Below are 107,740 nucleotides of genomic sequence, written 5' to 3'. Positions count from 1 at the left end.
AGTGCATTCTCATCACTCCCAAGCAGGCAAAATGAGGTACCACGATTATAAATATTTTCTAATTGTACAGCATCGATACTGTAAGAAATTCATGGAAAAAAGATGGTAGGGCTGATGCAATGGTAACTGAAAAGAAGAGGATGGTATATCATATCTAAAATACTTTATTTCAACTTAAGAATGAATCTTTTCCCTCCCCTATGAATGGCTTATACAAGTGACCTATGACAGTGGAAATCAATGGGCTTTAGAGTTAGGGTTCAAGTCTCAACTCCATAAACTATCTTCACTCCTCAGTAACGAGCAGATTAAGGAGCCCCAAGTATGATACACACCATGCAGGACATGATGCCTGTGGAAGTGAGAGCTTAAAAAGCTTCTAGCTTTTGCCACAAAGTGGTTAGCTTCTCTGGGTCTCTTTCCTTGCCCAGGGGAGAAGAGGGCGAGCAGATGACTTCTGAGGTCTCCTTCAATTCCAACATCCTGTGGCTCTGCTCACCTGCAAGAGTAAGTCCAGGCACAGACTTTACTGGGAAACCCTGTAGGTCTAAATCCACCCTCTGAAGAGGAGGTAGGGAGTAATTCTAGCCTGGTAACATTTTTAATCAGTATTTGTCACCATTCAAAGCCTAGGTGGGCCACGATGTTTACAGGAGTTTTTCCTCCAAGGTTCCAGCTTTCATTTTGCTTTGAAATATTATTCTGACTACTTTTATCATCCCTAGCTATTGCATGGAATATGATTGCCATGACCATTTACTAGAAGGTTGTTTTCTATCATTTTCCCCCAGCGCCATCCAGCTCACTACACCTGGCTATTTGTAACTTGATACATCATTGCCAAGAAGCCCTGGTGGCCTGGTGGTTAAGTGCTACGCTGCTAACCAAGAGATCGGCATTTTGAATCCCCCAGATGCTCCTTGGAAACTCTATTGGGCAGTTCTACTCTGTCCTATAGGGTCACTATGAGTCAGAATCCACTCGACGGCAGTGTTTTTTGGGGGGGAGGGGTATATCATTGCCAATACTTTTACATTTTATTATTGTTTTTTTATGTTTGGAGTCAATGTATGGAAACAACCGTCCAGCACTGATGCTGAAGGAAACTATTTTCTTTGCACCCATTGTTTACTCTGTGGATGGTAGGATAATTTACAAATTCCTTTTTTCTGGAATTAAACCTAACTTTACTCTCCTAATTACCTCCATCTCCGAGAGCTGGCCTAATATTTGTTCAATTGTTTTACAGACACTCCCTTTTGCCCTTCAACTTCATTTGATATACGCTGTGCCCAGGTAGTAGCGGAGACTTCTAGCCAAGAGAGGCTGGAAAACCTAACTCCGAATTTCCTACAATCTCAGCTTCACTTTCTCCCTTCCTCCCGGCTCGGGGCTGGAGCCTTGTTATTGTCACGTGGGCGCGCTCCCCGCCCAGCCTCGTGACTCCGCCACTCAGGGACTTTGCGCACCGCGGCGGGGAGGAGGCGAAAAAGTTTCTCTTGCGTGCCAGGCCAGAAGGGGCTTCGGAGCGGCTACGCTTCTCAGGTTGCAGCTGTGCCTCAGTTGGCTGTTCTTTTTAGTTTCCTTCGCTCTGCTCCGAGGCATGAAAGGGCTTCGCTGCTGCGACTAAAAGAAAGGCGTTTACACGGAGTGAGAGGGAGGACCGCGTGCGCGCCCGGGCGGGAGGGAGGGCGCCCACTCCCCGGCTGAAAGTTTGTGCCCGGACCCCAGTGCGCACCCGGCTGCGGAGCGCCGGGCCGAGCGGGAGGCCGCAGGACCAAGATGGGTGCGCCGAGGCTTCGCGCGCCTGCGGTGGCGCTGGGGCTGCTGCTGTGCGCGGTGCTGGGGTGCGCGGGCCTGGCCGGCGGCAGCCGCCGCGGCGGCTTGGGGACACTTGGCTATCCCTCCGGGGTCGCCGCAGAGCGCCACTGCCCCACTCCCTGCCGCTGCCTCGGAGACCTGCTGGACTGCAGTCGCCAGCGCCTGGCGCGCCTTCCCGAGCCGCTCCCGTCTTGGGTCGCTCGTCTGTAAGTATTGTTCCTGTGGACACGGGGTCCCGGGCCGCTCTTTCTGGAAAACCGGAGCAGACGAGAGACTTGGGCGCTTGGGGCTCCTGTGCAGTGCCTTCTTCCAGGGCAGTTTCTCCTGGCCCAGGGCGTTAGCAGTTCTCCGGTGGGGGTGGAAAAAGCGCCGTCGGGGCCTCAATCATCCGTGCCTTGGGGCGCGCAGGTGGATGCTTAGAGCGCCCCGCCGGGCTGCAGATGGGCGAGGGGAGGGGGCCATTGACAACTCCAAGGGGGCAAGGTCGCGGTCCTGCGTCTTGAGCTCGCCATGGGGGTTCAGATCCGCCCCCTGCTAGGTCAAGAGAGGAGAGGCGGCCACCTGCGGACGGCCGGAGTTTGCAGTTGGCCCTGTGGCTCAACTTTAGCATCTGATTCAAGCCTCTTCTCCTCCTCCCAGCAGTAACTGAATGCGCCCTGTAATTTGGGTATCTCCCTCAGCAGAGTTCGGTCACCGTCCAACCATACTTCCTTTTGTTGTTGTTCCCCCTTGTGCTTAATTTCGCATTAGGAGACCTTACATTTTTCTCTCCCCGCGCCCCTCGACCAACGTGTAACTCACATCCACATCCTCGTTCCTGTAAGAAGTGGATCAGACTGTTTGATCAGAGCTATGGAAGGGAAGGAAGTAGTTTTTCAGAACCACCGGAGTGATTTCTGTAGCTCCTTACCTTGACTAGGCAGTTTCGGGTAGAGCGCTGAGTGCTGTTACGTTATGCACGTTTTTGGATTCTAGCTGTGAAGTCTAAACGCCTGAAATCATTGCCAACTGCATGGAAGATCAGGGAAGAAAATGTAGTTTAGTTGGAAAGATGATCGTTTCCAAATTGCCCCTCTCTCCTTTTTTCTCTAGCAGCCCCTGAACTCTCTGTAAAATACAATCAAAACTTGTGTTTAAAAAAAACTTTTCCGGTTTCAAAGAAATTGCATTAGATTTGGGCCTAACAATTGCAATGGTGATTCTAGTTCTTAAACTGTCCCGATAGTAGTAGAAGGTTTGGTCAGGTAGTTTAGGAAACTTTTTAACATCTTTGTACTAATCTAAATTCCTTTATTTGTGAAGGCTGGTTTAGTTTTCAAAAATATAAAATTACAAAGTATGGGATTGGTATTTAATCTCTTGTCAGGGGCTTGTCTTATTTAGTCGTTTTTATTACAACTGAAGAAACAGATAAGGGCTTCAACCTAAAGCAGGAAGACGTTCAATTAGTTGTGGCTAATTCTGTTGAATTGCCTCTTGTGGAGGTCATGCTGCCTTGTTCATAGAACATGAATGGCTCTATTGACAACATATGGAACTGAACGTTTGAATGACTGGAGGTGAACACCTTTGAATAATACAGGGATGAGAAAAAATGAGTATCATGCTTCCTGGGGTGCGTTTAGATAGGCTTGGATCTTTCGCCAAATCTAACTTTTACGTTCAGTAGTTTCTCAGTGTCAAGTGGCCTAGTGGATCCTTCTAGCCTGCAGTATATTTTTTTGTGAATTTAGATGTCTATAAGTAATAACTGCATTGCTCTTGATTAGAAGCTGGGTTAAACCAAAAAGGCTTCAATCCGTATTTAAACATTGTCTTAAAAGTAGCTGACTTAATTAGGATTTTGTTTTGCAGATAATTTGGTGGCATACTAAAAACAAATTACAGTTGATTTGTTTAGCACAGCCTTTAATTACATTTCCGCCAGCAGTAAATTGTCTCATTGCAAGTCCACATTCCTTAAATGTATGTGAAAATAAGTTCCACTTGTATAAATAAGCATAGGGTCTGTTGTCAGAAGCCCTGCTGTGATGACTCATTGGACAGCTCTGTCATTCTTGTACTTCTGTGACTTTGAGCCATCTTTGTGTCACCAGACCATGTGGACTAAATTCTTTATTGTAAATGTTTCTTTTGTGTGTGTCTAAAGTTTTAAAAGTCTCCTCTCCTCACCTTTTAAAAGAGCGGAAAGACATATGAATTGAGTTTTACCTTCCCTGTCACTTGGTATTTGGAACAGCAGGCTTAAGATAGCTGCTACTTAACGTTTTACATAATTAGACCAGCTTTTAAGTAGACTCTTTGTTTCAGAGTTCAAACATAAGAGAAATGTGTATTATTCTTCCCCATAGCCTAATCTCCCTTTCCCTGGATAAAGAAAATAGTAAAATTTTGTCTTTGGAGTAGTTTCAGAAAAACATTCATGCCTATCTTTTGTTTTATTAGTTTTACCACTTGTTGAATTTGCAAGTAAAAAAAAAGTTTCTGATAACGTCTGTGCATGTGTTTTTTCATTTTAGTCAGCTTTTTTTTTTTTATAATTATTGCCACAGGAACCCACTTGGGAAAAGTTGAATAGTTTGAGCTGTAAAATAATAATACCGTATTTGGTGTGCCTTTCATGAAGTAGCCTCTAATACTTTAATGAAAGTGGCTTTTGAAACAGCAGTTGTTTGAAGAACCATTGCTTGTAACTGTCTTTAGAGGTAGACTTGAGTTTACATCTAGCGTTTGTGCTTCCAAAAAGTTTTGAACCTCAGGAAGAGCGCTTGTTAGAATTTATGTTTCTTAGCCAAAAGAGGGAAAAGTTGCTCAATTGCCAGCCAGAGCTTCGAGTATTATTAAATTCTCACTGGAATTTCAGAATTCTTTACCTTATCACCTTGAAATGTTTGATTTCTCAACAGGGCTTAGGCGAAAGTCCGAAAGGTGATTTCAGCTGGCCGGTGTGACTTCTTTAGTGTTGGCTTGTTATAAATCCTCTGGTCTGTACCAGCATTGGGGGTGGGGTGGGGGTAATCGTCCTTATGGTTTTCACAGCTGCTTTTCTGTATTTTCCAGACTAAAACTTGAACATAGCCGGCTGATTTATGAGTCACTTTGGATCAGTGTCTTAAAACAGCTACAGCCTGGCTTTTTGTTTTTCAGCCTTCCAGATTCCTGCTGAATTAGCAGCTCTGCGGGCCCCAGTGGGATCCATTAAGAAGCTGTGCTGGATTTGTATTCTAAAATTTGACTTGGAAGTCAGATTTCCAAATGCTAAGAGGAAGAAAATGATAGCAGGAACCAAATGCTGTAAAATTAATTATTTTCGTATATATTTATTCCCCTGCTAATATGTAGGAAGAGAGACTTCTCTTTGTAGAGAGAGAGTTTGATTTTCAGGTATTTGGTCAGCTGAGTTCTGGATAAGTAGTTAACACCTTTTACCTCACCACCCTTCCCATTTATTAATCTTCCTAAAAAAAAAAATAAGTTTCTTGGGGAAGGTGTTCATTAGAGGAAATCTCAAAATGAAGAATCTGCCTTCCTTACTGAATGCTTTATGTTCTTAAGGGTTTAAGAAAACATTGACATTGTACAACTTGAATCTGTTCTTAATGGTGTAGACAAAAAAACAATATAGGAAGATTTAGGATAACGTGACATCCTTTAACAGGGAAGTAATCATTTCTGAAATGTCAACTGTATTAAATCTAAACTTAGGTACATTAAAAATTTCACGACTTTAAAGTATTTAGCAGTAAAAGTAACTTATGGGCTGATTTTTTTTTTGTTCTCTCCCACATATAATGTACTTTTAATAGTATACAAAAGTCAGGAATGGAAATATGTTGCAATAACTGAAATATTTAAGGTTGCCAGCTCCTGCTTCTGGGTCAGAGATGACTGGTCCCCAGCCTGTGCACTGTTCTCAGAAGGCAGTTTCTCATTTTTAAGGTCTGTTGTTGGGGATCTCATCCAATTACTGGTTGAGTAAAAAAAAAAAAAAAAAGTTCAGCACTCATGTATTTCTCACAAGATTGCCTTATGAAACAACTCTTAAAATGAAGAGCCTGGTTTTTTCTTTTTTTTTAGTTAAAAGACAATCACCTGTATGAAATGCAAATGGCAGATAGGTTCCCACTTTGCTTTTAAAACTTGAAACAATACAGGGGACACAGTTTTATGTTGGTTAAATGCCCTTTAGTCAAGTTGGCCCAAAGAAGACTTTCTGTTGACCCAGGCTTACCTCCCAGGTGAAGGACTCTCTTCCTTGGTTGTTTTTTAAACATGTGGGAAATCTGTGACAGTCTGTGGTGCTAAAAGCACACAGGTTTTGTTTGAAACCTAACGTGAGTTGTTGGGCTCATGGTTTCCTTGATGAACTCCAGATGGACGTGAGCTGGGCTGTGAGGGAAAGTGTCTGGCTCCAGCGTGGTGAGCATGCACAGCCGTGGTTGTAATTGCAGGATTTTTATAGTTTCAAGACTCTGCCAGCTTTTTTTTTTTTCATGTTATAACTCTACCAGAACGAATCAACTCATGGCTGTTACTGTCTGGTGGGTCTTTAGGCAAACATGTTTCAAATAAAACCTTTTGCAGATTTTTTTGTTTTTTAGATGAAATAGAGAAATCCAGGTTTGTTCTCAAAATACTAATTTGAAGACTAAAAGCGTCTCTGATTTCTAATTGCTTACTAATGGACTTGCCTTCAGAACAGTGTGCTTCTCTGGATTTGATTTCACTGCCCCCCCTCCCCCTTTTTGCATCTATAACAAATGATTTCATGCTTTTCTCCAATCAACTTTGGTTATCTGGATAGTTAATCTTCATTTTTAAACACTGAATGAATTAATTTAGTAAGGGCTGGTTAACCTCGTCTGGTGGGGAGCTTTGCGCCATACTGTTTGTTAGCCTAGCTTTCAGTAGCTGTTCAGCCATTTCATTTTCATTACACCATTTTGAATGCACACGTTCAATGTACTGACACATATAGGGAATATAACCAAGCATATTTGCTGTGTTTTGTTTTATGTTTTGAATCTTAAATGCTGAGATATCTTTCTAGCCTAGAGTATTATGTAGGATATGTATTTTATTTTAATAACAACGTCCTGTAGAAATTGTTACTGAGGCAGAGTGAGCATGACAGATTTATTTTAATGATTGGGGGAAAAAAAAAAAACGAAAAATCTGTTCACAGGTTTCTTTCCAGTCTGTTTAGTGTTGTTAGATGGTTGATGTGGTTTAAATTATACAGTATATTACCTGATATTGAGATTTGGGGAATTCAGGAAAGCAGAGGGTTAAAGTTGTATTCTACACAACACACACACACACACAGAGTAAATATTTGATGCCTTAACCCAGAGAAACAAACATGTGAAAAGCAATTTCTGTTTCCTTTGACTGTAATAAGGATATTGACACTTAATTTTATGATAATAAAAAGATTTCTTTGGAAACTTCTGTTTCAGCAAACTTACCTAATTAGCTACTTTGCATAAGCCATGACTTCATCATATCAACTTTGGGAGTGGAGAAATGGAAAGGGGGTGGGGAAGGGGAAGCAAAACAACCAGTTCACAAAAGATCTGTTCACCATTTGCCAAACATCTCTTAGAACGTTCGTGGGCTTAGAGCATTTGAATCTGCCAGCCACCTAAACTAATTTTGTGCCCAGAGTTTGTATTTTTGAGTTTGGTATTTTTGTTGCTGTTTGGTTTATGGACAGGGTGGACTAATTTCTTGTGTTAATCACTAGTGTTGATAGAAACATTTTCTAAGCCAGCTCTGCTGTGCACGTGTTTAAGTACTATTAGTGATTTTTAGAAACTACTTATCATTTTATTTTTGTTTTCTCTTAGGGACTTAAGCCACAACAGATTGTCTTTTATCAAAGCAGGTTCCATGAGCCACCTTCAGAACCTTCGAGAAATGTGAGTCTTAAACTTACTTTCTACTTGAGGTTTGAATAAAATATATTACCTGTCACACTATTTAACTGTAAAGGACATTTGGATTATAAATAATTTATTTAAAGTCTTGACTCAGGAAGCATTTTTGAATAAATTTGTAAAGTTTTCACCTCTATGAATTACAGATTACCTAATCTGCTTTTTTTTTTTCTCCTCCTTTTTTGGCATTTATAGAAAACTGAACAACAATGAATTGGAGACCATTCCAAATCTAGGACCTGTCTCAACAAACATTACACTTCTCTCCTTGTAAGTGAATATTAGCCAGATTTCACATATATGTTTGTTCCAGTGCTGTATGGGCTAAAGTTCTCATAAGTAAAATATGTGGCCCTTTTGATATTACCTTTAGGGTACAGTACAGAAGGGTTCTTTAAATTGGTTGACTTGGTTTTCCAGCCAAAGTATAATTACTGAGATTCAAGTACTGTTGTAACAATATACTTTATACTTTGCTGTCATTGCTGAACTGGTCCCCAAGACTCAGAGAAGGCACCTTTACTTTGTAGAGACGTGTATTTGATTATATTCCGTAGGCTAGGACTTTAATCTTAGTATTACTCAATTATTGGCATGATATCTATAAATTAGGTATTACATAGTTCTTAGCAGAGAATTATCAGAGTTATTTTGTAAGGGGAAATGAGAGTTGGTAATAAGCCACTGGAGGGTCCTCTAAAATGTGGAGTCTGCAGTGAAAATCAGGGGTCTGAAACATCAGGACAGAGTGTCAGCTTTTATGGTTAAATATGCAACTGAATTCAGAAATATCGTATGTCATGTTGCAAATGTGAGTTGTCAGATAAAATTAAAATTATGTTAGATAGGCTGTATTTTTAGGGCAGATAACATGTTTATATTCATGCATTTAGAGATAGGTTTTGGAATAACTTTGACTTTTTGGCATTTAAAGGTAGCATGAAAGGCACATGATTTAATTTCAGAAATTCAGTAGCTTACTACCCTAATCTTGAAGAATTAAAAAATACATCTAATCCCCTGAAGTTAAAAATGTTTTCTTCCTTTAAACAATTCTGAAAAAAAGAAAATCACTGTTAGTTGCTTCTGGCAAAGGTGTTGGGAGGGTTGAAATTATATAGTAAATTTCAGGAAAGCTGTTCAATTAATTAAAATGATCACTACCCAATTGCTTGCATCTGGTGATTTATAGAGGTTTGTTTTTACTGAGGGCCTAGGTCAGCTAAGTCACTGGTGCAGCCGCTGTGTCTGCTTTCCTCTGTTTGAGTAAGAACTAGGTGACATTTGATACAGATGTGGATTTTCCAAAGATCAGAAACAGAAAGGAATGAAAGAAAAGGCAGTTGGTATGTGACAAATAAACACTGAGTTTAAAAATTATTTTTATGTTAGCATTAATACCCTTTTCTTTGTCTTTCACAATCCCTTACAATTTTGGAGTCTAAATGAAACAGTGGTTTTGGTTTCTAAAATAAACATCCCTAACTATTCTGTGACCAATGAGCCTTATTTGAGTCCCAGGGAATACCACTCAGCTCCTCTCTCCTTGCCCTGTGAATTGGCAGATTGTGTCAGCACGTTCAAGAGACTTAAGGACCATGGCAGGCAGCATGGCTGAGTGGGTCTGTAGCTGAGTTTCATAATCTGGGTGGGGTGGTGAAAACAGTCTTCTCTTTGGCATGGTATAGAGTTGAAAGCAGTAAGAACTTGTAAGGAAATTAAAAATTCCTATCGGAAATAAATAACCTAGTGCTTTTACACTTTAAAAGCTGTAAGCTGTAATGAGAAAAGTGGAGTGAAACCTGGAAAGTTAAAAACCTTGGAAATTTGAACTCTTCCCCATATTGTTTTTGTTTGCACTTTACTTTAGTGAGTGCTGTGTGTAAAACAAGCTTGCATAACCTCACTTTCTTTCCCCTCTTTGTTGCAGTACATCTGACCAGTGATCACTTTGTTCATCTTATGTAGTGGTAGATCTGATTTATTATCTAGATTACATAAAATTTGCAGAGAGTAATTTCTGCAGCGGGGCTGCTAGTTCAATATAGATACTGAGAAATTGTTTTCATATCTGTGAAATAATTTGCAAGATTGACTTCTCTGCTTGTTTTCCTCTACACAAGTTTTTTTTCCCCTGTAGTCTTCCTTGGCTATTGTAATACACAATCACTTGTTTCAAAAGCACTTTTAATTTCTGTACTATATTGTGTAAGGTGGAAGCACTTAGAAACAATCAAAACTAAAAATCAGTACTTACATACATTTCTGGAACCAAGAGAAAAAATGTTAAACCACCTAACAGGACTCAGATTGAAAGCTTGCTGTGGGACCACAGCTAAATCCTTTATCTTACAAAGTAGTTCTCAGGACTATTTGGCTTATATGTTTCCTAGATATCTTTTTTTTTTTTTAACTTTCTGTAGGAGAAAAGTTTTCATTGGGTAATTTTCACAAGTTAAATAATTTGAAAACTTAAAGAAAAGAAAAATCAGAATCTTGAGCAGAAGATTTAAAGTTTGTGTTTCTACCTGGGCTCCACCTCGTGGCTGCTCTGTGCAGTGAGGACTCCTCCCAGCTGGAGGGGCTGTGATGCAGAGAAGACTGTACCTGTAACACTGTCCTTTTTCTCCACTGTGTGAGCCATGTGCTAACAGTGGGTCAAATGATGGCCCATGTCCAGATCAAATTCATTTTGGGACCAATTTTGATAATGTCAGGGAAGTATGCTAAAAAGTCAGGGTCTTGGGATGATGATTGGATGAGTATTGAACCCCCCCATTAACAAGACTCATTGCTAACCTTTCTAGGGACCTTTTAGAATGTAAAGACCTGAATCTACCAGCTCTCCTTTGAATCACACGCAGAACTTAACATGCAACTTAGAAGTCAACAAGCATGCTAGGTATAAGGCATGGATTGTGTTTTTAATTTATTTCTCTCACAATTTCCTAGCCATTGCAGAATGGTATACTTTGGAAGAAGAAATGAAATAATCTTTGGAGTATACAAATCTTATAGTAAAACTCTGTGGCTCAGGCATCCTAAGTGCACTGAGTTTGCTGGATGTGATAGTTACAGAGGAGTCCCTGGGTGGCACAAACAGTTACCAAGTTCAGCTTCTAACTAAAAGGCTCCTCAGAAGGAAGGCCTCGTGATCTACTTCTGAAAAATCGGCCATTGAAAACCTGTGGAGCCCAGGTCCACTCTGATGCACGTGGGGTTGCCATGAATCAGAATCAGAGGTGACTGACATAAACTTTTGGATTGCATAGTTACAGCTTTCAGTGGTGTAGCATGAGCTGCTCTAGCATGGGATATTTTTTAAACCTCTGACCTGAGTTAGGGCAGTGTGATGGTTAAGGTTCTGTATCATTTGGCTGGGCCACGATTCTCAATGTTTAGTAGTTACGTAATGATGTAATGTGGCAATTATGTAATTATCCTCCGTTTTGTGATATAATGTACTCATCTCCATGATGTGATCAGCCAATCAGTTGTAAAAGGGAGTTTTCTTGTGTGTGGTTTGCATCCAATATATATGGATGTTGCGGCCAAGCTTGCACTGGATCCTGCATCTGGCTCGGCCTCATCTGACTTCTGGTTCTTGCATCTTGGGCCAGCAGCCTGCCATATTGCCTGCCAATTTTGGGTTCATCACCCTCTGCAGCCTATGAACCTGCAGCCTGCTGTCTGACCTGCCAGTCTTGGGTCTTTCAGCCTCTATAGCTGAAGGAGAAGCCTCCGGCCTGACGCCTGACTCACAGACTTGGGACTTGCCAGCCTTTACAACTGCATGAGCCGTTTCCTTGAGATAAATCTCTCCCTCCGTCCTTCTCTGTTTCTCTTTCTATATATACATACATATATGTGTGTATATATCTGTATACATACACACACTTTGCTGGTTTTTCCTCTCTGGTGTATACTGCCATCTGGTGTATACTGAGTGTTCAATGGATGTGAGCTGTGGTGGTATGATCATTCATTCGTTTGTTCATTCATTTACTCAGCTAAAATGTATTCAGGGCCTACTGTGTGCTAGGATCTGTTTTAAGTGCTGGGGACACAGCAGCAAACAAAACAGACAAACTCCCTCTTATCAAGTTTCCATTCTAGTGAGGGGAGAGAAAAAACAAGTAAACAAACTTTGAAAGAAAAGAAAACTTCAGTACGTGATATGTGCTGTGAAGAAAAAGAGAAGGATAAAAGAGAGCACTGAGCAGTTGCCCTTTATAGACCGTGGGTAGGGAAGGCCTTTTTGTGAATGCTTACCAGGTCCTACTATGTGCCAGATACAGTTCTAGGCTCCGGGGATTCAGCAGTGAACACAACAGACAAAAACCCCTGTCCTCGTAGAGCTGACCTCATGGAAGGAGAAAGACAAATAAGAAATATAGTCAGAAGGTGATAAGTTCTGGAAGGAGAATAGAACAGGGATGACGGATAACGGATGTGTGTGGGAAGAGAGGGTTTACAGTTTTAAATGGGGGAGGTAAGGAAGGCTTCCCTGGGAAGCTGCCATTTGAATCAGGGCCTGAATGGGATATGGGAGGGAGCCACGTGGTCGTCTGGGGTGTGGGGTCGTCACAGAACCTCCCTGCTCTCTCCAGGCCCATCTTGCCTTGTACATCTAAGCGCTACATGATAATAAAGGAGTTTGTTTGTATTTTTCTCCTTTCCTATATTTGATGCCTCTCAGGCTTACTCTTGTTTTCCTTAGCCATCAGCACCTCATGCAGAACCTGGTATACAGTTGGTGCTTACTTAATGTATAAATTAAGGAGTATTTATCAAACAGCCAGGTGCACTTAGCAGAATTCAGACAAATCTTGTATAAATTTTGTCAGAAATAGGGGCTAAAGATTTATAGTGAAAACACAGCATACCTATGTTGTAGTTAACTTGTTTTCAGTTACTCATGCTTGATTAAAAAAATTATAACTGAAACAGCGATGATAATACTTAAAAAGAAAAAAAAAAAAAAAGCACGAGATGTAATCTAAGTATCACAAGGATTCAGCTCTCCATTCCGGCTGGTGAGCACATACTCCGGAGTGCATGTGAGGTGGTAATAAAAGCCCCCTTTCTCATTGCCTTCCAAGATTGGAAGAGACTTTGGTGTTCAGAGAGACAGACTTTTCATACTGCCTATATCCTACATACATATGAGTTACTTTGTTAGCTCCTGAGCTTAAAAGTCATAATATAAAACAAAATGTACAAAATTGACTTGTTTCAACCCTGACAGAAAAACCAGCTGTTACGGATTGAATTCTGTCCCCCAAAAGGTATGTTGAAGCCCAAACTCCTAGTATCTGTGAACATGACCCTGATTGGAAATAGGATCCTCGAAGATGTTTTTAGTAATGTTAACATAAGGTCATACTGGAGTAGAGTGGGTCCTAACACTATACGACTAGTGTTCTTAGGAAAGAGAAGAAAAGACACAGAGGTTGGGAGACAGGAACGATGACCATGTGACCATGGAGGTCGTTGCCTCTGGAAGCCAAGGAATTCCAAGGATTTCTGGGAGTCACCAGAATCTAGGAGAGAGGCATGGAACGGTTTCTCTCTCAGAGTTCTCAGAAGGAATCAAGAGGGTCGATACCTTGACTGGGACTTCTGGCTCCAGAATCATGAGACAATAAATTTCTGTTCTTATAAGCCACCCAAGTTGTTGTATTTTGTCACAGCGGCCTAGGAAATGATAATACTCCTGCTGTGTTGGACTCATTGATGGGGAAGAGAGACAGAATGTATAAAATATTTTGCTGGTGTTTTAAGGGATATTCAGGGTTTTTTTTTATTATGGATATAGGTGGTTGTCTCCCCTCCACTGGCCATGTGAGATGCGGTTTCCTCACATCATGTGTCCACTGGTATTGGAGATGCTTTGTGGGGGTGAGGGGGGATGCAGTAGAAGCCTGAAACTCAGGCCCTTCCTTCAGTGGTCTGGTGTGATTCGTCTGCTATGGAGAACAATACTGGATGATGGAGAGAGTATTGGCCCTTTCAGCGGTATGAGCAGTAGTCATTGTAGCATTCTGAGAAGGCAGTGAGTTTTCTTTTTTTTTTTTCAGTGTTGAAACTCTCACGAGAGCAACGCGTATAGTTCTCTCATGACATTGGCACATGTCTCATCTGAGGGCAGAACCCATAGATTACTGAGCTTTCAATCCCCACAGCACCCCAGTACCATGTCTGGCACATAGGAGATGCTCATTAAACATCTGGGCGGATGAGAGAGACCGTGAGCCTTTGTGTGGTAGTGGAGAGACCTGAACTGGGACTCAGCCACACAGGGTTTTGTCTTGCCTCACAATAATGGCCTGTCTGACCTTGGGCAGTGTTAATGAACTCTTCTTTATCTGTAAAAACCATAAAAAATGTCTTCCCATCTATCTCATGTCATTCGGGTAAAGCATCAAATGGCATAACATACAGGAAAGGGCTTAGAAAAGTGTGAGCAGCAGCAGCTGCTGCTGTTTCAGTTGTGGCTGGCCTGGCAGAGAAGCAGAGACTTGAGGCAGTGAGCCAAGGCGAGGGGCCTTTGTGGATTTTTGAACAGGGGGGTCACAGGAGGAAGGGGTGATTTAGAAACGTTATTCTGGCAACGATATGTAGTATAGACGAGGGAGGGGAGAAAGAACTTTGCATTTGGGGTAAATTATTAGGAACTTCTTTTCAAATGGTTAAAAGTAAACAGCGGAGCACTCAGGTATAATTAATAACTCAACATTTCTAGCCTGAGGGGTTGTGTATAAACCCAAACCCACTGCCGTTGAGTTGATTCTGACTCATAGCGACCCTATAGGACAGAATAGGACTGCACCATGGAGTTTCCAGGGAGCGCCTGGTGGGTTCAAACTGCCGATTTCTTAGTTAGCAGCCATAGCACTTAACCACTATGCCACCAGGGTTTAAGGGGTTGTGTATATGCAAGGTGAATTTTGAGCAATACCTACTAAGCACTAAGTGCTAGGGAACAAAGAACAATAGAATTTGGTCTCTGCTCTGAATAACGGGAATATAGTCAGTAAGTCACGTGCAGGTAGGGTAAGGCTCAGGCTCATGGAGGCATACCTGGGGCTGTCCCAGTGCACAGTGGGGCTTTAGGTTTTGGTATGTGTAGAGTGTGAGGGTGAATGGGGTGTAGCGAGGGAAGGAGGCTTGGTAGCCGGTAGAGATCAGCTCATAAAGTTTATTCCATGCGTAGGTGTTTGGACCTTTAACGTGTTGGGAGAGTCACTGAAGACTTTTTTTTTTTTAAGCAGGGAAATGAAATGACTATATTTTCATTAAGCACAGAATCTACTTCTCTCCTCTTTTCAAATAGTCAGTAAATAATGCTCGTTTTCAAAATCAAGTGCCTTAAAGACAAATAAATAATGTGGCTTTGATAATGAACAGTTATGATTTGTCAAGCACCTGTTTGCATAGACCCCTGGAGCTATTCTGTGCTCTGAGCCCTTTGTATGTTGGGGCTACGTCTCTTTTCCCGCAGAAGGAAATTGGCCACGGGTGGGAGTCCCATGAGCGTTGACTTCTGTGTGCTGGATAGAGTAGGATTGAACTAGTGATCAGAAATTGGGTCTGCAGCTTTCTGTTAATATGAATCAGAAACCCTGGTGACACAGTGGTTAAGAGCTGTGGCTGTTAACCAAAAGATTGGCAGTTCGAATCTACCAGGCACTCCTCGGAAATCCTGTGGGGCAGTTCTACCCTGTCCTGTAGGGTTCCTATGAGTCGGAATCGACTTGACGGCAATGGGTATGTGTGAATCCAGTAGCATATTAAGTGGGAATTTCATTCATAAGCATGCATGTCTCATTACATTCCAAAAATCAAGCTGTTAAAAAATCAGTTTAGGAGACAGTGATTCAAGAGACTGTTGCTTAGTTGTGTGCCACAGAGTTTATTTAAATAATTCAACAAATTCAGTTTATAACTTTAAAAATGATATTGCTATTTTAATAACTTCATAGCTCAGAGGTAAAGCTGGTTATAGGGAAGACAGGTATCATATATTTTCAAGTAATAAAATATCTGATGTATGTTAATCAGATATATCTGATTATAATTCTGTGGTAAAGCTCAAATAGTTGCTAGTTTTTTTTTTAACTAAAGCCTTTATAAACCATTAGTTGCAGAGAGGTCACCAGTGTGTCATATTAATTGAGGAAGTTGGGCGGCAGCCTTAGTCACCATTAGAACTTAAGTTACTGGGGGGGTTGGGAGCTTTGTTTGGATTAAGTGAACACAAACTATATCCCATCCTTAATCACATCTGGGTGTAGATGAACCCATGAAATTAGACTGTGTTCGACTTCAGAACTCATCCCCAACATATGCTCTGCTGATACAGATAAATGAACTAATTCTCTTTCATATGTAAAGGCCATTATGTTAGAGAGTTATACCGGAGAAACATGCCAGACGTTGTTGGATTGAACGGAAATAAGCTTATTGAACTTAAGTCTTACAAAATAAACACACAGACATCTTTATGCAATAAGTTATAGTATTTTCTTAGAGTTTAAAATGTTTATATGTGATTTGTGTGCAAAAAAGTTTACAGTAGCTCTATTTAAGACACTCGATTAGTTTGAAAAAAAAATTGATGTCGAGTTGATTGTGACTCATTGGGTCCCTATAGGACAGAATAGAACTGCCCCATAGGGTCTCCAAAGATGTAAATCTTTATGGAAGCAGACTCCCACTACTTTTACTTCCATATTTAATCATAAACTGGTCCCCAGAATGAAAGCTTTCTAGATTTTTGAATTCTAAAATTAGAATGATGGTACTTGAAATTTGTGACATGGCTCTTTCGGTGACTTCCTGTTGCTGTAAAATCCGTCTCAAGACATAAGACATACGAAGCTCTGCATGACCAGCCTCTTCTTTTCCCATGGAGCCTTCTCTGGAATTGTTATTCCCGTTACTCCTGGCTTTCCTGTTCTCAGGATGTGCCAGTCTGTTCTTGCTTCAGGCCCTTTGCATATGTTTTTCTTTCTGCCTAGAAAAATACCCTCCCCCATCTTTTGCCCAGTCAGACTTAGGTTCCTCCTTATATGTTTTCATGTTTCCTTATTATAATATCTACTTCATTATCATAGATATAATGGTATGTTTTCAGTTGCATATTTGTGATTCTTTTATTAATGCCCATGTCCTTTATTAGAATGGGACTTCACAAAAGCTGAGATCTTGCCTGTTTTCATCGTCATTGTAACGCCAGTATCAGCGCAGTTCCCGGCATGTGGTAGATACTTGGTACATTTTTGTTGGATTGGGTGAATGAATGAATGGCCTAGTCCAAATTGTTACGTAGTTACTTGGAAGAAATTATTCATTTATCTTTCTGTTCCTGCCTTTCCATATACACATAAAATTGTTTCCATTAATGAAACTTGTTATTTCCAAGGTAATGGCATTCTTAGATTTGGCTTAGTGACCCACTGGGCAGCTTTCTTCAGTGGTGCCTTTTGGAGCCTGTAAAACTGCCCCCAGCCTGTTGACCTTCACTTTCCAGTATAGTTGGCCTTAAAAAATTTCTGTATTACCAGTGTTTCTCTTGAACCTACACCATTTTTCCATCCCCTTCCCCAACCTCACACAAGCTGTTTTCATTGCTGCTTTGAAGTATCAAGTGCAACTTCTTCCAGAGATTGCACTAAGCTGAATGAGCTTATTCTGCCAAGGCAGACAGAATAATAAAGTTACAGCCAGTTGCTTTTCATAATTGGCATGGCAAGATTCAACATGTATCTCTATCCTGGCCTGATTACTTTCTCTTCTTCTCTTCCTTTAGTTTCTCTGCTGTCCTCCTTACAACAGAAGTTCAGGCTCTAGTCGGGTGGTGGTGGTGCTGGGCGCTGTCGAGTCAGTTTTTGACTCACAGCTACCCACTGTGACAGAGTAGAACTGTCCCATAGGGTTTTCTAGGCTGTAATCTTTATGGGAACAGATTGCCAGGTCTTTTCTTCCATGGAGTGGCTAGATGGGTTCAAACTGACAACTGTCTGGTTAGCAGCCGAGTGCTTAACCATTGGGTCCCCAGAACTCCTTTCTAGCTGAGTAGAGAGACTGAAACAATGAAACAGGGCTCTAATGATACTACCCGTTCATTCTTTGGCTGAAAGTTGTTAAGTATTAAATTTAAAACATGAAAGGATTTTCTAGCATTTGTAATCACCTACCTGGCTGTCTTCCTATCTCCATATAGCTTTGGCCATGAGGTACAATAGCTTCCAAAGTGAGGGTGAAGGAAAAATTAAATATTAAGGTAATGTTCATGTTGTTTGAAGGTACCAGGTACCATAGAGCATAGGATAAACATAATATATACTCTTGGACTTTCAGTTATACTATGCAAGAGAAATTTCAAACTTATTTATAACAAAAAAAGTATAGTGTAGAATCTAAGTGAACTTTTTTTTTTTTTAAAGATAAAATGCTTTTGAATTTAGTCACAGATTATGTGATAATTCTGACAAGATATTGGCCTAAGAATAGGGGATAATACTCTTCAAAGATGAGTGGGTATTTACAGAAGCAGTTGGTGTTGTTAGGTGCCATCCAGTCAGTTCTGACTCATAGCAACCTTGCATACAGCACAATGAAACACTGCCTGGTCCTGCACCTTCCTCACAATCGTTGTTATGCTTGAGCCCATTGTTGCAGCCACTGTGTCAATCCATCTGGTGTTACACAGCAGGGAAAGAGTTAATTAGTTGTAGAACTCCTGTTTTATCTTACTCTTCTCTTCCATTCTCTCCTTGCTTTCCCTTACTTGCCATCATCCCCCATGTAAGTATCAAATTAAAAAAAGGGAATTGGAAATACATATTTTGCTGTATTATAGAACTAATTGTAACCAGTTTGGAGCATCTGCCTGCAATCCTAGTGACATGGAATTGGAAGAGACAGTTCTCTTTATAGAGAAATATCTTTAAGAGAAGTTGTCTAACTTCCCCTTGAGCACTTCCAGGGACAGGGTGCTCACTTTGTGATGAGAAGCCGTTCTGTTATTGGAAAGTTCTAATTGCCTTTTTTTCTTATTTTTTTTTTAACCAGTTACCATCAAGTCTATTCTGACTCGTGGTGACCCCACGTATGTCAGAGCAGAACTGTGTTCGATAGGACTTTCAATTGCTGAATTTTTTTGGAACTAGATCACCAGGCCTTTCTTCTGAGGTGCCTCTGGGTGGACTCCAGCCTGCAGCCTTTCAATTAGCAGCCAAGCAGGTTAACTGTTTGCACCAGCAGGGACTCTAATTGTTAGTCTTTTTAATATGTTAAGCTGACCTCTATTCCTCTGCAGTTTCCACCGATTGCCCTAGATCTCTGTACTGGATAAAACAATTTTGTTCTATTTTCTGCATAAGGATACTTACAAGTCTTAAAATAAAAGGTCATCTTAAAACCTTCACTGCTCCTGGCTCAAATTCTAATTCCCATTTCTTATGTGACTTGGAATCTAGACCAGTGCTGTCTAGTAGCACTTTCTGCAATGATGGAAATGTTCTATGTGCAGTCCACTGTGGTATCGACTAGACACATTGATACTGAACACTTGAAGTGTGGCTGGTATGGCTGAGGAATTAAAATTTTAATTTTATTTGATTTAAATTTAAATGGGCATACATGGCTAATGGTGGTTGTACTGGACAGTGCAATTCTAGACCCTTTCAAAGGCCTTCCCCTCACATGCCTCTCTAGCAGGACAATGTAATATATGGTACCCAGAACTAGATATTTGAAATGTAGTCTGGTTAATGCAAAATATGGTGAGACTATTATCTCTTTTGATAAAACTGGACATGAATGAAGTTTAAGATTATATTACCATTTTAAGCAGCCTTGTATTTTTGGGTCATATGGAATTTGTGGTCAGCTGAAATCCCAATCTGTTGCCATTTTCATAAGAATTGCTTTCAGTTAGGCCTTATACAAATAATTAAGTAAGAATTCAAAAACACTGGCCTTATCCCAGCTTAATTTCTCTGGTTGCCTCTAGAGAGGTTTTGGATCATGATTCATGTAATAGATGTGAGCTATACTTTTAATTTTGTGACATTTGTACTTGATAATTCATATCTGCATCTGTGTTGATAAGAATATCGACAGCATAGGACCATGGGGAGGTAGAAGCAACTGGCAGCTTCCATAAAGGTAGATACCAGTCTGTGAATAAAGACAAGAATGGGGACTCACCTGGCTCTATGACCATCATGGCCATGTTTCCTACATCTCATTCACAAGGACAGGTTAAATATTTGGTGAAATGAGGATATTCTGTGTTTATGATGTTCCTAGCCATTGATCTATGAGTCATATCACAAAATAAATTACCCCAATTTAGCCTGAATTGTTCATACAGAATTAATCCTCTGTATGATATCTGGTGGCATAGTGGTTAAAAGCTACGACTGCTAACCAAAAGGCCCACAGTTTGAATCCTTGGAAACCCTATGGGGCAGTTCTTCTCGGTCCTGTAGGGTTGCTATGAGTCAGAATCAACTCAATGGCAATGGGTTCGGTTTGGTTTTGATGATAACTCTCTATTTCTTTGGGGTTCAGAATCATAATGGCATGTTTTCTGGTTTATACTATCATCTTAAGTAAAAATTCTTTACATAAGGTAGTTTTTTTTAAAATTATCTTACAAAAATATAAGTTGACCAATTTTTAAGTAAAAAAAAAAAAGTACAGTAACTTTTGAAGAAGGGTTTTGTAGTTTATTTTGGATTTTAGAGAAAAACTGGTTTTATTCATTGATTAACTTTCTGTTGAGGATTTCCTGTTAAACATGGTGGACGGATGCATTTATTTCACTCTATTCCTTCCTAAAACCCCCCTAAAAATGAGAGTAAAGGCATAAAAAAAAGTATGCACCCATAGGAACAGAGAGACCATAGGAGAGGAAGCCAAAACCAAACCTGTTGCTGTTGAGTCGATTCCGACACTTAATGACACTTTATGATAGAATAAAACTGCCCCATGGGGTTTCCCAGGCTGCACATGTTTACTGGAAACCCCGGTGGTATAATGGCTAAGTGCTATGGCTGCTAACCAAAAGGTCGGCAGTTCAAATCCACCAGGTGCTCCTTAGAAACTCTATGGGGCAGTTCTACTCTGTCCAGTAGGGTCGCGATGGCAGTGGTTTTTTTCTTAAATGTTTACTGTTGCAGACTGCCACATCTTTCTCCCACAGAGTGGCTGGTGGGTTTGAACTGCTTACCTTTAGGTTAGCCGCTGAGCGCTTAACCACTGTGACACCAGGGCTCCTGTAGGAGAGGAAGCAGCCCAAATAAAAGAAATCATAAAACTTTTGGAAGCAAATGGACAAATTGTAACTGACTTAAAAGGAAATGAAGTCGATCCCAAAAGTAACGCATTTTTTGTGCTGCAGACCCCCAGAATGGTTCAGGAATTCAAAGCCTGTAAGGGTGGGGGTGCAAAGCAGGACTGAAATGGGGGTGGGGGGAAGGGATTGGTTAAATCTCTTAAATACGAGGAATTCAGACCTCCAGGTTCCTCTTCCAAATCTCAAAGCCCAGTGACTGACTCTCCCTCTGACGTAGGCAGAAAAGTAGAAGTTTGCTTTCTGGAGAGTTTAAAACAAAGTCTCTGGAATTTGTGGTACAGACCCAGCTGGCGCAGGAGTTGGGAAGTGTGCGCAGTATTGTCTGAAAACAGAGAAATTGAGTCAAATCTGAATACCAAAGATGACAGTGGATTTCCCCTGCCAGCCTTTCCAAGCACTGGCAGCCATGCTTATATCTACCAGACTGGAGATAGGAAGATTCTAGAGAAAAGATCCTTAGAAACTAACATGGAGATCCCATTACGAATTGAGCCCCTTCCAGTCACCCTCACCAGTCAACAAGCCTATACCACACGCAGCCCTCAGCTGCCTTATTAAATCTGAATGAATAGCCAGTGATCACCAGACTTTTGTGAAAGTTTCGGACAATAAAGTCAGAGCCTAAAACAGATGAGAAAAGGAAAACAGAGGCAATGGAAAGAGAAGGGAGCTTCAAAACAATCTTTGGTGAGGAAAGAGAAGATGTCATATCTATATAGCACAGGAAAAGAATGGTGAAATATTAAAAACATTCAGAAAATAAGAAGAGGCTTACCTTAGTTATATAGTGCTGCTGTAACAGAAATAACCATAACTGGATGGCTTTAACAAACAGAAATCTATTTTTCACAGTTTAGGAGACTAGAAGCCCAAACTCAGGGCACCGGCTCTAGGGAAAGCCTTTCTCTCTCTGTCGGCTGTGGGGGAAGGTCCTTGTCTCTTCAGCCTTCATTTCCTGGTTCTTTGGAGATCTCCATATGGTTTGGCATCTGTCTTTATCTCTGCTTCCTTAATCTGCTCCTTTTATATTTTGTAAGAGATTGACTCAGAACACATTCTATGCTAATCCTACCTTTAACGTAACAAAGACAACCCATTCCCAAATGAGATTATAACCACAGGTATAGAGGTTAGGAGTTACAACACATTTTGGGGAGACACAATTCAATCTATAACATTCCACCCTTTGGCCCTCAAAAAATTCATGTCCTTGCCACATGCAAAACACATTCACCCAATCACATCATCCCAAAAGTCTGAAATCAACTCCAAGTCCAAAATCTCATGTTCTGATCCATCTAAATCAATTATGAATAAAACTTCAGGTGTATTCCATCCTGGGGCAAAATTCTTCTTTATCTGTGAACTTGTGAAATCTAGACTAGAAGTTTCCTATTTCCGAAGTATAATGGTGGAACAGGCACAAGATAGACATTTCATTAGCAGTGGAAGAAATTGGAGGGAAAGAAGGGGTAATGGGCACCAAGCAAGTCCAAAACCCACAAAACAATTTACGTTAGCTCTCAAGGCTTGAAAATAATCCTCTGTTCTTTGGGACCATCTGGGACAGGGCCTTTCCCTCCAGACTCTGGGTATTGGCCTTGCTGTCTGGATTCTGGGTGGAGGCCCCTTAGCCCTGGGCTTCAGCACCTCCTTCCAGGCCCACTGGGATGGCAGCTCTGCTCCCTCAGCTTTGGGAAGCCCTGTTTCTTCTAGTCCATCTGATTAGTGACCCCACCCTCTCAGCCCTGGCAGGCCCACCCCCTCAGCTTTGGTCAGCAGCCCCACCCCCCTGGCGCTCATGAAGGGTAGCCCCATACTCCTGAGCAGAGAAGGCCACGGCCCCTACCCTTTGAAACTGAGGCAGCCTTTCTTCCTGTGCTTCTTCCAACGGTTCTGTTGATCTCCATGCTGCTCCAGGGATGGTCCTTTTCTTTCACCGAAGGACAACAGATGTAGCTTCTTTGGCCTGTTTCCTGCCTGTAGAGGCAGGCAGCTTTCTTTCCTCTCCTCCTGTCTGTGTCCCCTTCCATTTAAGCCAATGGGTTTTCTGCTGTGGTATTGGTTAGATCCATCAGTCATAGGCTTAACCTCCTTAACAAAACATTGTGTAGCCAGGTCCTTGGTGAAAATTCTAGAACATGTCATTAGTTTGTATAACAGAATTCCAAATCTTTGAGTTCTGTTTTTATTTTGCACAGTTCATTTTTAAAGCCATCCCTTTCCTCTCACATTTTACTATCAGCCGGAAGGAGAAACCATGTGGCCCCTTTAAGATCTTGCTTAGAAACCTCCTCAGCCAGATATCCAAGTTTATCACTTACAAGTTCTACCTTCCACGGAACATTTGAGTGTAAGTCAGACAAGTTTTTTGCCACTGCTTAAAAATCGTTCTCTTTCCTCCATAGTCCAATCACATATTTATCATTTTCTCTTAAAGTCTTAACAGAGCCACATTGAACGCCCACGTTTCTAGCAACATTTTTTACTGGTGCCATAGGTATTCCCTAAGACAATGGAAACTTTCTCTATAGCTCTCCTCACTTCCTTCTGAGCCCTCATCAGAGCGGCCTTTGACATCCACAAGTCTACCAACAGTCTCTTCAGGGCAATGAAATAATATAAATTCTTTCAACTTTTACCTATTACACAATTCCAAAACCGTTTCCACATTTTAGGTATTTGTTAGAGCAGCACCCCACTTCTCAGTACCAAATTCTCTGTCTTAGTTATGTAGTGCTACTATAACAAATACCACAAATGAATGGCTTTAACAAACAAATTTATTTTCTCATAGTTTAGGAGGCTAGATGTCCAAATTCAGGATGCCAGCTCTAGGGGAAGACTTTCTCTCTCTGTCAGTTCTGGTGGAGGGTTATTGTCGCTTCAGCTTCTGTTTCCTGGTTTCTTGGAGATCTGCAAAGGGTTTGGCATCTGTCTTCCCTATTTCGGCTTCCTTAATTTGCTGCTTTTATATTTTGTCAGGGAAACCCTGGTGGAATAGTGGTTAAGTACTGCAACTGCTCACCAAAAGTCAGCAGTTCAGATCGACAAGGCGCTCTGTGGAAACTCTGTGAGGCAGCTCTACTTTGTCCTATAGGGTTGCTTTTGAGTCGAAATCAACTCGATGGCAACGGGTTTGGGTTTTTTTGGTTTATATCTTGTAAGAGATTGACTCAGGACATACCCTGCACTAATTCTGCCTCATTAACATAACAAAGGCAACCCATTCCCAAATAGGATTATAACCAAAGGCATAGAGGATAGGGTTTATAACACATATTTTGGGGGGACACAGTTCAATCCATAACAGAACTTTAAAAGTTAAAAATATAAAGTAGAAACTTAAAAAAAAAAAAGTAATAGCTGTGATGGAAGAAAGATAAAGGAGATCTTTCAGAAAGAAGAACCAAAGACAAAAGGATAGAAAACAGGAAAGGAAAAAAGGAGAAAATAATAGGACGTAGGACTAACACCTAACTTGTCGGAATTCCACAAAGAGGCCTCTGAGGTTGAAGTGGAAGGGAGGAAATTGTCAAAGGTACAAAAAAAAAAAAAGAATTTTCCAGAACTGAGGAACATATTTTTAGTTTGGAAGGTCCTACTGATTGCCTAGAGGTCCCTGCTTTGGGCAAACAGTTTGCGCTCAACTCTGGTGGAGCAGAGATTAAGAGCTTGGCTGTTAACCAAAGGGTCAGCAGTTCGAATCCACCAGCCACTCCTTGGAAACCCTATGGGGCAGTTCTTCTCTGTCCTGTAGGGTCACTATGAGCAGGAATTGGCTTGAAGGCAATGGGTTTGGTTTTGGTTATTGACCTTAAGGTTGGTGGTTCAAACCTACTCGGTGGCGCTACAGAAGAAAAGCCTGGCGATTCTGCTTCTGTAAACATTACAGCCAAGAAAACCCTATGGAGAAATTCTGCCATGTAACATATGGAGTTGCCGTGAGTTGGAATTGACTTGATGGCAACAGGTTTGGTTTTTTGATTGACTGAATGCCTACACAATGAAAAAAGAAGATAAAGACCTATGCTAAGGTATGTTATTATGCCATTTCCGAATACCAGTGTGGTAAACACAAGCTCTGAGAGAAGGAAACAGAGAATCAAACACAAAGCAGGCCACCTACTAGGATTGGTAGTGGTTCTCAAAGTATCTTTCTAGTAGTATCAGTGTCACCTGGGAACGTGACAGAAATGCAGATTCTGAGGGTCTACCCCAGACCTGCTGAAACAGAAACTCAGGAGATGAGGTCTAGCAATCTCAGCTTCAGCCAGCGCCCGCTCCACCATTCTGATGCGTGCTGAAGTTTGAGAACCACTGGGACAGGGTCAGAATGGCCTCTGACTCCTCAAACTTATATCCATGGAAGCTATAATAGATCAAAGCAATGTCTTCACAATTCTGAGGGAAAATGATTTTTAACCTACATTCTATACCCACCCAAACTTTTATTCCTATAAAGATATTTGTAGACATGAAGGGGAATAAAAGCACCTTTTATGCCCAGTTTCTTACAACAGTAATGGAGGATATGTCCCAGGAAATTGAGGGAGTAAACCAAGAAAGAGAAAGGCAGGGCATCCAGGAAATGTGGCTTCAATGTAAGAGAGAGGTGAAAGAAACTAAAGATGAGGCCAGTTCTGCAAGAGCCTTCAGTTTTTAGGTGATGGTTTTAGGAAGCCTCTGTAGCATATCTGGTCATTTGCAGTGTTTGTTATCCACAACCAGAATCACAAGTTATTAAACTGGAAGACACCATTCCATAGTAGATCAAAATGATAGAATCAGAATCGTCTAGCTGAGGAATTATAGCTCGTATAAGGAGCCCTGGGTGGTGCAGTGATCGTTAAGCACTCAACTGCTAACTGAATGTTTGGTGGTTCGAACCCACCCAGTGGCTCCATGCAAGAAAGACCTGATAATCTACTCCCATGAAGATTATAGCCTAGAAAACTCTATGGGGCAGTTCTACCATGTCACTCCATTGTACCTACCAGCAACAACATTGCTATGTCTGTTGAGTTCTGGTGGCACAGATGGTTAAGTGCTTGACCTTTAACCCAGTGGCTGTTGGTTTTAACCCACCCAGAAGTGCCTAGGAAGAAAAGCCTGGTGATCTGCTTCTGAAAGGTCACAACCTTCAGAACCCTGTGGAGCACAGCTCTATTCTGTAACACAGGGGGTGGCCCTGAGTTGGGAATTGACTTGAAGGCAGTTAGTTTGGCTTTTGGTTTATTGCTCTAGCTAAAAGATCCTACTTTTGTCGGGCTGATTAATGTGTCACAGCTTTAATGTTTACTTTTTCTAGCTGGCAGCTGTAAGGGGCATACTGTTTCCTGATGTACATATATATTTGAACAACAGTTTAGATAAATTCTTATGGGCCAATCTAAACCTTGACCTGGTTTCTGGACCAATGAAGATTGTATGGTTATTTCAGAGTCTTGAACGTATTCGTTTACGCCCGAGTTCTGGGGAATCAAGGATGGATTCAAGGCTTGTTTCACACACAGGTCAATCACGGGCTAGTGGGGAAACTGACAGAGCTTATCCATAGCAGTGCTCTGACATGTAAAAATGGCTTTGGGAAATTTTTTAAAAACCTCCTAGCCATCACATTGCTTCTGACCCATGGCAACCTCGCATGTGTCAGAATAGAACTGTGTTCAGGAGGGTTTTCAGTGGCGACTTTTCAGACATCGATCACGAGGACTTTGTTCTAACGCACCTTTGGAGGAGGCAGATTTAACTGCAGCCAGGCACGTTGATGGTTGATTGCACCATTTAGGGACTCATGGAAGGTTCAAGTAGGAAGGAAGGAATTCTCCCTCAAAAGAGAGATAAGGAAAAATTTAAAACTTTACCAAATTAGAGTTAATTTTTATTGTACACAATTAAATTATTTCAAATTAAAATAATTGCTCAGTAAGTGTCTGCTTTTAGCATCTTATCATCTTCTAGGCCTTGCTTTTAAATTTCTGTTTATATAAAGGAGTAAATTGAATTTACACTTAGGGATCAAAGAAGTGTTGTTTTGTATGTGGTATGAATAGGCTTTTGACCCATATTTCTTTTTTTCATTTTCAACGTGTGTTATAATTGGCACCTGAATAGGGCCCCGATTATCATAGGAAAAAAAGAGAAAAACCTCCGTATTAAAACATTGGAGCCATCTTTATGGTGTTTTGTGATCCAAAAGATAATTACATTTTATGTTGACCAGGCTTTTAGCTGAAAGAACTTTTTACTTCTTACATCATGGCTTATAGGATACTTAGAATCATCAATTCTTAATCAAGAGTCTGTTTCCTTGCAAAAGTTTCCTTAGTTGGCCTTATCCTTTGACGCTGCAGTGCCAGTGGGCCAGTCTAAACCTGTGTGTTCTTTTAATGAAACTTCTTAATAGTCTTTTTTAGAAAAAGAGATGAGCAGTTTATTTCTATCTGTATGGGAGAAGTTCTTTCCTTGCCAAATCTCTCATTAAAAGAAGCCTGATATTATGGGGTGTTAGTTATTCTAGTCAAGGTAGTTTTCAGGGAAGCTTTTGTGTGTCGGGGGGAGGGTGGTTGGGGAGAATGGAGATTACCATTGGAAATATAGGTGACCTTTAATGTACTTGGAAATCCTGGCGGCATAGTGGTTAAGAGCTCAGCTGCTAACTCTAAGGTCGGCAGTTCACATCCACCGGCTGCTCTTTGGAAACCCTATGGCACAGTTCTACTCTGTCCTATAGGCTCACTGTGATTTGGAATTGACTCAATGGCAACAGGTTTAGTTTTTGGTTTTTAATGTATTTGCAAAATATAGTGTTTTTTTGTTTTTTTTTTTAAACAATTTTTAATCCCTTTGTAATCCCTAAGCTGGTTGCTTGCAAGTTATATATTGAAATCCTTGGGACCAGGCTGACTGTGCCTATCAGTATAGTAAGCTTACTCAATAGTTGTTTATGTAGTGGCCACGGATTCAGCAATTTGTTAGTTCCAGTAGCTGAATTGGACTTAAGGGATGTGGTTAGAGTCATGCATTTTAAGAAAAGAGGGCACTGCAAACATACAAAATATTGTTTCAAATTACGTTTCAGTGCACACACCCTCTCTCGAGGGGAAATGCTGCATGCCCATACCTTCTCTGAACAGCCAAGATTTTGTGTCTTTACACATCACAGCTGTTACCTTGTGCAATAGGTAGCAGACAGTTGAAGCTATTGAGATATTTCTTATTCATTCAGAAGCTATGGTTTGATTGGTTCAGGAATTCCAGTGTGAAAGAACCTGATATTCTGGTTTCTTACTAACAAAGAATATTCTACTCTGTGATTCTCCTTTCAAACTCTGGCAGTAAACTAACAACATTTATATCCACTTATGAGTTCATGAAGGTCTTTTCAAGAAACTTAATGCTTTCTGGAGATCACAGTGAGTCAAAAAATAGAACCTAGCATCATCCTACTAAGTGGCCATATCACTGACCTCCTAAGTTATATTTTATGGCTAGTAATTTAATCGCGATTTATGTTCAGTACAGTGTTCAGAATACTAGAACAAATGATCAAGTTTCTTATGTAAAAAACTCGCATACTTACTCATTTTTCTAGTGACTACAGACATTAAAATGCCAGGATTGTGCTTTTCTGGCCAGTACCATCTCAGACCTGAATAAGAGGAGATCAATGGCACTGGGTTACTGGGTTCTGCTCTGGGTCCCATACTTTGGAAAGACTCCCATATCAGAAACACAAAACACAATGTTAATGGAGAGAGTGAATGGGAACTAAGCAGTGCTGGACTGGGCCCCTGTGCCCTGAGGCTATGGAGCTGGAGACCTGAGCTGATAACGCCCAGGGAGGAGAAAGCATAGTCTGTGCCTTGGGAAACTAGAAGAGTGGTGCTTCTCCCCCAGCATGGGTGTCTAGGCAGACTGTCACTGTTATCCCAACCATCACCATCTGTCCTCTGCATTGAATTAGGAGCTTCCCACATGGTGCTTCTACACCTGGTCTTGCTTGCCCCACCCAGTCTTCCTACTCATTGCTGCCAGAACGGTCATTCTACAATGCACGTCTGATCTTGTCACTTCACCATTTGAAACCCTTCAGTCCCCTCCCCAGTTGAACTAGAGATAAAGACCAAATGCTTAACTTGGTTTTCACGGCCTCCTTGACCTACTGTCTGTCATCTCCTCCCAGCCACCTAACTATTGAGCTTCATCTTTCTGCACACTCTGTGTACTCTATACTCTAGCTATCGAGTCATCCTTTCATTTCCTCAAAGGCAAGAAGCCTTACCTTGCTCTCACTTTCCTAAGTCCTGATGCATGACTTTGCCCCTACTTGAGACACCTGCCTCCCCTCTCCTCTGCCGTCTACCTCCTCGTCCCTCAGATGTCAGCATAGCTATTACTTCCTATTGCTGACCACTAACATCCGTCCCAAGGCTCCTTAGGAGCCTGTCCTGTCTGTTTCCATTGCACTTTTCTTCCTTCGTGAGGCATTAGTGGCTTAGTGGTAGAATTCTCGCCTTCCATGTGAGTGACCTGGCTTTGATTCCCAGCCCGTATACCTCACACACTGCTACCACACGTCTGTCAGTGGAAGCTTGCATGTTGCTGTGGTGCTGAGCAGGTTTCCACGGAGCTTCCAGACTAAGATGGACTAGGAAGAAAGGCTTGGAAATCTACTTCCAAAAGTCAGCCAGTGAAAACTGTAGGGTCACAAAGGTCCCATCTACAACTTATCATAGGGATAGCCCGGGACCAGGCAGTGCTTAGTTCTGTTGTGCATGGGATTCTCATGAGTTGGGGCTGACTTGATGACAGCTAACAACAACAATTTCTTTCCTTATCATAGCACTTGTCACTCTCTAGACGTTTCCCATTTACCTGCCTATTTTCCGTAGCTCCCTGACGTGAGGGACCATACTACCTTGCTCTTTGTTAAATATCCAGCCCATTACAGTAAACATTGCCATGCAAAAATGCTGATGTTTGCCTCTTCATATTAAAGGTATTTGGCAAAGCTGGCTAAAAGGTGAAATTGTCAACAAAATGAAACGGTTATGCGGAGCCTGAGAACACAAGGCTAGAATACCAGGGACTCCTGTTTGTCCTGTGGCCTTTTAGAAGCCTGAAGGAGCCATCTGCTGTCCGTGTCCAGCCAAGCCCCCGGGCCAGTGTTTGTCCCCAAGGGACTAGTTATGCTTTGCCTCAGCAATGAGTTTGACCATGGAACTCCCTGTACTGTCAACAAACATAGATGACCAAAATATTTCTCCTCGTCTCTAAGATGGGTTTGCACAAGATTGAAATGCCTTCCAAATGCTTACAGCACCACACTGTGATTTTTGAACAATGAAAAGATGGCATTTTCATATTAACTCAAGTAACGGAAAAAGGCATTCACATAGTGTTTTGGGTCGAAGTGGTGTACTTTTCCTGCCAAAAATGTTAACTGAAGTACTTTTAATGTGTGATCAATTTTGGCATTTATCCATATTTGATAGAAAGATAAAGCTGGGGTTGAATTGAATCTTTGTCTTCTGGAAGTGCCTGTTTGTGATCCACTCCATGAAATAAGTTTTTGAGAGTTTTAGGTAATCAGATGATTTTTTAATTTAGGTTTTTTTTTTTAACGTAGTTATCTTTTTTTTTATTATTTATTTTTTTAACCTCTTTCATGATATAAAGCAAGTTGTTTTGTTTTTAAAACTGGTACATATCAGGTGGTTATTTGCCAGTTAGTCTGAGAGCTAACATGAAACTAGTATTTGGGTTTAATTTGGTTCCATTAGGACAGATTTAAAACGGTGTGATACAGGACCTATTATCCTGGCAGTTGTAAGGGATTTTTGTGCTGGGAAGCAGGGCTAACAAAGACGGCACTGTCCACGCTCCGTCTATAACTGAGCACTTTCACACTGCAATTTAGAAGGTGTGCAGCTCAGGAAATTGCTGGCTTTGGCTGGAGCATACTTTTACTGCAAGGAAAATTTTATTCGTCACTCAAGTAATTGGCAGTTTTAATACCTTGTTCATAATTACCTTATAAACAAACGAACATATAAACCAGAGATTGTAGGGCCTGTTATCTAACATGTAGCCTTATTTGACCAATGTGATAGACACCTGTGGGTCTCCCCCTCCGTTCCCATGAAAAGCTAATTTGTTCCATTTATTGCAAAAGTCTATAGCTAAGCATTTTCTTTTCGTCGTTAAATGCAAGTATAGCTGTATGAGTCTCAGACGTCCTGGGGGCCAAAACCAGATGCAGGGTTTGCTGGGAGGTAGTGGTTGGGGACAGGGGTGGGAGATGGAGCGAGAGGGGCACTTCACGGTTACTGCACTGTTTGTGGGAGGACATCCTGGTAATGCAAACATTTGGGTTATGTATTTAAGAGATTTTTTTTGTCCCCCAAAGTGTGGTTTTCTTTAACCCACACACCCTGACCCCAAGGCCTGTGGTTTGTCTCTTGGACTGAATCCATCTCCGGGGCCTAGAAATTGACTAATTGTCTCACTTGCATTACTCTGTACCTCACAGCTAGATCAAGGAGTTTATTCACTGGTGAATCCAGATGTGGGAAATGGTCACAATCAGAGGTCATGGCTGACTTGACTCCAAACAAAGTCAGTAAGACTTTATGAGAATTTGAGGGGCTTGATTTTCATGCCTTGTACTTGGGACTGCTAATCCTTCTTTTTTTTTTTTTTTTTTTAACTTTATCACAGACAAAGGTGGGGTCTTAGGGCATTGTGTAGCCTATTCTTGTTCTCTTCTATAGGATTACTTCCTAAAAAAAGCTAAGATTGTTTGATAACTTAGATTTTAAAGATAAAAAATGACAGTCCCCCACAGTCCTTAAAAGTGACATGTTGTTGTTGTTAGCTGCCATCAAGTAGGCCCCCAACTCGTGGCAGCCTATGCACAATGGAATGAAACACTGCCCAGTCCTGTGCCATCCCCATGATCAGTGTCGATTGAACTGTTGTGCTCCATAGGGTTTTCAGTGGCTGATTTTTGGAAACAGGTCACTAGACCCTTCTTCCTAGTCTGTCTTAGTCTGGAAGATCTGCTGAAACCTCCTCAGCATCATAGCAACACACAAGCTTCCACTGACAGACAAGCGGTAGCTGCTCATGACAGGCATGGCCGGGAATTGAACCGAGGTCTCCCACATGGAAGGCTGGAGTCCTATCACTGAGCCATCCCTGCCTCATTAAAAGTGGCATATAGAGGGTTTTAACAGTATTCTGAGAAGTTTTGTTAGTTTGTTGTTGTTTAAATATACAAATGGTACAAGTTGTTCCCCCTCACCCTGTTACGATTCTCTTTCTTGTGGAGAAAAAAGCACCTAGCACTTGCACATTTTCAGGAAGTCTGCCTTCTACTTAGGTGAATGCTGAGGACATGCAAACCCCAGTTTATTTCTCTCATCTCCCTCAGATGCAAGCACAGAGTAATAGGGCCTCTGTTCTGGGACATGCTTTGTTGGCAAGACGATAACTCAGTGAGCCATGTTAGTTCGAAGCAGAAAGTTCAGCATTTCTGCAGGGTGGGAAGTAGTAGGTCTTCTGGAGGTACTTTTCTGTATAAGAAGTTTATTACAAAAATATCTTCAAGCCAGTCCACACTTACTCTCTGAGGTGACTTGGGAGTGCTTGAACTTGCCAGATTAAAAGCCCTAGTTTCCTAATTTAAAATTATTTATAATATTAACATCCTAGAAATAGTATGATTAAGTGGCATAATATATGAAAAATGCTCCATAGGTTTGGCGTCTAATGTGTACTCAAAATTATTGGATTCTGTACACATTCCGGTAAAGACAGATCAATAGACAGAGTGCCTGCTTCTATGGAGGTTGCAGTATGGTGGAGAAGACCAGTCTACAAGTGCTATATCAGTTCAAAGCATAGGATTTTATGAAAATGTATAAGAGGTGCAACCAACTCAGGGATTCAGCATTGGTCTTGTATACCTTCTGAGATGGCGTGAGGTCTGTCAGTTGTGGTCATGTGGCAAAGCTTAATAAACTCAAAACCCTGTAGAAATGCAATTATTAGTAAGAACTATGTATTTTTCTTGTTAAATGAAGCTTAATGGCAGACTACGTGTAGAAAAACCATTGTGCAACTTCTCGTTGTCCTTAGGTGTCTTCGAGTTGGATCTGAGTCATGGCAACTCTGTGTGCAACAGAACAAAACACTGCCTGGTCCTGCACTAGCCTCACAATCCTTGCTGTATTTTCGCTGGGGCTTCCAACCAGTTTCCTCTGGTTCAAACCCCTGCTGGGAATTTGCATTTTGTAACAAGTTCCTTGCTGAGAATTTGCATTTTTAACAACTTCTCAGGAAGTTATACATAAGAATCACCTGGGGATTTTGTTAAAATATAGATTCTGATTCAGTATGTCTGAGCTGGAAACAAAAATTCTCAGCAGGAGTTCAAATAAGAACGAATCTGTTTGAAGACCTGGTTTGAGCCTGTTGTTGCAACTACTGTGTCAATTCATCTCCTTGAGGGTCTCCCCCTTTTTTACTGACGCTCTACTTGGCCAACTATGATGTCCTTCTCCAGGGACTGGTCCCTCCTGATAACATGTTCAAAGTACTTAAGACAAAGTATTGCCATCCTCCCTTCTATGGAACATTCTGTCTGTACATCTTCCAAGGCAGTTTTGTTCATCCTTCTGGCAGTGGATGGTATATATTCAGTACTCTTTGCCAGCACCATAATTCAGATGCATTAGCTCTCTTTCGGTCTTCCTTATTTTCTGTCTGGCTTTCACATGGGTACGAGGTAATTGAAAATACCATGGCTTGGGTCAGGAACGCTTTAGCTCTCAAAGTGACATTTTTGCTTTTTAACACTTTACAGAGATCTTTTGCAGCAGATGCGCCCATTGCAACACATCGTTTGATTTCTCGACTGCTACTTTTGGCATTGATTGTGGATCCAAGTAAAATGAAATCCTTGACAACTTCAGTATTCTTTCCATTTATCAATATGTTGTTTATCGGTCCAGTTATGAGATTTTTGTTTTCTTTATGTTGAGGTGTAATCCATACTGAAGGCTGTGGTCTTTGATCTTCATCAATAAATGCTTCAAGTCCTCTTCACTTTCAAGCAAGGTTGTGTCATCTGTATATCACAGGTGGTTAATTGAGTCTTCATCAAATCCTGATGCTGCATTCTTCTTCATATAATCCATCTTCTTGGATTATTTGCTCAGCATACAGATTAAATAAGTATGGTGGAAGGATATAACCCTGATGCCTGTCTTTCTTGCATAGCATCCTCTTGTTCTGTTCAAAAGGCTGGGTCCTCTTGGTCTATGTACATGTTCCACATACACACAGTTAAGCATTCTGGAATTCCTATTCTTCACAGTGTTATCCATAATTTGTTATGATCCGCACAGTCGAATGATTTTGCATAGTCAGTTAAACACAGATAAACATCTTTCTGGTATTCTCTGCTCTCAACCGCGGTCCATCTGACATCAGCAATGATATCCCTCATTCCACATCCTCTTCTGAAACCAGCTTGAATTTTTGGCAGTTCCCTGTGTATGCCCTACTGCAGACATTTTTGAATTATCTTCAGAGTTTTACTTGTGTGTAATATTAATGATATCGTTCAATAATTTCCACATTCTGGAAATTTGGAATGGGAACAGATATGTGTCTCTTCCAGCTGCTGGCCAGAGATAGCTGTCTTCCAGATTTCTTAGGGTGTATGAATGAGCACTTCCAGCTCTGCGTCCATTTGTTGAAAAATTTCAATTGGTATTCCTTCAATTCCTGGAGCCTTGTTTTTTTGCCAGTGCCCTCAGCGCAGCTTGGACTTCTTTCTTCGGTACCATCGGTTCTTGATCATATGGTACCTCCTGAAATGGTTGAACATCGACCAGTTCTTTCTGGTACAGTTACTCTGTGTATTCCTTCCATCTTCTTTTGATGCTTCCTGTGTTGTTCAATATTTTGCCCTTAGAATCCTTAACTATTGCAAGACATGAATTTTTTATTCAGCTCTTTCAGCTTGAGAAATGCCGAGTGTGTTCTTCTCTTTGATTTTCTAACTTCAGGTGTTTGCATACATTACATTCAAAAGCAAGCCTCAGAGCCTATTCTGACTTCACCTTTTGTCTTTTCTTTCTTTCTTATCTTTTTAATGTCATTTTTCTTTCTTCATGTGTGATGTCCTTTGTATCATTCCACAGCTTGTCTGGTCTGCAGTTATTAGTGTTCAGTTTGTCAAACCTGTGTTTGAGATGTTCTCTAAATTCAGATGGGATATGCACAGAGTTGTACTTTGGCTCTCATGGACTTGTTTTAATTTTCTTTAGCTTCAACTTGAACTTGCATGTGATCAATTGATGGTCTGTTCTGCAGTCAGCCGCTGGCCTTGTTCTCACTGATGATGTTGAGCTTCTCCATTGCTTCTTTCCACAGATTATTGGATTCGATTTCTGTATAATTCTATAATTGCCATTTATGTTGTTGAAAAAAATGTATTTGCAGTGAAGTCGCTGAACTTGCAAAATTCTATTATGCAATTTCTGGCATCATTTCTGTCACCAAAGCCATGTTTTCCAACTACTGATCCTTCTTCTTTGTTTCTGACTTCGCATTCCAATCCCAGTAATTATCAGTGCATCATGATTGCATATTTGATCAATTTCAGACTGCAGAAGTTGGTAAACATCTTCAGTTTCTTCATCTCTGGCATTAGCGGTTGGTGCATAAATTTGAATTATAGTCATATTAAGTGGTCTTCCTTGTAGGCGTATAGCTTATTATCCTGTCATTTACAGCGTTATATTTCAGGATAGATCTTGAAGTATTCTTTTTAACAGTGAATGTGATGCAATTCCTCTTTGTTATTCCCGGCATAGTAGACTATATGATTGTCTAATCAAAATGGCCAATGCTAGTCCATTTCAGCTCACTGATGCCTGGGATATTGATCTTTTTGCATTCCTTTTCACTTTTGACAGCTTTTAATTTTCCTAGATTCAAACTTCTTACATTCCACATTCCTGTCATTAATGGATGGTTGCAGCTGTTTCTTTCATTTTGAGTTGTGCCACATCAGCAGATGGAAGTCCTGAAAGCTTTACTCCATCCACATCACTAAGGTCAAGTCTGTTTTGAGAAGGCAGCTCTTTGCTAGTCTTATTTTGAGTGCCTTCCAAGCTGAGGGGCTCATCTTCCGTCACTATAGCCAATGATGTTCCACTGCTAATCATTTGGTTTTCACTGGCCAGTTTTTCAGAAGTAGATCATCAGATCTTCTCCCTAGTCTGTCTTAGTCTGGAAGCTCCAACGAACCCTGTCCACCGTGGTTGACCCTGCATGTATTTGAAGTACTGGTAGCATAGCTCCCAGCATCACAGCAACACACAAGTCACCACAGTATGACACACTGACATTTGAGGAGCGGGTGACTTGTATAGCATAGAGCATTCTGCTTAGGGGTCTCAGACTGTTTCATTTTTCCTCAGGTTGTGAAGAGACTACTTCTCTGTGATTTTTAGGTAGATGTTATCTTTGCAGTCTTTCTGCCTTGGTATATTATTTTCACCTGTAAAATGATGGTCTTAAAAGACCAAGTTACCTGACCTAATTTCAACCAAAGTTTCAATTAACATGGCTTCCATATCTGTTTGGTTCCTGTTTTCTAGGAACATTGTCATTTAAAGTTGAATTTTCCCTTGAGAGCTGTTGTATTGATGACTTTTTAAGTGCTTTGACTTGGCCTCTTTTTTTTCTTCTTTATAGTCTAGCATAATGCCGAACCAATAGAATTTTCCAAGGTGGCGGAAATGTTCTGTATGTCTCTGTCCAGTGTGTTAGCCACGAGTCCCATGTGGGTACTGAGCTCTTGAAATTTGGCTGGTTTGATCATGGAACTGAATATTAAATTGTATTTAATTTTAATTAATTTAAATAGCCACATGAGGCTAGTGGCTGCCATGTTGGACTGTACAGTCTGGTCTTTAAAGCATTTAAGACTTCTAATAAAAATACATTAATCTAATCTAATTACTCCCAGGAATTATTTCTTCTGTAATAATGTTTTGTCTGTAGTAAGCCAAAACCACAAAACCCACTGCCATCGAGTTGATTCCAACTCATAGCGACCCTATGGGACAGAATAGAACTGCCCCATAGGGTTTCCAACGAGTGGCTGGTGGGTTTGAACTGCTGAATTTTTGGTTAGTAGCCGAGGTCTTAACCATGATGCCACCACGGCTTCTTCGTTTATAATAGTTTTTTCAATATTCAAAGCCCTGAAGCATGTCCACTGGTTTTAAAGACTATGACAGTATGTTGAAAGTTGCCATTTCTTAAAGGAAAAGGGCTCTCTCAAGGCACTGGTATTGTGACTTCTTTCCAAAAAGAGAATTAGAAATAGGTTAGAAATCAAGAAGAAAAAATAGGGAAATAACATGAGTGCCTAACGTGCCAGCTCAGTGTTCACATATCGCTTAATAAGATGAGAAGGAAGAAGGACCACCAACAAAAACAATGAAAAATCAGACCATTCTCTTTAAGTGCATATCACTTAGATGACCATAGCTATTATACTTCTACCCTGGACCTAGATAGGAATGTTTTTCATATGTTCTAAAATTATGAGTTACTGTATTATGCAAGTCTCTCGGTGGTGCAGTCAACGCGCACCACCGAGAGACTTGCATAATACAGGTGCCTTGAGAGAGCCCTTTTCCTTTAAGAAATGGCAACTTTCAACATACTGTCATAGTCTTTAAAACCAGTGGACATGCTTCAGGGCTTTGAATATTGAAAAAAACTATTATAAACGAAGGAGCCATGGTGGCATCATGGTTAAGACCTCGGCTACTAACCAAAAATTCAGCAGTTCAAACCCACCAGCCACTCGTTGGAAACCCTATGGGGCAGTTCTATTCTGTCCCATAGGGTCGCTATGAGTCGGAATCAACTCGATGGCAGTGGGTTTTGTGGTTTTGGCTTACTACAAACAAAACATTATTACAGGTCATTAACCAGTACCTTGCAGGTTCAAGTCCACTGGAGGATGTCTGAAGAAAGGCTGATTTACTTCAGAAAAATCAGCCAGTGAAAACTACGGAGCACAGTTCTGCTCTGAACACACATGGGTTGCCATGCGTCAGAATCAACTCGATGGCAACTGGTTTTATTTAATGCAAAATGGAAGGGTCCATGGTATTGCTGTTTAACATTTGAAAATTCTCTTCAGAAATGCCAGTTTTTCATATTTCCAAGGAACAAGTTGGAAATAGAAAATAGTTTTCTGCTTTCAAATTGTTGTACCGTTAACCCTGTTACCTGTGCTATCCTTAAACTCCAGGGCTGGAAACAGAATTATTGAAACAGTGCCTGAACATCTGAAACAATTCCAGTCCCTCGAAACTTTGGACCTGAGCGGCAATAATATTTCAGCACTTAAAGTGGCATTTCCATCCCTACAACTCAAGTATCTGTAAGTGAAGTTTTCTTTAACTTTTTTTTTTTTAAATATGAAAGTATTGACTGCAACAATGGACTCAAACATATCAATGCTTTCGAGGATGGCACAGGACTGGGCAGTGTTTCCTTTTTTATACCACTGTAGAGAAAAGACTCTCCACCTTTGTTAAAGTAAGTCAGAGAGATTTATTGAAGCCAAGGTACCATTCGAATGGGGGAACGTGAAAGCCTCAAGGTCTGAATCTCAGGAAAACCCATATCTAGTTATAGTACCATAGGAGGAACTACAAAGCTCGATAATTCTGATTGGTTTACAGTGATTGAGGTCAGTCAAAAGTGCAAGAGAGTAAAGTGTGTTTTTTAACATTTCTGGTTACACTAATACAACTGGAATACGTTGATTTGCTAAAACACATAATTACAAGATATATGGTTGAGATGGGATCTCATGACTGTCACAAAACAACGGCATGACGATGGCACGATGATACTGTCAGGACAGGTTGTTAATAAACATTACCTCACCCAGAACATAAGATATCCTGGGGAAATTTAACACAAAGCGATTTTGGTTACAGACCCCTGACCCCAAGGAAGGCTTTCCTTAATGATGAGGTTGATTCCCAAGCAGCAGGGTTTGAATCTGTGTGGAAGGTTACAGTGGGCCATAGCATTAGTTGAGCCATTTTTACTTCAAGTCAGATGCCTATTTTAATTTTATATCCCTTATCAATACATCTTTCGCTATGAATCGGAGCTAACTTGACAGAACCTAACAACAAAAACCAGAATGAAAATATGGTGTTGTAATTAAAACACAAACTTTAAGATGGAATAAACAGCCTGTTTTACCGCTGGTGGATCCAAAATGTAACATTTTCATTGGCTTGTAATTTGCCTGCCGTAAGCCCAAATAACCACAATGTTCGTTCTATTCTATACTCTTAGATTATAAAAATTAATGTCCTGTAAATGCTAGGAAAACTATATGGGGTAACAAGCACTTCTTTTTAAAAAAATAATTAAAATTCAACTGCTGCTGTGGTTTATTAATAAATAGATTTCATAAAAAGTAGGTAAATAGCTCTGACAATTTTTTTGTAATCTTCAGATACTCCAGTAACTCCCTGGCAGTATGTATTAATCACCCTGATAGTGCACTGGTTAAGAGCTTGGTTGCTAACCAAAAGGTTGGCAGTTTGAATCTACCACTGCTCCTTGGAAACCCAGTGGTGCAGTTCTACTCTGCCCTGTAGGGTCGCCATGAGCTGGAATCAACTTGGTGTAAATGGATTTTTTTTTTTTTTTTTTTTAAATATTGGTCTCTAGGTCCTAAATAGTAATTAAATGTCAATTGTTGAAAATGATGGTTAGGTTGTCTGGAGATTCTTTACGATACAGATACCTTCCCAAAGAAATCAGAAAGAAGGAGCTTATCTTCACACTTTCAACAGGTATATCAACAGCAACCGGGTCACATCCATGGAACCTGGTTGTTTTGACAATTTGGCCAACACACTCTTGGTGTTGAAGCTGAACAGGAACCGACTCTCAACTATCCCACCCAAGATGTTTAAACTTCCCCAACTGCAGCACCTGTGAGTAAAATGCTTCTTACATATTATTTCCTCACCTCTTATAAGCCCTCAGTGTCCCCTAAAAATCACAGTGTAGCAAAAGGAGGTTAGAAGGAAGGATGTAGCTGCCTTTGCTTTGAGAACTAGAGTTGTAGAATCTCTGAATTGGAAAGAATTTTAAAAGTCACCGGGTGCAAGCTCCTGCCTGACAAGACACGTTAGGTTGTTACTGAAAGAGTGCACAGTGTAATCATTGAACACCCTCCTTACAAAGGCATCATTGTGGCACTGAAGAAGTTATGGGGACTCTCAACAGCTGTGGTTTACGAGAATAATACTGACAACTCCAGGAGGCTCTGATAGCTTAAGTGGCTGTAAAGCACCGTCTCGTTAATAATGGGAGAGTGATCTGTGAACAGGTTCCTGCAATAGTGGTTTTCAACTTGGCTGCCCATTACAGACACTTGGGGAGCTTTTAAAAATCCCAGTGCCCAGGCCACACCCTCGACCAGTTATATTAGAGCCTCTGAGTTTAGGATCCCGGCTCCAGTAATTTTTAAAACTCCCCAGATGTTACCAATGTGCAACCAGGGTTTACACTTTAAGGTTCCATCTTAAGGAAAAAACAAACATAAAAAGAATCATGAAAAATAAAAGCCAGCTTTTGTAAGCAGATGGAACAGGATAAACTTGATGGCTGTGTTCCTGAAAAGAGCTCATGTTTTAATGTAAAATTCAGTGTTCTCGTTCTAGATCATTTAAAACAAGTGCTAATCAGTTTACTTCTATACTGAGTGGGCACTAGATTAGAAATTAAACTGCAGTCGAATATCTGTATTTTATTTTTCCCAAAATAAACCTCACATTTCAGAAGGAAATTTACTCACTGCTAGGAAACCAAAATTTTTCCCAATGAAAATGTTTAGAAATTTAAAACATTCTATATAATTTAACGTTGACTGGTTTACCTATGTTGTAGCCGTGTCACGTTTTATTACTACCTCCAGAATTTATCTTATAAACTGTTTAACTGTAATATCCAATGCAGTGAACTGAACCGAAACAAGATTAAAAATGTAGATGGACTCACATTCCAAGGGCTTGGTGCTCTGAAGTCCCTGAAAATGCAAAGAAATGGAGTAACAAAACTAATGGATGGAGCTTTTTGGGGGCTGAGCAACATGGAAATCTTGTAAGTGTTGGTTATCCCAATTCCCACTTAGTTGGTATGATTATAGAATGCTCAGGGAACATGCAGTAACTCTGGTTTGAAAGCCTGTGTGAAAATCTCATAATTTATAATAGTATTTAGAATTTAATTTTTTGGGGGGGTCATGGTGATTGAGGATTTAGAAACACATAGTATCTTTTGCTGATATTTTCATAGAATAAAAGCTAAACGTCTGGTAACAATAGGAATATGTAATATGCTGTAATCATATGTCCCCTTTGAAGAGACGAGATAATAAACTTTTGATCCTACTGTTGGTTCCTATTGTAAACATAGGCAGCTGGACCATAACAACCTCACAGAGATTACCAAAGGCTGGCTTTATGGCTTGCTGATGCTGCAGGAACTTCATCTCAGCCAAAATGCCATCAACAGGATCAGTCCTGATGCCTGGGAGTTCTGCCAGAAACTCAGCGAGCTGTGAGTAGCCTTTTATTCTCTTCAGGTTTGAGAGCAGGGATCATGCCAGAGCATGCGCTTCTTACCATTGATCTGTGAAATTTTCATAACAAAGTTTCCAAGGTGACAGCTTTTTTTGTTGCTCCCACATGCACCATAGTCATATTTTTGTTGTGATACGTTGATGCCAACTCTGCCATTTCAGTTCTGTGGCACATTGTCTAAAGGAACGCTGGTCGTGTTCAGATAAAGAGAATGTGTTTTGTTTTAATTACTCGAATTAGAAATAATGTCAACCTCAGCATTCTTAAGAAAGCAGAGTTTTAAATAAGGATCATTGTAGTTGCCCATATTACCTGGAAAACCCTGGTGGCGTAATGGTTAAGTGCTACGGCTGCTAACCGAAAGGTTGGCAGCTCGAATCCGCCAGGCGCTACTTGGAAACTCTATGGGGCAGTTCTACTCTGTCCTATAGGGTCTCTCTGAGTCGGAATCTACTCGACGGCACTGGGTTTGCTTTGGGTTTTATATTACCTGGGTTTTTTGGAAAACGAATCATTGTGTTGAATTGAAAAATTGAAACTCTTATTTGTTTTTGTTTTTTCTTTGCAGGGACCTGGCTTTCAATCACTTATCGAGGTTGGATGATTCAAGCTTCCTTGGCCTGAGCTTACTAAATACACTGCTCGTCGGAAACAACCAAGTCAGCTACATTGCTGATTGTGCCTTCCGGGGCCTTTCCAGTTTAAAGACTTTGTGAGTTACACGTTTTGCTCTCTGTACATGGACCTAATTGGCTCCTAAATGTGCCTGCTTCTCTCCAAGCATATTTCTTTTGTTGTGAAGGAAATGTGTAGAGCCTCAGAAGTAGCGTCTTAATCTTTCCCAGATCAGTTTGATTAAAATAGGCCGATTTCATCCATACGTGATTCTTAAAAGAATTAAAAAGGACAGTGATCAGATTGTTTTGGTAATTACCGTGTGCCCTATCAGGATCTCCAGGAATTTAGTAACGGCTTTTCTTTTTTCAGAGGGAAACAATTTGAGATTCCCTAATTTTTCTTGATATAATGCAGATTAAAAATTCCCCAAAAGGGAGAGGGTATACAAAGGCCAGCAAAGGAAGAAGCCTGGTGATAATGCCAGTTACAGCTGGGACCTGGCCTCTGTCCTAAGAGAAAGAAGAGACAGTTGAATTAATTGACCTTTGAAAAATCTCTCAAATGTTAATTTAATGTTGTGCAGTGGGCTTTTGATTTTTGCCCTGTCAGAAACTTTTGCTTCATTCACTCTTTGAAGCATTACAGAATTGAAAGACACGCTGTATGCTTTGGCAAGCACCTCCTTGTGTGGTTGGAACAGCGGTTGAAAGTTTAATGTATTTTTCAGACTATGTAAATCCTTCAGAATTTAGTCATCTCGATAGAGAAATTAATAGGGCCCGAGCCCCTATATTGGACAACTGTCCTGAGTTTGGGCAGACACTTAAAATGCTGTGTTTTATACTTTAAAGGTATATCAGGGAGATACAACGTTTTCCATTGTTTTGAAAGAGGCAGAGATGATAGGGGAAATGAAGACGAATTTATTACACATCACCTCCTACCTAAGTAGTGGTCTTAGACTTCCGATCATAGCTTTAGAGAGAATGCTCATATCTTTTGTAAGTACCTGGTACTAGATGCAGTAGCATAGCTTTTTTTTTTACTTAGGGATCTGAAGAACAATGAAATTTCCTGGACTATTGAAGACATGAATGGTGCTTTCTCTGGGCTTGACAAACTGAGACGGCTGTGAGTATGATTTGTCTTCTAATTTGGCTCATTCTTTGACCTAAAACATGTGTCTTAGCTGAAGTCATTTCCACAGTTTGACATCTTAAAGAGTTTAGAAATAGTTGCATAATCTGGTTGCTACCCATTGTTTTCCAGAATGAGTGCTATTATGCAAGATGGGATTTTTCTTCATTGGGTAAAAGAGTTCTATTCAACATTTTATGTTGTGTACCTTATTTTAATATCTGGATAATAATTTTAGATTATTTTGAGTGCTTAGACTTTTGGGGAAACCCTGGTGGTGTAGTGGTTAAGCACTGTGGCTGCTAACTGAAAGGTCGGCAGTTTGAATCCACCAGGCACTCCATGGAAACTCTGTGGGGCAGTTCTACTCTGTCCTGTAGGGTTGCTATGAGTCGAAATCGACTTGACACCGGTGGGTTTTGGTTTAGGTAGACTTTTGGGGGTGATCATTGTATAAAATTTAGTACACTTACTAATGTCAGCGTTTTGAAACCCTCTACATTGCTTTCTACTCAAAGGAATTTTTAAATGAGGTGATCCAGTATCCACCAGTAACACTGTAGTAGGTTCCAGATAATACAGGATAAAAGATACTTTTATCTAACCATAATAAAAACCATAATAGGACCTTGCAAATGACTAAACTATGTTTCTTAAGCCAGTGGTTCTCAAATTGAGTTCCATATAGCCCTAGAGCCCTGTGGAAGATAAAGGCACCCCTGGGGAGGAAGGGTGAGGAGAAACGTTCCACTATTTTCAGTTGTATTTATTGAAGTTCTGGGGTAATTTATTTGGAATAAAGTTCCTACCTATTCCTAAAAAGACTTTGAAAGATCACTACCTTAACCGAACCATCAGAGTAATATTTATGAAATACCTGTTTTTGCTAAGCTCTCTCTTGTATACTTTGAAAATCATGGTGAACTATATTACTGAAATAGATGACATGGACACATTTTCACAGGATATGTAGTTAATTTGAAGAAACTAGAATTGTTCACAGATGATTTAAAAAGTGGTTCTTTTCGTGAGAGCACCTCCCCTACAAATGATTTTTTTTTTAACTGTTCCAATGTAATTTTTTTCAGAATACTCCAGGGAAACCGGATTAGATCTATTACCAAAAAAGCCTTCACTGGTTTGGATGCATTAGAACACCTGTAAGTAGCTGGAATTTAATCACCCCAAAGATATTCTGGAGCCCTGGTAGTGCAGTGGTTAAGAGCTACAGCTGCTAACCAAAAAGGTCGGCAGTTTGAATCCACCAGCCGCTCCTTGGAAACCCTATGGGGCAGGGGAGTTTTTTTTTTTTTTTTAAGATAGTCTAAGATGGTTATCAATTTATGCCTCATGAAAGATAAAAAAGTAGAATGTAATTCTGTTAGCGTCCTCTCGGTACCGTAAATAATATTTACAGATTTACCTATCATGTCTCCATCTGTCTTTGGAAGCATACAGTCATGTTTTCTTTTGCATTTATGGACATTGCTACATACCATTATTGGGCTCACTTTTGGTTGTTTTCCTTTAGTGGGGATATATTTAATTAAAATAAAAACCAAAACTACCATTTATTGTGCACCCACAATGTACCAGGCATTATGCCTGGTATATATATTGTCTCATTTAAGCCTCACCAAAAAAAAAAAAAAAACACAACCAAACTTTTTAATAACTATTATTATCCTTATTTGTAACTTAAGAAGCAGATGTTCTGGGGGTTCATTGATTCCATTGGACAGCCTGGGCGCTTTCTCAGTGTCCTGCGTTACACTGTCTCTTGCCTGCAAATCTGCACCCTCACCCCCGGTAAATCCTGCGCACATTTCTGAATTGGCGTTTAGGGACTCAGGAACTCTCAGTCACTAGGAGAGCAAAGCTAGCCAACCTTGATAGGAGTCAGAGTCTACACGAGTACCATGTTTTGACTAATTAAATCAACCATCGGCATATAACCATGGGTGTATGGACTGCCAGAAGGACAAACAAATCTGTCTTGAAAGAAGTGCAGCCAGGATGCTCCTTAGAAGTGAGGATGACGAGACTTCATCTCACGTACTTTGGACATGTTATCAGGAGGGACTAGTCCCTGAAAAAGAACATCATGCTTGGTAAAATAGAGGGTCAGCAAGAAAGAGGAAGACCCTCAATGAGATGGATTGTCACAGTGACTGCAGCACTAGGCTCAAACATAGCAACAATTGTGAGAATGGAGCAGGACTGGGCAGTGTTTCATTCAGTTGTACGTAGAATCACCACGAGTTGGAACTGACTTAACAGTACCTAACAACAGCAACATATACTTTACGTCTGTACAGTAAAAGTATGAAAGTAATGTAGAATATGTCTACTCTATTAAAGAATCTTTACAGTCAGAATTTTTAATGTGTTAACTAATCTAATCGGATCTAATCCTTAATCTAATCTATCAAGTTGGACAAAAGAAGTAACAATTTAAAATACACATTTGATTTACAGTCATTTGTGCTGTGTATTGAGCATGAAGATTTGGCTGTGATCTGTAAACTCCATTTAGTCGTTGCCTTTGGACTGTACCAGTTAGATTGAGGGAGATGTGGACTACAGGCCATACTGACAATGTCGCAGCACAGATTGTCAGTAGAATAATTCTGCAAAGCAGGGTTTTGCAAGGACACACCAGTAGTGCTGTATTTATTGAAAAAAATTATTTTCAGAGGAAAACTAGCCAAAAGGGTTTGTCATCTGTTCCGTTCTATTTCTGGGTGAATGGAATTAGTGAGTGGATCAGTGAAGTATTAACCCTCTGCTTCAGTTTTCTAAACATTCATGAACTTTTCCAGCCTGTTCTCTCCTCATGTTCTAGTAACTTTATTCTTCTCTTGCCACTTGTTTCAGTCAAAATCCCTTTTGTATACTCTGGTAGTACTCGGAATAGTAATCATTGTGGAGAGTACTTGTAAGTACAAGCTGAAAATAAAATCAGCCCAGAATATTCTCTCATTTTATAAATGGGCTGTCTGAAGTGGGTGTTTTTGTTTGTTTAACAAGTACGTCTTTTCTGAACACCTTACTGCATTTACAGTAGTGGACAGAATAAGCTAGTGGTCAAGAGCATAAGTCTGGGGATTAAAAATAATGGGGTTTAAATACTTTCAGGCTGAGCAAGGTAGTAATACCATCTTCTTTTGAGTTGTTGTGAGAAATGCAATAATATACGTAAATCACTTAACAGTGAATATAATGGAAGGATGGTTTTTCAAAACATAATTATGAAGAATTGTGTATTTAAGATATTATTGGTTACCAATTTTGAATAATGAGAAATACAGTAAAATAACATAGGAGAAGAGGTTGGGCCCACACAAGTCAAATAACTTGCACATAGTTCATATCTCTCACCGTAAGAGAACCTGCTGCTGGTACAAGTATCCCCATTCTTCAACCCAGGCTTTGTGGTGGGTCCTCCTGGCGTTGCCTTCTTCATGCACTGCAGTGCGTAAGTTGTTTGTTTGGTGAGTAAGGCGATAATGTGGGCCTGAATTCTGCCTCCAGACACACAATGGCCACATCTTCTTCTGATGTACTTAATTTGGTTGTTTTTTCCAGAGACCTGAGCGACAATGCAATCATGTCATTACAAGGCAATGCATTTTCACAAATGAAGAAACTTCAACAATTGTAAGCTTTCTTTTTCCTTCCAAGATTTTCAAATAAAGTAGTGGGGAGAAACTTGTCATGGGGTGGGTCATCCTAGGTTGTAACTTAATTTTTTTACCAGAAAACAGAAGGAGTTTGTTTGTTAGATTACATTAAAGATTGGAATGAAAAAAAAAAAAGTCCCTAGTTGGTACAAATGATTAATGTGCTCAACTGCAGACCAAAAAGTTGTAGGTTTGAATCCACCTAAAGGTGCCTGAGAAGAAAGATCTGGAGATCTACTTCCAAAAAATCAGCCATTGCAAACCCTTTGGGGCACAGTTCTACTCCGACACACGTGGGGTCATCATGCCTGAGAAGAAAGATCTGGAGATCTACTTCCAAAAAATCAGCCATTGCAAACCCTTTGGGGCACAGTTCTACTCCGACACACGTGGGGTCATCATGAGTAGCAATTGACTCAGTGACAAATGGTTTTTAGGGTATTTTGGTATATTGGCACTTCTTTTTCAGTAGGACAATAATATCACCCTTGTTAACATTTCTTGCATTGTAAGATGGACTGTTGTTGTGTGCCAGTGAGTGGATTCTGACTCATAAGACCTTCTGTGTTTGAGTAGAACTGCCCCATAGGGCTTCCTAGGCTGATGTCTTTACAGGAACCAGCTCACCAGGTCTTTTCTCCCACAGAACGGCTAATGGGTTCAAACCCCTGACCTTTCGGTTAGCAGCCAAGTGCTTAACTATTGCTCCATCAGGGCTTCTTCTGAGAGGAACTATAGAATATTAATTACATGGGATATGTGTATTTGATTTCCAAATCCGTTGCTTTGTTAATATTTACTTGAGTTTAGTTTACTTGTAGAAATCTGCATTTCATACAAAACAGATTAATGTAATTACTCTCCCCAGGCATTTAAATACATCAAGCCTTTTGTGTGATTGCCAATTAAAATGGCTCCCACAGTGGGTGGCAGAAAATAACTTTCAGAGCTTTGTAAATGCCAGTTGTGCCCATCCTCAGCTGCTAAAAGGAAGAAGTATTTTTGCTGTTAGCCCAGATGGCTTTGTGTGTGGTGAGTTGCCTTTCCTTTTACTCATTCTTTTTGTTTCCCCTCCTATTTGTCCAAATAATGGTTTTGAATAGATTCGTGTTCTTTTAATAAAGCTTTTACCTTTACCAGGTACATCAAAATGGATCTCTAGTTTGCTGATTATTCTAATTTTACAGATGGAAAAGAGAGTTTTCTAAAATTTCTTCATCTTTATTTTGGCATCAGGTGGTTTGGTACAGAGAAAATGGTATTGGATCTTGGGAAAATTGGAGGATAGTCTTATCCTCTCTAAAAAACAAGCAAACAAACAAAAGCTGTTGCCGTCAAGTTGATTAGGACAGAGTAGAACTGCCCCAAAGTGTTTCCATCCAAGGCTGTAAATCTTTAGACTAAGGCCGACTGCCGTATCTTTCTCCCGAGGAGCAGCTGGTGGGTTCTGAACCACTGACTTATCCTCTCTACTTAACTTAAATTGTCTAAATCTCAGTCTCTGCATTTACAGAATGGGAATTCTGCTACTTACTCTTCCCAACACGGGGGTAGTTGGGGGACGTGCACGAGTCCTGTAGAGAGACTCAAGTAAACCCTGTGCAGATGCTGTTTGTATGGGCTGGAAAGGAAGAATATTAGCTAATGATTGGTGGGCTGGTAAACATTTAACTATTGCTGAATAAAGCACTGTAAGTAACAGGAAGTTTGAATTTATTGGAAAGAAGATTAAGGCACACTGTTTTAGCATCTAATCTCAGCATTAGAGATCTGCTTCCCCAAAGTTCATATAACTAATTAGTTGCAGATCTAAATCGAAAAACGAGTGTTCATCTCACTAGTACAACCTCTGACCACTCCGCTCCACTGCTGTTTACTATTAGCTGCTACGAAGACCTTTGTAAAAATAAATGTGTGTATAAAACATGAAATCAAAATTTACTTAAATTTGAACAGGTATGTTAAGATATCACAGAGCCTTTATTTTACATCGGAGTTTAAAATTTTACCTAAAACTGGTTTGCTCGGGATTGTTTATTTTGGTCAAGAGAAAAAATAATATATATTTTGCTAAGTTGCAGCATTAATCAGAGCCAGTAGTTTCTGGAAATAAAACTTCTATTGTAGCTTTTGGATCCGAGTAAGTTTCTGGCATTCAGCTATAAGGGCTTAAGCGATTTCCTCCCATGGTTTCCCTCATTTCATAATTCTCTGGTCACAAGGTGCGGACTCTCTCTTACTTAGAGACATATGTGCAGCAACCATAGAATTTTCACTTCCTCCCTTGTCAGTCAGAACATTGATTCACCAGATGAGAATTTCAGAATAATTAGGCATAAGAAGAAACTATCTTGATTACAGCATGCAAGCATGGCATCGGAAATTAGCATTAGCGTTATCAGAGCATCCTCCCCATCCAGCAGTTCACACAAACAAAAGCTATTTTGGTAGGTCTAGATGCTTCTTTCTGGGTTTAGACTGCCTCTGAGAAACTGAAGTTCACAAGATAAACTTTTTGAAACAGTAATAGAGAACCAAAAATAACTGCTTAGAATGAAAGAGTTGCTTAGCTCTAATTATAATGTAGCTCGGACAGTGTAGCACAGCAGCTTGATTGATCGGCTGCTCAAACTCCAGGCCAAAGCCAGTGTCTCACAGTTTTGTAGATCCTTTTTCTTCTGCTGTAAGTTTTTTTGTTTTGTTTTGCCCTGGTGGCGCAGTGGTTAAGAGCTCATCAAAAGGTTGGCAGTTCAAATCCACTAGCCGCTCCTTGGGAACCCTGTGGGGCAGTTCTTCTGTGTCCTACAAGCAGAATCCACTCGATGGCAGCGGGTTTTAATACTGGTTCTCTTTTTGGTAAATGGGGTGTTTTTGGCTGATTAGTGATGTTATCACTATTAAGTTCTTAATTTTGCTGTTGCTTATTTGTGAGGGAATCCCTGGGTGCAAACAGTTAATGCTGTCCGCTGCTAGCCACAAAGTTGGTGGTTTAAGTCCACCCAGAGGTACAGCAGAAGAAAAACCTGGCAGTCTACTTCTGAAAAATCAGCCACTGAAAACCCTAGGGAGCACGATTTCACTCTGACAAACATGGGGCCGCCATGAGTCAGAATCAATATGACAGCAGCTGGTTTGGTTTTTTGGTGTATTCGTAGATAACATGGTAAAAATTGTAGTTCCTGAGGTAACATTCAAAGATGACCCATCAGCCTGGAAGTTTCTTAAGTAATTTCTTCTTGTATTTCTAAAAAGCAAGGGGTCTGGCATAAACTGGATTTTCTGATAATTCCAAAATTGCAGTCCCCTCTTAGGCAGTAACAGGGATAAATAGGTCTCAGTCTGTATTTGAAATGAACGAATTGCTGTATCAACACTCTCCCATGGTATCATTTCAATACTGGGACTGCTAGTCCCTCTGTAAAACATATACTAAGGGTCAGACCTAAGCCATTGTTTATTTTGAGCTTCTTGGTGTTCACATTTGAGCAGCATTTGGACTTTAGAGCCTTAACATGGTTTTGTTTCCTCCTCTCCATTTTGAACAGATGATTTTCCAAAACCCCAGATCACGGTTCAGCCAGAAACCCAGTCGGCAATAAAAGGTTCCAATTTGAGTTTTATCTGCTCGGCTGCCAGCAGCAGTGATTCCCCAATGACTTTTGCTTGGAAAAAAGACAATGAACTACTACATGATGCTGAAATGGAAAATTATGCACACCTCCGGGCCCAAGGTGGCGAGGTGATGGAGTACACCACCATTCTTCGGCTGCGCAACGTGGAATTTACCAGTGAAGGGAAATATCAGTGTGTCATTTCCAATCACTTTGGTTCATCCTACTCCATCAAAGCCAAGCTTACTGTAAATAGTACGTGATTGGACTTTTCTTCTTGCATTTAAAGACGATTTTTAGAGACAGATAGCATTTGGTTTCCTTTCCTTCTCTTCTTCCTAAATTCTCTCCTCTCAGCTCATGTTTCACTACCTTACTTTTCCTTTCCCCAACTCCCACTCCACAGAATTAATTCTTGGCTATTTCTAAATAGCATTTATTATGTTCAAAGCAAGGTATTCAGCATGATGAACAACACAGTGATGAACCAGGCACTTTGCTCTTTGGGAGTTTGCAATGGTCTGGTCTGTTGGCGGGAGCCTACAAAGTAGAGTGTTAAAGCGCACCGCCTTCAATTCAGAGATCTGGGTTTGAATCCTGGCACACCTGCTTAGGCTGTATGACTCGTGGCAAGTTGCTTAACCTCTCTGTGCCTCTGTTTCTACATCTTTAAATTTGGGATAATAGTATCTACCTTTATAGGGGTATCAGGAGCATTAAATAAAATAATGTTTGTAAAGGGCTTAGGAGAATACCTAGAATGTAGTGAATGCTTAGTAAATGCAACAGAGGGTAGCTAGTGTTAATAAAAGGAGCCCTGGTAGCATAATTGTTGAAACCCTTGGCTGCTAACCAAGAGGTCAGTGGTTTGAACCCACCAGCCACTCTGTGGGAGAAAAGACCCAGTGATCTGCTCCCATAAAGATACTAGGAAGCCCTATGGGGCAGTTCTCTGTCCTATAGGGCCTCTGAGTTGGAATCAACTCTACAGCACCTAACAAGAGTAAATGTTAGTAAAAGTATATCATCATTGGCTGTATGTGGCAGGTATACAGTTTTTACAATAGGACCTTTGCTACTTTAATGTTTAACCATTTGTATTTACCATGCTAGAAAAATATGGCTATAATTCATTAATGCATTCACTCAACAAATGATTGCTGAGTCCTGGCACAATTTTGAGTATAAAATTATAGGGAAAAACAAATCTAAAGTCATACATGAAGTGAGTGAGTTCCCTAAGATCTCACAGTTAATTATTGAAGGAACTAAAAAATGACCTGAAAATAGCAGAAAAACCTCCGGTCTGAAGATCAGATGACCTGAGCTTCATCCTGACTGTCATCGAGCAAGATACTCTCCCCATCACAACCTGGTTTCCTTTTACTTAAATTGGGAATAACCCCTGCCTTCCCTATGTAATCGGACTGTTGTAAACATAAAAAAAAAGGGGGGCAGGGGGAGAGGGGGAATGAAAGTGACCCTCTAAAAATCCATTGCACTAACACCTTGATTCTTCTCCTGATTTCAGTGCTTCCTTCGTTCACCAAGACACCCATGGACCTTACCATTCGCGCTGGTGCCATGGCGCGCTTGGAGTGTGCTGCCGTGGGGCACCCAGCCCCTCAGATAGCCTGGCAGAAGGATGGGGGCACAGACTTCCCTGCTGCAAGGGAGAGACGCATGCATGTTATGCCAGAAGATGATGTCTTCTTTATTGTGGACGTGAAAATAGAGGACATCGGGGTCTATAGCTGTACAGCTCAAAACAGTGCAGGAAGTATTTCTGCAAACGCAACTCTGACCGTCCTAGGTAAGTGACTTTTTTAAGATTCTGTGGTATAAAATTAGTCTTAAAGATACTCGCTCACGCAAGTGCCTAAGTGCTAAGGGGTGAAGATCTACAGGACACTGCCCTTTCCTAGAGAGAACAAATGGTTTCTCGTTAGCTTGGAAGCTGGGAAGTTCATTCCATGTTAAAGTCTGTGGCCAGCGAGATGAATCTGCTCCCTCCTTTCTGAGCAGAGGGGAAAAGGAAAAGAGATTTCCCCATTCCAGTGCTTTCCTGGTGTGCAGGGATCATTGTGCACTCTGCAAAAATAGTGTTAACACTGTAAAGAACGTGTAAGAACATCGCCATATAAACAAATTGGGAAGAATCGACTCTTTTTTTGGCCTGCCATACAAAAAATTGCCACTGAGTGGATCCTGACTCCTGGCGACCCTATGCGTGTGTCAGAGTAGAGCTGCTCCGTAGGGTTTCCCTGACTGTAATCTCTACAGAAACAGATTGCCAGGAAGCCGATCAGGAGAAAGCTTCCGTGCCAGCGCTAGGTGGGTTTGAACTACTAACCTTTATGTTAGCTGATCACAAACCACTCACACTATCCAGGGGCCTCTGGCCTACCATACTGATCTGGAGATCAGAATTCCTTTTTTTTTTTTTTTTTTAACTTTTCCTAAACAGGTGCTTGAAAAAAATGTGAACAGATTTCTCATGCATGTATCTTTGAAAGAGTTAATTATGGTAAACTAAAAAAAAAAAAAAAAAATTAAATAATAAAATAAATTATTTTCAGAGTTTTATAAAGGTCTAGACATCTGGCACTAGAATGTTTCAGTATAAAAACTTAGGCGTTCTGATTTTTTCATCCATCAGCATCCTCTTGTGCATGAAATTCATTTTCTGTTTTTTTTAAATGCCTGAAATTTTTTGCTTCCCTCCCCGCTCATCCAGTTCCCTAAACTTGGCAAGAGAGGTAGTGAGGGGGTAGTGATAAAAATAGCCCCATATTATCTTTGACTGCTGTTATGGGTAAATGGTAGCAGAATAATGAAATCCCAAATGTTGTGTATGTTTAGACTCTTAAAAAGAAAGTGTCCATTAAGTTGTGGGAGAATAAATATTTTAGGTTCCAGTTTGAATTCAAGTGCTAGGTTTTATGATATGGAAGTATAATTTCATTTAAACTTGTTACTGTCCGGTCAGGCCCCAACTCATAGTGACCCCATGCATCACCGTGAACTGTTCCATAGGGTTTTCTCAGTTGTAATCTTTACTGGAGCAGATCACCAGGCCTTTCTTCCAAGGTGCCACTGGGCGGGTTCAAACTGCCAACTTTTCAGTTAGTTGTCGAGTGCAAACCATTTGTGCTACCCAGGGACCTTTGTTCAGGGAGTTAAAAACATAACTTGTCCTCAACATGATGAATGCAATTAACATGATTACTAAGTTGTGCACATGAGGAGTGTTGAGGTGGTAAATGTTTTGCGACATACATATTTACCACAATTTTTAAAAATTGTCATTTCAGAAACACCATCGTTTTTGCGGCCTCTGTTAGACCGAACTGTCACTAAAGGAGAGACGGCCGTCCTACAGTGCATTGCTGGAGGTAGCCCTCCCCCCAGGCTGAACTGGACCAAAGATGACAGCCCCTTGGTGGTAACCGAAAGGCACTTTTTTGCAGCAGGCAATCAGCTGCTCATTATTGTGGATTCAGATGTCAGCGATGCTGGCAAGTACACATGTGAAATGTCTAACACCCTTGGAACTGAGAGAGGCAACGTGCGCCTCAGTGTGATCCCCACTCCCACCTGCGACTCCCCCCAGATGACCGCCCCGTCATTGGACGATGATGGCTGGGCCACCGTGGGAGTCGTGATCATAGCGGTGGTTTGCTGTGTGGTGGGCACGTCCCTCGTGTGGGTGGTCATCATATACCACACAAGGCGGAGGAATGAGGACTGCAGCATTACCAACACAGGTGTGTAAACAGAAGCTTGGCACAGGTACAGCAGTCATGTGTATTTGTGGTTCTGCAGAAATTTTCTTCTAGAATGTATGTCTCGCTGTCTGAGTTGATGTCAGAAGGATGACTCACTTGTTTCAAGCTGCAGAAATATGTTCAGCTACAAATAACACCCCAGCCCAAAATCCAGTGTTTAAAGATGAATATTTTTTGTTAAAAACCTCACTGGAATATAGTGTGGCCTGTGAGGTACAGTCCAAATCACAGAGTGGAACACTCTGACACCTTCACAAGATGCTCATGGAGAACCATGAACACCTCTTCAGTGAGGAGGTTTACTCTCTGCAGCAGTTTTTTGTGCTGTCGTGTGTGTGTGTGCGCGCATGCACATGCGCGCGCGCATGTGTACCTTTAAGTAGGACTTGAATAATATGTGGGGAAGGGTCTGTGATTTAATTAATATGTACAAACTCATCTATTTATGAATAATATTAAGCAAGGACTACGGCAGAATCAAACTTAGCTCAAGAGCTTAGGTACTGTCTTGTTGTGAGATGTCAGTTGATTCCGACTCATAGTGATCCCATGTGACAGTAGAACTGCTCCATAGGATTTTCTTGCCTGTAATCTATATAGAAGCAGCTTTTTAGGTCTTTTGCCCACGGAGATGCTCAGTGGGTTCTAACTGCCAGCCTTTTGGTTAGCAGCTGAGTACTTAACCATCCTTTCACTAGGGCTCCTTGGTTAGCTACTACCCTGTGAAAATTCTTAAGACCTTACCTTTTTAGATATTTGCTGTTTCTGAAATTTGGGAAGGGCATCTAGTCATGGATAAAGTAGAGATCAGCTCATACTTTGCAGAGGAGCAAAGCCCCAATTTCCTTCACTTGACTACTACATGACCGATACAGTTTTGCTGGAGCAGATCTTCCCGTTTGGTTTGTGCAGAAACCAAACCAGAGTGTACTGTTCATCAGGGACAGCTGTGGGGCAATTACACTTATTCTTGGTTAATAAAATGTTGTTGTTTGATTACAGATGAGACCAACTTGCCAGCAGATATCCCTAGTTATTTGTCATCTCAGGGGACATTAGCTGACAGACAGGATGGATATGTCTCCTCAGAAAGTGGAAGCCACCACCAGTTTGTCACTTCCTCAGGAGGCGGATATTTCTTAACACAGCATGACAGCAGTGGTAAGTGTTTAAAATAAACATGGGCTGAGGTTGAAATCGGAAAACCTGGTGGTGTAGTGGTTAAGTGCTACGGCTGTTAACCAAGAGGTTGGCAGTTCAAATCCGCCACGCGCGCCTTAGAAACTCTATGGGGCAGTTCTACTCTGTCCTATAGGGTCGCTGTGAGTTGGAATTGACTCAGCGGCACTGGGTTTGGTTTGGTTTGGTTTTAGGTTGAGATCATAGATGGAAGGCTGGGGTATAATATATTTCGTAAGGAATGAATACAGTGATATTTAAGACTGGCTCAAGGTTACCAACAAGACTAAAACTATATAGTCGTATACCAAAAAAAAAAACAAACTCGATGCTGTCAAGTCGATTCTGACTCATAGCAACCTTATAGGATAGAGTAGAACTGCTTCATGAGGTTTCCAAGGAGGGGCTGGTGGATTTGAACTGCCAATCTTTTGGTTAGCAGCCGAGCTCTTAACCACTGTGCTACCAGGGCCCCATGTAGTCATATACTCTTCTCTTAAATACTAGAAAAATCTTTGTTTCTGACAAGCAAGTTAGGTAAATTTTAGTTCATCCATGCGATATAATGCTTCCTTTACATTCTAAGTATTTTTCGTTTTCCTTCCTTAAAGGATGCTAATTGGTTTCACTAGTAGTCTTAAAAGTCACATGATTTAAAATCATTCTCTTAGAGAAGTCTACTGCTGACCATTGCTTTAAGAACTGTGGTTTTAAGAATAAGGATGGAAGCACCATAATATAGGAGCACCGGCTAGGTTCAAGACCTGCTTCTGTTATTTACTCCCTGTGTAGCTGTGGGCAAGTTGTTTAACTTCTGTTAAGCTTCATTTTTCTTTTCTGTAAACTGGGGATAATTACAGTACTCACCCTGCTGGGCTGTAATGAAAACTAAATGAAATGATAATGTAACACTACACAGTGAGTGCCGCAGGTTAAGAACCGAACAAATGGAAGTTGTTGGTGTTATTTTCAAATATTTTACCATCTTTTTCCACGAACATTTACTGAACATCTCTGTGCTGGGCTCCGTAGTTTGGAGGGAGGCAGGGAAGGAGATTGGTTCTCAACAACATAGATTACTTAGTGGGGAGACACACAATTAAATAATGACAGAATGTCTGTCAAAGGCAGTAGTAGAGGGTATAGGATTAGAAGAGCAGTGCTTAAAATAAAGTGAGTGTCCTAGTTAGAGTTTTTTGGTGGCAAAGAGCAGAGACTAACCTTGCTCAAGTATAGTGGGGTTTACAGAAAAGATGCAGTAAAAGCCTCAGGGGAAGAATGGGAGCATAATGTTGCTGAGTTGCATGTAGTTGGGGCCGGAGATGGCCTCACTCAGAGCAGTTCCTAGGGGCCACGAGCTCTACAGAGCCACACTCTGCGTGTTTCCTTCCCTCTGAGACCACCACCTCCCCTGTCAGGTTTCTGCTTCTCAGACATGTGGCCCATTGTGGCATCTTTGACCCTGATAATACCTCCTGTCTTTCAACTGCCTTGTCCGCTAAAAAACCAGTTACTGTTGAGTCTGCCCCACTCATGTTGACCCCGTGTGTATCTGAGTAGAAGTGTGCCCCATAGGGTTTTCAATGGCTGGGATCTTTTGGAAGTGGATCTCCAGGCTTTTCTTCGAAGGTCCCTCTGGGTGGACTCAAACCTCCAGCGTTTTGATTACCAGCCAAGAGTGTTAACCGTTTACACCACCTAGGGTCTCTACTAACTAACAAATTCTTTCTGTGCTGTTTAGCTCAAATGCCTGAGAGGAAGGATTTGTTTGACAGAGCTCCTCTTTGAGCTGGATGTTAAGAGGGCATTGGTCAAGTACCATCCTGGTGCTGGTTGTGTCTGACCTTTTGGAAGAAGGAGGGACAATGTTCATGGTATCATGTGATTCAAACCATGGTTGCTTTGGCTGTAGGATTCATGACAAATCAGGTTCTCTTAAAAATCAGGTAGAGCTGGCAGTAAGGTTGACGCACCCAGTACAATGGCTGCCATATTTTTACGTAAATAACATGTGCCTCCTACATTTGTTTACCAACTGCACCCTCCCCCCTCCTCGAAGTATGTTCATAAGCACTGTTATGCCAGTTTTTTGAATGTGTTGGCTGTAAAAAAAAGTTAGCATAGCATGTTTACAAAAATACCTCATGGGAGAAGGTGCCGTTGGCTAATAAACATAGAAGGTGTGTGCTATTTATGTAAAAATATGGTAATCAAGTCGTCATTACATGTCATAAACTTAATTATTAATCCATCCACCACCACTACCACCAGCAGCCATTGAGTTGATTCTGACTCATAGCAACCCTGTGTGTTACAGAGCAGAACTGCTCCATAGGGTTTTTGTGGCTGTGACCTTTCCTAAGCAGATTCCCAGGCCTTTCTTTTGACGCATCTGTGGGTGGATTCAGACTGAAAACCTTTTGGTTGGTAGCTGAACGCTTAACCGTTTGCACTACCTAGGCATCCATAGGCCTCCAAAATAAAACTAACCAAAAAAAGTTGCTTTCAAGTGGTTCCAACTCATAGGGACCCCATGTGTATCAGGAGAGAACCTCACTCTGCAGGGTTTTCAAGGCTATATATAACCTTTTGGAAGCAGATTGCTGGGCCTTTCTTCTGAGGCACGTCTGGATAGGTTCAAACAGCCAACCTTTCAGTTAGTAATCAAATGCTTAACCATTTGCACCACTGAGGGACACCATAGGCCTCAATATGTTTAAAGAAAAACTGTAAATGTCTACAAATTTTTCTTCTATATGATGTTGTAGCTAAAACTTTCATCTATAAATATGGAAGATGCCAAAGTTGGAGAGAATTGGAATGGTATTGAATAAGAATGGTTTAGTGACTATGATATCTGTTTTAAAGGGACTTGCCACATTGACAACAGCAGTGAAGCCGATGTGGAAGCTGCCACGGATCCATTTTTTTGTCCCTTTTTGGGATCCTCAGGACCCGTGTACTTGAAGGGGAACGTGTATGGTTCAGATCCCTTTGAAGCCTATCACGCAGGTATGTGGTGTTCTCGTGAGAGTACTGTTCTGTTTCCTCGAGGGACTTCTAGAAATGCTGATTTTTTTTCTCCCTGTGATGTTCTCCCAAAATTAAAAAGGGTGCAGTCCTGACCCAAGAAAAGCTTTAATGGACCATTGTGAGCCCAGTCACCTAAAGAAAAAGGAGTGCTACCCATGTCCTCATCCTGCAGAAGAAATCTGCGATCGCAGCGTTAGTAATGGCGGGTTGCCTTCACATGTGAGGAAGCTGGTTAACTCTACTTACTCTCAAAATGAAGGAGCCGGAATGAAAAACTTGTGTCTAAACAAGTCGTCTGTAGAGTTTAGTACAAATCTGGAACCCGCGTCAGTTACTTTGAGTAACTCTTTCCTGGGTAAGTTTATTCAGTTATTAGATACCTTTACTACGGTTTTACTACGGACCCATCTGTACTGCACGTAGCATGTGGGAAAGCAGCAAGAGCTTCAGATGCCAAAGTCGTGAAAAGTGGGTTTTTCATATGATGCAATCACAGCATCGTATTAGTATAAACGTTTCTGAAAGTAAAGTCAGAGGTGGGGTTGATTTTACTTGATTATGTATTTAATCCATAGCTAAGACAGCCTTAGGAGCTTTCTGGGTAACACTGTGTGTGGTATAGTCTAGAGCAAGAGTTTGGAAATGACTTAAGACCTCAGCTTGTCAGCCATGTGGAAAAAGTGGTTTTGGACTACAACAGGCTTTGGGGTGGAGCTGTGTGCGCTGCATGATTGTGGTTTGGTATGTCTGGTCGCTTATAACTGCACCCACAGCAGAAGGGTGGAAAACGGAATCTTACCTAGCAACAACTCCTAGTCAGACAAGCTGGACTACCTTTTAAAGGAGATCCTCGGAGCCTTAAAGCCCAAGTTGCTGTGAGGCACTAGCTGGCACCGAGATTCGAGTGTGGGCTTTTTGGTTTAGTGCAGGGGGATGATGGATTGAAGAACTGAGATCATCTTTTCATTAAATGGAGATATTGGAAAATGAGCCACAACTTGTCTTGTTTAAAAGAAAAAGCAGAATTTTAAAGTATTTTACCCAGCTTTTAAGAAATTTTATGTTTTGTCAGGGTATAATTATTTATATTGCTTTTTTTTGTGGAAAATATTTATGTAACAAAACATTTGCCATTTCAGCATTCTTCACATGTACAATTCAGGGACATTAATTACGTTTATCATGTTTTCAACCATTACCACTATCCATTTCCAGATTTTTGCATCACCCTTAACAGAAGCTTAATGTTCGCTAACCAGTGAGTCCCCCTACATTCCTTTTTGAAAAAAAGTGAAAATACGTTTTATATGCCTGAGGCAAGAATTTGAGTCAATTGAATAAAAGTTCGCTAAAGTTAAAGCTGAAAGGGCAAGAGATAAGGATTACTTTAAAGAAACCATCTACATATTAAAACACCAGACCCATTGCCGTTGAGTTGATTCCGACTCTACTGTTAACATATATTAATTTTTATGTTACTATTCAAATGCCCTTCATAGAGAATTGTGAGCTTTCAAGTACTGAAGCTAGGAGTTAGGGGAACTTATGCAGTTCTTTGCTCAACAATTAATATAGGCCATGAGAGGTGATAAAAAATGGTTCATTTATTCAGTGGGTGTAAGAGAGTACAAATACCCTTAGCTCCGTGTTATAAGCATTCTGTCCATACGTAGATACAGACCTCAGTAGTATAATTGAGGTGTCCCTGGGTGGTGCCAATAGTTAAGCACTTGGCTGCTGACAGAATGTTGGCGGTTGGAGTCCAACCAGAGGCACCTCAGAAGAAAGGCCTGGAGATCTGTTTCCAAGAAATCAACCATTGAAAACCCGTGGAGCACAGTTCTACTCTAACCATATGGGGTGGGCTTGCCATGAGTCAAAATCAACTCCATGACAACGTTTTTTTTTAGCCATAATTGAACTTGTAGAAAACTGTTATTCAGGTTAATGCCAACGTGTAAGATGCTGCTTCATCTGAAATATGTCGTGTTGATTTTTATGCTAGCAAAGGACCCATATACTCAAGGGGTTTCTTTGTTTCAGGTACATTTGGGAAGCCTCTGAGGAGACCTCACCTGGATGCCTTTTCAAGCTGTGAACAGCCATCAGACTGTCAGCCAAGAGCCTTTCACTCGAAGGCTCATGCTTCCCCAGACTTGAACTCTGAGGCTGAGGAAGATGGGAAATTTGAAAGGACAGATTTTCAGGAAGAAAATCACACATGTTCCTATAAACAGACCTTGGAAAACTACAGGACTCCAAATTTTCAGTCTTATGACTTGGATACATAGACCAAATGGGACCAAAGAACTGTTCTAACATACTACCTCAAGTGGATTTTATTTAAAAGAAAGAGAATCGTATGTTTTTAAATGGAGCTATGAATTCTAAAAGGACAAACTGCCTTATTTATACAGATGAACCACAATTACAAAAAAAGTTATAAAAAATTTATACAGGGAATAACTTTGATATAGGAATATCATTTTAAACTATTTTATAACGTTGTTTTATGTAAAAAGGTATCTTATGTAAATTAATGGTATAAATCCCACGACTGTTTTATGTATTTTTATAATGCCAGATTTCTTTTTATGGGAAATGAGTACTAAAGCATTTTAAATAATACCTGTCTTGTACCTTTTTTGAATAGCGGTCCCTTCATTTTGTTTTGCACATCACTTTTAATAAAAAGTGTCATTTTCATCACAAACTCCCATTTATACAATAGCACATTGTAAGTAGCATTCTGTCCTTGCTACAATTATTACTGTTTCCACCACATTTTGGGCTCAATTATTTCACATGATCACATCTCAAATTGATGACAGATATGTTTAGCACATCATAATGTGAGTAAAAATGACTATTCTGCCCAGCTCCCAGAGTTGTTGGGATACAAATTCAAGTCAGATTAGGGTAGATGAAAGCAAAGTGTAAACTATAAGGAGCTACAAAGTTTCAGGGTACATTAATTGGTTCCTAACTCTATAAACAAAAAAGATCAGTTGTTATAGCCTGGTATAATACAGCGCAGCAACTTTGCTTAAATCACTGTCCAAACCAGGTTTCCTTAGTTATAGTAATGCCTAATGTGATCTAGTGCTTGTGCTTTTCCAAATAGTTTCACATTTACCATCCTTTTTACTGTAACTAGGGAGAAGTTCGTTGCACATTTCTGAAGCTGAAATGGCTGTCGCGGAGGTGGATTGTCGTGCGCTGTTCCAGGTTATAAGGGTGCCGATAGCATTCCTTCCTGTTCTTACTGATTTTTTTTTTTTTTGCTGGATGAGTAGTTTTTATATAAATGGTACTTTTAAGCTATTCTGCAACTTTTTTTTTTTAAAGAACAAAATTTTTTCCTAATTTGGTCATCATAACTCGTTAAAAACTGAGTATCAGATCTGTTACTTACACACATAAAGAACACTAGTTAAACTATTTGTTTTAGACAGTATTTAGGTGAAAATGTCATTGAATGCCTGGCATACATACATAGAAAAAGGGACATAATCATATTTTCCAAACTGTGTGACATAGTTTGATGTAGTTGAATGGACCACACCACGGTAGGCTAATAATTAAGGCGATGAAACTGGGTTATTTTTTCTCTAGTAAATCCTTTTCTTAGCTGGAGTTCAACAAAAAACCCTCTTGCCCAAGATAAATTGGCACAATAGGAGTTAACGTAGCACATTAAGTTTTAAAATCTACTAACAGCTGAAGGTATGAATTCATGCGATTATCAATTCTTCGAACTAAATTGAAAGCAGCTATTAGAAAAGCAGATAGTTTTCAGAGGCTATGTTGAGGGTAAAGTTCTCCGGCTTAGTAAGTTTAGAGCTTTGTGGTTTGTGAGCCAGAAACCTGGAACCCAGATTGCTGTAGGTTTTTCTGCCTTGAATTTAGGCTTCAGACTCCAACACAGGAAGTTGATCCTTCCTTGGACCACCAGTGACTTAAGTGCAGAGAAGTGACTTTGTATGCTTTACCATATTGCCAGATTTTTGCAAATTAGTAATTCATCTTCATTATTGTCAGATGTGATGCAAACACCAATAGGGGCCTTATTCAATGATTTTGAATTTCTTTTAAAGGATTTGCTTCCAGGTTTCAGCACAGATGTTGAAATCATTAACGCCTAAAATTCAAAAATTGAATTCACTTTCCATCAACATGATTTTACTCTTTGGTTCTGTTTATGCACTGAAACTTGTGAATTAGATTTCATCTTAACTGTCTGAACAACAGAGGAGGAGCTAAAAAATATAAATAATTTGAGCTTCTAAATTCCCTTGCTGATATGAATATAGTAGATATTAGGATATTCTAAAATAACATAGACTTGAGGGAAAAAACTAGGACAAGTGTTATGTATTTGGATATTCTAAAATAACATGGATTTAGGGAAAAAAGCTAAGTGCGGTAGATGTCAAGTACTTGGTTTCCTTGTGAGAAGGAATGCTTATAAATTTCAGTTTAATTTTTCTATGCTTTCTGATATTCATACTGCAGATCTTAATAGATGTTCATGCAACGTGTGGATGGTGTGTCCTGAATTCTATTATTGACACTAATGACAAGATATTTTTTGTATATAAGCCTATCTATATTTTTAAGATATTGAGGAAGAAGTACTCCTTGATTGTGGCAACATTTTAAGAATATTAAATATGTGGAACACACAATTGATTTTCACAGCCATCCTACAGAAGGAAACCAAAAGTTATTTCTCACGATACAGCCAATCTCATACTGCTTTTTAAAGAATGATAGAAAAAAGGAGAGTGGTTTAGTATTTGCATACACGTGAGGGGTTGTAGTCCTTCCTATCTGATGTGATAGGAAGTACTTTATGACCAATATTACAATAGAAGATGTGTTACATTGATGCTTTTTCAGGGGAATGAGAAACAAACGTCACTGCAAAACACTCATTCTGTCACCCTCACTCTGGGAGTCTCCAGTGATGGATTTGTATAATAGAATAATTTAGAACTCACTATTTTTTAAGACATCATTCTATTAACACGTTGAATAACAATGCCCCCCCCCCCACCAAAGGAAAAAACCTGTTAGAGTCTTCAAAGAGGGCCCTGGTTTCTTCCTAAGTTGAATAATTTCAATTCTCCAGAAATACTCAGCTGGCAGATTTTATCTTTTCCACAAGGCATTTCTTAAACTAATGTATAATAGTATTGAAACAGTCTTGAGAGGTTTCAGATTTGACCTAAAATAGTGGAAAAGGGTTTGTCCGTGTAAGCTGAATTATCTCAATATTTTGGACCATTTGTCATTTGGAGATATACTGGCATGTCTTTTGGTAAAGATGTTTGATCCTACTTGAGGCATATTATGATCAATATAAAACAGTTACATGAGAGTGTTTTGAATTGAAATGTGTACAGTTGGTTAATCCACTCTTACTATTGTAAAAATTCTAAGTGCATCTTCAATCCTTCATTTAGTGTCGAGTGTTTGAATTCTGTCTTGAATTCCATACTTTTCCATATGAGGATGGATATTCATGATCATAAGAGAAGCTTAATCCACATTAGCATGTAGCTTTTTATTAGTTACATTTTTTAAATATTTTTTTAAGAGTAAGGCGAAACAATCCATGACTGTTACAATTTGATTCTTGAGTTTCTTCTACAATTATTTTCTCAATTTTTCATACATCTTTGTTGGGGTTTGTGGTTGACTTTTGGCCTTTAACAAGCTGAACATTTAAAAATCAGGCTTGAACATAACTCCCACTACCTTCAGGAGATTATTATCATGGTTTTGATTGTTATGAGATTTCTGCATATGGCTTGATTCTGACCAGTCTACAGGTTGGAGGTGAAATTTAGTAACAGTACACAGTCATTCGTCAAACATTTCTCTATACACTTAGCTGTATATTTTGCACAGATGATGAGAAAATAAGATGATCCCAGTTCTAATTATCAGGTAGACCAGGAAGCAGGTCCATAAATAAATAGTTGTAATACAATGTGTTAAATGCTATAGCTTAGTAAGGCCCCAGTAACCGGCACTAATTTTGCCTCTAAAATCTTTACTTTCTATCTGAACTGTCTCCCTGGAAGTGATAACATACGCTTCATTCAGCATGTCCCAGACCCAGCTGGTTATCTGTTCTTTCCACCTGCAGCCACCAAACAATTCCGGTTCTTTCACTCCCTTTCTTGCTTAATCGTATCACCATTCTTGTTGATTTTGCACCTGAATTTTGTCAAGATCGTTGGCACCTTCCCTCTTATCCTATTACCATAGCTGAAGTTCAGACTCTTTATCTGTCACAGCAGTGTCCTAACTGGTCTTCTTGTCCCTTGTTTTTCTTTTTCCCAATTCATTGTCTTCTCTGCTACCAGAATTATTCTCCTATAATACATCTGAATCAGTCATTTCCTTGTATAAAAACCTTTAAGGCATAAACTTTAAATCCTAGTTATGGTCTATAGGACCTTACACTACTGCCAGCCACCCTTTCAAGACTTCCCACCCCTCACCACACTCCCAGCATTTCGACATACACGACCTTCCCTCTTTATCAGCCCTTATGCACCAGGTTCTTTCATAAACTCCAAATCCTTGTGGATGATAGTTTCTCATACTTGGTTCAGCAAAAATTTGTTGAGTGGCTACTGTGTGCTAGGTGCTGAGTTAGACACCAGATTATTAAAAACACCATTAAAATAAATATCCTTCTCCCAAGAAACTCATAGGCAAAGTTATTGCTCTAAAATATTTTCTCTCCTCCCTCACCCGGCAGAATCCAGCTCCCCCTTCAAGACCAAACCTTAACTTTGCCCCAATCATAGCAGCATTTCCCAGGGAACTTTATGTGAACCATCATGATAGAATCACAGGGATGCTGTTAGTTACAAGGCCAGCTGTGATATCATTGCTATTAGAGATACTAAAAACAGTTAACCTGTGCGTCAGTAGGACTTCTTCCAGGAAGAAGTAAAGGAAGTCAAAAATATATTTTTTACAACAATCACTAGATCATGTAGTCTAGCACTGAGCAGAAAAATCAACTCATGTTTACTATAGGTAAACAGGTGGCCAGGCGTGGCAAGAATTTTTTTTTTCCTTTCTGTAGGGTATATGGCTGCCCAGCTACTATACATTTCTCAGCCACCTTACATTTAGGTATGTCTGTAACTGTGTGATTCAATTTTTTTCAAAAGGAATGCGAGCAGAGGTATTACGTGCCATTTTCAAACCTGGCCCATAAAACCTTCCACACACTGTCCTGTGTGTCCTTTTCCTGCTGCTGACTGAGTGCAAATGCATGGCCAGGGCTACTCTTCCTTGGACCCACCTGGTCAAGCACCCGAGTCTCAGAATGACTGTATGGAAAATAATCTCCCTACCAACCTGGAATATTTGCTTTGAAGCCTTACTTACATAAGTGAGAAAAAAATGTTTATTGTACTTGAATTCTACATTTTGTATGTATTATTGCAGTTGTCTTGCCCCTACTTAAAACAGTAATTTTAATGTGAAGAATGTCCCAAAATACTTATTGACTTCGTTCTTCATTAATTTATTAAGCTAATTTGTTGTGTTCCCCTTTTAAAAGGAACAACTGAACCTCAAGGACAAACCTTAACACTGATGCCAGGAGACAGTGCCAGAGTCAATTTGACGGCAGTAGGGTTAGTTTTTCATTTGGTTTGGCAGGTCATTGAGACTGTGACCTCACTAGGATTTACTGAATGCCCTCCTCCAGGAGTCCCTCATGCAGCTGCTACAACCGCCTGATTTTCATCTTCAACGTGGATACAGTTCTAAAGGAGGCCGATAGAGTGTACTTGGCTTATCAAGATTTTTGCAGGTGTGTTTCAAGGACTCTTAAAAAACCCTCAAAAACACAAGAGCACCAGTCATATGCCACCAATGGGAAAGGCTCTGGGAATATTAAAAATGAATGAAGCATGGCCTGGATCTCTTAGGGATTCTTCTCAGCAGGGAGTAATACCCTGAAAAAACAATGCTGATTTTCTTATGGCACAAGTCATAATAAAAATGGGTATTTATATAATCGGTTAATTAGGGGTTGGGATTTGCCTTTCTCAGTATACAACTGGCTATAACCTGATTGCTTCCAGAAAAAAAGAATGGCCGTCACACACACATTACAGCTCCTTTGAGTGGCCTGTAGTTTGTGTATCATATACACGTGGGTGCTAATATCCCAAGAATCTCTCGGCTAATAACGTTGGTAAAAGGAAAATAAAAGCCACAAATTCTATATAAAGTCTCATTATGGTCAAAAGCTAGAATTTACTCAGTAATGTTTAGATTGTATGGCTATACATTTATAACTCAAAACATTTACCACTGACATTTATTTTTGAATCTGAAGATTACTAGCTCCTAGCCTTCCCTTCTTTCTTCATTGAAACAGGTTGGCTTTATAATACAATTGTTTTCATAACAGATTTCTTTAAAACATAATTATCACTGAAACAATACAGATAGTAGACATTAGGCAGCACAAGGAAATGACCCTGAGAAAGGGGAAACAGATGAGCCTTATGATTCCAGGCTATGGCATAGGGAGGGAGAGGTAAACGGGAACCTAGATTTGAATCAAGTAGACAGAGCTGGGAGTCTGGGAAGCCCATGGCCTCTAGAGGACTAGAGAAAAAAGAACTGCACAGATAGAGAATTCTGGAGAACCACAGAAGGTCCCCTCATGTTTTTAGTTGAGTACTGATCAGCACATGCATGTGAGCAACTACTCAAAACCAAGGAAAGAACCACCTGGAAGGATTAGAAGGAACAATCTTTGAAGCTTACACAGGGGCTGAATTAGTTCCCATTAGCCAGAGTAGGGAGCTCTGGTGGGGCTGCTGAGCAAAACAAATGCCAGTAGTTTGAATCCACCAGCTGCTCCTTGGAAACCCTATGGGGCAGTTCTACTCTGACCTATAGGGTTGCTATGAGTTGGAATTGACTCGACGGCAACCAGTTTTTTAGTCAGAGAAGAAAACCTCACAATTCAGGAGCATCAGGTAGAGTACTCAGAAGGATACTGCCTTAGTAATGGGACAAAATTAACACTAAAGATTGTTCCAATCCCACCTAACAAAGCTTAAAACCATGCCTTGAAAGGATCACACTGTTTCCAAGTAATTTAAATGTCTTTCAAACAAACTCAAAATATTTATAGAAATACAGACCTATCCAGTATGCAGCAAGGTCAAATTCACAATGCCTTGCATACAATAAAAAGTACCAGGCATGCAAAGAAGCAGGAAAAAATGACCTATAATTAGAAAAACCAATGGATAGAAACAGATCTAAAAATGAAACAGATAATAGAATTAATAGACAAGATGTTAAAACACTTATTATAAATATATTCCATATATAAATAACATATTTTGTTATAGAAGAACAGAACATATGTACAAATTCAATGAATGCAATGAAACGAAGGTCTGGTTCTCCCAGGAGAGGCCAAGGAGGATTTAACAGAGGACAGCCTCATTTGAAATTGCTTTTGCCAAGATCATCAATACTCCTAACTTCCAAATTTGATGATACTTGTATTAGAGTCTTTATTTTATTGACCCTCTCTAATACATTGTTTTCACTGGCCAATTTTTTCAGAAGTAGACCGCCAGGTCCTTCTTCCTAGTCTGTCTTAGTCTGGAAGCTCTGCTGACACCTGTCCACCATGGTGACCCTGCTGGTATTTGAAATACCGGTGGCATATCTTCCAACATCACAACAACACACAAGCCACCACAGTATGACTGACAGACAAGTGGTCACTCTGAGGGCTAAGGTGTGCCTGACTCAAGCCATGATATTTTCAATTGCTTAATATGCATGTGGAAACTGGACAATTAATAAGGAAGACCAAAGAAGAATAGACACCTTTGGATTATGGTGTCTGTGAAGCCTACTGAATATACCATGAACTGCCAGAAGAACGAACAAATCCATCTTGGAAGAAGTACAGCCAGAATGCTCCTTACGAGTGAGGATGGTGAGACTTCATCTCACATACTGTAGACATGTTTTCAGGAGGGACCAGTCCCTGGAGAAGGACATCATGCTTGGTAAAGTGGAGGGTCAGCAAAAAAGAGGAAGACCCTCAATGAAATGGACTGACACCGTGGCTGCAACAATAAGCTCAAGTATATCAACAATTGTGAGGTTAGTGCGGGACCAGGCAATGTTTTGTTCTGTTGTACGTAGCGTCGCTATGAGTCGGAACCGACTCCATGGCACCAAACAACAACATGCTGCATACTCTTTTTTTTTTTCGGAAACTCAACATTCTTCTAGTTCTACTCATTTTGCTTTTCAGTTTTTCTTGGTCTTTTTGGATGTTCCTTCCATGGCCCACTCCTTAAATAGCAACGCGGCTATGGCAGCTTGAAGATGGCACAGTTAAGTCAAACATTGCAAACTTACCTGACAAGAGAAGCCAGACAATATGAACGTGTGAATCGGGCTATGGAGTGTCAGGGACTGTCGTGCCCATTAAGGTTGTCAAAAGTTAAAATATTGTGTTGTCCAAAACACTCCGGGCACTCCTCTGTTAGATAACTCTTGTATAAACCATTTGTGCCTAAGAAACAATGTTGTCATCAACAAGTGTCTTGTGCATTCCCAGTAGTGATCCCCTTTTGATTTCTCTAGGCTCCCATGTCAGCTTGGACCTTAACCTCAGACCAAGTGTTTCTAAATGAGTAATACAGATTTATGTTTCAAATCCAGGAGGCATGGAGTAAAAGAATAAAATGCTTTTAAAAACAAAAAAACCAAACCCAGTGCCTTCGAGTCGATTCCGACTCATAGTGATCCTAGAGGACAGAGTAGAACTGCCCCATAGAGTTTCCAAGTAGTGCCTGGAGGATCCGAACGGCCAACCCTTTTGTTAGCAGCCGTAGCACTTAACCACTAAGCCAAAAATGCTGTTAAAGCTAACTATTATTTGTTGTAAATGAAGGCTGTCAGAGAACAACATTTTGAAGGGTTTCCTTCATTTCTTTACCCTTCCCTCCCCAAGAGAAAAACAAAAGGCTGCCCTTTAAGGCCAGGTGTTCTTTATAGCTAAGTGATAACATGGTGGGGAGAGGCTAAACTCACTTAGCTGTTCACAAAGTAATAAAAGTTTATATTGACTTTGTTAACATTTGCAATTTTAAATACATTGCATAAAAACAAAACAAAAAGAAAAGCATGGTGCTTATTTCCAGTTCTGCTTGTAAATCTCTCGTGTCCACTGCAATTGGGTAGTCTGCAGTGGGCCCAGGCTCCCCCCAACTCTCACCCCACCTTGTTCCTACAGATGCTAATATAAATCAATTAGGGGCTGACACAGTAATTGGCTGCCTGACAAATGTTCCATAATAATGCCGCTCAAGAGAATGTGGAATTTCTGAGGTGCTAGTTATAACGCTTTCAATATAGCTGTAAATTCCATGCCATGTCAGCACAGGTGGAAAGCAGAGTCGTAAATAAAATGTTTCCCCAATATCTAAAGAGCTCCCTAGATGATTGACCAGTGCAGGTTGGGATTTAATTCAACCACTTAAACTTTCAGGGAGTAAAAACCAGACCTTCATCAAATTCAGACCAAAAAAAAAAAAGAAGAGTGTATGTGTGTGTATGCGGAGAATGGAGGGAAGGGGGAAAGAGAAAGAATATTGGCAGCCAAGTATTAGAATGAGCAAGGGCTGCTCTAGCTAAAGCAATTAGAGCAGTCATTATTTGTAAAATAGTAAAAGAAAAGACCATGGCTAGACATGTGCTCAGTTCCATGGGAGTAATTAAAGGAGGCACACCACTGCTCCCCCGCCACGGACCACAGCAGGTCACGCATGCTGTGACTTAAATGTTCCGCTGTATTTTAATGGTTAATGATGGAACCACTCATGATTCATGTGGTTCTACTAGACCCCTTTTCCATTATGAGCAGCCTAATTGACTTAAGCTAATGATCTTATTTCAGTTGGGGATGAAGGGCGAACTGTTGTCCTCACAAGTTTTCTCTGGGAATCTCCTACAGGGTAGGTGTTGTGCTTTCAGTATTCTCCAGAGTTCTTAGCATAACTCTGAGAACATACTAAGCCTGTTGCCATCGAATTGATTCCAACTCAAAGCGACCCAATATGGGACAGAGTAGAACTGCCCCATAGGGTTTTCAAGGCCGTAAATCTTTACGAAAGTAGACTGCCACATCTTTCTCCCTTAGAGTGGGCTGGTGGATTCAAATCACTGCCTGTTTGGTTAGCTTAATCATTGCACCACGAGGGCTCCTTGAGAATATACTAGGCACCCCCATATTATATTGAAGGTCGGTTAAAATGGAAAGGATGTTCTCAAAGATGTATAATTTAGGATACAAATGTGGGACAGTATTAGCAAGTTTAGCTGAAGATTTAAAATTTGAATATACTCCAAGTGTGAATTTTTTTTTTGGTAGATTCTCATTACTCTGTCAAATTTGCTCTTAATTCTCCATAGTTTTAGAAATCATTATGGCTAAGTGTATTTCAATTATTTATGAGAAGGATAAAAACATCCTAGAGATAAAAGTATGGAAATGTATTACTAGCTGAACTGATGCTAATGCATACTCCTATTTTCAGAAAGATCCCTAAGTAGAGTGAAAGAACTCTTATTGCCAAGGTAGTAATTGGTTTATTTTTGTTATTCCATTTTACATTTTATCTAGCTCCTCTGCCAAAGTTATGAATACCTATGTTTGTTAATAGACGTGTGTTTAATTCTAAGTATGCTTTTAGGATACTTCTACTAAAGATACTAAATATCATAAGTATATCATTAAATTACTCTCTAATATAACAGCTATAAAGATATCATACCAGATCTGAAGATAATATAGGCTATTACCTCAAAAATGATGAAAACTTTTTTATATTTGTGAATCACAGTTATGCTTACATTTCTGTTAATGGAACTAATTGTTTCTGACTTTCATTAGGGAAATAAGTACTTCCCAGTTTCTGTATTTCACAAGCATTTGTAAATTTAACTCTCAATTTTCACTTCAATAACTGTAATTCATCAAATATTTTTATTATCAGCATCATCAGCCAAAGCCAAACCCCTCCTAAATTAAAAAGTGATTAGGAGTAATTGCCTTTTTCTTCATCTGTGAATTTAATATATTTTTAATCTTTCTTTTCTGTTACAGACGTTATCTTTACAATCCCATGTGTAGGGTAATACTATTCAGCTATATGCATCCCCTCCGAATGGAGTCAGCTTTGCACTTCCCCAAAGCATGCTGGGGATGAACTCGGGATGGACTCAGGCTAAGGTACAAGGCTGGGAGTGGCATGACTGGGTCAGTGGCCAAGTCAGAGGAACTCCTTAGCCTGGATGTGAAGTCCCTGGGAATGCTGGCTGTCCAAGGACTTGGGAGAAAAAACAATAAGCCTTAGCTGCAGCTGGAATGGTATATAAGCTTGTGTCCCCTGCTAGGCAGTAGTGGATCACTACTTCGATCCAGCTGCCGCCCTGGACTGTCTCATACATAAGTTCCCCTAATAAACCATATATCCTGATTGCTGGTTCCGGAGTCTTTCTTTGGTCTCTTGGAGATGCAGCTGACCTTGGGTCCAGATGCCACTGATTTGTCACTCAACTCCATGAAATATAGACCTGAAGAACAAATCATCCACCCATCTGTTTCAACAAACTCGATTCCTACTCTTTGTCATTGTGCACTACACTCAGCATTATTTATATTCATCTGTGCTCTGCTTTTCTTTGTCCCTAGATCTTAGCACATAGTATATTCCCTTTCCCAGAAGATAAGTCCCCTTATTCATTCAAATAACTCCAGTTCATTCTTAAGGTCTCTGCTCCAGTGTCCCTTTCCCCGGGAAGATTTTGCAGACTTCCTAGACAAGGTAGTGCTTCCAGGCACCCTGGTCGTTTTATACTCCCACTCTCAGAGACAACCATTTTAACCTCCTCTCCTCAACCTCATCCTCCCTTGCTCTCACTCTCAGCTACTTTTATTGAGAAAACAGAAGCAAGCAGAAGAGAGTTTTTACAAGTTCCACCACCACTCACCTACCTCCATCTATACCTAAATAACTTGCCGTCTCTCCTGTTATTTTGGATAAACTGTCAATTCTCCTACCAAACAAACCCTCTGTATCATTTGCAGTTGATGCATCACCCCAGATCTGCGTACTTCCCTTGCTATCTGGCTGAGCAGCCTAACAAGAGTTTATGCAAAGACCCAGGTTTGTGCCCCAGCTGCCACTGTCAATACAGGGCAAAGCCCTAACGTGTGTGCTATGCCCAGTCTCCAGAGTTGTTTGGGAGCATGACCAAAGGCAGCTTCCTTACCCATTGCTGCATATGTGTCCCTCTCACCTCCTACCTCAGGCCTTCCCTAGATGAGACAACTTTGACTGAAAGGAGATGTAAGCTATTGTAAAAGTTCTTCTTGCTTTCTCCCAAGGATGGAGGTTTGAGGCTACCCAAAGTGGCATCTAGAGACGCCTGATGATCTACTTCTGAAAATCAATATCAAAAACCCTGTGGATCACAGTTCTACTCTGACACACATAGGGTTGCCATGAGTCAGAATAGCATTGATGACAACTAGTTTTAAATGTTATTTATTTACTTCTGTTATAGTCACATAGTCATATCTAGGAGTCATATCCAAAAACAAACACACAAGCAAACCAAAAAAAAAAAGGGTTGCCACTGGGTTAAGTTCAACACACACCAATCTCATGAGGTCAGAGTAGAGCTGTGCTGCACATGGTTTTCGGTGGCAGGTCTTTCAGAATTAGCTTACCAGGCCTTTCTTCTGAGATGCCTCTGGGTGGACTAGAATCTCCAGCCTTTCAGTTAGCAGCTGAGCTCGTTAACCATTTGCACCACCCAAGGACTCCAGAGTTCATATCTAGGAGAGGAAATACTAAATTAGAGGATAAGTACATTCTAAAGCTTGATACATTTTGTTCATTTGCAAGAGTCCCTCAAATTATACCCAACTAGCAGTATATATGAGGGACTCATTCCCTGCTCCTTTTCAGAAGCATTATGATGCTTATAAATTTTTGACAATATGCAAAGTGAAAGATGGATTCTCATTGTTACTTTAATTTGCCTAAAAATTGTTCAGTGCTTACTACATGTCGAGCACTTTTTAAGACTGAAAATGAATTACATCATTTGATCCTCACAGTAACCCTATGATGATGTAAGTACTATGAAATTAGTCTTATTAATACGGTCATTTCACAGAGGAGGACAATGAGGCAGAGAAGGTAAGCACTTTTTCCTAGATTAAAAATGTTAAGCAAGTAATTTAATCTAAGTTAAAAAAAAAATTAGCTTGTTGCCGAGCCTGAGTTTCAACACGCATAGTCTAATTTCAAGCATAGCTACTTAACTCTTACCACAATGAGATTGATTTTTTTATTATTATTATTTCTTTGCTTTGCTTTTGTGAATTTACTATTCAAGACATTTTCCATTGTTCTTTCAGGGTGTTCATCCTAATTTTTATGTATTTATAGTGTACATAAATTTAAATTTATAACATATATAAAATATTTATATATTACAGAGAAAAATATTTTGCCTGTGATATGGTTTGCAAATATTTCTCAATGTGTCATTTGTCTTAATTCTGCATACAGTAATTTGGCTTAAAGAAGTTTTATATTTTTTGTATTTAAATCTATTGCTTGCTTCTTTGACAGCTTCTACTTTTGGTGTGATATTTAGTAGGCTTCTCTATATCAGAGATGTAAAAATATCTACTTAGGATTTCTTCTAGTTCTTTCAAGGTTTCATCTTTCACATTTAAATAATTGGTCCATGTGAAATTTATTTTGATGCGAGAATGAGATCTAAACATTTTTCAGATGGTTTAAAAGTGTTCTGAGACCAATTATTAAGGCGTTCATCCTTTTTCCCCTGATATGCTCCTGTTATCACATAGTAAATTCTTATCTACCTGGGTCAGTTTTTGAATAAACTCTCTTAATTTGGGGAAGACATATTTCAAAGTGCCATTTTGTAAGCTATCTAGTGTTATGTTTTGGAAAGAACACAGATTTTGAACTTACTGGATTTTTTAAATTCTGGCCAAAAAATTTCTTTGGTTCTCTTTCCTCCTTTGTATACAGACAGGAAGCATAATATTTGTCCAACCTGTAGCTTGGGTATTGTGTAGCAAGAATGGACTTTCATATTTTCAGTTGCATAGCATATGATAGATACTGAGCAGTCATTTTGAACTATTAGTGGTAGAAAAAATATCATTCTCTTAAATTGACTTGAATAAAAGAGAAATTATTTTGTCAATTCACTTTCAGTTTGTTGTGCTAGTTTTAAACCATATCATTACTTGTTTTTTGAAGGAGGAAGGAAGACCCTTCTCCTGTGTCAATTTGATAGCCAGTTCTCCCTATTCTTTCTCCTCAATAACAAATGTTTTCTGTGGAAAGTCAGCGGAGCAGTTTTCTTCTGAATAGAAAAGCAGATGTGGACATGCTGCCCCAGAGTTATTTTTGCCAGGAATGTCCCTGGGATGACTCCTAATCCTAGGCGGTTTCTGTCCTGATTCTCCCTCATAGTGAGCTAAAGACACCAAGGTCTTACCAAGGTGCATGACTCAGGGGCCCCATGGACTGTCCCAAGCAGCTGCTGTTCACAATGATCACAGTCAAGTTTTCCTAGTGCTCCAATCAGGCTAGTCAGACAAAGAGGTAGTCACCTGATGAGAAAGATGTGACTTATCTTGGAGGTAGTCCTCACTTTGAATATCCCCTAAATTTTTTGTCCATAGTGCCTGAAATGGCACCACCACTTCGTTTTGACAGTTCTTGCTGCTTGTGTAAAGAACCTTTGGAAAGGTCCTCAAACCCAAGTGGTGGTACCATTTCAGGTACTATGACAAAAAAACATTTAGAAGATATGTGAGCTGATTCCTTCACCCAGATGCAAATTCTTCCTTCTCTGAGTCCCACCTCACTTGAAACTTCTCCTATAGAGATAAGTATGTGCTGTCCTGGATTAGAGTTACTTGTGTTCTAGGCTTCTCTTTACCTAGAATAAGCTCTTGAATCTAGTTTTGTTACCTAGCACAGTGTCTTTCATAGAGTAGTTATCCAACATATGTGAGTTGTTTGGAATAAAAGTCAGTGTTTGGAGAGAAATTATTAAAAACCATAAAAAAAAAAAAACCTTGCAAACACAGAAAAGAAAAACAAACAAAAAACTAAATTTGTCAGTATTATGACTTTATTTCCCAGAATTCATTAAAGAAAAATATATTTATTATTAATCAAAGCTCTCCACAGTCATACCTCAAAACATCTCCTGGTGGTGACCTTTCATTACTCTGCAACAATCTCTACATACTAGTTGGTATAGCAAACAAGAACGGGAGTTGTAAGAGCCCATCACGACTGCCTGTACTGCCTCCCTCACTCTCTGCCATGCTTCAAATATTGCCCGTCTTTCAGAACCCATCTCAAAATCTATTTCTTCTAAAAAGATATATATGCCTCCATGTATAGCTGTGTACATCCATAGCTATTAGTCTTTATTACTCATTCGAACCTAACTTATTGAATGGCATCATCGGTTATTTTTTACTTATATATGCTTATTTTTTTTTTTTTAATGCTTATGTTCTGGCTGTAAAGATTGACCATTAAATCTATGAGGGCACATACTATGCCTGTATTTCTTTAAATTATCTTTTAAATGTATGTCAATGCATTAGTTAGGACTAAATAAATACTTCATAATGTAATTTGCCTTCCTAGTGAACATAGTATGTCTAAGAGCCTTGATAACGAACAAAAAACCAAACCCACTCCCATGGAGTCAATTCCAAATCATAGCAACCCTATAGGACAGCGTAGAACTGCCCCATAGGGTTTCCAAGGAGCGGCTGGTGGATTCGAACTGCCTGCCTTTTGGTTAGCAGCCATAGCTCGTTGTAGCTCTCAACCACTGCACCACCAGGATAGCTTAAAAACTCCCTCTAGAGCCTGTCCTTCACTTTATCATTTATTTCTCCTTCCTTTTCCTCCTTTTATAGTCCATTGTACCCAGGGACTGCTCAACAAATATCAGTGGCCATGATCTTTGCAATCAGCGATTTGTGAAGTGGGTGATTATTGTCCGTAAGTGACAAGGGAGGTGATATTTTCTATTCATGCTAATAAAAGATTTGACTTAAGGAGACAATAATCTACAAACGATGAATGGTAAAACTAAAGTCTTTCAAAACAAAGAGGGTGCAGATTCAGGAGGAAGAGTGACACCTATTGTTCATTAGATGTTCCTTGGTGTTTTCTGTTGTTAACCATCTCCATTTATTCATGTCTGTGTCAATAACAGGAACTATGAATAATAGCATGTCTAATGCTAAGTGGTACTCATTGACCCTTTGTAGCATTGGGCATCTGATAACCAGCAGCATTTGGTTGTCAAGTTAATTGGCAGTCCACACATTCAGCAGCAGCTGTATTTTAATCCTTGCCCATTCAAACAGCATGTAATTAAAGACGGGAGAAGAGCTATGTGAAAACACAACTAAGGCACATCTTTTCAAATTACTGAGGAAAACCATGAATTATGAAGGAGCAATTCCATAAAGGGTTCCTGTGAAATCTCACTTTGTTGGAAAGAATTATAGCTCTGTAATTTAAAAGAAAAAATGAAAGCTTTAAGTTTTATGTTGTATGTGACCTATATAAAAAATAACTTCTAAAAGGTCATTGTCAACAGCCAAGAGGACACTGACTTTTATGTGGTCAGTTTGTATTTTCTGAAGAGATGGAGAATAGCCTCATGGGGGTATTCTGTCATCCAGCCTCAACTTCAACACCTTCAGTGGCAGAAATTACACTACACCTTGAGGCATACATAACCATATGACATGGTGATACCAGTTACAGAACTGTTGGGCAGATCCCATGATAAAATGTAAATGAAAAGATTTTGAGATGTGTTTAGTACTACTACAAGGCCTAATGAATACAGTGAAGTCATGTCTACTGAAAATTCTAGAGGAATTAGTTAATCGGTATAACAACTTTTAAGAGCTGATTAACCCCTTTAAATATTATACAAGATGTATTGCAAACTGTGCTGGAGATTGGTATTTCTAAAGTATACAACCATCTTTGGAGTTTAGAAACAGATAATGGTGATGGTGGAACAACTGAATTGTACATATGAAGGATGTTGAAATGGAAAATGCTGTTACCAAAAAAATATTGCACCAAAGGTAATTTTAAATTTCTGTAAGTGGTTCAGAGTCCCTGGATGGTACAAATGGGTAATGCACTCAATTGGTACTCGAAAGGTTGGTGATTCGAGACCACCCAGGGGCTCCTCAGAAGAAAGGTCTGGCAATCTACTTCCAAAAAATCAGCCATTAAAACCCTTATGGATTGTTTCCATCTTTTTGCTATTGTGAGTAATGCTGCAATGAACAAGGGTGTGCATACGTCTATTTGTGTGATGGCCCTTATTTCTCTAGGGCACATTCCTGGAGTGGGATTGCTGAATCATGTGGTATATCTATTTCTAGCTTTCTAAGGAAGCGTCATATTGTTTTCCAAAATGCTTATACTGTTTTGCTTTCCCACCAGCAGTGCATAAGAGTTCCAATCGCCCCAAAGCCTCTCCAACATTTGTTATTTCCTTTTTTTGATTCATGTCAGGGTAAGATGGTATCTCATTGTAGATTTGATTTACATTTCTCTAATGGCTAGTGATCACGAGCATTTTCTCATGTGTCTGTTAGCCATTCGAATGTCTTCTTTGGAGAAGTCCCTGTTTATACCCTTTGCACATTTTTTTAATAGGATTATTTATCTTTTTGTTGTAGAGTTGTTGGATTTTCCTACAGATTTTAGAGATTAGACCTTTGTCAAATTTGTCATAGCCAATTTTTTTTTTCCTAGCCTGTTGGTTCTCTTTTTACTTTTTTGGTGAAATCTTCTAATAAGCACAAGTGTTTAATTTTTAGAAGATCCCAATTATCTAGCTTATCTTCTGGTATTTGTGTATTGTTAATTATAGTTTTTATCCTATTTATGCCCCGTATTAGGGCCTCTAGGGTTGACCAAATTTTTTCTTGTATGATCCTTATAGTTTCTGGTTTTGTATTTAGGTCTTTGATCCATTTTGAGTTAGTTTTCATGTATGGCGTGAGGTATGTGTCCTGTTTCTTTTTTTTTTTTAACAGATGGACATCCAGCTTTGCCAGCACCATTTGTTCAAAACACTGTCTTTCCCCTATTTAATTGACTTTGGGCCTTTGTCTAAGATCAGGTGATTATAGGTAGGTGGATTTACATCTGGGTTCTCAATTTTGTTGCTTTGGTCAAAGTGTCTGTCATTGTACCAATACCAGATTGTTCTGACTACTGTAGCTATATAGTAGTTTCCAAAGTCACGTAGTGTGAGTCCTCCTACTTTATTCTTTTTCTTCAACAGTGCTTTACTTATCCAGGTACTCTTTCTTTCCATATAAAGTTAATGATTAGTTTTTCCATCTCGTAAAAGGTGCTGTTGATATTTGGATCAAGATTGCATTATATCTGTAGATTGCTTTGAGTAGAATTGTCATTTTCACAATGTTTAGTATACCTATCCATGAGCATGGTACATTTTTCCATTTATGTAAGTGTCTTTTTATTTCTTGCAGTAATGCTTTGTAGTTTTCTTCATATGGGTCTTTTACATTCCTGGTTAGATTTATTCCTGAGTATTTTATTTTTAGGGGCTATTATAAAAACCTCTTTAAGGTGTTAAAAAATAAAGATGTTGCCTTGAAGACTATGGTGTGCCTGACCCAAGCTATGGTGTTTTCAATTGCCTCATATGCATGTGAAAGCTAGACAACGAATAAGGATGACCAAAGAAGAATAGACACCTTTGAATTGTGGTGTTGGCGAAGAATACTGAATATACCATGGACTGTCAAAAGAACGAACAAATCTCTCTTGGAAGAAGTACAACCAGAATGCTCCTTAGAAGCAAAGATGGTGAGACTATGTCGCATATACTTTGGACATGATATCAGGAAGGATCCGTCCCTGGAGAAGTATACCATGCTTGGTAAGTTAGATGGTCAGTGAAAAAGAGGAAGACCCTCCACAAGGTGAATTGACACAGTGGTTGCAACAATGGGCTCAAGCATAACAATGACTTTGATGGTGGTGTAGGACTGGGCAGTATTTCGTTCTGTTGTACATACACGGTCACTATGAGTCTGAATGAACTTGATGGCACCTAACAGCAACAAGAATTTTGTTGAGAATTTTTGCATCTATATTCATGAGACATATTGGTCTGTATTTTTCTTTTTTTGTTGTATCTTTGCTTGGTTTTGGTATCAGAGTTATGCTGGCTTCATAGGATGAATTTGGAAGTATCCCTTCCTTTTCTATGTTCTGAAATAGTTGAGTAATACTGGTGCAAACTCTTCTCTGAATATTTGGTAGAGCTCTCCAGTGAAGCCACGTGGGCCTGGGCTTTTTGTTGTTGTTGAGAGTTTTTTTAATTGACATTTCAATCTCTTTTCTTGTCATGGGTCTGTTCACATTTTCGACCTCAGTTTGTGTTAGTTTAGGTAGATAGCGTGTTTCTGGAAGTTTGTCTATTTCCTCTAGGTTTTCAAATTTGTGGGAGTATAGTTTTTCATAGTACTCTGTTGTGATCTTTTTTATTTCAGTTGGGTCTGTTGTAATATCCTCCATTTTGTTACTTATTTGGGTTATTTGCATTCTTTTCTATTTTTCTTTTTTAAAATTTGGCCAATGATTTGTCTATTTTGTTGATCCTTTCAAAGAACCATCTTTTGGTTTTGTTGATTCTTTCTTCTATTTTTCTATTCTCTATTTCATTTATTTCTGCTCTGATCTTTATTATTTTCTTTCTTCTGGTGGCTGTGGGCTAGTTTGCTGTTCTCTTTTTATTTGTTTGAGTTGTGTACCTAACATTTTGATTTTGTCCCTTTCTCTTTTTTTGATGTGAGCTTCTATTGCTATAAATTGACCTCTGAGCACTGTCTTTGTTGTGTCCAAAGGTTTTGGTATGATGTGCTTCCATTCTCATTTGATTCTAGGAATTTTTTGATTCCGCCTATGATTTCTTCTATTACCCAGCGGTTTTTAAGCAACATGTTATTCAGTTTCCATGTATTTAATTTTTTCCCCTTGCTCTTCCTGTTATTAATTTGTTCTTTGATGGTACCGTGATCAGAGAAGATGCTTTGTATTATCTCAATGTTTTGGATTTTGTTGAGGGCGCTTTGTGGCCTAAGATGTAGTCTATTCTGGAGAACTTCCCATGTGTGTTGGAACAGAATGTGTGCTTTGCTGCTGTTGGGTGGAGTATTCTATATATGTCTATGAGGTCAAGTTGGTTAATTTTGTCCATTAGATCTTCTGTATCTTTTGTTGAGTTTCTTTCTAGATTTTCTGTCCTTTACCAAGAATAATGTTTTGAAGACTCCTACTATTATTGTGGAACTGTTAGTTTCTCTTTTTAGTGCTGTTAGAATTCGTTTTATGTATTTTGGAGCTCTGTCATTGGGTGCATAGATATTTATTGTGGTTACATTCTCATGGTGGATCGCACTTTTAATCATGTCCTTCCTTATCTTTTATGGTAGATTTTGCTTTAAAGTCTATTTTATCTGAGATTAGTAATTCCATTCCTGCTCTTTTTTTGGTTGCTGTTTGCTCAATATGTCTTTTCCCATTCTTTGATTTTTTAAGAAATTTATGCCTTTGTTTCTCAAGTGTGTCTCTTGTAGATCACATATTGATAGATCCTGTTTTTTTTCAATCCAATCTTTTACTCTCTGTCTCTTTATGGGTGCACTTTAAGCCATTTACATTCAGTGTGATTATCGATCGGTGTGAATTTATTGATGTCATTTTGTAGTTCTTTCTTTCTTTATTTTTTGTGGTGCTGACATTTTCTTTGTTCCTCTTACTCTCCTGAGCTGAATTTCTTTTGTTTCTTTCTTTCATTTTTGTTTTTACAGAGACTTTATATTTTTCTTTATTTTGATGAGTAGGTTTGTTAACTTTGTTTGTGGTTACTTTGAAATTTATCTTCCTAGGTTTAAACCAGTCTTTTATTACTTGATATCACCTTCACTTCCTCTCCATTTGAAAGTTCTGTACCTATATCATTTTTCCTTCTTTTATTGTTCTGATGTTTTTGTCATTTACAGATTGACTTCTCTGGTTCCCTGTTGTAAATCTTTTAGTTTTTTTGTTTGCTTTTTTTTGAATTCTTGAAAGTCCATTACCTAGGTTGGTATCTGGCTGATGCTGTCCTGTGTCCTAGATTCATGCTGTTGTCTGATGTTGCTGGCTCTGTAACCAAAGGACTCCCTTTAATAATCCTTGTAAATTTGATTTGGATTTTTACATATTCTCTTAATTTTGTTGCTTGCTTTTCTGTTGGCATGATACTTGTCACCACCTTGTCCTAGTGGGCAGTGCCAGTTGCTCAGATATGGTGCAACAGGATAGGTCCAGCAGGGATGATGGGTGGGTGGGTCATTTGCAGCATGAACTGGGGCCAATGGGGTGGGCCTGGGGCACAGTGCAGGATGTGGTCCTTGAGTCTGTGTTGGTGATACTCAGGGACATAGCACTCAGCACGTGGTGCAGTTAGAGAGGAGGGAAGGGAGAGAATGTGATATGTGGAGATAAGTGGGTTAGAGAAGGAGAGAGAAACAGAAGAAAAAAAAGGTAAATAAAATGGCAGTGCAGTAGGATTCAGCAGGTGGCACAGGGCAGGGCAGGCCTGGTGGGACCATGTGCTGGTGGCTCTCTAGTCGAGTGGTGCAACTTGGCCTGTCAAGAAGGGATTTGAGCAGCACATGGGGCTAGGAGGTTAGGTAAAAGGAAAAGAAAGAAGGGAAAGAGGGAGAAAAACCAAACAAAACCAACAACAATGATGAAAATAAATAGTATATATGATGCTGGGGAGCTGACTGTTGGGGATGGGACAAAATTGGGGTGGCAGCAAGTTGATGTCTCTCTCTCTGGGTGGTGTGTCATGACCCATCAGAAAGGGATGAAGGCAGCACAGAGCCTAGGTGAGAAGGAGAAGGAAAAGAGAGAAGGGAAAAGACAAACAAAAATAAATATGGCCCTAAGGGAGCTGGCTTGTGGAGGGAGCACAGACCCAGGGAGGGTGTGTGCCAGAGGCTGTCTATCTGAATGGTACAGCACAGCCTGTCGAGAAGGAGAGAATGGTGCATGGAGCTAAGTGGGAGGGAGAAAGGGAAGGAAGGAAGGGAGCAAGAGAGAAGAAACAAACAAAGAACAAAACCAAAAAACTGAAAAAATATGGAACCAAGGGAACCAGTTGGTAAGTGTAGCACAGATTCAGGGAGGCCAAGTGCCAGCGGCTCTGTAGCCAACTTGTGTACTAAGGCCCCTCAAGAAGGACTGGGGACAGTGCAGGGGGCTAGGTGGGCAGTAGACAGGAAAGGAATGAAGGGAGAGAGAAGAAACAAAACAAAAAGCAAAACAAAAATATGGTACTGAGGGAGCTGTTAGGTGGGGGCAGCATGGACCCAGGGAGGCCACGTGCCAGTGAATTTCTAGCTGAGTGGTGCAACATTGCCTGTTGAAAAGAGTCAGGGACAGTTTACCGGCCTAAGTAGGCAGGAGAAAGGAAAATAAGGAAGGAAGAGAGAAAAGATGAAAAAAAAAAAAATGGTGCTCAGGAAGCCCGCAGGTGGGGGTGGCTTGGACCTGGGGAGGCTGTGTGCTGGTGGCTAGGCAGTGTGGCACAGCCCATCAAGAACAGGAGGGAACAGCACATGGGCTAGCTTGGCTGGAGAAAGGAAAGGAAGGAAGGAAGAGAGAAGATATACACACACAAAAAAAAGCCCAAAAAACGATAACAACAACAGCAAAATGGCACTGAAGGAGGTGGCCAGAGGAGGCAGGTTGGACCTGAGCAGCAGTGAACTGGTGTCTCTCTGGCTGAGCAACTGTAGCCTGTTGGAAAGTGGCAGAGACCATGTCTAGAGAAGAAAGGTGGGGGCGGGAAAGCGTATATCCCTGGTTACCAGTTGCTCTGTCTTCTGTTGGGGGCATTGTGAAGTTGCCTTTCTGTACTCCCTGTCTGCATTCCTTGGTGGCTGTAGTCCAAGATGGCAAATCCATGCTGTGTTAGCTGGCAGAAGACCTCCACTCCACAGCTCTCCCCATTCTCTCTTTCTCTGTCAGTTTCTTATTCCATTTGGTTCTTTATCCAGGTCTTTATGCCTTCATTTGATGCTTAAGGTACCAGGATCGATGTTTGTATCTGTTTTACTTAGTTTTTCGGCTCTGTGCTGCAGAAGGATTGCGTGGTGATTCTGTCTATAACGTCATGTTGGCTCTGCATTCTAAGCATTTGTTTTAGAATTTTTGGTCTATGTCTATCACCATTAGTGATATCAATCACAATATTTTCTTGTAATATCTTTTTCTGATTTTGGTATCAGTGTGATGCTGACCTCATAGAATGAGCTGGGATGCATTCTCTTCTCTTCAAATTTCTGGAAGATTTGTGTAGAATTTAGGTTATTTCTTACTTAGATGTTTGGTAGTATTCATCAATGAAGGCATCTCAGCTTTGAATTTTTATTTGTTTGTGGGAAGTATTAAAGTACAGATTCAATTACCTAATAGCTAGGGCTATTCAAATTACCAATTTCTTCTTAAGTGATCTTTGTTAGTTTGTGTCTTTCAAAAAAATTGTCCATTTCATCTAAGTTGTCAAATGTATTGCCATAAAGTTGTTTATAATATTCCCTTATTATCTTTTATATGTCTATAAAATCTTTAGTGATGTCAACTCTCATTCCTAATATTGGTAATTTATGTCTTCTCTCTTTTATTATTGATGATCCTGACTGGTGGCTCTTCAACTGCATCGAGTTTCTCAAAAAACAAAACAAAAAAATCTTTTGGTTTTGTTAATTTTCTCTATTAACTTTTCTCTTTTCATTTTATTTATTTCCACTGTATCTTTATTGGAAACACTGGTGGCATAGTGGTTAAGAGGTATGGCTCTTAACCTAGAGGTTGGCAGTTCAAATCCACCAGGTAGTCCTTGGAAACTCTGTGGGGCAGTTCTACTCTGTCCTGTAGGGTGGCTATGAGTCCAAATTGATTTGATGGCAACAGACATACGGTATCTTTATTATTTCCTTTCTTTGGCTTATTTTCCAAATACTTTGCTCTTTTTTTTTTCTAGATGCATAAGGCAAAAGCTTAGGTCATCGATTTGAAACCTTTCTTCATTTCTAATTCAGGTGCTTAGTGCTATACATCTTCCTGTAATTGCCACTTTAGCTGCATCCCACAAATTTTGATATATTCTCTTCATTTTCATCCAGTTCAAAGTACTTTCTGGTTTTCTTTCCTTTTTTATTTTTTCTTTGACCCTTAAGTTATTTAGAAGTGAGCTATTAAAAGTCCTAATGTTTAGAAATTATTAGATATCTTTGTGTTATTGCTTTCTAATTGTGGTTAGAGAACCTAATTTGTGTGATTTGAGGCTTGTTTTCTGGACCACCATACAGTCCCACTTGGAATTGCACCATGTGTCCTTAAAAAAAAAAAAAGGTGTATTTTCATGCTGCTTGGAATAATTTATAATTATCACTTAGGTCAGCTTGGTTGATGATACTGTTCAAGTCTTCCATACCCTTACTTCTTTTTTGGGGGGTGAGAGACGCAGGAGTTCTAGTTGTTCTAATAATAATTGAAGGAGCATGTTGGCATCTCCAAATACACCTTTGTGTTTGCCTATTTCTTTTCATATTTCTATTGGTTTTGCAAGAAGCCCTGGTGGTGCAGTGGTTAACAGCTCAGCTGCTAACTGAAAGCTCAGTGGTTTGAATCCACCAGCTGCTCCACAGGAGAAAGATGTGGCAGTCTGCTTCCATAAAGATTACAGCCTTGGAAACCCTATGGGGCAGTTCTACTCTGTGCAATAGGGTTGCTGTGAGTCAGAATTGATTCAATAGCAATGGGTGATAGTTTTGCTTCATATATTTTGGGCTCACTTATTAAGTGCATAAACCCCTTCATCATTTGGAAATTACCCTCTTTTTCTTTGCTCTGTAAATTTACTTTTACTGATATAAATAAACAAAATCCTGCTTCCTTTCGTTGTGCTAATATAGTATATGTTTTCCATCATTTTACTTTTATCTTATTAGTATCTTTGTACTTAAAGTGAGTTGGGTCTTGCTTTCTTATTCAATCCGATAACCTCAGCCTTTTACATGTTTAAACCACTAGCATTTAAAGTGACTATTTAAATGGTTGTCTTTAAATCTACCACCCCTTGTATTTGTTTTTTTTTAATTTGTCATGTCTGTTGTTTGTCCCTTTTTTCCTCTTTTTTGTTTTTATAACTCCATTTCATCTCCATATTGGCTTATTCAATATAACTCTTTGTTGTTTTATTTCAGCGATTGCTTTGGGGTTGATAATATGCATCTTTAAATCATACTTTGCCTTCGAGTAATAGTAAATCAATTCATGTGTAGTATACAACTATAAACCTCCATTTCTAGTATGTAGTGACAGCATAGTGGTATGTGGTAACATACTACAACATATGTTATAACTCCACAATTTGTTGTTGTTGTTAGGTGGTGTTGAGTAGCTTCTGACCCATAGAGACCCTACGTGCAGCAGAACGAAACACTGCCCGGTCCTGCTCCATCCTCACAATCATTGCTATGTTTGAGACCATTGTTGCAGCCACAGTGTCAATCTATCTTATTGAGGGTCTTCCTCCCTTTCACAGACCTTCTACTTTACCAGGCACGATGTCCTTCTCCAGGGACTGGTCCTTCCTGATAACATGTTCAAAGTACGTGAGACGAAGTCTTGCTCGCCATCTTCACTTCTAAGCATCGTTCTGACTGTACTTCTCCCAAGACAGATTTGTTTGTTCCTCTGGAAATCCATGGTGTATACAATATTCTTCACCAACACCATAATTTAAAGGCATCAGTTCTTCTTCGGTCTTCCTTATCCATTGTCCAGCTTTTACATGCATATGAGGCAATTGAAAATACCATGGCTTGGGTCAGGCACACCTTAGTCCTAAAGGTGACACCCTTGCTTTTGAAGACTTTAAAAATGTCTTTTGCAACGATTGCCCAATGCAATATGTCTTTTGATTTATTGACAGCTGCTTCCATGGGCATTGATTGTGGATCCAAATAAAATGAAATCATTGACAACTTCAGTATTTTCTCCACAAAATGTAGTTACTATTTTTGTTTTAAATAGTTGACTATCTTTTAAAGATTTAAATAATAAGAATAACAATCTTTCTATTTACCCATATACCTTTAACTTATGGTATTCTTTCTTCCTTTGTGTAGATCCAGGCTTCCATTTGTTATCATTTTTCTTCTTCTTGAAGGACTTTCTTTAATGTAGGTCTGTCAGTGATGATATTTTTCAGTCAAGGATTGAACTTTCCCCACCTCTGAGCCAGTATTCTAACCTATAACCTTACAATTAAGAAGTTTTCAACTCTTGCTGTTGGGAACAACACTATTCTGGAACAGTGTTGGATACTGTTCCCTCTAATTCTTGTAGGTGGTTCCTTCTCTGCCTTAGGTAATTTACTCACACACATGTACTGATAAATACTCAACTGAATACTAGGGAGAGACCGTCTGCACGTTATGGCGGTCCTTTCTTTGTATATCTCTTTCTTCTCCAGTATTCTATTCTGTTCATAAGGTTTCACTGACTAATTCTTTCCAGAAGTAGACTACCAGGTCCTTCCTCCTAGTCTGTCTTAGTCTGGAAGCTCAGCTGAAACCTATCAGCCATGGGTGATTTGCTAAACGGTGGCATATCTTCCAGCATCACAGCAACATGCAATCCCCTACAGTATGACAAACTGACAGATGCATGGGACCAAAGATGAAGAAATTGAAGGTTTTTTACCAACTTCTGCAGTCTGAAATTGATCAAACACGTAACCAGGTTACACTGGTAATTACTGGAAATTGGAATGCAGAAGTTGGAAACAAAGTAGATTGGTAGTTGGAACATTTGGTCTTGGTGATAGAAACGATGTTGGAGATTGCATGATTGAATTTTGCAAGATCAATGATTTCTTCATTGCAAATACCCTTTTTCACCAATATAAATGGTGACTATACACATGGACCTCACCTGATGGAACACACAGGAATCAAATCGAGTACAGCTCTGGAAAGGCAATGGAAAAGCTCAATATCATCAGTCCAAACAAGGCCAGGGGCCAAATGTGGATCAGACCATCAATTACACATATGCAAGTTCAAGGTGAAACTGAAGAAAATTAGAACAAGTCAACGAGAGCCAAAGTATGACCTTGAGTATATCCCACCTGAATTTAGAGACCATTTCAAGAATAGATTTGATGCATTGAACACTAATGACCAAAGACCAGATGAGTTGTGGAATGACATCAAGGACATCATACATGAAAAGACCTAAATGGATGTCAGAAGAGACTCTAGAACTTACTCTTGAATGTCAAGTAGCTAAAGCAAAGTGAAGAAATGATGAAGTAAAAGAGCTGAACAGAAGATTTTAAAGAGTGGCTCCAGAAGACAAAGTAAAATATTATGATGACATGTGCAAATACCTGGAGATAGAAAACTAAAAGGGAAGAACATGCTCAGCATTTCTCAAGCTGAAAGGACTGAAGAAAAAATTCAAACCTTGAACTGCAATACTGAAGGATTCTATGGGGAAAATATTAAATGACACAGGAAGCATCAAAAGAAGATGGAAAGAATACACAGAGTCACTATACCAAAAAGAACTGGTTGATGTTCAATCATTTTAAGAGGTAGCATATGATCAGGAACTGATGGTACTGAAGGATGAAGTCCGAGTTACACTGAAGGCATTGGCAAAAAACAAGGCTCCGGGAACTGACAGAATACAAAATTGAGATGTTTCAACAAAAGAATGCATTGCTAGAAATGCTCAGTCACCTATGCCAAGAAATTTGGAAGACAACTACTTGGCCAACTGACTGGAAGAGAGCCATACTTATGCCTATTCCCAAGATAGGTGATCCAATTTAATGGAGAAATTATCGAACAACATCATTAATATCACATTCCTGCAAAATTTTGCTGAAGATCATTCAAAAGCAGCTGCAAAAGTATATCAACAGACAACTGCCAGAAGTTCAAACCGGATTTAGAAGAGAACACGGAACCAGGGATATCATTGCCGATGTCAGATGGATCCTCTCTGAAAGCAAAGAATACCAGAAAGATGTTTACCTGTGTTTTATTGACTATGCAAAGGCATTCAACTTTGTGGATCATAACAAATCATGGATAATATTAGGGAGAATGGGAATTCTAGAACACTTAATTGTGCTCATGAGGAATCTGTACAGGCCAAGAGGCAGTCATTCAAACAGAACAAAGGAATACTGCATGGTTTAGGGTCAGGAAAGGTGTGCATCAGGGTTGTATTCTTTCACCATACATATTCAATTTGTGTGCTGAACAAATAATCCAAGAAGCTGGACTTCATGAAGAAAAACGGGGTATCAGGATTGGAGGAAGACTCATCAACAACATGCAATAAGCAGATGACACAATCTTGTTTGCTGAAAGTGAGGAGGACTTGAAGCACTCACTGATGAAGATTGAAGACCATAGCCTTCTGTATGGATTACACTTCAACATAAAGAAAATAAAAATCCTCACAACTGGACCAATAAGCAACATCATGATAAATAAAGAAAAGATTGAAGTTGTCAAGGATATTTCATTTTACTTGGATCCACAATCAACACCCATACAAGCAGCAGTCAAGAAATCAAAAGACTCATTGCACTGAGCAAATTGGCTACGAATGACCTCTTTAAAGTGTTGAAAAGCAAAGAAGTCACCCTGAAGACTAAGGTGCGCCTGACCCAGGCCATGGTGTTTTCAATTGCCTCATATGAATGAGAAAGCTGGACAATGAATAAGGAAGACCAAAGAAGAATTGGTGCCTTTGAATTGTGATGTTGATGAAGAATATTGAACATACCACGGGCTGCCAAAAGAACAAATAAATCTGTCCTGAAAGAAGTATAACCAGAATGCTCCTTAGAAGAGAGGATGGCGAGACTGTGAGTCTCACATTCTTTGGACATGTTATCAGGAGGAATCAGTTTCTGGAATACATCATGCTTGGTAAAGTAGAGGGTCAGCGAAAAAAAGGAAGACCCTGACCAAGATGGATTGACACAGTGGCTGGAACAGTGGTCTCAAGCATAGCAACAGTTGTGAGGATGGTGCAGGACCAGGCAGTGTTTTGTTCTGGTGTGTTTAGGGTTGCTATGAATTGGAACCAATTCGACAGCACCCGACAACAACATTCTATCCTGTGAACTCTAGTTGCCTTATTCTGAGGAATCCCAGATCTGTTTTCTCAGTTTAGGGAGATAACTAAAGGCTCTCTACTGCTCCCTGGAAACTCTTTCCAGGCAGTAAACTGGGAAAATGGTTGTACTCCCCTTATTTTTTTATCTCCCAGAGATGACTGTTCTTTGTCATCTCTAGGGTCCAATTTCTAAAAGCCTTTTTTTTGTTCATGTATTTTGTCTGGCCTTTCAATAGTTTCAGTTGCAGTGGAAAATCTGGTCCTTTTTACTTTGTCTTGTCTGGAAATTAAAAAGAATTCAATTTTTTAATTGTATTTAATTTTAATTAAATTTGAATATCCGCATGTGGTTAGAGGCTACCATATTGATTAGCACAGGATACCAATTACAGAAGTATTCATATTGTGGAATTTCATTGAAATTATGGTTTGTGCACTTCGTATATGTGTAATACGTCAACAAAAACTGTTTCAATTAAAAAAAACACGGTGAGTTTTTTTTTTTCCTGTCTAAAGAACTAAGGTGTTTTCCTGGAACTTGCTCATTGTTGTTGTTGTTAGGTCCTGTCTACTCGGTTCCGACTCGTAGCGACCCTATGCACAACAGAATGAAACGCTGCCTGTCCTGCACCATCCTCACAATACTTGTTATGCTTGAGCCCATTGTTGCAGCCACTGTGTCAATCCACCTCGTTGAAGGTCTTTGTTTTTTCCACTGACCCTGTTCTTTGCCAAGTATGATGTCCCTCTCCAGGGACTGATCCCTGTATGTCCAAAGTATGTAAAACATAGTCTCGCCATTCTTGCTTCTGAGGAGCGTTCTGGTTGCACTTCTTCCAAGACAGAGTTGTTCGTTCTTTTAGCAGTCCATGGTGTATTCAACATTCTTCGCCAGCACCACAATTCAAAGGCATCAGTTCTTCTTTGGTCATCCTTATTTATTGTCCAGCTTTCACATACATATGATGTGATTGAAAATACCATGGCTTGGGTCAGGTGCACTTTAGTCTTCAAGGTGATATCTTTTCTTTTCAACACTTTAAGGAGATCCTTTGCATCAGATTTGCCCTATGCAAAACATCTTTTGATTTTTTGACAGTTGCTTCCATGGGTGTTGATTGTGGATACAAGTAAAATGAAATCCTTGACAACTTCAATCTTTTCTCCATTTATCATGATGTTGCTTGTTGGTCCAGTTGTGAGGATTTTTGTTTTCTTTGTGTTGAGGTGCAATCCATACTGAAGGCTGTGGTCTTTGATCTTCATCAGTAAGTGCTTCAAGTCCTCTTCGCTTTCTGCAGGCAAGGTTGTGTCATCTGCATAATGCAGGTTGCTAATGCGTCTTCCTCCAATCCTGATGCCCCGTTCTTCTTCTATTAAAAATCCAGCTCCTTGTATTATATGCTCAGCATACAGATTGAATTAGAATGGTCAAAGGATACAACCCTGATGCACAACTTTCCTAACTTTAAACCACTCAGTATCCCCTTGTTCTGTCCAAAGAACTGCCTCTTGATCTATGCACAGGTTCCTCATGAGCACAATTAAATGTTCTGGAATTCCTATTCTTCCCAATGTCATCCATAATTTGTTATGATCCACACAGTCAAATGTCTTTGCATAGCCAATAAAGCACAGGTAAACATCCTTCTGGTATTCTCTACTTTCAGCCAGGATTCATCTGACATCAGCAATGTTATCCTTGGTTCCAGGTCCTCTTCTGAATCTGGTCTGAATTTCAGGCAGTTCCCATCAATATACTGCTGCAGCCCCTTTTGAATGCTCTTCAGCAATATTTTGCAGGAATGTGATATTAATGATTCTGTTTGATAATTTCTGCATTCATTTGGATCATCTTTCTTGGGAATAGGCATAAATATGACTCTCTTCCAGTCAGTTGGCCAAGCAGCTGTCTTCCATATTTCTTGGCATAGATGAGTGAGCACTTTCAGCACTGCATACGTGTGTTGAAACATCTCAATTGATATTCCATCAATTCCTGGAGCCTTGTTTTTTGCCAATACCTTCATTGGAGCTTGGACTTCTTCCTTCAGTACCATTGGTTCCTGATCGTATGCTACCTCTTGAAATGGTTGAACGTGGACTAATTCTTCTTGGTGTAATGACTCTGTGTATTCCTTTCATCTTCTTTTGATACTTCCTGCATCGTTTAATATTTTCCCCCATAGAATACTTCACTATTGCAACCCAAGGCTTGAATTTTTTCTTCAGTTCTTTCAGCTTGAGAAACACTGAGCATGTTCTTCACTTTTGGTTTTCTATCTCCACCTGTTTGTGCGTGTCATTATAATACTTTACTTTGTCTTCTCTAGACATCCTTTGAAATTTTCTGTTCAGTTGTTTTACTTCATCATTTCTCCCTTTTGCTTTAGCTGCTTGACATTCGAGAGCAAGTTTCGGAGTCATCTCTGACATCTGTTTTGGTCTTGTCTTTCTTTCCTGTCTTTTCAATGACTTCTTCCTTTCTTCATGTATGATGTACTTCATGTCATTCCACAACTCGTCTGGTCTTTGGTCATTAGCGTTCAACTCATCAAATCTATTCTTGAGATGGTCTCTAAATTCAGATGGGATAAACTCAAGGTCGTATTTTGGCTCTGGTGGACTTGCTCTGATTTTCTTCAGTTTCAGCTTGAACTTGCACATGAGCAATTGATGGTTTATTCCACAGTCTCCGCCTGGCCTTGTTCTGGCTGATGATATTGAGCTTTCCTATTGTCTCTTTCCATAGATGTAGTCGGTTTGATTCCTGTGTGTTCCATCTGGTGAGGTCCATTTGTGCAGTTGCTGTTTATATTGTTGAAAAAAGGCATTTGCAATGAAGAAGTCATTGCTCTTGCAAAATTCTATCATTCAATCTCCAGCATTGTTTCTATCACTAACACCATATTTTCCAACTACTGATACTTCTTCATTGTTTCCAGCTTTCGCATTCCAATCACCAGTAATTATAAACACATCCTGATTGTGTGTTCTATCAATTTCAGACCGCAGAAGCTGATAAAAATCTTTAAGTTCTTCATCTTTGGCCTTAGTGGTTGGTACGTAAATTTGAATAATAGTCGTATTAACTGATGTTCCTTGTAGGTATATGGGTATTATGCTATCACTGACAGCATTGTACTTCAGGATAGATCTTGAAATGTTCTTTTTGATGATGTATGCCACACCATTCCTCTACAAGTTGTCATTCCTAGCATAGTAGACTGTATGATTGTCTGATTCAAAATGGCTAATGCCAGTCCATTTCAGCTCACTAATGCCTAGGATGTCGATGTTTATGCATTTCATTTTTGACGATTTCCAATTTTCCTAGATTCATACTTCATACATTCCAGGTTCTGATTATTAATGGATGTTTGTAGCTGTTTCTTCTCATTTTTAGTCATGCCACATCAGCAAACGAAGGTCCCAAAAACTTTACTCTAACCACCTCTTTAAGGTTGACTCTACTTTGAGGAGACAGCTCTTCCCCAGCTGTCTTTTGAGTGCCTTCTAACCTGGGGGGGTCATTAGAAATGTTGTTTTTTTTTTGTGGATCATTTATCAAGAAAGCTGATCGAAGTTTTATTTGGTTGTTTTGTTTTTAATCATAAAATTTTAGCAAAAAGGAGGCAAACATATAATGCCCTAGTTACTTTTCCCGAGAAAAGATAAAAGGATGAGTTGTAAGTGAAGCTTGTCTACTTAAACTGTGTATAAACCTGTTGCTGTCCAGTTGATTCCAAGTCATAGCAACCCTATAAGACAGAGTAGAACTGCACTATATGGTTTCCAAGGAGTGGCTGGTGGATTCAAATTGCCAACCTTTTGGTTAGCAGCCAAGTTCTTAACAGCTGCACCACCATGGCTACAAACTATATATAAAACCAAACCCATTGCCATCGAGTTGGTTCCAACTCATAATGACCCTATAGGACAGAGTGGAACTGCCCCATAGAAATTCCAATGAGCGCCTGGTGGATTTGAACTGCTGGCCTTTTTTTAAACAGCCATAGCACTTAACCACTATGCCACCAAACTATATATATCAGGTCCTTAATAGTGCATTCACTTTACAAGGATTAAGGAAGGTGTCATCTTTAAACCCCAGTGAAATTAAACTGAGTGATAAAAGATTTATCTGATGCAGCAACTTTATTCAACATCTTATGCCTGATTTTTTTCATACTTGACTCAGTTTAACTAGTAAAATACCTATCTTTTAAAGAATTTTTAAAATATATACATAGCCTTACCTGATTCAGTTTTGACTAACGCTACATATGACAGAGACCTGAGGAGACAGTGTGTATTCATAACCTAAGGAGAACTGTATAATACAGCATGTTTTTTATTTTTTCATGTAATTCTGTATTTGGCTACAAACTGGTTTTTTTCTATGTAGCCTATTTCTTGGGAAATTTTCACGCTGGAAGTGAGTGTGATGAGCTCATACCCATTTATCCATCTATCCACCCATCCATTCATCCACCCATCCATCCAGCCACACATCCATCCATGCATTTATTCAACACATATTGACTGACCGCTTAGATCTGAAAAAAATAATACTGAGAAAACGGAATGGATTCATGTCTTAATAAAACAAACCAGCAGGGATAATGGATATTAATGAAATAATCTTATAAATTATCAGAAATGTTATGAAGAAAATGTACACAGCATTAAGCAAGCATATAGCAGTGAAACCTGTTCTAGTGTAGGGGCTCAGAAAAGGATTCTTCATAATGAGAGTTGATTTGAGGCCTGAGGGATGAGTAGAAATTCCTTAGACCCATGGACTAGGATTAGGAAAATTTATAGAAAATTCCAGGCAACTGTGGAACATTTACAAAGAAATAGCTTTTTGATTGTTGAGGAACTAAAAGAAGGTGATTGGGACAGAAGAACCTAGAGTTAAAAAAGTGGTTTGAGGACAGGCTGAAGAGCATAAATTTGGTTATACAGGACTCATTGTTCTTGCTGGGGACTTTTGCTCCATCAGACAACAGTGGAAAACACTGAAGAGTTTTATGTTGGACAGTGAAGTAATTAGGTATATATTTCAAAACAACTACTTTGTATTTAGAGGGATAGAGTAGAAAGGATAAAATATCTGTAAACCGAGGAGTATAGAAGAGATTTGGGAAGAACAGTTTGAAGACCACTTAGATAAGAGTTAAATAGTTTGAATTACAGAAATGAATGCATTAAAGCAATTATTAGGATGTAAAATTGAGAACACATTTTGAGGCTGTTGAAGTAAGTGTGGACGTGCTGAGAGAAGGGAGTTTATTTTTTCCTATTATCAAAATAGCTTCATTTTTTCTGATTCTATTAATAGTACATGTTCTTTGAAAAATAAAAAAAAAAATACAATCTATAAAATTACAGGACACACTGAAATAACCAGCACTACTATTTTGATGACCATTTTTAGTTGTTTTTGTTTATTTCTTTCTATAAACACACACATACACTCACAGAGGGTATAGTCGTAGGTGTATTGGATGACATGATACCTGCTGTTTTTGTCTGACTTTTTCATTTCTGGATTTTGGTGCTGTACGCCTTTCCCTGAAATAGAGAACCTAGAGGTCAGATCATTTTCAGTGGGGGAAAAACCTAGAGATCAGTTTTGGAAATGTTGAGTTTCATGGAGGTTAAAGAGCTTTGTTCAATTTGATGTTCTGGGCAAATAGATATTCCTCCAATGTTCTTATTTTTAATTAGACAGAAGATTTGGGTGAAAATTCTATCATTTGGTTACTAAACTCTGCCTTATGGATCTGACCAATCCAGACATTTTATAGACACGATTATGACAAAATTATTGCTTATTATAACAATTCTTATTAACTTAGCAATTCTTATCAACATTTCTTTTTGTTTATCACAGGGCAAAACAATGAATATCAAGGGCAGTTCTCAGGCCAGATAGACCAAACTCTGTAGACTGGCTGCAATTTATGAGCTGTGTGGCTTTAATCAAGTTATTTACTCTATAAGCCTTGGGTTCTTTCTGCAAAATAATGGTAATGGTATGATACGATATGAGAATGGGGTTATTATAATGTTTGAACTAATTTATATATTTAATGTCCAATAAAGATTAAGACTGTAATAAACCTTAGCTGCTCCTCTTTTACTTCTAAAATCAGATTAAAGAATAAATAAAATCAGTACTTAAGTGGAATGATACAAATAATAGAATATTTTCATGTAAGAATATAACATATTTTAAAAAATACTCATGAACCTCCATTTTCTACATGCTTCAAAATCCCCTTTTAAAAGTATGTCATTGTCTATTTTTCCCCTTGAAGCAAAAAACAAACTTTATAAAAGATTAAACCAAAAACAACCGATTAAACAGACAAAATACAGAGTATTTTGAGACCCAGGTTTTTTTGTGTACATGGGGAATTTCACCTTTATTTTATGATTTTTGTGCCTAGTGGCAAGAACAATTTTCCCCTAACAAAATGAAAAGTGCCGTCAGGAATGTCACAGTCACATACTAGAAGAAAATTTGCCTGCAAGAATTTTATTATGAAGTGGGGCTGTGTTGCAAAAATACTTATTTCAACTACAAATGGGAAAATAGCTTCAATTGGTTCTCCGAGGAACCTTGATTTATGTAGATGAGATGGTGAATCAAAGGAGTTAAAGTTACTATATTCACTAAATTCAATTTAAGGTACTACTCTGGGATACCGCATAAAATGCTTCACTCAGTAAGCGTTTATTAGTAAGACAAAATGAAATAATCACTTTATGCTTCCAAAAACTATTGTGACTTTATACCATCACCTGGAGAAAAAAAATAAAAAGATTTAAAACCTACACATGTATAACATGAAATCTGTAACTGTGATTAAAATGCATAAAAACTAGAAAACCTGATACATTTTGATGTTTGTCTTTAAATACTTTCTTTTTCATCCATAAGTAAAGCAATTTAGAGACCCTTTAAATAACCCAAGCAGACATATTTCCTCGCTTCTACAATAAGAGCATTCCTGGATGGCACAGATGTCCTAGAAGCTTCCAACAGACAGAAAGACCCAAATAGAATCTGGGACACACACAAAGCTGTGGTTCTGAGGAGCATTTGATTTAGAGCAACTAACCTCACTCCCTGTAAAGGTGGAGAGTTAACCAGGGCAGCGTAGGCTCAAGATGGTATGGGAGAAAAAACTGAAAACAGAGCCCTAGTTTTTCTTACATCTTCTCCAGCACGGCTGGGTGTTAGAAGCAGGGTGATATCACAGTGAGGAGACTTTTGGGTGCATGTAACATACACTCAGCTCAAAATGATTGAAACAACAAGGAATATTATTATCTCACAAAACAAGAGGGGCAGTGTCTAGGCTGGTGAATTTGATGGTTCAGACATATCATCCAGAAACCGGATCCTTTCCACATTTCCTCTTTGTCATCCTCACGTTCAGACATAATACTCAGTGGGAGAAAAATGACTGTTCCTTGCAAACATGAAAACCTTTCTTCAAAACCCCACAGTTGTCCTCTCTTCACATCTCTCTGGCAATTCCTGGTCATATGTCCATTCCTAAACCAATTACTAGTAAGGAGAATGAGATTATCCTCTAAAGTTTTGCCTGGGATGAGGGTTTAGACATTATGAGCGCAGAGATGGTTAACAGGAATCAGAAAGAGTCAAAGGTTCTGTGTACATCTTTATTTTGTCCCCTTATTTCTAAGCCCACTTACCACTTTTGCTCTTCATTTCGCCCACCCTGCCTAACAGCAGACCCTGTCCAAGGTTGCAATGGGAATATTCGTCCCCTCTTTGGCAGAAGCCCCTTTCCTCACTCTTTGAGTTAATTCTAGCTTCTTTTACTTCATTAATAAGTGATTTTTATCCACTTTACTGAAGTGTGTTCATGCCTTTGTCTGCTGAAGATTTCCCTCCATTCTTTTCATTACTGAGGATTTTGATTTAGAGTAATTCCTAGAGCAATTTTCATAAGACTTGAGAGTTACTTTAAGGAAAGGCTCTCTGTTCAAAATAATCTCTTTTTATTTGGCTGATAATGACACCAAGTAGATTCATTTGGAGTAACAATAAAACACTATATTTAGAATTAAGAGCAATATAATTTATTCACAGCTTATTGTGTTTACTAATATAATTTGGTTAGCTTTCCCTTCAAGCTTTGATAAAAGATATGCGGTGTCACAGAAATAAAGGTAAGAAAGAAGAGTGAGAAATAAGGAATGGACTCTGGTTCAAAATGGTAGACAGAGCATAAGTGTTTATCTTCTCTCTTCTCATATTTTTAAAGAAGCTGAAGATACAAAAGGAGAAAGAACTCAGCCTCCCACTAACAATAATCTCCATCAGTTCTCTCAAGTTATCCCAAATAGAGATAATGAGGATATTATTATTTCAGTTAGACAATGAATGATTTTTAATCTTTTCTAAAGCATGAATAAAAATATCTTCAGAAAAGTTGCCATTTTTATTGATCTCCAACACACAAGCTACGTAAAAACAAAGTGCTTGCATGCAAGCACAGCTTTGAGGTGAGGCCCTAGAGAGAGCTGTAAAGACGTAGCTGCTGTGAGCTGCCTCAGAATCAGCCCCCGATTCAAGGCTGACCCCATGCACTACGGGATTGCACTGTTGTGATCCATACAGTTTTCACTGGCTGATTTTCAGAGGTAGATCACCAGGCCTTTTTCGTCGACTCTTAGCGTGATAGCTCTGCTGAAACCCGTTGGGCATCATAGCTACATGCAAGACTGACAGACAAGGGGTGGCTGCACTTGAGGTATATTGGCTGGGAATCAAATCTGGGTCTCCCACATGGAAGGTGAGAATTCTACCGCTAAACCACCACTGCCCTATATGAAGCCATTACTAGATGAGAAAAAAGGTAAACGAGATCCAAGGAGAACATTACAAACCTGATTGCCCTCTTTGTTTCTGGCCTCTTGTCAGACTCCACCCCAGCACAAGAAGAACAGTATCCACATGGTGTGCAGAACAGTTGTCTTGAGAACAAGGGTGTGCTCAGATCATTTTTTATGGCAAGTAGTGCTCAAACGTTGACGTCTTCTGAAAATGTTCCTTGGAGGAGGGTCCAGGAGAAGACTGAGTGACTTACTGAGAGCGGTCTCAGTTATTCTGTCCATTTTGGAATTTTTTTTATATATACATATATTTTATGTGATTTGGGCCCCTTAAATACATATTCATTCAACCAGTGCTTTAGCTCAATGTTACTCAAAGTGTGCACTAGAGACTGATGCTGGCCCAGAAACTGTTAGCAATATGTCATGGCAAATTATGATAAGCATTATCGTATGTGACAGAGTAACTTTATATCCTTTGAACCTAAAATACTTGACTCTGTATTTTGTCTTTTTTTTTTAATTGCGGCAAATACACGTGCAACAAAACATTTGCCATTTCAACATTCTTCATGTGTACAATTCAGTGATATTGTGTTCTTCATGTTGTACAACCATCACCATTATCCGTTTCCAAATTTTTCCATCACCACTAACAGAAGCTCAGTGTCCCCTAGGCAATAAGTCTCCCTTTCCCCCACCCTCCCACCTGCCCCTAATAACCACTAATACACCTAGGTCTATACGTAGTTACCTAAGCTAGATATTTCATGTAAGTTGAATCATACAGAATTTGTCCTTATGTGACTGACTTAGTTCACTCAGCATGGTGTTTTCAATGTTCATCCATGTTGTAGCACGTATCAGGACTTCATTTCTCTTTATGGCTGAGTAATATTCCATTGTGTGTATCTACCACATTTTGAAGATCCATTCATCTGTTGAGGGACATTGAGGTGGTTTTCATCTTTTTTTAAATTTCACTTTTCTAGTAATTCGTTCTTTGGATACCAAAGCATCATCCCCAAAGTGGCAAATTGTAATTTCCAAAAAGATCCTTTAGCATGGATCATGTGAGAGGCACTGCTTTAGAATGCTGTGGAGAGGGAGTCCCGGACTTGAGAGGACTTGAGTTCTGCTCCCTGCCTAGCTCTGGGACCTTGGGTAAGCCATTTAACTTTTCTAAGACCTCATGTCCTCATCTGTTAAATAAGGGCAATAACTCGTACTTTAGAGGGCTGCTGTAAGGGTGAAATGAAATAAAGGATCAGAAATTGGTTCCCCCTAAAAAAAGGAATAATCCCAGGTGGACTGGCCTGCTGTAGCTGTTCTGTACATGCTTCAAGCAAGAATCTGCAATATCTATGTGAAACAGGACTTCATAAAAATGTTTGGTGTCTTAACACATTTTCAGATTCTTTTGCAAAGTCTGTCACACTTGTGTAGTTTGTATTGAGCTGAGCAGCGACGAGTTTCTTTTTAGAGTGATCAGTGAGCAGTAAAGTTGCCTGGGCTCTTATCTCCCCTTGCATTGTCTTGGTGCTTGATGACAGTGCCTTACATTGCTAATTTAGTGGATAATGAATGAAGTGTGGTTGGCAAACCTTATAAAGTTGAATTATAGCGTCATTAATCCTTCATATCCTTTTCCTAGATTCTGCTGATCTTACGCATAGCGGATGGACCTGGCTTACCTTCAGAGACTCCTCAGACCACCTGAGGGAATGCAATTCCTTTAAGACCTCTTTTCTGTTTTATTTTTAAATAATCATTCATTTCAGTAGCTGATTGAGATGGATCCGTGCATGAGAGCTTTGCAGACTCTGGATCCAATTAGCAAGGGCCACTTCGCACTCTGGGGTTATAGGTGCGTTTGTTAAACCGGGAACTGTGAGAAGTTTTCGTGAATTCATTCTCTTAACTCCTTTTAGGCTTTGTGTTCAGGATAGAAATTGCCCATTTCAGGAAGTTTTACCAAGCTGGATATAAATCTACAATACCTTGGCAGTGCAATAGCCCCAGGGAGATAATTTTATGCAACCATTTCTGTCTTTATATCAATTAAGTTGGTATGAGCTATCTCACCACAGTCACACAAAACAGGTTTCTGGGCTGTCTCACCTCTCGCTTAGAGAAATTCATCTTCAGGTTTATTTGGCCCTTCTCAGATTAAGATCATGTATCTTTTTTTCAGAGCTTTAGGGCCTCTAATAACAACAAAAACTACTGACACAAACCTATTTTCATGGCTGCTTTTTAATCAGTATGTAATGCACTTTCTATTTTTGTCTTCTGAAATAAATTGTGCTTTAAATCGCTGCTCTCCTTAAATATGTCAAATAGGCAAGATATGATATCATCCCTAAAGTAGAATATACTTGAGATGGCTTTATTAGGAAAGGTTTGGAAGAAGGCTTTCACAAGTCTGTAACATAATTCTAGAACAGATTTTATTGCCTTAGGAGATTCTAGCATTCTCCTAAGATTGAAAGATTGCTATAATTGCCATGTGGAAGAGCAGGCAGAGAAATACTGTTTTTGCTGATGAACTCTCAGGTTCTTTAGAGAAGAAAGAGTAGCTGTTAAATACATTGCTTCCTTTCTTTACTTATAAGTGTCCAGGCTCTACTCCTCCATGCCCTTGCAGCCCATTCCTCCTACTTACAGCATCATCTCAGTTCTCTGTGACGTGACTCCAATCATATCCATGTAACTGAGTCACCTGGAAAGACATCTGCCACATTCACAAGGAAACAAGCATCATAAACAGCACTGAATTTATTGTTTTGGGAGGCCATGGGTTCTTGTGTGTGTTAACTTCTGAAGACAAAAGAAACATGATTTGTGGCTGTAATTTATGCCCAACCATGTATTCCCAACTCTACACTTAATGCTTTAATTGCTTTTATCAGTTAGAACCACTAGCAAAAATGAGCTCTTTGTTTGTTTGTTTTAATAACTATTCATTTTCTCTACCATTCCCATCGTTTTCTTTAGCACTCTCTAAAGCATACTATTCTTCTTTTGTGACAGATGGGCATAACTTTACAAGGAAGTGATTTAGTCATTAACATCCGTGTACACAGACTATTCATGAAACAAAACACCTCAGGTAAGGACACGAGAGCAATCTGTTTTTCAGAGAAATCATACCTCATGAATCGAGATTGAAAAAATATTTTCACATGAAATGGTGTTCATTATAATTATTTGTGGGGAGTGGGGAAGTAGAAGCAGAAGACAGATCATAGGAGCAAAGATTTCACAATATGACCTTTCAGGGTTCTCCCTGGCACCACTCTGGCAGTGGTAGCTGGTGTTGGCAGAGTGGGACAGAGCAGGTGTGAGGTGGATGTGAAGTGGAAGATGAGCAGTGACAATGGATTCTGTAGACACTGGATCATCACAAATCAGGAGCTCATTTCTCTCTCAGCTGTATATGGGCTTCTTCTCTTTGTGAACTGTTTTAGTCATCTAGTGCTACTATTACAGAAATACCACAAGTGGATGGCTTTAACAAAGAGGAATTTATTTTCTCACAGTCTAGTAGGCTATAAGTCCAAATTCTGGGCATCAACTCCAGAGGAAGGCTTTCTCTCTCTGTCAGCTCTGGAGGAAGGTCCTTGTCATCAGTCTTCCCTGTGCCTGGTCAGGGAGCTTCTCAGGTTCAGGGACCCTGGGTCCAAAGGAAGCACTCTGCTCCTGGAGGTGCTGCTTTCTTGGTGGTATGAGGTGCCCCCCACGGTGCTCCCTTCCCTGTCTTTTTATCTCTTGTAAGATAAAAGGTGGTGCAGGCCACACCCCAGGAAAACTCACTTTACATTGGATCAGGAATGTGACATTAGTAAGGGTATCACAATTCCAACGTAATCCTCTTTAACATAAAAATACAATCACAAAATGGAGGACAACCACACAATACTGGGAATCATGGCCTAACCAAGTTGACACACATTTTGGGGGGACACAATTCAACCCATGATAGGAACTGATCAAGTTTATCCAAGCCTTATCCTGTTGACTTGTTGTGTTGATCAGGGCCATACCTTATGTTCATCAATCCCTCCTGTTCCAGGCCAAACTTTATTCCTTCTCTCTTTGAAAGGAAACAGTGGCTCTCTCCTCAGTGTCATGAGCCTTCTAGGACAACATTAAACTTATCCACACAAATAAAGATACTTTCCTTTATGTAGAGCCACTTCTTTGTGTGGTTTCATCTGTAAGCTGAATGTTGGGGTAACAGTGATTCCTAACAGCCTGTAGTTAAAAGATCATTAAGAATTCTTTGAAAGCTACGGATAGCCTCCCCTGAAATGTGTATGACTGATATATAGAAAATTTTGCCAGAGTTTATTATGTTGTTTTAGAACCTGCACTTTACAGAAGCATTTATTTTAAACAGTTCACAGACCACTCAGGCTCCATTTTGTCTTCAAGTGGGGCAACTTGGCCAAAGGAGATTATAGCCTTAGTAAGGCCATGTTAGCGACTGCAGGCATTGAAAGAGAAAGTAACCTGATTACCATGGCTATAATTACCCACCAAACTATCCAGGTCAGTAATGAGCCCTTCTTTGTCAAACTTCTCAGAATGGGCTTTTTTTAGTCCTCAATAAAAGTGAAACTTCTTTCTTAGGTTCAATCAAGGCCTTTGAGACTTATCCTCTAGAAAATTATAAACTTTCTACATAGTGATAAAGAAATATATATTCTGTTTCCATTTCTTACAAAACCTCTAAGATAGACCCCATTTTTCATGATGATGATAATTCCATAGCAGTCGACAAGGCTTATTTCAAAATAATTGACAAAAATCTCTGATGTCAATGCATTATAATGTATTTATAGTAATTAATTTAGCAGGTATTTATTAAGCTGTCAGATTGATCTTGGCTGAAAGCAGAGAATGCCAGAAAAATGTTCACCTGTGTTTTATTGACTACTGTAATCATTAAGATTGTCTGTCAACTTGACTGGGCCATGATTCTCAGTGGTTTGGCAGTTATGATGTAGTTTGGCAGTCATACAATGATGTAATCACCTCCTTGATGAGATCTGACATAATGTGATGACTTTCATGATAGAATCTGTTGTGAGTAGCCAGTCAGTTGAAAGGGAGTTTCCTTGGGGGTGTGGCCTGCATCCAATATGTGTGAACTTTCTGGCAAAGCTTGCTGGCTTTCGCTTTGCTCTATATTCTGCATTCAGCTCATCAACATCTGACCTCCAGTTCTTGGGACTTGGGCCAGCAGCCTGCGTCTTACCTGCTGATCTTGGTTCGTCAGCCCCTGCAGCAATGTGAGTCGGGGACGCCTGACGCCTGATGCCTGGCCCACAGGCTTAGGACTTGCCAGCCTCTACAACCACGTGACCCATTTCCATGAGATAAATCTTTCTTTCTCTATAAATATACCCGTCATGGTTTTGCTTCTCTAGAAAATCCAGCCCAAGACACTGTGCAATGGCATTTGACTGTGCGGATCATAACAAATTATGTATAACATTGCAAAGAATTGGAATTCTAGAACAGTTAATTGTGCTCATGAGGAGCCTGTATATAGACCAAGAGGCAGTCATTCAAATATGTCAAAGGAATATGCCACTGCTTAAAATCAGGAAAGGTGTGCATCAGTGTTGTATCCTCTCACCATACTTACTAAATCTGTATGCTGAGCAAATAATCTGGGAAGGTGGACTAGAAAAAAAAAGGGGCATCAGGATTGGAGGAAGACTCATTAACAACCTGCAATATGCAGATGACACAACATTGTTTAGTGAAAATGAAGAGGACTTGAAGTAGTTACTGATGAAAATCAAAGACTACAACCTTCAGTATGGGTTATACCTCAACATAAAGAAACAAAAATCCTTACAACTGGACCAATAAACAGCATCATGATAAATGGAGAGAATATCGAAGTTGTCAAAGATTTCATTTTACCTGGATCCACAACTAACGCCCATGGAAGCACCAGTAAAGAAATCAAACCACATATTGCATTGGGTAAATCTCTGTAAAAGACAGTGTTAAAAAGCAAAGATATTACTTTGAAGACTAAAGTATGGCTGATCCAAGACATGTTATCTTCAGTCACGTCATATGCATGTGAAAGCTGGACAGTGAATAAGAAAGACCAAAGAAGAATTGGTGCCTTTGAATTATGGTGTTGGGGAAGAATCTTGGCTATATCATGGACTGCCAGGAGAAAGAACAAATCTGTCTTGGATGAAGTACAGCCAGAGTGCTCCTTAGAAGTGAGGATGGCATACTTCATCTCATGTACTTTGGACATGTCATCAGGAGGGACCAGTCCCTGTAGAAGGACATCGTGCTTGGTAAAGTAGAAGGTCAGGGAAAAAGAGGAAGACCCTGAAGGAGATGAATTGACTCAGTGGCTGCAATAATGGGCTTCAACATAGCAACAATTGTGAGGATGGCACAGAACTGGGCAGTGTTTCATTCTGTTGTACACAGAGTCACAACAACAACCACATAACAAATGAAACAGATATGCTGCCAAATATTTCAAATGCTCGACCGAACCATAATCTTCCAAAAGTTTTCTTCCAGTCAGAGACACTGTATTTTTTTTTTTTTTTTTGACATTCTGAGGACATAAATTTCCTTGAAGTTTCCATAAGAGAATTATAAAATCGGAACTTATTTTTGAAATCATCATAATTTACTTATTTTACAAATATATTGACTATCTACTGTATGTTATTCATTGTAGATACAGCAGTAAACAATATAGACCTGGTCCCATGTCCTCTAGTAAACTGTGAGGGATGAAGTGTAGTAACTATCTGTACTTGAAGACATGAGTAATTCCATGCAATTTATGTCAAAGGAAAATGGCACATCTGCCAATTCCTCTAAGACCTGCTTCAAAATATTAAGTGAAATATCAGCATTTCTGGCATAGATGATGTCGACAGAGGCACAAACCACAAACCAAGCCACAAACCACTTCTACTATTTCCAAAGTATGGATTCCTTGAAGCTTCTCCAACTTGTGTCACATTTTCTGCTTGGCAGTGCAATTGACAGACTCGTAGAGAACTTCACTTTTTGCATTGGGACTTACAAAGAGTATTTATAGGATTGTCCTTTTCTAAAAATTCTTATTTACTCTAAATACATAATTGGACAGGGGCTACCATGTTTCTGTAACATAATTCCATTCAGTGGCACAGCCCGTTGATTAATGGTTGGACACCTGATCCAGACTGGGCACGTAAACCTTTTCCCTGGGGAACTTGGGACTCTTATTAAGAACTTAAGAAAGGGATATAAGAACCACCTGGGGAGAGTCTATTTTCTTAGGTTTACAAATATAAATCAGGTCCTATTTCTCTCCTGATTAAAATGATAACAATGGTTTGTCTTTGCACTTTATTTTATTTTTTAAACTACTCAGCTTTTTTTAAAATTTGATTGTGCTTTAGGTGAAATTTTACAGCTGAAGTTAATTTCTCATTCAAAAATTTATACACATACTGTTTTGTGATATTGGTTGCAATCCCCACAATGTGACAGCACATTCCCTTTTTCCAGGTTTCCTGTGTCCATTCATCCAGTTCCTGTCCCTTCCTGCCTTCTTATCTTGCTTTTGGACAGAAGTTGCCCATTTGGTCTTTTATATTTTATTGAACTAAGAAGCACGTTCCTCACGTGTATCATTTTTGTTTTATAGACCTTTCTAATCCTTGTCCGAAAAGTGGGCTTCTGGAGTGTTTTCAGTTCTGAATTAGCAGAGTGTAATTCAAATTCTGCCTTTGCACTTTAAATAAATCTAACCCCTTACCAATGATTGAAAGGCTCTACAGGACAGCTCCTGGCTACATTTTTGACTTCACTTTCTATCACTCTACCCCTCATTTGAGGAGCCCTGGTGGTACAACAGCTACTAACTGAAAGGTTGGCAGTTTGAACTCACCAGCTGCTCCATAGGAGAAAGACCTAGATATCTGCTCCTGTGAAGATTACAGCCAGGGAAACCCTATGGAGCAGTCCTACTCTGTCCTATAGTTGTGCTATGAGTTGGAATCGACTCGACAACAACAGGTTTAATCTTTATGGAAGCAGACTGCCACATCTTTTCTCCCGTGGGACAGTTGGTGGGTTCAAACCACTGACCTTTTGGTTAAAAGCTGAGCACTCAACCATTGTACAACCAGGGCTCCTTTTACAGGTTATAAGATTATTCAATTCAGCAAATATTTAAGCAAATATTTGATTGCTACAATGTGCTAGGTATTTTTACAGGCCTGGTACGGTGGTTAAGAACTTGGCTGCTAATCAAAAGGTTGACAGTTCGAATCAACCAGCCTTTCCTTGGAAACCCAATGGGGCAGTTCTACTCTGTCCTCCAGGGTCCCTATGAGTCAGAGTGGACTCGACGGCAACGGGTTTGGGTTTTTTTTGTTTTGGGGTTATAACAGTGAACAAGTCAGTAAAGTGAAGGAGAAGACCACATTCTCATTGAGG

At 39.6% G+C, this 107,740-nt stretch overlaps 1 protein-coding gene across 2 annotated transcripts; it reads left to right on the top strand.

Annotated features, from left to right (window-relative positions):
- The first annotated feature begins 1,317 nt into the window (after positions 1 to 1,317).
- Positions 1,318 to 61,473, top strand: LRIG3 (leucine rich repeats and immunoglobulin like domains 3). Of its 2 annotated transcripts, XM_049883736.1 has the most exons (19): positions 1,320 to 2,027; positions 7,671 to 7,742; positions 7,956 to 8,030; positions 38,489 to 38,620; positions 40,062 to 40,205; positions 41,233 to 41,376; positions 41,692 to 41,835; positions 42,427 to 42,570; positions 43,527 to 43,607; positions 44,702 to 44,773; positions 47,202 to 47,273; positions 48,165 to 48,328; positions 50,842 to 51,162; positions 52,439 to 52,720; positions 54,222 to 54,674; positions 55,698 to 55,856; positions 58,743 to 58,886; positions 58,987 to 59,262; positions 60,951 to 61,472. In XM_049883736.1, exons 1-19 carry the CDS (start codon positions 1,783 to 1,785, stop codon positions 61,196 to 61,198), a joined length of 3,372 nt encoding a protein of 1,123 aa, XP_049739693.1. In that variant the 5' UTR covers positions 1,320 to 1,782; the 3' UTR covers positions 61,199 to 61,472. The 2 variants fall into 2 exon arrangements, with proteins under 2 accessions (XP_049739694.1, XP_049739693.1); XM_049883737.1 differs by lacking the exon at positions 41,233 to 41,376 and having other exon boundaries at positions 1,318 to 2,027; positions 60,951 to 61,473.
- Positions 61,474 to 107,740: the final 46,267 nt, after the last annotated feature.

This window comes from Elephas maximus, chromosome 4 (assembly GCF_024166365.1).
Source record: "Elephas maximus indicus isolate mEleMax1 chromosome 4, mEleMax1 primary haplotype, whole genome shotgun sequence".
In the NCBI taxonomy this organism is placed as follows: domain Eukaryota; kingdom Metazoa; phylum Chordata; class Mammalia; order Proboscidea; family Elephantidae; genus Elephas; species Elephas maximus.
Note: the sequence above shows the minus strand (reverse complement) of the source record. Positions and strands in the feature narration are given on the sequence as shown.

What these genes read in the sequence shown, in the direction of transcription:
- LRIG3 (XM_049883736.1), top strand. Translation starts at nt 1,783, where the DNA reads ATGGGTGCGCCGAGGCTTCGCGCGCCTGCGGTGGCGCTGGGGCTGCTG. An exon ending in TGCCAGAAACTCAGCGAGCT is followed by an intron (nt 41,836 to 42,426) that starts GTGAGTAGCCTT and finishes TTTTCTTTGCAG; the next exon opens with GGACCTGGCTTTCAATCACT. An exon ending in CGCAACTCTGACCGTCCTAG is followed by an intron (nt 52,721 to 54,221) that starts GTAAGTGACTTT and finishes TTGTCATTTCAG; the next exon opens with AAACACCATCGTTTTTGCGG.